Source organism: Chiloscyllium punctatum, chromosome 15 (genome assembly GCF_047496795.1).
Source record: "Chiloscyllium punctatum isolate Juve2018m chromosome 15, sChiPun1.3, whole genome shotgun sequence".
NCBI classification, from domain to species: domain Eukaryota; kingdom Metazoa; phylum Chordata; class Chondrichthyes; order Orectolobiformes; family Hemiscylliidae; genus Chiloscyllium; species Chiloscyllium punctatum.
The window spans coordinates 8,132,026-8,276,204 of record NC_092753.1 but is presented as its reverse complement, the minus strand read 5'-3'; the positions used below and the strand labels follow the sequence as shown (position 1 = coordinate 8,276,204).

General features: G+C 41.6%; 2 protein-coding genes across 3 annotated transcripts in view; one reads left to right on the top strand and one right to left on the bottom strand.

The window, feature by feature from the left end:
- Positions 1 to 43,264: 43,264 nt before the first annotated feature.
- Positions 43,265 to 130,347, bottom strand: LOC140486029 (succinate--CoA ligase [ADP-forming] subunit beta, mitochondrial). 2 transcript variants are annotated; one of them, XM_072584577.1, is made up of 11 exons: positions 130,207 to 130,347; positions 126,973 to 127,156; positions 100,057 to 100,156; positions 95,365 to 95,527; positions 82,675 to 82,803; positions 80,217 to 80,355; positions 77,660 to 77,821; positions 61,044 to 61,186; positions 48,729 to 48,849; positions 44,764 to 44,852; positions 43,265 to 44,257 (listed from the first exon to the last, which is right to left on the bottom strand). In XM_072584577.1, the coding sequence occupies exons 1-11, from the start codon at positions 130,309 to 130,311 to the stop codon at positions 44,183 to 44,185; spliced, it is 1,410 nt and encodes a 469-aa protein (XP_072440678.1). In that variant the 5' UTR covers positions 130,312 to 130,347; the 3' UTR covers positions 43,265 to 44,182. The 2 variants fall into 2 exon arrangements, with proteins under 2 accessions (XP_072440678.1, XP_072440679.1); XM_072584578.1 differs by lacking the exon at positions 130,207 to 130,347 and adding an exon at positions 123,764 to 123,870 and having other exon boundaries at positions 126,973 to 127,123.
- Positions 130,348 to 141,301: 10,954 nt separating this feature from the next.
- nudt15 (nudix (nucleoside diphosphate linked moiety X)-type motif 15) overlaps positions 141,302 to 144,179 on the top strand; it is a 5,306-nt gene continuing 2,428 nt past the window's right edge. Inside the window, exons 1-2 of the mRNA XM_072584576.1 lie at positions 141,302 to 141,509; positions 142,969 to 143,165. Of these exons, the coding sequence (XP_072440677.1) occupies positions 141,352 to 141,509; positions 142,969 to 143,165 (355 nt within the window). The 5' untranslated portion in view covers positions 141,302 to 141,351. The remainder of the gene's footprint in view (positions 141,510 to 142,968; positions 143,166 to 144,179) is intronic.

Sequence of the window (144,179 nt, the reverse complement as noted above, 5' to 3'; positions counted from 1 at the left end):
AGCATAAAACCGGTGCGAGAATCTCTTTCAATATTGGTATGGCTAGCCTGAGCTGTCATTTGGATCCTAGAACCAAATGCAATAGGCTTGGCATAGCCATTCTGTAAGACCTTTCTGATTTGCATCTACTTCCAATGTGGATGGCTTGGAGGGTTCATAACATTGAGGTACGCTCTTGCTGGAATGTGAAGTGTTCTTGAGAGACTGAAAAGTATCCTGGTGATCTTATGGTGCTTTTGCAGACAAGATCTTAAAGTGGAGAGATTTGCTTGTAAAATTCAGAATCTATGGAGACAAACAGTTGAAGGAGCTGAAACTTTATCTGAGTCATTTTTTTGTCTTGCAGTGTAGGTTTCTTCTGTTTGTCTTCTTTTATTTATTCTCTCATGAGAAATGGGCATTGCTGGTGGGCCAGCGATGATTGCCCATCCCCAGTTGGCCTTCAGAAGGAAGCTGCTTTCTTGAACCGCTGCAGTCCATGTACTGGAGTTGCTTTCGATTTGGGTCAATTGTCAGATGTTGGACTGCCATTGCCTTTAAAGTGGCCAACAGCATCAAACCCGTCTGGGTGAAAATTAGTCAGGGTCTCATGAGGCTCAATGTTGTGGCCTAGAATCCTTGATGTAGCAGGTTTTGTTACCTCAAGGATTGCAGCAACCTTGTAGACCTGTGTATGTCGGCAGACCAGCCATGGCAGTGATGGAAAGGCTTTCTGCTATCCTTTCTGAAGAGCCATGTTGACATTTAAAGGGGGTAATGCTGATGGATGCGATCAGATCAGATCCGTCGTACGCGCTACGGTTATTTTGTGTGGACTGCACCACATTGTTCCAGTTTCCTGAGTAAATACTCATGCATGCTAACCAGGCCTGATGTGTTGGGTAGGGAGCTGGAACACGGGGGGGTTCAGGCCCTAACCTTATTAAACTCAATATTGAGTCCGAAGGCTGCAGTGCCCCCAAGGAAAATGAGATATTGTTCTTCCAGCTTACGCTGAACATTGCTAAAGCACTGCAGCAAGCCTGAGGCAGACATGTTCCCTTCTCATGTTGTTGAAGATGCCCTCCAACGCATCTCATCCACATCCCGCACCTCCACCCTCGAAGCCCACCCCTCCAACCGTAACAAGGACAGAAACCCCCTGGTGCTCACCTTCCACCCCACCAACCTTCGCATAAACCGCATCATCCGACATTTCTGTCACCTCCAAACGGACCCCACCACCAGGGATATGTTTCCCTCCCCACCCCTTTCCCCCTTCCACAAAGACCATTCCCTGCGTGACTACCTGGTCAGGTCCACACCCCCCTACGACCCACCCTCCCATTCTGGCACTTTCCCCTGCCACCGCAGGAACTGTAAAACCTGTGTCCACACCTCCTCCCTCACCTCTATCCAAGGCCCTAAAGGAGCCTTCCACATCTATCAAAGTTTTACCTGCACATCCACCAATATCATTTATTGTATCCGTTGCTCCCGATGCGGTCTCCTCTACATTGGGGAGACTGGGCGCCTCCTAGCAGAGCGCTTTAGGGAACATCTCCGGGACACCCGCACCAATCAACCATACCGCCCCGTGGGCCAACATTTCAACTCCCCCTCCCACTCTGCCGAGAACATGGAGGTCCTGGGCCTCCTTCACCGCCGCTCCCTCACCACCAGATGCCTGGAGGAAGAACGCCTCATCTTCCGCCTCGGAATACTTCAACCCCAGGGCATCAATGTGGACTTCACCAGTTTCCTCATTTCCCCTCCCCCCACCTTACCGCAGTTCCAACCTTCCAGCTCAGCACCGTCCTCATGACCTGTCCCACCTGTCCATCACCTTTCCCACCTATCCACTCCACCCTCCTCTCTGACCTATCACCTTCATCCCCACCCCCATTCACCTATTGTACTCTTTGCTACCTTCTGCCCAGCTCCTTCTACTGGCTAACCATGCCCTGTGTGCCATCTCCAGCACAGAACATGAATTTACACCATCCCACTCTCCTGTCAACCTTTCCCTGACCTAATCTGGACCTATTCCCCACCCCCTTTCCTTGCTATAGCCTCCCTGACCCATGCCCAGAACACACTGCATCCAAGCCTTTCCCAGTTAGTGGCCTGATGACCCCCCCCCACTTCCCTCCTCCAGGGCTGATCCTTCTCTGTGGCCCCCGGAATCCTGCCAGAACTTAGGGCAGCACAGTGGCTCAGTGGTTAGCACTGCTGCCTCACAGCGCCAGGGACCTGGGTTCAATTCCCACCTCGGGCAACTGTCTGTGTGGAGTTTACACATTCTCCCCGTGTCTGTGCGGGTTTCCTCCGGGTGCTCCAGTTTCCTCCCACAATCACAAAGCTGTGCAGGTTGCTAAATTATCCATAGTGTTAGGCGAAGGGGTCAATGTAGGGCTGCTCTTTGGAGGGTCGGTGTGGACTTGTTGGGCCGAAGGGCCTGTTTCCACACTGTAAGTAATCTAATCTAACTAATAACTTGCTTCCCACAAGATCTGTTCGGCCTCCCCTCGAACCCAAACCCCACCTCCATTCCTTCGCTACAGGACCTGATCCCACCCTTCCACCTGGGATCTGACCACCCCCTCCCCCCCCCCCCAAGACTCAGTATCGCTCACCCACCCGACCCATCCTAAACACTGCTTCACTTATCTGCCCCATTGCCAATTTGCACCTGGCCCACCTGACCTCCTACCCCATACCCACCTGGCACCCCACTCATTTGACACCCCACTGTCTCGGGTTCTGACCCATTTACACTTCAGAATACAGCAGTTGACTGCGATTGGTTGTGGTAATACTTCACAGGTTTTTAAAGTGATCCAAGTCAAACATTAAACCCAAGGAAGTGACTGTGATTTGGAGGATAGAGTTGATAAAATGTGGCACTGGTATAAGCCCAGCAGGTCAGGCAGCATCCGAGGAGCAGGAGAGTCAATACTTCTCCCCCACTGACACCTCAGTCACCTGCCCTGCCTTATCTCCCAAGAGTAGGTCAAGTTTTGCATCTTCTCTAGTAGGTACATCCACATACTGAATCAAAACATTTTCTTGTACACACAGAACAAATCCCTCTCCATCTAAACCCTTAACACTACTGCAATCCCCAGTCTATGTTTGGGAAGTTAAAATCCCCTATCGTAACCATTCTATTATTCTTACACATAACTGAGATTTCCTGACAAATTTGTTTCTCAATTTCCCACTGACTATTGGGGGGGGGGTGTGTAGTAAAATTCCAACGAAGTGATCATCCCTGTCCTATTTCTCAGTTCCACCCAAATTACTTCCCTGGATGTATTCCCAGGAATATTCTCCCTAAGTACAGCTGTAATGTTATCCCTTATCAAAAGCCCCACTTCCCCATCTCTCTTACCCCCCTTTCTATCCTTCCTGTAGCAGTTGGATCCTGGAACATTAAGAACAAGCCCTGCCCAAAAATTCAACTCTCCTGCTCCTCAGATGCTGTCTGACCTGCTGTGCTTTTCCAGCGCCACACTTTATCAACCCTGACTCCCTACCATCTGCAGTCCTCACTTAGTCCTACATGGAGAATAGAACATACTCAACTTGACCCAGGCTTTTCCAGACAATCTAAGGCCGTGATGAGCTAGCCTCTGTGAGGGCACAGGCAATGAACAAACAAGAGGGCCAGCGATCACACATTCACACCAGCTAACAGGAACGGGTTGAGCTGGGAGGGACAGAGACATGATGTCATCCTCGATGTTCACAGCAGTGCAGGGTGCCAGGGATCCCATCACAGGAGTGTACATGACCCTGAGCACAATCCCCTTTACTGTGGGACTCAGGAGATGCAGGTGTCTAGGCACCATCGCCAACAACACCCACACGGCCCACCTCCCCGTCAGTTCAATTCCACTTTCTTCCAAGACCTGAATGTCAGTGATCGGTGTTGCAATGTGTTCGGGTCAGATGATATGTGGAGCCAGTGGGAGCTGGGTGTGAGGTTGGAAGGTGAGAGAGTGTGAGCTGGAGCACCTGGATGTGTGCTTCCAAGTCCTGAGTGCCCAGGGCTGCTGTTGGGTGACTAATGTGGGAACGACGCATTGAGCAGAGTGACGGATTCATGATGTGAGGGATACGAAATCCTATGAAGATGTATTCTCTGACCTTGACGTTTGAGGCTCTTAAACTTTTAGTGACACTGCTGTACTTCCAGATCCTTAGTTGCTGAATGCCAGAATTCACTTCATCACGGAATCATCAAATACCCACTGTGTGGAAACGGGCCATTCGGCCCAACAGGTCCAGACTCACTTGCATTCTGTGAAGTGCATTCCACCCAGACACATTCCCCCATGCTATCCCCGTAACCCTGCATTTCCCACGGGCTAATCCACCTAGCCGGCACATCCCTGGACACTCTGGCCGGTCTACCTGACCTGCACATCTTTGGGCTGTGGGCTCCCCACAGACTCGGGGGGAACGTGCAAGCTCCACACAGACAGTCGCCCAAGGCTGGAATCGAACCCAGTGGTCTCTGGCACTGTGAGCCAGCTGTGCTAACCACTGAGTCTTACCTGAAGTTCTGCTCCCATTCTCTCTGGAAAGTGTTCCTAGACGGTGTCCTGATCACAAGCAAAAATGTGGCATCCTTCGTCCTGTCTCCCACCATGGCCACACCCTCCAGTATCTCATCAGTGTACCTAGAATCTTGGTGCTCCATTTGTGTAGCACCTACATGCAGCCAGTGCCAGCAGTTGTTACTGTTATTGGGTGAATCGCCAGCCAATCATCTTCTGCCACATAACCTGTTCAGCCTCATTGAGTAGGATCAGGCCCCATGGAAATCTGGGCCTGCATGGCAGCATCACGTACGCTGATTGGTGGAACGATCTCCACATCATGTGAGCAAAGCACGAGATTGGTTCATTCATCTGTCTGATCCCAGACCCTGAAACAACTACCTTACTGAGGCCTACTTGCAGCATGACACTCCCAGCAAGAAAACAGAAACACTTCAGAAATCTCGTCAATAAGTTGGATATCAGTGCCAACACCTGAGAGTTCCTGACTTGTGACCAATCAAAATGGAGGAGGTATTTATTTGGGAAAGCACCGAACACATAGGGAAACGTCATTCAGAAACATGCGGATGTGAAGTAGAGGCACAGATAGATCACACAAACATCAAACAATCCATCAATCAGACCAATCATCAGTACCTACCCCATGTCTGCCACAATTGATGGAATTTTCAGCCATTTCAGAGCCCACAGAACTGGTGTGGAAGCAAGTCATGTTCAATAGGTTGATAGCCAAGTGGTGAATCAGGCAGCAGAACACTTTCAAAGAAATTTTACAAGGGTTTTATTGTAAATCTGTGGTGTAGTTAAGCACAAACATCAGCTTCCACCATTTGCTTCTGGATCTTTCCCTTGTCAAGAAACAGATTTCTCACTGGGGAAGAACCCAGCTCTTTCAAAATAAAATAACCCACCACCATATTATCAAATCACCCAGTATCAAATTGGAAACACTGACAATAACGAAAAATTCCAAAAAGGGGTGAAAACAAGATGGGCGAGAGGATTGGATCTAAATGAAAATAGTATTGGGCAGGGAGATGAAGCGTCCCAGCCTCTACAGCACCCAATTACTTCCAAAAGCTGGAAGGAGACCAGTGGACACTGTGCATTCCCTCTCCAAGGACACCCAGGCACAGGGCTCCACAAAACAACCAAATGAGATGACCTAGGAGCCCGTCAGTCACCTTGACCTATAATTGTACAGGACTGCAACATCCTGACGTATAGGCTAGACCAGGAAAGGACGATAGATTTTCCTCCCGAAAGAACACGAGGGAATCGGTGGGTATTTAAGATCTCATAGCCGAGACTAATGTGACTGATTTCAGGTTTATTAATTGAATTCAAAATTCCACCAGCCTGATGGAAATCTTTGGTTATATCCTACTCAGAGGACTGTGAGGAGATCTAGGCTCCACACCCTAGGAAAGATATATTTGTCTTGGAGGGAGTACAACATAGTTTTACAAGAATGATACCTGGACTTGAGATTATATTATGAGGAGAGATTTCTCTAGAATATAGAAGGTTCAGGGGTGATCTGATCAATAACTTCAGAATGTCAACAGGAAAAGACAATGCAGATAAATTATTTCCACTGGTTGGAAATAGCTCAGGGGCATCTTCTTAGAATTAGAAAGACACCAATCAGGAGAAATGTTAGGGAGCACTTCAACACACATCATAATCATCATGGTTTTGGTGGAAGAAAAGAACTTAACTTTTAAATACAAGGTCCAATTAGTATTGCCTGCAGTCAGACAACTTTGAAGCCATTCTGTTTGATCCTTAAAGGGGTCTGTATCTTTAATATTGACATCATTGATCCTGAGTAACTGCTTAAGGCCAGAAGAGGGTGGTATGTTCTGCTTTTTCAAAAAAACATCTTTTGAAATAACTAATATTCAAATGGAAAATGCCTTCCTTTGCCGGCCAGGGGATGGTCTCTGGCTACCTGTGGGATAAAAGATCAGGTTGTTTACTCTGCTGATCATTTAAGGGTAAGCAATGTGTTGTCACGGTACTTGGTAGTTTCTGACGATGTGAAGCCCAGAGGAGATGTCAAGTGACAAGTTTCGAGTAGTATAGTGTTCGAGAAGCTCCACTCTGTCAAGTTTGATAGATAGCCCCGTATCTGGAGGCCTGTTAGGTTTGCGATGCAATAGTTAAGCAGATGTTTAATTTACTTGTTTGAACCGCGTGTCTCAGTCACTGTGATAAGATGAAAGTCCTTGAGGATTCGAGCAGCAGCATTCTGGATTTCTAAGGCATTGGAAAGAAATTCCAAAATGCTTGCTCACAGAAAACTCACAGCACAGAAGGAGCTGCGACTCAATCCATCAGTGTTGTTGTAAGAAGATTTGAAAGGGTTGATGCTGAGGATTGTATTGAACACTGCTTAATAAGATGCCATGTTGGGCTTGAGCAGAAAAACATTGGATATCAAAGTAGTTAGAAATTACAGCAAGTTCTCCCTCATGGTCTCAGTAGCAATGTCTATCATACCCATATAATTTGTACCTACTTGCTGTCATGCAATAAACTACATCTCGTTTGAGATGTTACAACAAGGTAAGAAGCAACAGATCAGCTCCTCCCTTTTTAAACCTGTCATGGTTAGTTGCAACAAACATTAGAAATGTTTTTAAGTCTACAGCTGCATCACACTTTGATTAGAATGCAGTACTAGGCAAATTGGAAGAGTCGATTACAAAATTGAAAGAAAATAATTCTGCTGTATACTAACCCTGAAAAAGCTAATACAACATTCATCAGACACACACACACACACACAGAGAGAAGTTTGAAATGTTTTTAGAACCATTGAGTGTTAAAGAGTCACAGAGACGTCAGCACAGAAACACACCTTTACGTCCGACTCGTCCACCCTGACCAGACATCCGAAATTAATCTGGTCCCGTTTGCCGTATTTGGCCCATATCCCTCTGAACCCTTCCTATTCATGTACGCATCTGGGTGCCTTTTAAATGTTGCAATTGTACCAGCCTCTACCACTTCCTCTGGCAGCTCATTCCATACACGTACCACCCTCTGTGTGAAAAAGTTGCCCCTTAGATCTCTTTTAAATGTTACTCCTCTTACCTTAAACCTATGCCCTCTAGGTTTGGACTGCCCTACCTTTTAGAAAAAGACTTTGTTTATTTATCCTATCCATGCCCCTCATGATTTTATAAACCTCTATAAGGTCACCCCTCAACCTCCGAAGCTCCAGGGAAAATAACGCCAGCCAATCAGCCTCTCCCTCTAGCTCAAACTCTCCAACCCCAGCAACATCTTTGTGAACCTTTTCTGAACCCCTTCCAGTTAATATCCTTCCTATAACAGGGAGATCAGAATTGAAAATAATATTCCTAAAGTGGCCAAATCAATGTCCTGTACAGCCACAACATGACGATGACTCCGATAAAGTATGATTAGATTACCTACCCTACAGCGTGGAAACAGGTCATTCAGCCCAAGTCCACACCAGCCCTCCGAAGAATAAACCTCCCAGACTCATTCCCCTACATTTATCCCTAACTAATGCACTGAACACGAAGGGCAATTTAGCACAGCCAATTCACTTGACCTTCACATCTTTGGATTGTAGGAGGAAACCAGAGCACCCACACAGACACAGGGAGAATGTACAAACTCCACACAGACAGTCCTCCAAGGCTGGAATTGAACTTGGGTCCCTGGCGCTGTGAGACAACAGTGCTAACCACTGAGCCACGGTGCCACCCCCAACAATAAGTCATCAAGCTGTACAGCACGAAAACAGATCCTTCGGTCCAACCCATCCATGTTGACTGGATATCCTAACCTAATCAAATCCCATTTGCCAGCACTTGGCCCATATCCCTCTAAACCCTTCCTTTCCTTAAACCCATCCAGATGCCTTTTAAATGTTGCCATTGTACTAGCCTCCACCACTTCCTCTGGCAGCTCATTCCATACACGTACTACCTTCTGCGTGAAAATGTTGCCCCTTGGGTCCCTTTTATATCTTTCCCCTCTCACCCTGAACTTACGCCCTCTAGTTCTGGACTTCCCCTCCCCAGTGAAAAGACTGTCTATTTATCCTATCTATGCCCTTCATGATTTTATAAATCTCTATAAGTCACCCCTCAGCCTCCGACACTCCAGGGAAAACACCCCCAGCCTAGTCAACCTCTCCTTATAGCTCCAATCCTCCAACCCTGGCAATATCCTTGTAAATCTTTTCTGAACCACTTCCAAACCTGCAATGCAAGCAAATACATGTTGTTAGGAGAAGTTGCTAATGATTTGTTTTTCAAAAAATACACTATTCATAAAACCTTCAAGTATACACAGAGGTTCTAAATCATCTGAACCCCCTCTTTGCAGAGAAAAAAGCTCAAAAAAGATTGGAATGCTGGCATTTCTCAAAGTCTTCAGTTTGTAGAATACATGCTATTTTCTGCTTAGGAAACTATTCACACTGACATATCAAGAAGGTCTGACAATAAATGGACCCTCATTACACTTTGGCAGAAAGCCCCTAGGTGGCAGTGTTTCCCCAGGTCGACGACAGTAGAGCAGTGCATGTGGTGTATATGGATTTCAGCAACGCATTTGATAGTTTCCCATGGTAGGCTTATTCATAAAGTCAGGAAGTATAGGATACAGGGAAATTTAGCTATCTGGATTCAGAATTGGTTGGCTGACAGAAGGCAGAGAGTGGTTGCAGATGGAAAGTATTCTGCCTGGAGGTCAGTGTTGAGTGGGGTCCCGCAGGGCTCTGTTCTTGGGCTTCTGCTCTTTGTAGGTTTTATAAATGACTTGGATGAGGAGGTTGAGGGGTGGGTTAGTAAATTTGCAGATGACACGAAGGTTGGAGGTGTCGTCGATAGTGTAGAGGGCTACTGCAGACTGCAGCGCGACATAGACAGGATGCAGAGCTGGGCTGAGAAATGGCAGATGGAGTTCAACCTGGATAAATACAAAGTGATGCATTTTGGAAGGTCGAACTCGAATAATGGATATAGGATTAAAGACCAGGATTCTTGGCAGAGTGGAGGAACAGAGGGATCTGGGTGTGCACGTACATAGATCCCTCAAAGTTGCCACCCAAGTGGACAGGGTTGTTAAGAAAGCATATGGTGTTTTGGCTTTCATTAACAGAGGTATCGTGTTTAAGAGCTGTGAGGTTTTGCTACAGCTCTACAAGTCCCTGGTGAGGCCACATTTGGAATATTGTGTCCAGTTCTGGTCCCCCTACTATAGGAAAGATATAGAGGCTTTGGAGAAGGTGCAAAGAAGGTTTACCAGGATGATGCCTGCAGATGGAGCCCAATTTCAATAAATGTGCAAATTGGGTAGCACTTGTATACCCAATGGTAAGGTCCTCAGGAGAGTTGCTGAACGAAGACCTTGGAGCTCAGGCTCATAGTTCCTTGAAAGTGGAGTCACAGGTAGATGTGAGAATGAAGGTGGCGTTTGGTATGCTCGCCTTTCATGGTCAGTGCATTGAATACAGGAATTGGGAGGTCATGCTGCAGCTGCACAGGACACTGGCCAGGCCACCTCCAGAATACTGTGTCCAATTCTGGTCTCCCTGCTACAGGAAGGGTTCAAAAAAGATTTAGAAGGATGCTGCCATGGTTGGAGGGCCCGGGCTACAGCCAGAGGCTGAATATACTGGGGCTATTTTCCCTGGAGCGCTCGAGACCAAGGGGTGGCCCCACTGAAGTCCACAAAATCATGAAGGGCATGGACAGGGTAAACAGACAAAGCCCCCCTCCCCAGGGCAGGGAGAGTCAAAAAGCAGGGGCGTAGGTTCAAGGTAGAGGGAAAGATTTAAAAAGGACCTAAGATGCAACTGTTTCACTCTGGAGGGTGGCGTGTGTATGGAATGAGCTGCCAGAGAAAGTAGTGGAGGCTGGTACAATTACAGCGTTTAAAAGGCATATGGATGGGCACATGAATAGGAAGGGTCTAGTGGGACACAGACCAAATGCTGACAAACAGGACTAGATTGATCTACGATATCTGGTCAGCATGGATAAGTTGGACCAAAGGGTTTGTTTCCATGCTGTATCGCTCTGACTCCAAGACTCTAAAAGATGAATTCTCAGGATCAGGGTGAGAATTGCACCCATGACAGTATGTGTAACTCGAAATGCCAGAGATTTTGTGGGTTTTAGGATGCAAATGTTAGTTGATATGTCAATGCTTGAAGCTATAAAATCAAGCTTCAGTCACGTCTCAGTTAGCTAGACAACCCACATTTTATTGTTGCAACTTAATCAAGTCACTGGGATTTGATCATCCAAGCAGCTCAGCTCAAATCACCAGACCTTTTAGCCCGTAAAATATATTTTAAAACATTACTTGTCAGTCAGTTGGTTGGGAGAGAGACAGGAACATAGAAAAGTCAACAGCTAAGAAACCAGTGCCAGGATAAAAGAGCAGTGACGCGAGTTGCAAATGACAAACCCCTGGACTCGGACAACCTCACAAAAGTGTTTTTAAAAAGTGAGGGTGACAAGGTACAAGATGCACAGATCCAGTATTTTCCACAATTCAATAGACTCCAGAATGAAAAGTAGCAATTTACTTGTGAAGGGAGGCAGCAGAACATGGTCAACTTCAGGCTCATTAGCTTCAAAAGTCAATCAGGGGGAAAATGTTAGAATCAACTGATGTAATCAAAACTGAGCACTTCCTGACTGCATCTTGCCAATGAGAAGTCTTACAGGAGGTTGTGTTGGGACCATTATACTTGATCATTTAGATGAGGGGTCTAAAGGCATGCTAGCTAAATTTGCAGATGACAAAGGGAGGAAAGGAAGTATAAAAGAGAACACAAGGATGACTCAATGCTGTGATCAATAAAGGCAAGCATCAAACACCTTCATCACTATTCTGTCCACCTGCAACTCCTCTTTCAAGGAACAATGAACCTGCACTCGAAGGTCTCTTTGTTAGGCAACATTCCCCAGAACCCTATCAATGTTAATAAATGTGAGGTCATCCATTTTTCTAGGAATAACAATAAAAAGGACTATTATTTGAATGGTAAAAAATTGCAGCATGCTACTGTGCAGATGGACCTGAGGGTCCTTGTGTGTGAATCACAGAGGGTTGGTCTGCAGGTACAGCAAGTAATTAAGAAGGCAAATGGAATTTTGTCCTTCACTGTGAAAGCAAATGAGTTTAAAAGCAAAGAGGTTATGTTGCAGCTGGACAGGGTGCTGGTGGGGCCATACCTGGTGTACTGTGTGCAGTTTTGGTCTCCTTACTTGAGAAAGGATGTACTGGCACTGGAGGGGATGCAGAGGAGGGTCACTGGGTTGACTCTGGAGTTGAGGGGGTTGTCTTATGAGGAGAGACTGAGTAGACTGGGATTATATTCTTTGGAATTTAGAAGAATGAGGGAAGATCTTACAGAAACATATAAAATTGTGAAGGGAAGAGATAAGACAGAAATAGAGAGGATGTTTCCACCAGCAGGTGAAACTAGAACAAGAGGCCATAGCCTCAGGATTAGAGGGAACAGATTTAGGACTGAATTGAGAAGGAACCTCTTCAACCACAGGGTTGTATATCTATGGAATTCCCTGCCCAGTGAAATAGTTGAGGTTTCCTCACTAAATGTTTTTAAAGATAATATTGATGATTCCTTTACTGTTCAAAAAGTTAAGGGATACGGTGAATGGGTGAGTGAGTGGAGCTGAGGCCATGAAAAGGTCAGCCATGATCTTATTGAACGGTGGAGCAGGCTCGAAGGGCCAGACGGCCTACTCCTGCTCCTAGTTCTTATGTTCTTATTAAGTGTATAAATCCCGCCCTCATTTGCCTTACCAAAATGCAACACCTCACATTTATCTAACTTAAACTCCATCTCCATTCCTCAGCCCATCTGTCCATCTGATTAAGGTCCTGTTCTACTCTGAGATAACTTTCTTCGCTGTCCACAACACCACCAATTTTGGTGTCTTCGCGTCATAGAGTCCTAAAGCACAGAGACAGGCCCTTTGGCTCAACTGGTCCATGCTGAGCAAAATGTCCGTCCACACTAACCCCATTTCCCTGCACTTGGCCCATATCCTTCCAACCCTTTCCTATCCATGTATTTGTCCAAATGCCTTTTAAATGTTGTTAGTGTACCTGCCTCAACTTCCACTGGCAGCTCAGTCCATTTGCGTACCACCCTCTGTGTAAAAACGTTGTCCGTCAGGTTTCCTTTTAGTCATTCTTCTCTAACCTTAAACTGATGCCCTCTGGTCCTTGATTCCCCAACTCTGGGGAAAAGAGAGTGCATTCACCCTACCCATACCTCTCATGATCTTATACACTTCGAGACCACCCCCAACCCCCCAGTCCCCTATGCTCTAAAGAAAAAGGTCTTAACTATAACCCAGTCCTGGCAACATTCTTGTAAGTTTCTTCTGCACATTTTCCAATTTAATAACATCTTTCCTGTAGCAAGGTGACCAAAACTGAACCCAATACTCCAAGTGCAGCCCCACCAATGTCCTATACAACTGCAATACAATATTCCAACTTTGCTACTCAGTGCCCTGACTGATGGAGGCCAGTGTGCCAAAAGCCTTCTTCACTGGCCTGTTTACCTGTGACTCTACCTTCTGAGCACCATGCACCTGAACTCCAAGTTCTGTCTCACCACTACACTCCATAAGGTCCTACCATTCACCATGAAACTCCTGCCTTGATTTGACTTTTCAAAATGCAAGACCTCACACTTATCTATATTAAACTCCATTTGCCCTTTTATCGGCCCACTTCCCCAGCCGATCAAGGTCCTGCTGCAATTTCTGATAACCTTCCTCACTCTCCACGATACCGTCTATTTTAGTGTCATCAGCAAACTTACTAATCAGGCCTTGTACATTCTCATCCAAGTCATTGATATAGATAACAAACAGCACCAACCCCTGAGGCACTCCACTAGTCACAGGCCTCCAGTCTGACAAGCATCTTTCCACTATTACCCTCTGCTTCCTACAACCAAGCCAATTGTATATCCAATTGGCCAGCTCTCCTGGGATCCCAGAGCAGCCTACCGTGTGGAACCTTATCAAAGGCCTTACAGCAATCCATGCTGCATACTTACAAACCATTCCTCTTATATTCACATCCAAATCATTTGTATGAATGACAAAAAGCGATCTGAGAAACAACCATCCCCCACTACTCTCTGTCTCCTATCTTCGAGCCAATTTTGTATCCAAATGGCCACCTCTCCCTGGATTTCATGCAATCTAAACTTGCTGACAAGTCTACCATGAGGAACCTTGTCGAAAGCCTTGCTCAAGTCTATTTAAACAACATCCATTGCTCTCTCTCCCTCAATCTTCTTCAGGAAAACTCACCCAAGTTAGTAATCAAGCTTTGGTTAAAACTAAAACCATAGCTATTTAATTCATGTCTTGTGTCCTCGGCAGGAGAAAATTTGGAGAGTGTTTGAGCTCTCAGTGAATGGATATTGCTCCTTTTTGATTTATTGTCGGTACTAGCTTTCAAGATAAAGAAGAAACAGGGAGGGAGAAGATATTTTATTCCTCCTCTCATACTTCCACGTCTTGTGTCACATCATTCAATGCACAGTTCACTCTGTGCAGCTCCAGCCCCAGGTTTCACAGATAATTAATACTGAGAGTCTCCAGATTTACACAAGACACCCTCGATGCCCTTTACGGCTTCCAGAAATGTCAACTGTAGTTCAAGTGATAGCATTCTTGCCTCAGAGATAGAGGGTTGTGGGTTTAAATCCACGCCAGAGACTCAAGTGAGAAATACAAGGCTTCTCGCGTTTTTGTCCAACATCATCGGCAGCACGGTGGCACAGTGGTTAACACTGCTGCCTCACAACGCTAGAGACCCGGGTTCAATTCCTGCCTCAGGCGACTCTCTGTGTGGAGTTTGCACATACTCCCCGTGTCTGCGTGGGTTTCCTCCGGGTGCTCCGGTTTCCTCCCACACTCCAAAGATGTGCAGGTCAGGTGAATTGGCCACGCTAAATTGCCCGTAGTGTTAGGTAAGGGGTAGATGTAGGGGTATGGGTGGGTTGTGCTTCGGCGGGGCGGTCTGGACTTGTTGGGCCGAAGGGCCTGTTTCCACACTGTAAGTAATCTAATCATGTAAAGGCCAGATGGCTTCCTTTGTTCTGACATTTCCTTGTCCACTATATTATGGCACCAGGGATATAAGCAACCATTAATTGGTCAGGAGAACTGATTGAACCCTAACCCACCAACCTAACATAAGGAACAGCTGAAGGATGGGTCAGGACATAGTATAATGAGATATGAATGTGCTAATGATATAAATACCAATCTTTTAATAACAGATTAAGGCGCAGTATGACAGCTGTCCACAGAGAAACATGGAAGGGAGCAGGAGTGAAACACTGTACTAAAGAGCTGTATTCCGTAACATATCTAAGTGTAAATAAAGCAGATTACAGAGCTGAAGAGCACAAGAGAACCTTACTCTGGGAAAGGGGCCTGAGGATGCTCAGACTCAGAATTGTAACACCCTAGTAAATTGGAGCAGGCTCTAAGAAGATGCATAGACTGCGGTTATGCCAGAGGCAAAAATGAGGCCTGCAGATGCTGGAGAATAGAGTTGAGATTGTGGTGCTGGAAAAGCACAGCAGGTCAGGTAGCATCCGAGGAGCAGGAGAATCGACGTTTCAGCCAAAAGCCTCAGGAATGAGGCTTGTGAGCCAAGGGAGTGGAGAGATAAGTTGGAGGGGGTGGGGCTGGGGGGAAGGTAGCTGAGAGTACAATAGGTAATGGTGCTGGGACAGAGAGGAGGGTGGAGTGGATAGGTGGGAAGGAAGATGGACAGGGAGGACAGGTCAAGAGGGCGATGCTGAGGCTGGAAGGTTGGATCTGGGATAAGATGGGGGGGGGGAGGGGGAGTGAGGAAACTGGTGGAATCCACATTGATCCTGTGTGGTTGGAGGGTCCCGAGGCGGAAGATGAGGCAGCCTTCCTCCAGTTGTTGGGTGGTTAGGGACTGGAGATGGAGGACCTGCATGTCCTTGATAGAGTGGGATGGGGGGGGGGGTGGAATTAAAGTGCTGATGTGGCAGAGATGTAAGAGAGAACAGATTTCGTGAAGGGTCAAACAGCCCAGCATATGGTAACCACAGTGTTAAACAGGTAACAACATTCTCCTAAAGCAGGGAAAGATGTCGATTAACTGCCGATGTCATTTTAGGTACATGCCTCCTTTCTGCCTCCAAATACACTGGTGAAGGGGCAGGTGGCAAAACTCTCCCTATGAAGATGAACTGGTGAATTATAAATAGGAACAATAAATGCAGGTTACTATTTTGTAAATGGCCATATATGAATACTTACGGCACAGCAAGAGGCAGCAGCTTTCAGAATTTAAGATTGGTACTGCAGGCAGAAACGTCACTAGGCTAGTAATCCAGAACTGTAGGCTAATGTATTGGGAACCCGAGTTCAAATCCGATTATGTATCTATGATGTGGAGATGCTGGTGTTGGACTGGGGTAGGAAAGTTAAACATCACACAACGCCAGGTTATAGTCCAACTGGTTTATTTGGAAGTACAAGCTCTTGGAGCGCTGCTCCTTCATCAGGTAGCGTGACGTATCTAGTCAATGATGTCCACATCCTTTGAATGATTTTAAAAATACAATGTATCATCATTGAATGTTATAGCAGGTTGGCTTTCAAAGACTTGGCCTTAGCACCTTTAGGATTATATGTTAACTTCTGAAACAGGGTGAGACCTGGAAGCTCCCTCCAAACTAATGCCTGTTTCACTCTCAAAGTCAGCCACCAAGATTGGACATCACTTGTTTCTGAATTTGAATGTGAAAATGAGAAACGGATCTAATATGCTGTTTCAAGCACTAAAGAAAGGAAATGTTATTTTAAATTTAAGAGGAGTATTACAGGTTCTTTAAATTTGATACCGGCAATTGTTATGCATCTAGGAAGGAAGTTGATGGTGGGATCGGGGTATTATTGAACATTGACAAGATGTGTCCATGTTTTGGGATCATTTTCAACTGAAAAAATTGACTTATCCACAATTTAAATTGAATTATTTTGGTCAATGAAAATTCCTCCAAAGTAGTCAATTAACAAACAAAATGTGTTAATAGCTGTGATCAAGTAGGAAAATTGCATTTGTGATTTTTTTTTAAAAACGTTCAGCATTGTATTAGACAGTAATGTTTCTCCAGGGCTCCTGAATAAGGCAGAGAAGTAATAAATGGCAGTTAGAGTAAAGTCAAATTAGGGGAAGTGTTTGAGGATGTAAGATTAAAATTAGAAAATTACATATTCCTTAAGCATATTAGAATCATAGAATCCCAACAATGTGGAAACAGGCCCTTCAGCCTAACCAATCCACACCGACCCTCCGAAGAGTAACCCACCCAGACCCATTCCCCTACATTTACCTCTGACTAATGCACCTAGCCTACACATCCCTGCACTATGGGCAATTTAGCATGGCCACCTCACGTAAACTGCATATCTTTGGATTGTGGGAGGAAACCCACACAGACAATGTGCAAACTGCACACAGACAGTCGCCTAAGGCTGGAATCAAACCCGGGTCCTGGGCACTGTGAGGCAGCAGTGCTAACCACTGAGCCACCGTGCCACCCAAATGGGATCTTTCTGAAAATAATTTTCTTTGATGAACTGGAATGAGACACTTGATGGCAATTCACTAAAAGCTGTCACTAAAAGTTCAAATATATATTCTGGTGAAAGTTAGGAAAGTGAAACTGTGATTACCAAGTTAACTGGATTATCTTGACGTTACTTACACCCTTCCCATTTTTTCTAAACAAAATATTTGATACTCTAGTCTAAGGCATCAGGACCAACCAAGGGGAGATAAGATTTCAGGAGACTCCCTGATCTTTTGGTAGTGTGTGTCAGTATGTATTTTGAAGATTGAGATTCAGACATTTTCCATTACTTGATGATAACATGATATGAAATCTATAATGTCGTTCAGGAGAGTGAGACACCCAGATAAATCTTTAAAGCATTGACACAAATGCTATAGATTAAAACTAGTAAACAATTAAGATAGAGTTGAACACATTGATATCACAGAATCACAGAAGTCTAATGTCACAAGATGCTATTCAGCCCCTGTGCATGTACCAGCTCTTCAAATGAGCATAATTATCTAGTGTCTAGATTAGTGTGGTGCTGGAAAAGCACAGCAGGTCAGACAGCATCCGAGGAGCAGGAAAATCGACGTTTCAGGCAAAAGCCCTTCATCAGGAATAGAGACAGGGTACCTGCAGAGTGGAGAGATAAATGAGAGGGGGGTGGGGGTGGGGAGAAAGTAGCAAAGAGTACAATAGGTGAATGGGGGTGGGGATGGAGGTGATAGGTCAGAGAGGAGGGTGGAGTGGATAGGTGGAAAAGAAGATAGGCAGGTAGACAGGTCATGGGGACAATGCTGAGCTGGAGATTTGGAACTGGGGTGAAGTAGGGGAAGGGGAAATGAGGAAACTGGTGAAGTCCACATTGATGCCCTGGGGTTGAAGTGTTCCGAGGCGGAAGATGAGGCGTTCGTCCTCCAGGTGTCTGGTGGTGAGGGAGCGGCGGTGAAGGAGGCCCAGGACCTCCATGTCCTCAACAGAGTGGGAGGTGGAGTTGAAATGTTGGGCCACTGGGCGGTGTGGTTGATTAGTGTGGGTGTCCCGGAGATGTTCCCTAAAGCGCTCTGCTAGGAGGCGCCCAGTCTCCCCAATGTAGAGGAGACCGCATCGGGAGCAACGGATACAATAAATGATATTAGTGGATGTGCAGGTAAAACTTTGATAGATGTGGAAGGCTCCTTTAGGGCCTTGGATGGAGGCGAGGGGGGAGGTGTGGGCACAGGTTTTGCAATTCCTGAGGTGGCAGGGGAGGGTGCCAGGAAGGGAGGGTGAGTTGTTGGGGGGCGTGGACCTGACCAGGTAGTCACGGAGGGAACAGTTTTTGTGGAAATGGGTGGGGAGGGAAATATATCCCTGGTGGTGGGGACCGTTTGGAGGTGGCGGAAATGTGTTCAGATAGTGCGGTTTATGTGAAGGTTGGTAGGTTGGAGGGGTGGAGTTTGAGGGCGGAGGGGCGGGATGTGGACAAGATGCATTAGAGGGCATCTTTAACCATGTGGGAGGGGAAATTGTGGTCTGTAAAGAAGGAGACCATCTGGTGTACTTAATTACCTCGTGCCAGTCGCTTTCTTTTCCTCCACACACTTGCACATTATTTTTTTCCAATATTGCTCCAATGCTCTCTTGAATGTCTCAATAAAAACCTGCCACGTTCACACTTCCAGGCGGTGCATTCTATACAATAATTATTTGCCAACAGAAAATAAATTCTTCAACCTCTCTCTTTTTTTTTGCAAATCACTATAAATCTGTTGTTCTTGTTCCTTTTACACATGGGAACAGATCCTCCCTATCTACTCTCTCCAGCCCACTCACAATTTTGAAAACCGCTGCCAAATTTCCTTTTAGCTACCTTCTCTTCAAGGAGAACAGACCCAACTTCTTCAACCTATCATCATAATTGCAGTTTCTCATCCCTGGAACCGTTCCCGTAAATCGCTTTTGCATGCTTTCCAATGCTTTCACACTCTTTCTATAATGTAGAGGAGCGAGTGTTGGACTGAAGTGGACAAAGTTAAAAATCACACAATACCAGTTTATAGTCCAACTAGCTTTTGAAGTACTTCAAAAGCTATGCTTCCAAATAAACATATTGGACTATTATCTGATGTTGTGTGATTTTTAACTTTTTCTATAATGTAGCAGCCATATCTGGACATAATATTCCAGCTGAGGTCTAACAATATTCCTGTAAAAGCTCAACATTACAACTCCATGCCCCTATTATTCAATCCCCAAGAACACTGTACGCTTCACCTACTGTCCTCTCCATCTGTCCTGCTTCAATGAACTGTGTACATACACATCCAAGTCACTTTGTTTCTGTACTTCCTTCAAAATTGTACCCCTTATTTTATATTGTCTTTCAATTTTCTTCCGACCGAAATGCATTACCTCATGCTTCTCTGAATTGAAATTCATCTGCCCAGTACACTAACATGTTTTGAGTTCTGCACTATCCTCCTCAGTTACCAAGGCTTGCAAGTTTGAGTCATCTGTAAGCTTTGAAATTGTCTCTTTACACCAAGATCTGGATCATTAATATATATCAGCAAAACAAAGGTTTTGATAATGATCCCTAAGAAACTCCACGACCTCCCTCAAGCCTGAAAGATATTCATTGACCTCCACTCTGTTCCGATGTTGCTATTGACCCTTTTACTCCAGGACTGATAACATTCCTCACAAGTCTGTTGTATGGCACTGTATAAAATACCTTCCCAGAAGTAGATATACACCACATCAACAGCATCACCCTTAATGAGCCTTTCGTTACTTCTTCAAAAAACTCCAGCAAGTCAGTCATAAATAATTTCCCTTTAGGAATCCATGCTGATTCTTCCTAATCAACCCACCTTTTTGTCCATGTGACTACTAACTCTATCTCAATGAATGGTTTCGAGAATAATCCCCCCTCTACCCCCCAACATTGAAACTAAACTGGTTAGAGGAATTAAAATGAACCAGTTATATTCAACTTGTCCTGGGAAGTTGAGGGCTCGAGGAAATTCCACTTAACAAAGAAACAGTCAAAAGATGCATCTGGGTAAAGGGTGAGCTAAGGAAGTGGAGTGTGGGGGATTGGCATCAGTGTATGGTGCTTTGCCTAGGTTGCACCTGATTCCATGAGACTTCTTGGGGTCTGGAGTCAATGTTGAGGACCCTGTCAGTCAACCCTGCAAAGTCCTCCTGACTAACTGAACAGCTGGGAGAGGATATGTTGGTTGATGTTGATGGAGGAATCTAGGCCTTTAGCCTGGACTTGTAGTCAATGACGTGACTCTGGGCACCATCCCACCAACACAGCTATGCGGGCAGCTAATCCTGGCCACTCATGCCAACATTTTCCTTTTGGAAACCCATGGATGACCCTGGTGCATGCAGAAAGGGGAAGGGAAGAAACGTCTGGTGGTGGTATCATAGCTGAGGTGGCAAAAATGGTGGAGTACAATTTGCTCAAAGTGATGGCTGTTGGTATGGAAGATAAAGAGAAAATAAATTTTATTGGAGTTTGAGGAGAGGGATCAGGGATGACAGTACAAATACGGGAAATGAAAAAGCCACCTACCTGCTCCACACTATTTAAGTAAACATTAATGTGTAGCAATATGCACAGCGATTAACAGAGTGATCATTAACTGTTGCCGATGCTCAAAGTTGCTCCTGGGAATAAACATAAGTAGAACATATAAATTGGGTTAATTTGTTTGATGTCTTAAGTGCTTTCTAAGTGGGAATTAATTGGTCTTGTGCTGAATTACCCAGACGTGACTCTAATTGCACACTGTGTTAACTGCACCACACTAAAAGCTTCTATTTAAGGAGCAGAACAGGAGGGGTTTCAGTCATCCACTTGTTACAGATTGGGAGCTGTCTTCCAGAAATAACATTCCAACTGCCAACTCAAGTAACTAAATATAAACATGTACCTGTACAGGTAATAAAGCTGCTGTACTTCGGATATCCTGAGAATGGACTATGTTGTGATCATGTGATTGCCTTGTGAGGTCAGAGTTACAACTAATTGTGCTTTGTTGCAGAGCAACGAGAACTGAATTGGGCAACCACTTCTTCCAAGGCTTTGGATTATTGTATTTAACTAATTAACTTGATTGGTATTCAAATTGCTAATTGCCACTCTACAGGTTTTTTTATACATTTCATTTATTGGAAAGAACAATTTTTCAAAGATGTCACAGGCCAGTTTGTGTTCTGTTTCGGACATTGGGACCAATTCTGGGGAAGATGGGATTTGTCTAAACCGAATGGGTTACACACCAGCTGGATCAGGACCAGAATCCCTGCGGGAGTATTCAGCAGTACTGTGGGGACAGTTTAAACTGGAGTGATAGTGAGACAAGAGTCTGACTGGGGATTAGTGTGGTACTGGAAAAGCACAGCAGGTCAGGCAGCATCTGAGGAGCAGGAAAATCGACGTTTCAGGCAAAAGCCTTTCTGAATGGGGATAGACGAATGAGGGGAACAAAAATGAATTGAAAGACAAGAAGAAAGCAAAGGTGGAAGGCAGACAAAAGGGTATCAGTAAATAGGGCTGAATTACAAAAGGAATGTGTAAAAATGTCAAAATGCAAGTTTAAAGGTACGATATCTGAACACACATAACATTCACGATGAAGTGGATGAATTAACAGCATAAAAAGATGTAAATGGTTATGATATGATTTTTGGTCAACATTAATATGTAGCAATATGATTTGATGGGTGCAAGTTACCTTCCCACCTAGCTTTGAGCCATCAGCAACTTAGTTATCATACACTTGGTCCTTTCAAGTCATAAATAGCTGAGGCCCCAGTGCTGCTTTAGGTGACACTGCACTACTGCTTACCAACTCAAAGACCCATTTATGCCTAATGTATCTTGTTAGCTAACCAAACCATCTCTCCATGCTAATGTGTTACCTCCTGACTAATGCACTGTTACTGCAATACAATCAGCTTTCCCCCCATGGATTCCCAGAACATTCTCATGCAGTCTTAGCTGGCTAACATCCTGACTATAGATACCAGTATTCAATCGATTCCCATTCCCTTTCCTAGGTTAACAGGTGAGATCTATTCTCTATGTGGGAGGTTAGAAATGTAGTTTCTGCAGGTGGAGGGGTGGGGGGGTGGTGGTTGGGGTGTTGCGGGGGTGGGACATTATACAAATGGTCGCGGAATTCTTGTAGCAAGTAGCATACTTAAGGCTAAGACTTTAATGAGTATAGAGGGTCTTTTAAAGAAAATAGATTAGATTAGATTACTTACAGTGTGGAAACAGCCCCTTCGGCCCAACAAGTCCACACCGACCCACCGAAGCGTAACCCACCCATTCCCCTACATCTACCCCTTACCTAACACTACGGGCAATTTAGCACGGCCAATTCACCTGACGTGCACATCTTTGGACTGTGGGAGGAAACCGGAGCACCCAGAGGAAACCCACACAGACACAGGGAGAATGGGCAAACTCCACACAGTCAGTCGCCTGAGGCGGGAATTGAACCCAGGTCTCTGGCGCTGTGAGGCAGCAGTGCTAACCACCGTGCCACTGTGCCGCCCACAAAATAGTTTTAAGCTAGGAAATAACTTTAAAGTGTTGTAGTTGACCACAATAAAGCTTATAGTATGATAAGAGAAACTGGATAAAAGAACAAGCTGTATCAAACAAGGAACAAAGAATGCAGACATACGAGAACAGCAGGATGGCCAGATAAGAAAATAACTAGAAAAAAAAACAAGTGAGGTAATCGGCTTATGATAGGATGGGAAAAGGGAGGTGTGATTCCGTAACTTGTAAATGAATAAGATTGCTTACATGCTCTGTTTTCGTGCGCATTTCTGCTTGATTGCAGAAGTGTCCGTTATTTGCAAGGCTGTAATAAATTGTTCTTGTTTCCAAGGATTTGTCTCAGGCTGATTTATGAGTGAGTTCTGTTTCTCACATCTACAATTAATTTAAGAGCAAAGAAAGAATGGGACTCTATTTCCCGGAACAAACGAGAGGGCTACAAGTTAATTGACCTTTGAGGAAGCTTGCTGAGGTGAGGCAACCGTTAGATCATCAGCCAATGGTGACTATTTCTGACAAATGATGCACATATAGAAATGCTTGCTGAGCACAGCTGTCATTGAGGAAATAGGCCATTTGCACAAGAATTTTCTTTCTTTATCACCATTCTCTTTCATTACAAGAGGAATGCAAAGGTGAAAGAGAAGAATGAATGGGGATTTAGCTCCTTTTCTTTAACTGAGTCTTCCCAATATATTTGCAAACACCCCCCACCCCACCAACCCCCCCCCCCCCCTCTATTGATCTTAAAGACCTAAAAATATGCATTATGTTCTAAAACGTTGCCCAATTGCATTGACCCATTGGAAGATTTAGCATTTGGCAATCATTGAGCAGAAACTTGAGAAAATAACTTCTGATAGTCAACACAACTTTGAGGGCAATCTGCATCTACAGTACCAGTTGTGCCTAAAGTGAAGATTGTACCAGAGATGCTTTGATGAGGAATAAGTAGAAGTGTGCTTCTTCCTATCCATACCATTTTCAGGAGTAAATTCAACTTGTTCATCATTAACAATTAAACTACGTGTTACATTCCCTGCACAATCACAACTGCAGATTAATCAGAACAGCTCCTGTTTCAGCTCTCTTTCTCCAACAGCAAAAATCAAAGCCAGACTGACTTTAAAGGCAAGTCACTAAAATCTGCCAGCAAGGTGGAATAAAATTGAAGGGAAAATGCTGCACCCGGCAGCCAATTGATTATATTCAATGTGCGATCGTTGCTATTAAGGAGCAACGTTTTTTTAGAAAAGATATATCTAAGGACTGAAACATGTTTCCACAGCCAAAAATTATTTTATTTGATTTTAAGATTGCAGAGGAGGCAGGTGAAAGGATTATTTTTGAATGCTTTTGCTAACAAAGAGCTAACCATCACTCTACCTTCTCCACCAACAGCCCATTCTCTCCCCTCTGGACCCATCAACGTCTGGTTTCAAGGTCATGCCTGTTCTCTGCATGTATACACACTGCAGACATTTGCAGATGATGCAATGTTGTACAGGATCTGGAACTGTGTGCATGTGCGTTGCTATGTGAGCACATACGGGTAGTCACCCCAACGTTCAGGTGTCCCCAAAAGCTGCCATTAGTTTATATCGTTGTGGGATTTTAAACTTTATACCCTCCAGTCCAACACTGGCACCTCCAAATCATTGTCTTTTTAAATATATTATACATTCAAGTACTTGAACTCAATGATACAGATTAATGGCTTCCTACTGTCAAGAGCAAGCATAAACTTCGGAGTGTCTGTCAGACTGGCTACTTGGAGTGATAGGCTGTGGTCAAAATGGTTTCCTTAAAGACTTAGAGGCTGAGGGGTCACCTATGGAGGTTTGTAAAATCATGAGGGGCATGGATAGGAAAAATAGACAAGGTCCTTTCCCTGGGTGGTGGTGTGGGGGGGGGGGGGGGGTGGAATAGAGGGCATAGGTTTAAGGTGAGATGGGAAAAATTTAAAAGGGACCAAAGGAGCAACTTTTTCATACAGGGTGGTGCATGTGTGGAATGAGCTGCCAGAGGAAGCGATGAGGGCTGGTACAATTTAACAGGCATCGGAATGGGTATATGAACAGGAAGGGTTCAGAGGGCTGTGGACCAAAATGGACCAGATTAATTTAGGATATCTGGTTAGCATGGACGGGTTGGACCAAAGGGTATCTTTCCATGCTGTACGACTCCATGACAAAAGATAGCAATGGATAGATCCTTGATATTTTCAAGGAAACCTTGCATCTCTAGTTCCTGTAGTACTAGGAGAGTTGCATCCTGTTATATAGTTTGAGAGGCCCTTGCAAAAATAATAAGGGGGAATCACGAGGGTGTAGACCAAGAAATAACTAACCGAAAAGGGAGGTGGTTGACTGGTAGAGACAGATGCATTGACATGACAGTTGCAATTGTCACACACATAGGGAGTCAGTATGAACAAGCTAACCAAATAAGACCCAGTGTTGTGTCAGCAAAAGTAACAAGACTCAGCTATCAAGGGGGGGGTTACACACCAACAACAGACCACAGACAGATGTGGTAAGCCAATTAGATTAGAGCTGCACAGAGCAATACAACTATCAGATATGAAGTAAAAGGGGAAGTACCGAGAGACTCAACTGAACCACATAAATTGTAATGTAACCTCCTGATCGATGTGCCTACATTATGGTCACCTGGCTTGCAAGACCGTATGAATAAAGACTGCTTCAGACTTTGACTCGGACTGACATTATTGAACAGTGAGCTTCGTTTCTCACAACTGGGGGTTCGTATCCTGGATCCTGTCATCACTGGCGGAGTAGGGACCGTCAACGGCTGGGAAGACGCGTCCCGTTCCCTTTTAGAACGGTCCTGTGTTTCTCAACACAGGGTACCCCTCACGGTAGACTGACCAGAATCCTCAGGGAGTCATTCTGAACCAGGAGAGAGTTAAGTGATAATACTTGAACGGTAGGCACAGGGAGACGTTGAGCCAGGCAACTCCGTGCATGGACCAAGGTAAGAAAATTGACTTTTAAGTACTGCCTTGGTGGCTGGGATTGAGTTCTAGTAGTTAATAAGGGGCTAACGAAGGAACTCAATATGGGCTGTGCCGAGGGTAAAGAAAAAGCCTCCGGGGAGAAAGGCAATGGAAATGGAGTTGGGGTCCCTGACAACATCCCTCCAGAAAGTCCTTTGGGCAGGATGTTGTGGAATTGGAAAAATAATACTTGTACAAGGGAAAAAGATAGGAAAAGGATGATTAAATATTGTTGCTTTGTATGGACTAAGGAGTCCATTCTTCGTCCCGCCGTCTTCTGGCCAAAGTACGGGTTGGACGAAGACTGGGTTTGTAAATATTTGAATTTATATGTCAACGGACAACAGTCTTTCAGTCAGGAGGAATCAAATGATGCTTCGTGTGAGAAGGGCTAGTAGCTGAAGGGCTACTGAGGGTACACTTTGTAACTAAATCATGGCCAGACATCCAGAAAAGGATTCAAAAGATAGAGGGGTGGAGCGAGCAGCCTCTAGAGGAGTTGTTGCAGGAAGCTCAGAAAGTGTCTGTGAGATATGATATATGTGTGTGTGAGAGAGAGAGAGAGAGAAAAGAGCTGTACAGCTCATAGAAAGTTTAACCCTTTGTGATTCGGTTTGAATGCACATCTGGATAGTAGTAACAGGATAGGTCAGAGTCAGCATGGATTTATGAAGGGCAAATCATGCTTGACTAATCTTCTGGAATTTTTTGAGGATGTAACTCTGAAGATGGATGAGGGAGATCCAGTAGATGTAGTGTACCTGGACTTTCAGAAAGCTTTTGATTAATTCCCACACAGGAGGCTAGTGAGCAAAATTAGGGCACATGGTATTGGGGACGAAGTACTAGATTGGATTGAAAGTTGGTTGGCTGACAGGAAACAAAGAGTAGTGATAAACGGCTCCATTTCGGAATGGCAGGCCGTGACCCTTGGGATACCGCAGGGATCAGTGCTGGGACCGCAGCTTTTTACAATATATGTTAATGATATAGAAGATGTTATTAGTAATAACATCAGTAAATTTGCTGATGATACTAAGCTGGGTGGCAGGGTGAAATGTGAGGAGGGTGTGAGGAGAAGACAGGGTGACCTGGACAGGTTAGGTGAGTGGTCAGATGCATGGCAGATGCAGTTTAATGTGGATAAATGTATGGTTATCCACTTTGGTGGCAAGAACAGGAAGGCGGATTACTACCTCAATGGTATCAATTTAGGTAAAGGGGCAGTACAAAGAGATCTGGGTGTTCTTGTACACCAGTCAATGAAGGTAAGCATGCAGGTACAGCAGGTAGTGAAGAAGGCTAATAGCATGCTGGCCTTCATAACAAGAGGGATTGAGTATAGAAGCAAAGAGGTTCTTCTGCAGCTGTACAGGGCCCTGGTGAGAACACACCTGGAGTACTTTGTGCAGTTCTAGTCTCCAAGTTTGAGGAAAGACATTCTGGCTATTGAGGGAGTGCAGTGTAGGTTCACGAGGTCAATTCCTGGAATGGTGGGACTACCTTGCGCTGAAAGACTGGAGCGACTGGGCTTGTATACCCTTGAGTTTAGAAGACTGAGAGGGGATCTGATTGAGACATATAAAATTATTAAAGGATTGGACACTCTGGAGGCAGGAAACATGTTTCCGCTGATGGGTGAGTGCTGAACCAGAGAACACAGCTTAAAAATACGGGGTAGACCATTTAGGACAGAGATGAGGAGAATTTCTTCACCCAGAGAGTGGTGGCTGTGTGGAATGCTCTGCCCCAGAGGGCAGTGGAGGCCCAGTCTCTGGATTCATTTAAGAAAGAGTTAGATAGAGCTCTTAAGGATAGTGGAATCAAGGGTTATGGGGATAAGGCAGGAACAGGATACTGATTAAGGATGATCAGCCATGATCATATTGAATGGGGGTGCAGGCTCAAAGGGCAGAATGGCCTACTCCTGAACCTATTGTCTATTGTCTATTGTCACATTTGTTTGTAGGTGATTGAATGTTTGTGTTTTGTTCTCTGGAGCTGGAGATCCAGGACTGTTTTGAATCTGATTTTTATTATGGAAATTTAACATGATTTCTTTGAAGGTTAAGAATTTTGCAGTGATTATTAAATAAAATGTTAACTCCTGTTCTTTTTACAGGTCATGACTGCCTTACTATCAGCTTCTAACTAATCTCCTTCATACTTACATAAAAGCCAACCTTATTCGATTTCAATTCAGCTTAATACAGAGGAAAAAGTGAGGACTGCAGATGCTGGAGATCAGAGCTGAAAAATGTGTTGCTGGAAAAGCGCAGCAGGTCAGGCAGTATCAAAGGGGAACGAGAATCGATGTTTCGGGCATGAGCCCTTCTTCAGGAATGAGGAGGGTGTGCCAAGCAGGCTAAGATAAAAGGTAGGGAGGAGGGACTTGGGGGAGGGGCGTCGGGAATGCGATAGGTGGAAGGAGGTTAAGGTGAGGGTGATAGGCCGGAGAGGGGGTGGGGGCAGAGAGGTCAGGAAGAAGATTGCAGGTCAAGAGGGCGGTGCTAAGTCCGAGGGTTGGACTGCGATAAGGTGGGGGGAGGGGAAATGAGGAAACTGGAGAAATCTGAGTTCATCCCTTGTAGTTGGAGGGTTCCTAGGCGGAAGGTGAGGCGCTCTTCCTCCAGGCGTCGTGTTGCCATGGTCTGGCGATGGAGGAGGCCAAGGACCTGCATCTCCTTGGCGGAGTGGGAGGGGGAGTTAAAGTGTTTCCTCCTTAATACGGAGGAAAACAACATCATAACCTTTTTTTTTTGTGTTTTAGACTCACTTGTTTCCACTTGATTTTAAGATTGATGTGTTTCATTGGTGATTATGATGTGCCAGCCGTAGCTTTATTCAGAAAGTCTCCTCCGTCAATGACAGTTGAAGTTTCAGTTAAAAAAAAATCCGATGGTGACCTTGGATTCGGCCATTTTTCATGCATTAGAAGTTTTTTTTAAACTTGAATAGACAAATCCTTTTAAGACAGCTCCGGTTATTTCACGACCTATAGCATTGTAATTGAGCAATGACTGGTCAGGACTACTTAAGAAAACTAATTTTGGATTTAAGTTAAAGGACTAAAACCAGATAATTACAGTGAATTTCAAAGTTGGGAACTGTATGCATTTTGCATTTTAAGTATTAAATACTGAATAAATGAACTTATAATATATAAATATATTTACAAATAAGATTCCAAAACGTATAGTTAGAAACAGGCTTTAAAGTTAGACAAGCATAAATTGGTTAAATGAGGTTAAAATGAAAATAAAGGCAGGAAAATCAATTACTGAAGGGAAGAGAATGATGCAATGACGCAATAAGAAGCATAAAGCAGAAGAGTACAGTTTTTAAAATGTTTTCGTCACTTGTTGCCTTTCCATCCTGAATTACAGATAATGATTATTTTATTTATATAATATATAAATTAGCCTGAATTAACATTAATTGGCAGGATTCCTTCACACATTCTCAGTGACCTGTCATATTGATTCATAGCTAATGTAAAACATGACAGCGTTAATTCATTGTTGATGGAAAGCTACATTACTGACCAGAGTGTGTGCAGGCAGGGGCAACAACAGCCTTATTGGTCGAGGAGAGTCGGAAACTTACTTTGGGGGGACCCTTACTAGTCAGCACCCCACATCAGGTACGGACCATATTAAATCAGAAAGCAGGATGGTGGCTCAGACTCTAGGATTTTGAAATATGAGGCAATTTTAATAGAGAAGGATGACCTCGTGTTAGTCACAGATAGTTGCTTAAATCCGGCACATTCCTGTGGCGGGGAGAGGGGGAGGCCCCTGGTAATCCAGAACACGACTGCCTTGATATTATTGAATATCAGACAAGAGTGCGGATGGACCTAAGGGACGTTCCGTTGCGTGTGAGAGCTCGGTTCTTTATCCCAGATGATTGAGGGTAAAAGGCACAGTGGATATGCTGTAGGAGATGGGATAGAGGGAAGCGTTATCGAGGCTGAAAGACTGCCTAACGGCTGGTCAGCCCAAACTTGTGGACTCTATGCCCAAGAAAGAGCTCTCAGAGCCTTAGAAGTCAAGGAAGGAACGGTGTACACAGACTCCAAATATGCATTTGGAGTGGTGCACACCTTCGGAAAATTTGGCAAGAAAGAGGACTAATAAATAGACGAGGGAAAGAAGTGGCACATGAGGAATTGATAGAACAAGTACTAGAATCTCTGTTACTCCCGAGGGAAATAGCGATAGTTCATACAAAATGGACACCAAAAGGGGAATGATCCAGAAGTAAGAGGAAATAGACTGGCCGATGAGATAGCTAAAGAAGCGGCCCTGAATCCACAAGGAGTTGCGATATACTCCCTAATACCTGTAATTCTGGATCCTCAGGGTACCCTGTTGTTTACTGCAAAGGAAGAGGAGGAACTAAAAGATTTAGGAGCCGCTAAGACAGTGGTTGGGCGTTGGATGTTACCCGACAGGAGGGCGATGTTGAATAAAATGATGATGCGAGAGATTATGGCTGTCCCACATCAGGGGAGTCACTGGGGGGTGCAAGCAATGTGTGATTTAGTCTTCAGGAAATATGGATGCAAAGGGATGTATACGATAACCAAACAGATATGTGATGGATGTATAACATGCAGGAAGGTAAACAAGAAGGTGCTAAGGAAACAAGTCCCAGGAGGGAGAGAACCTGGGCTAAGACCATTCCAGAGCATCCAGGGAGATTATACTGAATTACCCTGAGTGGAAAGGCTGAGATATATGTTGGTAATAGTTGATCATTTATCTGGATGGGTGGAGGCATATCCTCTGGCCACTGCCACCGCAAGTGGGGTGCCCAAGATAATACTTGAACACATAGTTCCCAGATACGGGATAGTGGAGTGTATAGATTCAAATCAGGGAACTCACTTCAATTCCAAGGTACTCCAGGGAACGATGAAGGGGTTAGGAATCTCCTGGGAGTTCCACACCCCTTGGTACCCACCCTCATCAGGAAGGGTTGAGAGAATGAACCAGACGCTCAAGAGGCAGTTATTTAAATTAATAACAGAAACCAGACTCCCTTGGACTAAGTGTTTACCTATAGCCCTCTTGCAAGTGCGGACGGCCCCAACGAAAGATTTGGGGTTATCCTCAGTGTTGCGTCAGCAAAAGTAACAAGACTCAGCTATCAAGGGGGGGGTGTTGCACACCAACAACAGGCCACAGACAGATGTGGTAAGCCAATTAGATTAGCAGCTGCACAGAGCAATACAACTATCAGATATGAAGTAAAAGGGGAAGTACCGAGAGACTCAACTGAACTGTATAAATTGTAATGTAACCTCCTGATCGATGTGCCTACATTATGGTCAGACTTTGACTCGGACTGACATTATTGAACAGTGAGCTTCGTTTCTCACAATAGCTTGTTTGATTTGAGGTGCTTATCCTTCACTTTCAAGGTTGTCTCTGCCAGGTTGATGACTACCAAGGCATCTTGAGTTAATACTTGGAATTGAATCTGAAAGATTTCATACTCTGTCTGAGAATCCTCAACATTTTCATAATGAGTGCTGCTGTCACCAGGGTTGGTGGTTTGAGCTATGGGGAGAGGCTGAATAAGCTAGGGCTGTTTTCCCTGGAGCGTTGGAGGCTGAGGGGTGACCTTATAGAGGTTTATAAAATCATGAGGGTCATGGATACTGTAAATAGACAAGGTCTTTTCCCCATGGTAGGAGAGTCCAAAACTATAGGGCATGGGTTTAAGGTGAGACAGGTAAGGTTTAAAAGGGACCCAAGGGGCAACGTTTTCATGCAGAGGTTGGTGCATGTATGGAATGAGCTGCCAGAGGGAATGGTGGAGGTGGGTACAATTAACAACATTTTAAAGGCATCTGGATGGGTACATGGAAATGAAGGGCTTAGAGGGAGATGGGCCAAATGCTGGCAAATGGAACTATATTTATTTAGGATATCTGGTCAGCATGGACAAGTTGTCTGTGCTGTGCATCTTTATAACTCCAAGTGTATCAGGGTAACAGAACTGAGTGCAGAATACGATTTTGAGATGGTACACGTTGCTGCTCCTGAGCATTAGTATGGATGTGGTGACAATCAAGCCACCTACTTTGTCCTGGATTGTGTCGAGCTTCGTGAGTGTTGTTGGAGCTGCGCTCATTCAGACAAATGGGGAGTATTCCTTCACACTCCTGACTTGGAGATGACGAACAGGCTTCGGGGATTCAGGAGATGAGTTATCCAGTGCAGGATTCCGAATCTCTGACCTGATCTTGTGGCCGCAATATTTATGACTTGTCACTAAAAGGATATAAATAATATCCTATACATAATTCTCAGTCAAGAATTTGAAGGGAGGAACTGGAAAAAAAATTGCAATTGACTGAGAATGGTACTCAGCTGTTTGAAGAGTTCCTGAAACCTGATGGTTTTCCTCTTATGGTCTTAAAAGAAGTGGCTAGTGAGATAGATCTAATTTTTTTAAATTCTCTAGATTCAGGAAAGGTTCAATTAGATTGGAAAGTAACTAATGTAACTGCTTTAGTTGAAAAGGAAGGAAGACAGAAAGCAGGAACCTATAGTCTAGTCTGCTTATCATCTGCCATAGGGGAAATATTAAAAGCTGTTATTAAAAATGTTACTGCATTGACACTTAGAAAAAGTCTGAGTAATCATGCAATATCAACATGGATATGAGAGAGGGAAATTACTTTGAAATGATTGGTTGAAGATTTTTGAAGAAGCAACATGTGGATAAACGGGAAGGAATGGGTGCACCATTCTGAAATTCTCTAGAAGGCATTTGATAAAGTGCCACATTAAAGGTTATTCTGGAAAATAATAGCTCATGGTGTAGGAGTTAACATATTAAGATGGATAGAACATTAGCTAACAGAAAACTGGAGAACGTGCATAAGTGGATTATGTTTCTGGTTGTGTCACAGGGATTAATCCTGGGCCCTCAGCTCTGTACAATTTATTTCAATTGTTTGGATGAAGTGATCAGAGGTGATTACACTAAGTTAGGTAGAAAAGAAGACACAAGGAGGCTACAACTCAGGTGGGCAAACATCTAGCAAATAGAGTATGGTGTGAGCAAATATGAAACTGTCCATTTCAGCGGGAAGAATGAAAATGAAACATGCTATCTAAATGGTGAGACGTTGTATAGTTCTGAGATGAAGAGGCATCTGGCATTCCAAATGCATAAATAACAAAAGGTTAGTATGCAGGTGCAGCAAGTAATCAAGAAAACTAATAGAATTCTGTTGCTTATTGCAAGAGGAACGCATACAAAATTAATGAGGTTATGATTCAGTTAAGTAAAGCATTGATAAGACCACATCTAGAATTATGCATATTATATTGGCTTCCCTATTTAGTGAAGGATGTAACTGCACTGAAGGCAGTTCAGGGAGACCCTACTGGACTAATACCCGGAGTGGGTGAGACCAGAAGGAAGGATGGACAGGGTAGCTTGTACCCACTAGAGTTTAGAAGATTAAGAGATGACTTGATTGAAACATACATGATCCTGAAGGGACCTAACAGAAGAGATGTGGAAAAGATGTTTCTTCTGATGGGAGAATGTATAATTAGAGGCCACTGTTTAAAAATAAGGAATCGCCCATTTAAAGTAGTAGGAGGAGAAATGATTTTCACTCGGAAGGATCTGGAATGCTCATCCTCAAGAAGCAGTCAAGGCAGATTATTTGCACATATTAAGGTCCTTAATATACAAAGGGGTGAAAAGGTATCAAGGGTGGGCAGGAATGTGCAGTTGAGGTTACAATCAGATCAGTTATAATCTTATTGAATGAGAGAGCAGGTTGGAAGGATGAAGTGACCTACTCCTGCTCCGAGTTTGAGTGTAAGCAATTGGAGAAAATTGCATTGAAGTGACTTGTGGTTGGACTCCATTTTCTCTTCCAAAATACTCACAAGCTAGGACAACAGCACACACTTCTTCTCAAACTGAAAACAGCTTCATTTAGTTTGCAGCAATGCATTGGATACAAGTGCGACTGGTTGCTTTTGCTGCATTAGGCCTGCTCCAACTCTGGTCTTGCTGACATCAAACTTCAATATGATTTCATCATTGACATTATAGAAACTCCATTGACTTGCAGATCAACAACATCAGCTTCCACTCTGGCATCGTTACTGTCTCATGCTGTCTGCACTGATACTCCCCCGGAATTGAGGAAATGCCAGATGGCATATGCAACCATTTGTACCTCCCAAATAGTCCAGAATGTAGTTAGAAGATTGATATTACATCTTGTTTCACTTGCCCAGATTTACCAGCTCAAGTCAGGGCATCCATGAGATGTTAGGAGAAAGTGAGGACTGTAGGTGCTGGAGATCAGAGTTGAGAGTGTGGTGCTGGAAAAGCACAGTAGGTCAGGCAACATCCGAGGAGCAGGAAAATCGACGTTTCGGGCAAAAGCCCTTCATCAGGAATCCGAGGAGCTTATGGCCCAAAACATTGATTCTCCTGCTCCTCGGATGCTGCCTGACCCATGAGGTGTTGTCAACCGCAGCATCTGAATTGTACAAAAATGCAGTCTGAAATCTCATGGCCCAGCATTCCCACATTCGACCATCACTATCAATACTGGCTCAATGAACAGTGCAGGAAGACAAGCCAGTAGCAGCAGCACCAGGCATACCCAGACATGAGGTATCGGTGGGGGGGCAGCACATTAGTGCAAAAGGTAAAGCTGAACCATTCACAAGAATTTTCAGCCACAAGTGTTGAGCAGATGATCCATCTTGACCTCCTCACGAGGTAACCCGCATCACACATGCCAGTCTTCAGCCAATTCAGTATCTTCCAAGTGATACCAAGAAATGGCTGAAGGCACTGGACACTGTGAAGGCCATGGACTCTGACAACATTCTGGCAATTGTACTGAAGACTTGTCTTCCAGACTTGCCACATTTCCAGCCACACTTTGATTCAACTCAAACACTGACAATTACCTGGCAATGTGGCAAGTTGCCCAGGTATGCCCTGTAAACATATCTACATTCAAAGGAGGTAGGCAAAGCAACTAATCACCAACCAACAAAGGTAAAAATCACAATCTGGTGGACACAAGTGTTATTTTTCTCTAATTATTAAAATATGTAAAACAGTGGCAAAAACAACTGATTTACTAGCTTTATAACTGTGATGTTTCTTCCCAAAGTGTGCAATCTGTCATGTTGCACTTATATTTAAGTGATTTGAGAGAAAAGAGAAACAACATTTTACAAACCCATCCAATAACTTTTACATGCTAATGGCTGCCTATCCACAGAGGTGCAAATTCATCCTTTACTCCATTCCTTAAATTTATTCCATTTTGCTAAGCTGCCAATCTTGATCTTTCTAGTCCTCCTTGCTCAGACCCTGGTTGTCAGTAGCTCTATGCTCTAAGAAGATTAAAGGTTTGTCTGTCCTGGACAGTCATAAAAAAATCACAATGAACTAATAGGCCAAAGGCTGATAATCCCCTGGACCTGACTGGTTGCTCCTTTGATTTTAAAATGAGTAGCTTAGAGATTGTGGATGCACTGTGACTAATTTTCTAAGAATCCTTAGATTTGGAAAAAGTCTTCGGGGATTGGAAAACTACCAATGTAACATTTTTATTCAACAAGGGAAGGAGACATAAAAAAGGTGACTATACGCCAGTAAGCTTAACATGTGTCATTGGGAAATGTTAAAGTCTGTTATAAAGGATGCAATAGCAGAGCATTTAGAAACACATGATTAAATCAAGCAGCATCAGCATTGGCTTTGTGAAGGGGAAACATACCTACCAAATTTATTATCATTTTCGATCTGTTTCAAGGGAGAGTTTGCAATCCAGGATTATACGGCTCTAACGGCAACTTGAGGTGCGTAAGAGCAGGGCTGATTACCACTCCATAGAAGGGCCCCAGTTCTTTTTTTGTTGCTTTCCTGGACCCTGGGAGAGTTTTTAAATACTGCAATCATCACCAGCTCCTATTCACCAGCATTTTAACGACTGCATTCCCACCTCCCACCTCAGCCTCTCACAAATCAGTAAACTGCTGCCATGCCGATGATGGGAATCTATAACGAGAATAGAAAATGTTGACACAACTCAGCAGGGTCACTGGGTTCAAACATTAGCCCTGTTTCCCTCTGTACAGATGCTACCAGACCTGCTGAGTTTCTCCAGCACTTTGTTTCTGAACTGCTGCCAGGCGCCTGTTTTGTTTATGAGCTGCATTCAAGTGAGGCCTGAACTTCCTTTGTTACTCATTTTGACACCATACAAGTTAACTCCAATCTCCAACACAGTAAAGTTTCTATCAGGTGTTTCCCTGCTCCAAACACTCTCGGTTCTTCCGAGGATCCAAAAGCAGAGTAGGACAATATTTGTCTTTAGATTCTTGGAACAAGGTTTGCAGATTGAGTAGGCAAGTGATTGAGTTCAAGATTATGACAAGATTTTAGTTTGATTTATTATTGTCACGTACCTAGGTACAGTGAAGAGTTTTGTTTTTTTGTGCAGTACAGACAGATCATGCCATACAAAGTACAAAAAGGTTTGTCAAGTTTGATAGATTATTTGGAAAGCGGAAAGCAGAAATGCCAGAAAGCCTTTTACCACTCATTACCCCCAACCACCAATCAGAGAGCTGACATTCATATAGACCTTCAAGACTCAGAATTGTCTTAATGGCTTCACAGCCAAATAGAACTTTTCCCTTTGATGTTCTGTTTCTTGCAGGAGGATGTGTGTTTTTAACAATAGAAAACATAATTATACAATGGTCTTGAACTGGGCAGAATAAATTTGCTCACATTTACTTCTAATGCTGTTTGTATGTTCATATGCATGTTGTACCATACCCTCGGTGTTTGTTTTGTGTACCCATTTTCATATCGGTATTATCTTACATAAGAATTAAGCTCATTAAAACAGTGTGCCCGATAGCCGTATGTTTTGGAAGATACAGAAAAGAGACAAATGTTGAAGCAAGAGGAAGATTCAGCTGCAAAGAAAAAATGTTGTGTTGTTCTTTGAGAGACGTCATCAAACAAAGAACAGAACAGTATAGAAGCAGGCCCTTTGACCCACCAGGTCTGCTCCAAGACATGATGCCTTTCGGAACTAAAAACCTTTTGCTTCTACACTGTCCATATCCCCCTATTGCCTGCCTATTCATATCAGTCAAGATGACTTTTGCTATCGTGCCTGCCCCCACCATTCCTCTTGGAGTGCATCCAGGCACCAAGCACCCTTTGTAAAAAAAAATCTTGCCTCTCCCATCTCCTTTAAACTTGTCACCCCCATCTTTTACTTTAAACCTATGTCCCGTAGTAATTGACGTTTCTACATGACTATCCTTTGACCATCCTTTCTATCGATGCCTCTCATAATTTTGTAAACTATCAGGTTGCTCCTTCTTTTCTGATATTCAAGTGAAAACAAATCAAGTTTGTCTGATCTCTCCTCATTGCTAGTACCTCCAAACCAGGCAACATCCTGGTAAACCATTTCTGTATCCTCTCCACTTCCTTCTTCTGGTGTGATGACCAGAACTGTATACATTATTTCAAATGTAGTCAAACTAAAATTCTGTACTGCTGCAACATGACTTGCCAATTTTTATATGCTATACCCTGAACAATGAAGACAAGCATGCTATATGTTTTCTTGACCATCTTGTCCACTTGTGTTGCCACTTTGAGGGAACTATGGACCTGTTTGTCTGGATCCCTCTGTATGTTAATGCTACTAAGGGTTCTGCCATTGATTGTATACTTCCCACCTGTATTAGATCTTCCAAAATGCTCGTATTTGTCCATTTCAAACTCTATATCTTACTTCTCTGCTCAAGTCTCCAGCTATTCAATGTCCTGCTGTATCCTCTGGCAATCCTCAATACGTGCAGCCCGCCCAATCGTTGCGTCATTCACAAACTTACTAATCAGGCCACCTCCATTCCCTTCGAAATTCATTATAGATATATCTATCTATTACAAACAACAGAGATCCCAGCATTCATCCCTAAGGAACACCATTAGCCACAGATCTCCAATATGAAAAACACCCTTCTATTGCTACTCTCTATAGCTAAGCCAGTTAGTTCTGTATCCATCATACCAGCTCATTACGGATCCCACGTGACTTCACGTTTTGTTTCAGCTTGCTGTGACAGACTGTATCGTATGTCTTGCTAAAGTCCACATAGACAATACCTACTGCCCTACCCTCTATCATCTTCATCACTTCCTCAAACTCAATCAAGTTTCTCAATCATGACCTTCCCTGCATAAAGCCACATTGCTTATCACTAATAATTCCATATCTGTTCCAAATGTCAGTAAATCCTTTCCCTAAGAATCATCTTCAATAATTTCCCTACCACTGAAGTAAGTTTCACAAGCCTATAATTTCCCAGATTACCCCCGTCGGTCATTTTAAACAAAGGAACAGCGTTGGCTGTTGCCCAGTCCTCTGACACCTCTCCTGTGACTAAAGAGGACACAAAAAATTCATACAACATCCCAGAAATTTCCTTTTCTGCCTCCCTTAGCATTCTGGGATAGATCCCATCAGGTCCTGGGGACTTGCTTTTTAAAAACAACCAATACCACCACTTTTTCATGCTGAATGCCCCAGAATATCAGCATAACCCTCTCAAAACTCACCATCCACCATGTCCTTCTCCTTTGTAAATACTGATGCAAAGTACTCATTAAGAACCTCACTCAATTCCTCTGGTTCCACATACAAGTTCCCGCCTTTTTCATACATGGACTACCCTTTCTCTCGCTACCCATGTGGAAAAAATTGCCTTGGGATTTTCTTTAATCCTGTTTACCAAAGACATTTTATGGCCCCGTTTAGCCTTCCTAATTTTCTTGTTTGAGCTCTTTCCTGCGATCATTGTATCCTTTGAGGGCTGTCTACAGTTTCCTTTTTGTCTAAGCTCTCAATTTCTTGTCAACCAAGGTTCCCAAATCTTACCATCCTTACCCTTCATTTTCACAGGAACATACTAATCCTCAACTCTGACCAATATTGTGATAGTTAGCCTTTCTCTAGTTTAGTACTTCCATCCATGGACTACTCTTATCCTTATCCATAAGTAACTTAAAACTTAGAATTATGGTCGCTGTTTCCAAATGCTCCCCCCATTAAAACTTCAATCAGCAGATTGGGCTCATTCCCCAGTACCAGATCTAGCACGGCCCCTTCCCTCGTTGGCCTATTTACATATTGTTTCAAAAAACCATTCTGGGCAAATCTAACATTCGCCCTCATCCAAACCTCTGGCACTAAGCAAATCCCAGTTAATATTGGGGAAGTTAAAATCACCCACCACAACAACCCTGTTTTTTTTAAACACGTTTCCATAATCTGTCTACATATCTGTTCCTCTATCACAAGATGGCTGCTGGGAGGCCTGTAGTACAATCCCAAAGTGATTCCACCCTTCTTATTTCTGACCTCTACCTTATATGGCCTCACTGAATGAGCCTTCTTTGGTGTCCTCCCTCAGTACAGCTGTAATATTCTCCCTTATCAGTAACACATTCCACTCTATCTCACCTGAAATCCTGGAATGTTGAGCTGCCAGTCTTGTCCCTCTCTCTATAATAGCTACTATATCATAGTCATATGTATTAATCCTCTCATACTCCTCACATTAAAACAAATACACTTCAGACTGCCAGGACCACTGTGCTCAGTGTCCTCCCCTGTCTGTTCTTTCTCTTAGCCTTTCTGGCAGTATTCTAAGACTCTTGCTGGGTCATTTTACTTGCTGACCTACTCCACTGGTTCCTGTCCCCTGCCACACTAATTTAAACTGTTCTCAGAGTAGCACTAGCAAACACCCCTCCCATAATATTAGTGCCCTTCCACTTCACATGAAACCTGTTGTTTTTGTACAGGTCCCACCTGCTCTGGAAGACATCCCACATACCATCCTCCCTCAACAGCTCTTTAGCCACTTATTTAACTGTACTGTTTTCTTATTCCTAGCATGTAGCACTTAAAGTAATCTCAACATTACAACTCTAGATGTCCTGATTTTCAACTTCCTCCTGGAACTCTTTGCAGGACTCGTCTCTGTCTATTTCGCTAGTACCAATACTGGCATTTATCCTCCCCCTTTAGAATATCCTGTGACCACTCAAAGGCATCCTTGAATCTGGCAGGAGAAAGGCAACACACCAACCTGGAGTCCTGCTTGTGGCCACAGAAACACCAATTGTGCTCCTGACTATACAGTCCCCTGTCACTACTGCTCACCGACTGTTCAAGCCTCTCGGTTGTACAGCAGTGACAGTCGTGGTGTCAGTGATCTGGCTACTGTTGCTTTCCACTGAGGCCAAACCACCAATAATATCCAAAACAATGTCCCTATTTGAGGGAAATGGATAAGGGGCCTCCTATGCTGCCTAGCCTTGCTTAATCCTCTTCTTGGTGGTACCTAACTCTTCTGAGTTGCCTTTACTGGTGGAGTGATCAACTTGCTAAAAGTGGTAACTGTGACATTCTTAGCCATATGGATGCTCTATGTTGAGTTCATCCACAGCTCCAGGCATTTCATGTGGCAAATCAGGAGCTGCAGCTGAACATACTTCCTGTATATGTAGTCCTCATGGACACTAGAAGTCCAGGAGCAGTATTCCATGGGGCTGTGTCCTCTTGCCACTGTGAACCTTAGAGTAAATTAACCAGATTTCTCCAGTTTCCTCATTTCCCCCTCCCCCCACCTTGTCTCCGTCAAATTCCTCGAACTCAGCACCGCCTTCCTAACCTGCAATCTTATTCCTGACCTCTCCGGCCCCACCCCCACTCCAGCCTATCACCCTCACCTTGACCTCCTTCCACCTATCGCATTTCCAATGCCCCCTCCCCCAAGTCCCTCCTCCCTACCTTTTATCTTAGCCTGCTGGACACACTTTCCTCATTCCTGAAGAAGGGCTCATGCCCGAAACGTCGATTCTCCTGCTCCTTGGATGCTGCCTGACCTGCTGCACTTTTCCAGCAACACATTTTCAGCTCTGATCTCCAGCATCTGCAGTCCTCACTTTCTCCTAGTAAATTAACCTTATCAACTACAGATAATAATCCATGAACTGATTACTGAACCTAATCCACTAGTCACCAAACTCAGGTCTCTCAATGTGGCTCTCTATTCCTGGCAGACTGCATTACAAAAAGGGAGTATTTTATCTCACTCCAGACAAGACTCACTCAGTCTGCAAACCAAGTTCCTGAGCAGCCAAACCTTTGTCACTTTTTAAAGTTGTGACGTCACCTCCAGAGCTCTGCCTCTAGATTCAGCTCCACATTCATTCCGACTGACCCTGCTCCTCAGGTATTTATACTGCTGTTCACCCAGAGGTTCACTCTCCTTCGTTGTTACTGCTGTTGCTACTCCAATTGACCTTCGTTCCAGGTCCCACTCCTCAGGTATTCACCCTGTTGCTATTCACCCCCAATTTCACTCTCTGCTCTTTTGCTGTTGCTGTCTGTTTAGATTGACTAAGTCAAGTATCAATGGGAACAATGAGAAACAAGACTGAAAGCCACAAAAGAAGTCACATAAGGAGAAAGCAGATCATTTTCCTTTCATTTTTTTGGTACATCATTCTGAAATTTAAAGAATTTGAATCCTTTCTCTCACCTTGAATAAACATGAAAGATCCAACAGCATTGTTTAACAATTTGCATTGGTATGACATGTATAACGTGATAAAATTCCCGAACTAAAATTGCTCTCATACAGTATAACATTTTAGAAATTTTATATTAATCAAAGTTTGAAACTGTCAACAGAAAGATGTATTGAGATGGGAAAGGGCAACGCCATGGAAATATTGAAAGTCAAGGATGCAAGTTTTACATTTGAGGGGTTGGGTGAGTGAGAACAAGTACGAATCATTGGAGAAGGCAGTGATAAATGACCACATCTTGATATAGGATGGGATACACACAGTAGAGCTTCAGATGAAACGTAGGAGGTAGGAATGGTTACAGACACACACACACACGAGGAGTAGGCTACACAAAACTGGTCCTCATTCAATAAAATCTGACTATTCCACATTATCGAACATTGATATTTTTTCATCCCGTGCTCTTCAGAAGATCAATGCAGACTCAATGGGCCAAATAGCCCTCTCTGTACTGTAGGGATTCTATGAACTTTCTCACATCCACCCCGTTAAGACCCCTCAGGATCTTCTGCTCTAATAAAGTCACCTCTTACCCATCTAAGTTTCAGAAAGTATAACTTAGCCCTCAAAAGACAAGCCAGGTGTTACTCTAATAAATCGTCTCTGAACTACTCCGATGTGACATCCTCCCTTAAATGAACAGGCCAATACGATACACAGTACTCCAGAACTAATGCACTGTACAATTGAAGCATAACCTCCATATTTTTGTACTAACTTCTCTCACTGTAAACATTAGCAATTAGCTTTCCTAATAAAATGCTGTACTGACCTAATGTTCACGACTGGATGTGGCAGAATTGCAGGGTTAGATCCATTAGTTGTGAACTTACCCTTATGTAGAATCACAGAACCACTACAGTGTGGAAGCAGGCCATTTGGCCCATCAAATCCATACTGAGCCACTAAAGAGCATCCCACCCAAATCTGCGCCCCTCCCACCCTATAAATGCAACCCTGCATTTCCCATGACTATCGATGGACACTATGGGCAATTTAGCATGGCCAATCCACCTAACTTGCACATCTTTGGTCTGCAGGAGGAAATCAGAGCACCCAGAGGAAACCCATGCAAAGACGAAGAGAATGTGGTCAACACTTGCTGCCGATGCATGTTTTGCTTCATGAAGTAGGACAATCAGTACACCTCAGAACTTTGGATTCACTCACTATTCAGATAATGAGCTTCTTTTTATCCTTCCTTTCAAAGCGGACAATTTCACATTTTCCCACATTATTCTGTTATCATTTCTATATCCCTTGATAGGTTCCTTATGTCCTCTTCAAAGCTTTTCTGCCTGCCTTTGTCTCATCAGGAAAGTTAAAAACTAACCTTCAGTCCTTTCATGCAAATCATTTTATACAATGTATAAAACGTTGAGATACCAGCATTAATCAAGGTGACACACCATATGTTGCTAATTGGAAAAGTGACATGTTTTTGTCTATTCTCTAGTTTCCTGTTAGGCAATCTTCTATCCATACCAATATGTTAGTCTCTATACCATGAGCTTTTATTTTCCACAATAACTCTTCATATGGCACCTTATCAGATGCCTTCTGGAAATGCAAGTACAATCACTGGTTTCCCTTTATCTAGTTTATGCTACTTCCTCAAAGAACTCCAATAAATTGTTTATGTGTGATTTTTTTCTTTCACCACATTAATATACATTAATTTTTTTGTACATTTCCAGTCTGAATAAGTTAGTAATAATGCAAATCAAAAAGTCCACTTTCCAAGCAAGTTCTCACTTGAAGTATACTTTATTACTGACTACAACAAGATTTTCAATATACATATTTAAATGTTTCAACTACAGCCTATGAGGCTTAAACATATTACAGAATCACCTTGCAACATACACAAGGGTAGAATTTAATGTGCGTGTTTCTTTTAATTGAGCTAATTTTTGATTTGTGGTTTACCGTGTCAAATAAAATATAGCAGCAAACACTTCTGAACAAAAACCTTTGTTGTAGAAAGGACTGTGATCCCTTCTATCAATATGATTAACTTATTTATTATTTCACAAGTTTGCATTAATTGCTTTATGGAAATGGAGTGTCTTGGTTATGCTTTTTACGAATTGCTATTGAAACATGTTACAGTGGAGGAATGTGCAAAGGTTAGAGGATTGACCATTCCAATAAAGTAATTAATGAGTTAGCAACTGGTCTGTAAAATGCATTCCCATAAAACATCCAGTGCTTTTCAAATGAAAGCACAGACGTACTTAATGGTGTAACAAACTGAAAAGTACAAAGTTCTTTGTTGAAAGCCAGGTTACAAAAATTATCTGACAAATTGAAATTAATCACTCGTCATACAATATGCTGCAGGATCTACTAACTGAATACATCAGTGCTCAAGAGGATTTGAACAGCCACTCAACATACATTCAAACATTAAATAATTGATAGGTAATAATTTAAAAAAAAGCTGGATTACATCCAAACCCTGCCTTTTCCTCGATATTTGGAGAAGCAACATTTAACAATATATCTATGAACGCCATGCTAACCGGTCAACATTACATTTTGTGCAGTATTGTAACATGAGCAACAGTGTCTCTTCAAAAAAAAAAAGAAAACGGACAAAAAACCATTTTAAGAGTATATCACAACTGTGAATATCCAACAAAATCATTTCTTCAAAGCAGGTCTTAAATCGGCAGCTGGAAATTGACATCCACCTGAGCCTCCTTTGCCAATGACACAATTTCTGAAAGTTTTACAACCTGGAAGCAAATAAAAAAAAAAGAGTATGAGCATCTAATGAGTAAGGCAAAAGCACAGTGGCAAAATTACTTGAATCGAAAGAACAATTCTCACTTGGAAATCGGTGAGAGTTTGCCTCCAGCAGGTAGTTTTACCAGATACAGCAAATGTTTATCTACTATAACAATAAGCTAAACATGTTATTGAAGAATCCAACGCACATTGATTAGAAATATCTATTACTGGCAAGCTTTACATTGCTTAGGTACAGTCGGTTCTGCTATAATGCATGTTTCTTCAATGCGAATTAGGTTTAACATGATTGAAGACTTTACACTGTTATTTGTAGAATGTGAACTTTCATTTCCTGCGTTGGCTCGAAGGTGATTCCAGCCCCATTAGTTTAAATGGCACAGCTACTGCATGATTTTTTTCATTGCACAAGAACGAAACTATCGCCAAAATGGATACATTTCACTAATTTCTGAGTGTGGTATGCAAGCTTTCCAAGCAACCTCTTGCTTACCATTTTCGCAGCTTCATCCAAGTCATCACAACCCAGGATCTTGAGACTACTGGCAGCAATCAGTGCTTTAGCATCATCAACTTTTGAACCTGTGGGTGTAAAACAACAGACACAGAGAATTCAGCAAACTCATCTGAGCTCCCTCCAAGAAAAAAAACAACACATGCAATTATATTATGCTTTTCACTGGCTCCCAAAGTACTTAATAGCCAAAGCATTTTGAGCTATGATCACTGTTGTAATGGAGAGAACACAGCAGCCAATTTGTAAACCGCAAGCTGCTGCTAAGGACCAGATAATCTGATTTTAATTAAGTTTGCTAATGAGTCAATAACAATCAAGGTACCTCATGGAGTTTGTGTGCTCTTTCTTGAAATGCTGCCATGTGATTTTTTTTATATATCCATGGGAAAGCAACCTGGCATTGGTTTGACATTACATGCGAAGCACTCACCGATTAAAGCACCATCCTAAACTTTGTGCTCATGAGCTTCCAAAATGGGACAAAGCCATAGCTTGCTGATACAAGAGGTGACATCTAAAGGCAGTGGCTGCAGTCATAAGTAGGAAGACATTGATCCAGTTATCAGGCAGACCAGCAACGTGGGAAGATCAGGTGATTCAGAGCTCTCGATACTGATCATTGTAATGTATGCTGGAAATGCCCATACATAGACATGAATGGCTTGACTTTCAGATCTGCAAACTTTTTAAAATGGTAGAGATCTGGTCAGGGAAGTCATACCATTCCTGACAGATCCTGTTTTTCTGCAGTAGGGGTAAAGGGTCTAATTCACACAGGAGGGAAAGCGGAACTCAGCAGAACCACTAAGTACTGCGTTAAAACAGACTATATTTTGGATGCAGCATGGGAATAGATGTAAATGCTTTAGAAGGGTGGATAAGATCTGTTTAATTGTCCATGATCTGAGGCTTTTAAAATACCCTAGCTACACCTCAAGTTATAAAAACATCTGGTACACTGCCTTAACTAACATCAAGTGGTGTAGCATCTGGTTGAGCAATTTCAATAGTTACCTGTTGACATTTCCTCATGGGTGTTTTGTAAATTGTTGGCTGACTCATCGGGAGTTTAGTTTGCAATGATACAGCTTTCAATAGATTATAGAGGCCTATTGAAGGATTAGCCATCTTTGATTGGGTTATGTGGGGAACTGCTTGCTTTTCCAAGAAACTAAACACTCCATCATACAGTCATAGAGTCATGCAGCACGGAAAAAGACCCTTCAGTCCAACTCATCCATGCCAAGTTTCCCAAACTAAACGAGTCCCACTTGCTTGCATTTGGCCCATATCCTTTTAAACCTTTCCCATTCATGTACTTGTGCAGACGTCATTTAAGTGTTGTATTTGTACCTGCTGCTATCACATCCTCTGCCAATTCATTCCACATACGAATCAGCCTCTATGGGAAATTAAAAGCTATGAATGGGCTCATATAGGATGTTCTTAAAATCAAGTCTGTGTAGTGCAACCTGTATTAAATAGTTAAAACTTTGTTTTGTTTTATCTCTTCAAAAGCTCTAGGTCTATCATTCATGAAGATTAAGTTAGTTAGCATTGTGGGAGGTGGAAATTAGAAAGTCTGGGGATATTTGGAAGGTATGAATTTACATATGGGCAATATGGGATCATGGGGTGGGGAGGGAGGGGGTGCATAGGCAAATGGCATAATGGTTGCTTTGGGGTATAGGGTCCATGCGGGGATGCACAGAGGCATCCAGAGGTGGTGAGCAATTAGGGCCACTGGAATCATGTGGGGAGGCATAAGCTGAAGAACTGGCCTGGGGCATATAGGAGGTGAGAGCTTGAGGTCTTAAAACTGTACAACATACTTCCAGTAAAATAAAAAATAGCTGCTAGAGATCTAAAAATAAATAACAGTCATATTGGATTCAAAATGTTAACCAGCCGACCTCAACACTGTGTCCCCTGCATGATTGCCAATGTTGTATTTTGGAGTCAAAATACCCAGCTTCATCCCACCTCCCCACAAGGTGGAACAAAGGGGATGGTAATCGAGGCCTTTTTCCAAGACAGATGAGCAATTTGGGAAATTTTCTTGTAAAACCCAGCGCTAAGTAAGAAGTGATTTTTTTGAGAGAGCTATTAGTCAACTAGTTGCTGACTTTGTTGACATGTTGCAACCTCATACATGAAAAACGGAATTGTCATTCGGACATAATGTAGTTGGGCTGCAGTCAAAAACTGCAGCTTAAGATGAGACAGTAAATCTTTTGCAGGAGAAAGTGGGTGAGTTGAGCAAATGTAGCGTTATTAGAAAATGAATTTTTTTGATTTGTGAGGGGAGGAGGAATAAGTTCAAACCTACAGAAGGCAGTAAAACTATCATTTGAGATTATGCAGAAATAACAATAAAACTAATGGGCAAAATTAAAGAATGAATAAAAGGGGGAAAAGCAGTAAACTTCCAAAATTCAAAATTATTGATTGAAAAGGATTCTTGGAAAGCAGAAAATGTCTCACAGAAATTAAAAATATAATACACAAACTCTGTGCTTCTGCTCAGGTGAAATATTTTACGTTCACCTCAGTGTGTTTTTGGAGAAATTAACATAATGACCCAAGACAAAACAGCCTGCTTGACTGACACCCATCAACCACTTTAAATGTTCAATGCCTTCACCACTGGTGCACAGCACTAGGTGCAACACCACGTCTAATTAGATTGTGATTTTTTGATGATATCATTGAAAGAGTTGATGGGCACAATACAGCGGATATGGTTGTGCATGGATTTCCCAAAGATACTTGATAAAGTGCCACATACCAGGCTTTTTAGTCAATTTAAAACCACTGCAATAAAAATGACATTGGCAGCAGAGATATAAAATGGACTGGATACAGGAGAAAAGGGAGTGGTGGTAAACAGGTGGTTCTTGGAGAGGAAAGTGGTACATACAGGTGATCCCCAGTATTAGACCACTGCTTTTCTTAATTGATCTTAAATAACTTGATTTTTATATGCACAATTTCAAAATACGCAAATGACAAAACGTGGGAACCAATTGTGTGGTGACTTCAAAAGGCTGGTGGAAATGATGCAAAATGTGGCAACCTCAGCTTCAGGGTGTGCAGAAGCCAAGTTCAATGGTTTTTAAAAGGGAAAAAAAAATAGGAAAGTGGTAATAGCCAAGTTGCTCTTGCAAAGAAAAGACAAAGACAAGCCAAAGGACTGCACCTGTGATGTGATCATAGAATGTTTCTACCTACAAGATGAATTGCAGCAACTCTCCCAGGCTCCTGCAATAACATCTTTCAAAAAAGCAATGTCTACCACTGTGAAGAGCAAGAGTGGTAGAGGCTATCTTTAAGTCCCCCTCTAAGTCACATACTATTCTGACATGAAACTGAGAATCACCAGCCCTTCTCTGTGAATGAGTCAAAATTCTAAAAATGACCAGCACTGTGGGTGTACCTACAAAGGCTGCAATATAGCTTGCCCCTATTTCCTCAGGAGCAGTTAGTGATGGGTAATAAATGTCATTGATGCTTATGTTGAGAATGAATTTCAAAAGTTTACTTCTTTGAAAAAGCTTTTAGCCATCTGCCATGTTATCTGTGCCTGTCTCATCCAGTAATTTTGCTTTATATTGCTCCAGTGAAGCACTTTGAAATGGATGCTTCATTATCCTATAGGCACTATATAAACACAAATAGTTGCTGTTGATAATAGCACTCCACTAAACAGCAATTACGAACTGCAAAGGAACTACCACCTGCAACATCCAGCAATAATTAAGGCTGAGGGACACAGAGTGGGGAAAAATTATTAAAATTAAACATACTGGGAGTGCATTTACTATATGAACTTCTAATGGTAGTCAGTCATGATGCATCAGTGCAGTGCAGCTCTCCTAGTTAGAGAGAGGTTAAGTGGAAAGCCTTTCCATAGTTCAACTGATGGAAGCCACCATGCTCACCTTGCAATCTCACAACTATTGGAATCTTCAAATCCAAGTTCTCCACAGCCAGAATAATACCTTTAGCAATTACATCACAACGCATGATGCCACCAAATATATTTACTAGAACAGCAAGTACCTAGAAAAAAAAAGGGTCCCTTTTAAAGTAACAATATAACTGTCTTCGGAAAACAGCAAAACACTATTATTCAATCAAAACTACGTTATCATCTACTTTTCTTAGTAAGATCAATTACACAGCATGAATTGGCAACACCTTCCAGCACCAAGGCTTGTCTTCTTGTATATAGCATATTAGAAGTAAGGACACTTACTCTCGAAGAGGGCAAAATCTCTTACTGGGAGCACAAAATTGTACAGCTACCTCTATAAAACAGGTGAAAATAGAAGTGAGGATGATCTGTTTGAGATTATTCAATTCTAATTTACTAAATTTCAAGCTGTAATTGCTGTATTCATCTTGTCCACATTGTGTAAATAAATCATGTCATTTTCTGTGATATTTAAGCTCCGCTGCTTGACCAGAGTGTTTGCAGTATATTTTATTTTAAAGTCAGATTTATAGAATATTCATTGTAGGGACTAATTTTCATTTTAAGTAAGATGAACATAAATAAATACAGAATAGTTTCTATAACGAGCAGGGCAATCCACGATGCCAAATGTAAACCCAGAGCAAAATCAAAAATTTGGCTCATTGTGTTATTGGTTCATGTTTGGCTCATTTGTGCCATTCAAAACAGAACAAAATTTTAATGTTTTGGAGCAAACAGTCAACATTTGCCCTTCACAGCCTAGAACTGAATTTCACAATTTTACACTGAATGCATTACACAGAAATAGCCATCCTGCCCAAATGATCTGTGCATCATGTAGCAGTGTCTCATTCACTTTCATCTAACTGTAATAATTTCTTTCTATTTCCATTGCTCTCAGTGTTTACCTAGCATCCCCCCAAACTCATCTGTGCTACTCATGTCAATGACTCCTTGTGGTAACAAATTTCATACTTTAACCACTCTTTGGATAAGCATGTTTCTCCCAAATTCCTTATTGAATTTGTTACTGACCACCTTTATTTATGGGTCCTAATTTTGCGTGCAAAAAATGGAAACATTATTTCTATGTCCAATCAATCAAATCCCTTCATTATTTTAAAGGTATCCAGCAATCTGTTTGTTTGCAAACACATACTGCTTCAATTTCAAGGAAACATAATTTACATTTTAAACACCGCGAAAGGAAAAAAAAATGTAATATTAATGTTCAAAATGAGGCACAAATCATCAAATCTAACTAATAGTGTGAGAAGACCACCCTGAATGAGTGGTTAAATATTTTCACTAAGTTGGGATCAAAAATATGTCTAACTTGACTCAGTCCATTGAAGTGTAAATGTGTTTTCTCAAAATGTTTATTCCCACAGTACCATTTGTATTAGTATTAAGCACAAAATATTGAGATGTTAGATGTGTTGAACTCTTTAAAAACAGTGCACAAGGGAAACCTGATCATCTCCCTTACTGCTGAGAATTTCCATCTGCTTCAAATATTTGACTATTGAAGCTGCAGAAAAGGTTACAATCAATTAAAGATAGGAAGCTTTTATTGAAACCGCACATAGCAGACTTCACCCAGGGAAAAAAAAGCACAAAACAATAGGAATTATAAATAATGCCTCAAATAGTGAGCATTGTCTGGGGAAAGCCACTAAAAGAACCTATAAAGCTACAAAGATCAGGACTCATTTGTAAATCTGTTAAGAGAATACGAATCATTTAATGAAGTTGCAGGCAGCAGGATTCACACAGTAAAGCAATAAGGAACCAGGACGGGTTTATTAAGGCTGTGATTAGAGGGATTCATCTGGAGAAGCCACAAAATAAAAAGTGAGAATCATCCACTTTACATGCACAGGAATCCATTTTGATTGCAAAAGCACGAGCAAAGCTTCAGTACAGAAGTACACTCTAACAGCATTGATACATGGCAGAATTAACAGCCTTCAAAAAGAAAATAAATAAATATTTGGAAGACATCGCAGCAGAAATAATAATACCAAGAAGATTTAGTTTTAGAAATAGGCCAAATAGAACATAGAATGGAGCATCCTGGAGAAAACAACTCTCAAGATATAGAATTGCTTCCAAATTTTATATTAAGTTAGAATCACAAGTAAAAACAGTTAATTTTGATGAAGCTCTGCAAGCCTTTGCAAAATAATGTAAGAATAAATAAAATTCTTGAAAAAGTAAGATTTAATAGAAGTATTTAGCATCCAGAGTAATCCAAGGTTGATTTCATTTACAATCTCTAAGATTAGTGGAAAAATATATGAGTTTGGAGATTTAAAGTCAGAATTCTTAAAAGATAGAATTGTTACTGGAATTGTTCATGAGATTTGTCAAATTTATTTGTCAAAAGGAGAACTGACTCTACAGAAACCCTTCAGATAGTGAGTGAAGCAGAAAACTGAAAGCAACACAGATTGATCCTAAAAGGTCATCTTCTTGCAGGAGATCAGCAGAATCTATTTAGCTCCTAAAGTACAAAACCACCAAAGACATGCATGAGAAGCCACTTCAGAGATTAGAACAGACAGCAGATAGTCAAAGATGTTGCCAGCATTATGGAAAAAGGAAACCTCACAGCACCAGCAATGGCCACTTATTAAAAAATGCTTTACCTGCAAGAACAGATTTCTTTCTGAAAATGTGGCAAAATATGATAGTCACAGCAGCAAGGTGACAAAAAGCTTTCACAAATACATTATTAATATAGAGCAGTTTACAATAATAGCCAAAAGGTAATCATACAGCGCAGAAGAGATCCTTCAGCCAAACAAGTTTACACCAGTATAACTACTACTAAATATGAGCAAATCCCAATTTCTTGCACTTACCCCATATCCTTGAATGTTATGATATTTGATATTTGAAGTATTCATCCAAACAATTTTTTTTTTAAAAAAAGGTTATAAGGTTTGTAGCCTCCACTATCTTCCCAGGCAGTGCATTCCAGATTCCCACCACCTGCTAAGTGAAAAAGTTGTTTTCCCAAATCTCCTGCCCCCTACCCTAAAATTACGCCTTTCCTAATCGATCCCTCAACCAAGGGGAACAGCTGCTTTCTATTCACCCTGTCCATACCCCTCAATCTGATACACCCCAATCATGTCCACCCTCAGACTCCTCTGCTCTAAAGAAAACAATTCAAACCTATGTAATCTCACCTGATAACTCAATTTCTTCATCACAGGCAACATCCTGGTGAACCTCTTCTGTATGCAGTCTACTCCTATCACATCCTTTCTGTAATGAGGTGACCAGAACTGCAACAATACTCCAATTATGGTCTGACCAACACTCTGTACGTTATCTCCTTGCTCTTATATTTTATGCTACAACTAATGAAAGCAATTGTCCTATTTGCAGCCTTAAGTATTCTCTTCATATGCTCTAATGACTTCAGGGATCTGTGAATAATAATTCTGAGATGCCTCTGTTCCTCCAAGCTATCCAGTGTCCTGTCGTTCATTAAATACTCCCTCATCTTATTTCTTCTTCCAAAGTATATCACCTTGCACTTATCAGAGTTAAATAACATCTGCCAGACCATCGATATCTGGTCTGCCCATCGGACCAAACCATCGATGTCTTCCTGCAACCTACAAGCATCGTCTTCATGATTAACCATTCTATCAATCTTAGAGTCACCTGCAAATTTACTTAACATTCCCGCTACATTTTCATTTATATCGCATATGTATACAAGTAGTAAGGGTTCCACTACTAATCCTCATGGTGCATCACAAGGTATCAGCCTCCAGTTACTAAAACAGCCTTCACCACTACCCTGTGTCCTACTACTCAGCCAATATCTGACCCATCTTGCCAAACTTCCCTAAATTCCATGTGCTTTCACCTTCTCAGTCAGTCTCTCATGTGGGACTTTGTCAAAAGCTTTGCTAAAATCCATAAACTGCATCAACTGAACTGCCCTCATCCACACACCTGATCGCATTTTCAAAAAAATCTAACAAATTTGTTAGGTATGGCCTCCCTCTGATAAAGCCATGCTCACGATCCTTAATTAGCCCATGCCTTTCCAAGTGGATAATAATTCACTGTTTCACAACTTTCTTCAATAGCTGCCCCACCACTAATGACAGACTCAACGGTCTATAATTTCCTATTCATTTCTCTCACCCTTCTTAAAAAGTGAAACCATGTTGGCCATCCTGCAGGCCTCTGGCACTTTCTGTGACCCATGAGGAATTAAAAATTCATGTCAGAGTCCCTGCAATTTCTTGCCTTGCTTCCCACAGCTACCAGAGATTTAATTCATTCAGACCAGGGCATTTGATTTTAAGCCCAAGACAGCATTCAATACCTCCCCATACTGTTCAAATTCCTCAAAGTCCCGCTTCTGAATTCTGTACCTGTGTTCTCCTCTTTCAGAGTGAAGGGGAAAAAGAAGTATTCATTCAACACCCTTCCAATATCCTGCAGCATTACACAATGGTTTTCCCCTTCCTCCTCAATGGGCCCTACTATTTTCTTGATTAACCTCTTCCCTCTAATGCATTTAGAAAATGTCTTTGGATTCTCCCTAATTCTGGTCACAAGTCCTTTTTCATGGTTTTCATATTGTTTCCTTAAGTTCCCTCTTGCGTTTCCTGTACTCCTCCAGGGACACAGTTGAATTGCTCCCTTTGGTCTTGCAAAAAGTCCTAACTTTCCTCTTTATCCAGTCCTGAATTGTCCTAGACATCCAGTATACTCTGAACATATTGGTCCTACATTTCCCTCTAAAAGGTACATGTTGGAGCTGTATTCTCCCAATCTCCTTTCTGAATGTTCCCCATTCCTCCACTGTCATCTTATCCACAAGGAACTGTTCCCACTCTACCATGACCAATTCCTGCTTTATTTCAATAAAATCGTCCTTGCCCGAATCCAATTTTGCAGGCCATCTTTTTCTTTGTCCAGAACAAATTTGAACTGTAATGTGTTGTGGTCCTATTGCCTAAATGTTCTCCCACTGCCAGATCAAACATTTGTCCAGCTTCTATTCCCAGAATCAGATCCAGCACTGTGGCATCCCTTGTTGGTCCTTCTGCATATTGATACAAAAAACTGCCCTGGATACATTTCAAGGAATCCACCCCCTCTAAACCCTTAACCAATATGACAATCCCAATTTATGTTGGGAAAGTTGAAATTCCCTAATACAATTTACTCTTACACCTTTCTGTGAACTGTCTACATATTTTCTCTTCTATTTCCCGCTGACCTTTTGGGAGCCTATAAAGTAGGTGCCCCCTTAACAGTCCTAAGTTTAATCTTAAAGCCTCATTTGAGAACCTTTCCAAGATATCTATCCTTACTGCAGTAATTGATTCCTTCATAACGAGTGCTACACCACCACCCTTTTTACTCTTTGGTCTTGCCTAAAAATTCTGTACCCAAGAATGTTGAATTACCAGTCCAGCTCTTCCCTCAACCACATATCTGTGATGGCAACATTATAATGTGTCAATCCATACCATTAACTCATCTGTTTTACCTATTACACTCCTTGCATTAAAGTAAACACCACCCAGCCTTGCCATAATCTTTTGACACTCAACATAGCTAAACTCACTGTGACTTGCTTGCTTTGCTGTTGCATGATGCATCCCTGTTTCATAGATATGGTGTGTCCCTGTCCCCATCCCCCTGCCAGATTCTGACCTGGATTTCTGACAAGATATTTGGAGTGTGGGCATCTTACTAATTTTAACCTTGATACAGTATTGAATATCATGATATTATCAAAATGTACAGCCTGCGTTTCAAAATGTATGTTTAGGAGTAAAAAAAATGTTACATAAATAGATGTCTACCTTTTAATTCTGCCCATATCTTGCTAATATATTATCAGGACATGGAATGGAAATCAGTTGTTTAATAGATTATTCCATTTATGATTAATTCCTTTTAAAAAGAAAATCTGGTTTGTTTGCCTGATACTACTTTTCCATTTTTGAAAATCCAGTTCCATCTGTTCCCTCAGTCCTATGCACCATACAAATATTGAATTATTGTATTTGATGGCTCAGCAAAGCAGACCTATCCTAGCACATTATTCAAATATATTTAGGACATTGCTTTTTATGTAAAAAAATAAAGAATATAAAGATTCAAACATTTTAATAGAAAATCTGCAGATAATGGAAAGATTAAAGGATTAGAATCAGAGTCAGTGCTACGAAAATGTGCTTCAACTAAAATTTTTGCAATAGATTTAACCTATCTACAATTAACTGATAACCCAGATAAAATAGATTCCTAAAAGCAAAATCCATCAAAAATATCTCAAGATAAACAATAAACACGAAATACTGCATTACAATAGTAGTTAATTGACTTTTCTGTTTTCACTTTTTTGAGGAGGATGTAGAATGATTTCTTTGAAAAAAAAGAGGATAAGGAACTTCAATGAATGAGCATTCACACCGAGAACCTCATGTCCAGTATATGATCAGTAAGCGAAGTGAAATAGTGTCTTACAACGAAACAGCATTACACAGTGATTTTGTTTTAGAGTCTGCTGCTAAGTTAGAGCTATGCTAATACAGCCTGTCTTTTTGCAGGGCACAAAATCCAACAGTAAACACAGTCGAGAAACAGTCAGTTCAATGGCTGTTTGGTGAGGAAAAATTAATGCTAGTCTTCTCTACGTACTTCCAAATGCCTGAAGATCAGCAGGTGCTAAGACTTTTAGGAGAGTTGCAGCTTAAAACAGTCCGGCTGCATTGAATATAATCTACATCTAAAGAAAATACAAGTATATTACATGTGTACCTCAAAATGATACAAGCTAATTTCAGTGTACTTCATGACAAGGTGCTCCTGTTTTGCTTTCCACAAAACATAAGAATTAGGAGCAGGAGGCAGCAATTCAGTCCCTTCAGCCTGCACAGCTATTCAATAAAATCATGTCTGATCTCAGCTCACCTCAACTCCACTTTACTGTCTCGCTCCATAAACCTTAAAATTATTATTGGTTAAAGATCTGTCTATGTCCTCCTTCAATTTACTCAGTTTCCCCACATCAACTCTGGTGTAGTGAAGTTGATAGATTCAGGACCTTTTGAGATTTATAAATCCTCACCTCTGATTTAAATCTGCTATGCCTTATCCTCAAGTTATAACCTTTAAGATTTCCCCTCAAGTAGCTATTCCCAGTCTACTTTGGCCAGATCCTGCCTTATTTTAACAAAGTCTGCCTAACCGCTCAATCCAAAACCCTTTTTGGCAGACCATCATTTTCCTTTTTCATAAAAAACATAAAAAGTATGGTGTTGTGGGCACTATCACTAAAATGCCCTCCCAATGCCACCTCGAACAACCGTCCAGCAAAGCTCCCCAGAATTAGGTTCTTGTAGGTGCATCCACATGTGTTCAATGAGGAACTGCAGCGAGCACAGGTCCAACATGTCCCCTTCAGGGTGAAATAGAGGAGCAACAAGACCAGAGAACGCTAGGTGTCTAGGAACATTCAGAACTGTATAAAAAAGGAAAAGATGTGAGCAAATCAATGGAGGCTATGATGCAGTGGAATGTCCAGGTTTGGGGGGGGTGGAGGGAGGCTACATTGCTTCAGAAAGCAATGAGGAGAGCAAAGAGGGGCATGAAAGAGCACTGGCAGGCAAGATTAGGGATCATTGCAAAATATTCTACACATATATCAAGGAGAAGGAAGTAACCAGAGAAAGAGTCAGGCCCATTAGGACCAACGGGGTAATCTGGGTGTAGAGCCAAGGGACACTGGTAAAGTGTTAAACAAGTATTTGACATCGGTCTTTACTCAGGAGGAGGAGGATTAAGATAGAGGAATCAGGAAGATGGACTGTGAGGTTCTTGAGAAGACTAATATCAAAAAGTGAGGAGGTATTGAGACTTTGGCTTAATTGTGGACAAATCTCCAGGTCCACATCAACTGTAAGCCAGGCTGCTGTGGGGAGCGACAGATGATATCACCAGGGCTCTGATCCATATTTTTAATTCCTCTCTGGCCACAGAAGAGATGGCAGAGGACTGCAGGACAGCTAATGTGGTTCAACCTTTCAAGAAAGATAGCAGGGATAAACCAGACAATTCCAGACAGCGAGTGTCAAATCAGCGCTAGGGAAACTATTGGAGAAAATCCTGAATGAGAGAAGTAATCTCCATTTAGTGAAGCAAGGTTTGATCACAGTTAATCAGCTTGGCTTTGACTGAGGCCATGCCTAACAAATCTGATTGAATTTTTTGAGATGACCACACATGTCAACAAGGTAGTGCAGTTATGGCCATTTATATGGATTTCAGCGAAGCCTCTGACAAGGTCACATATGATAAAATCAGTTGGAATCCAGGATAACCTGGCAAATTGCATCCAAGATTGGTTCAGTGGCTGCAGCCAGAGGGTAGTGGTAAAAGGCAGTTTGCAAGACTGGAGGACAGTGTACAGTATACTGCAGAGATCAGTGCTGGTCCCGTACTGTTTGCGATAAATATAAACAATGTAGTTGAAAAGGTAGGAGAGCATGATAAGTTTGTAGATGATGCAAAGATGGGCTGGGAGGTTGACAGGGAGGAAAAAGATATTAGGCTACAGGAAGCTAGAAACAGTTTGGTCAGATGAAATTTAACCCTGATAAATCGGAGGTGATTCACTTTGGAAGAAGTGACAAGACAAGGGAGAACTCAATCAATGATAAGACACTAAGAAGCTCAGAAGAACAGAGAGTTCTTGGGATACTTGCCCACAAATCCCTGAAAGTGGCAGACAGGTAAGTTGAGTAGTTAAAGCAACGAGTGAGACATTTGCCTTCATCATAGATTATTCAAGCAGGAAGCTTAAATTGCAGACGTACAGAACTTTGATTAAGCCACAGCTGGAGTACTGTATGTAGCCCTGGTCACCACATTAGAGGAAGATGTGTTTGCACTGCAGGTGTTGCAAAGGAGATGCATTAGGATGTTGCCTCAGATAGAGTAGTTTAGCTATAAAGATATGCTGGATAAGCACAGGTTCTTTTCTTTGGAGCAGAGAAGGGAATTGACAGAGATATGTAGGATTATGAGGGGCGTGGACTGGGTGGATAAGAGGTTACCTTTAGTTGAAGGATCAATAACAAAGGGACGCACTTTAAAGTTGGATCGCAGGAGTTTAGGGGGTATTCGAGGATCTTCTTGCACACAAAGGATGGTAGGATCTAGAATGCACTGAAGTGGGGTTATATCTGAAACACTGACGTCTCCACCTCCTGATGCTGCACGGTTTGCTGGGTTCTTCTAGCCTCCTGCTTGTCTATCTTGGATCCCAACATCTGCAGTTATTTTATACCTAAGAGCAGGAAACCTCACAGCCTTTAAAATGTACTTGGATGAGCACTTGAAATATCATAACTATGGGCCAAGTGCTGGAAAGTGGGGCTAGTGTAGATTTCAACTAAATTTTGTAATGTATAATTCCGGTGTCCTGAAGCTTAGAACAAGAAATGATTGCATTCAAGCATAAAAAACATCTTTCAGGGATCAAAAGGGTGGATGTTGGAAGGATATCTGCCTTACTGGGAAACAGGAGACAGTCTCAGTGTAAAGGGTACACCATTTTAAGACTGAAATAAGGAGGAATTTCTTGACTCAGTGGCGAATCTTTGGGATTTTCTGCTCCAGAGGATTGTGGAGACTCAGATGGTGATTATGCTCATCATTGAAATTGATAGATTTCTACATATGAAAACTATTAAGGGATAATGCTGGAAAGTGGTATTGAAGCAGAAAATTAGCCACGATTGCACTGGAATGGCAGAACGGGTTCAATCACCCAAGTAGCCTACGCCTATTCATTACGTTATGATGAAAACGTCTGATCTGAATTTGAGATCCGGGTATAAAATGATCATTGCCGTGGATTGGAAGTCAAAATCACAGATTCTTAGTAAAGGAATATGACATAATGTGGGCAGCCATACCAAAATTTAAAATTTACAAAGAACATTGGGGTTCTATTTTGAAAGGGAACAAAGGGAGATTGAAAAAGGACATGAAATACTTTGGGCCAGAGCCTTTTCTGTACCACATCATCTCTTCAGAGGAGTTTGTGGTATAAACAGGCATGGAGCAGTTTTCTTCAATAACTGCCGGTTAGAGATATAACTGAGAAAATCTGAACATCAAAGCCTAGTGAAGCACTTTTTGAATTGTGGTCACTGCTGCACTATGTAGAAACCCGGCAACTAATTTGGCAAAACAAGATTCCACAAACATCAACAGGATAATTCCTTAAAATAAAACAAAGTACTGTGGATGAGGGAGATCTGAAACAAAAAAAAAGTAATTGCTCAAGAAACTCAGCTGATCTGGCAGTATCTGTGGGAAGGAAGCAAAGTTAACATTTCGGGTCCAGTGAGACTTCATCAGAAGATAATACCCTGTTTTTGATGTTGGTTGAACTTTCACTATTAGTATATGCAAGGCTCAAAAGAGGAAAATTTAGTGTCACTATCCCAAGATATATGGAAAGATAACACCAGAAGTATTCCTTTAGCATGCAGTTAAAGATGGGGAAAAAATTCATCTGGCTTCCATGTATATATTTGTCAGGGTACGTAAATTTTTGCAAAGCAATGCTTTCAGTAACAAAGTAAAAAATCACATAACACCAGATTATAGTCCAACAGGTTTATTTCAAAGTACAAGCTTTCAGAGTGCTGCTCCTTCATCAGGTAGTTAGTAGGGCAGCATCATAGAACACAGAATTTATAGTAAAAGATCAAATTGTCATACAACTGATGCAATGTATTGAACACACCTGTTAAGTCTTCAATTACTCAGAATAGGAATGTAGGTTTTGAGTGATTGCTATGTAAATCCCAGAATTTCTTTCAAGTCATAGCTCAGAGATGACTTAAGGTTTTATTGGTATAAAAAAAACTGAAAAAAAAAAATGAAGGAGCTGTGCTCCAAAAGCTTGTACTTTCGAATAAACCTGTTGGACCCTAACCTGTTATTGTGTGACTTTTAACTTTGCCCACCCCAGTCCAACACCAGCACCGCCACATCATTCAGCAACAACAAATATTGCAGCACTGAGAACAGATGCAACTGTGCTGACCTTGGGGCAAAGAGGCTTTTAAAAAAAATATTTATTGAGGAATTTTACTCTGCATACAATTACACCAATCGCAACAAATGCAGCAAAAAGGAGAGTCTCTGAGGTATAACTACTCCAGTGGTGTTATCACTGGAAGAATCAACCTGACAGGATAGCAGGCAAAATAAAGTCTATTCGATTGATGCATATCCATTTAATCTCTTGTCAGCTACAGCTACTGCATGCTGGATGTCTGACGTTATCTACAAAATCAAACTTGAGTAGCTGCCTAAAATGTGAGGGAATGGGTTACAGACGGTTATGTGAAATCCAACTCAGACAGATTCTGCATTCTTCTTAACACAGATTGAAAACGGAACCTGACACCTTTCTGCTCTCAGGTACTGAATGCTTATTATGTAATGGATAAAACTGATAAGAATGTATTCATCCTCTCACTCATTTTTATACAATCCAGAGAACTGCAACATTGGTGCTCTCTCCTCCTTTCTTTATATATGAGCTGCACTTAACATGCAATTCAATAAAATCTGAAATTTCCAATCAGAAAGATCAGGTTGTATTTAAAACTAATTGCTCAGAGCACACAGCTTTTACTTAATAAAGTTGAAAGCTGAATAGACTTTAAAAATGAACCAATTTATGGTATAAAAAGCACACAAAGTAATCTGGCCTAACACCAACATTTTGACACTGAAGTTGCAGATTTCACAACGTACCCCATAGATGTTCCTGTCTGCTGCACTTAACTTGAACAAACCTGCAACTGGTTATAAAGCAGCTTGACCTTTGTAATATTCCAGATTCCAGCAGGGAGTGGAATAAATGTATAAAATAAGTCTCATGCATCCATAACTACGAGTACTGGCAGTGTAAAGTCACTGAGCAAAGTGCATGAAAAAAAACTTAGATGACTAAAGTTAAAAATCACAGAACACCAGGTTACACACCAACAGGTGTATGTGGAACCACTAGCTTGCGAACCACCTGATGAAGAATCAATGCTTTGAAAGCTTGTGCTTCTTAATAAACCTGTTGGACTATAACCTGGTGTTGTGCGATTTTTAACTTTGTACACCCCAGTCCAACACTGGCCCCTCCAAATCATAGATGACTAAAGGAATGGAAGAGCAATTAAAATCATAATTCAACACCACTCACTTTTTTGTTTGAGGTTATAAGTTTAAAGGCTTCATTTACTTGCTGAGCTGTTGCTCCACCACCTACATCGAGAAAGTTGGCAGGATTTCCTCCATGAAGCTTTATGATATCCATTGTAGCCATAGCTAGCCCTGCACCATTAACTGAAAAATAAAATACTCATTGCTAATATAACTAAGACTTTTAATAAATCAAAAGAAGCTTGTGAAATAGCAAGAAACATGAAATAGATTGTAAAAGCTTCTACAGATTTTTACAAAAAACTTATTCATGAAATGTGGGCTTCACTGGTTGGGTTGGGCCTGCACCTTTTACCCATTCCTTGTTGCTCTTGAGAAGATGGGACTGAACTGCTCTTGAACTGATGTAGCTCCACCCACAATGCTATTACTGAAGGAACAGAGATACATTTCCAAATCAGGATGGTGAATATCTTAGAAGGGAACTTGCAAGTGGTTGTGTTTCCATATTTCTTTCTGCCCTTGGTCCTTCCAGGGGGTAGTGGTTGTGGGTTTGAAAGCTGCTATCTGAGGAGCCTGGTGTTGTTACAATGCAACTTGTATATGGTACATTGCTGCCACCATGTGATTAGAAATGGATAAGAAGTGCTGGCCCAGCCAGAAAAGCCCACATCCAATGAATGAATAAAAAAATTAACGAAGTCAAATATAGGTCTATTATGGGCAGAGACAGGATACTTTATAATAAGAAACAGAAATGGCTGACAAGCTAAATAATTTGTACTGCCTTCACAGGAGGAAAACATAAGAAGCTGCCATGTAATAATTCAGATCAAAAAGGGTCGAGAGTGTGTGTGAAACTGAAAGAAATTAGTGAAAAAAAAAAGACAGGAGAAATTATTGGGACCAAATGATTTTCATACTAGAGCATCGAAAGAGACAGCGGCTGGATTAGTGATTATGTTTCAAAATTTTACTAATTCTGCATCAATGCATTGTTTAAGAATAGAAAAGAAAAAAAGGGGAAAGAACAGACTTGTTAGACTGAAGCTGTTATAAAGGATGTGATTCCAGGATATTTAGAAAGAGTTTTGAGCTAGACAAAGCCACTATGGGTTTATGAAGGGGAAATAATATTGAACAAACCAACAGGAGTTATTTCAATGTTACTGACAGAGTTGTTAAAGCGGGAACTAGTGGACATCATTTATGTGGATTTTTGGTAGGCTTTTGATAAACTCGCATACTGTGGTTAGTGAAAAAGATGGAAGTGCATGGGATTAGTGGTAACATACTAATATGATTTTAAGGTTAGTTCGCAAGGCTAACTCAATGTATGCAATGCAGGTTTGCTAGACAGATTCCTGGGACTGTGGGTCCTACGAGGAGGCTTGGCCTGTATTATCGGGTTTAGAAGAATGAGAGGAGATGTCAAAGTTACAAATAATGTTTAAAGGGTGTTCAAACTAAAATGCAGAAAGGAGCTTTCCCCTGGTTTAAACCAGGGTGCACAGTTTCAGGAAAAAGACAAACATTGCAGGTAGATAGGATAGCGAAGGTGGCATTTGGTATACTTTCCTTTATTGGTCAGAGTATTGAGTACAGAAGTTGGGAGGTCATGTTGTGGCTGTACAGGACATTGGTTAGGCCACTGTTGCAATATTGCGTGCAATTCTGGTCTCCTTCCTATCGGAAAGATGTTGTGAAACTTGAAAGGGTTCAGAAAAGATTTACAAGGATGTTGCTAGGGTTGGAGGGTTTGAGCTATATGGAGAGGCTGAACAGGCTGGGTCTGTTCTCCCTGGAGCGTCAGAGGCTGACAGGTGACCTTATAAAGGTTTACAAAATTATGAGGGGTATGGATAGGATAAATAGACAAAGTCTTTTCCCTGGGGTTGGAGAGACCAGAACTAGAGGTTTAGGGTGAGGGGGGAAAGATATAAGAGAGACTTAAGGGGCAACTTTTTCACACAGAGGGTGGTATGTGTATGGAATGAGTTGCTAGAGGATGTGATGGAGGCTGGTACAATCACAACATTTAAGATACATTTGAATGGGTATATGAACAAGAAGGGTTTGGAGGGATATGGGCCAGGTGCTGGCAGGTGGGACGAGATTGGGTTGGGATATCTGGTCGGTATGAACAGGTTGAACTGAAGGGTCTGTTTCCATGCTGTACATCTCTATGACTGAGATGAGGTGGAACTACTTCACTCACAATTTCATACCTCAGAAGGCTGTGGAAGCTCAGTCATTAAGTAAGTTCAAAATAGAAATCTAAAGATTTCTAGTTACTTAAGACATCAAGAGATGTGTGGATAACGCCGAAATAGAGGTTGATCTATGATCTAGAGTTATGGGTTAGGCTCTCAAAGAGTTTGATGGTCTACTCCAGCTCTTATAGCTTCTAGGTGGTACTAATGTTCAGCAGTTAGGTTATTTTTTAACTGTTTTTTAATTTTCCATCAGGAATACAATAAATCCTGCAGTACTTAATAGCTATCTGGAAGATTGGTATGTGCTGCTTCAGAAAAGAGCACAGAAACTGGAGTGTGAACTCTTTCTGGATTTAATTTTATTGATGTTTTATTTGCCATCAAGATTTCCCCAAAAGTATGATGTTACATCATTGTACGCAGTTCCAATATGTCATAACTAGTATCAGGTCTAGTCTGAATGCACAACTAGGTAAGAATCCTGATTGGGCAATTAAACTGGTGTTTCTTTCCTGGAAGCAAAATCAACTTTGAGAACCTGGCCCAATATATTGGAATGAAATTAACACTTCAATTAACTTAAATTCCAGAAGCATGTTGCTAAAATAGCTAAGACAAACTTCAAGATCACTTAACCTGCAGTAACATCCTGATCAACAAAAATATTGTTGAAAGTCTGACCTTTAGTCTGCTTTTAGTCTTATATTCTGTCAGGGGGCACCTTTTCTGTGTGTATCTATCTGTTTGAAAGGCTATTTGCCCCTTGATTTCCAGCTATTCAACTATTTTGGTTTGGCACAGTTACCAACTTATCTGCAGATTTGTTTGTAACCATAAACTTTACAATTGTAAGGGTTTTCACTTCTCGTGATATTCCCAATCCATGCCACAGTCCTTTGTTCTCAACTACAACTTCTACTCATACTCCTACTTCATTCTGGACGATCGCAAATAGATCTGCCCTGCTCTGACCAGAATTCCATTTGCAAGTTTGCAATCTTTTCCCAGGGCTTTGTTTGCTTCCAAGCCCACTTTCAGAATTCATAATGCATTTTCTGGCCTTCCATATCTTTTCACATCCCTCATTTTGCCAATCTATGGATCTTTCCTCATATTCGTCATGTTGCACACTTAGCTCATACTTGTGTTTCCCTGCTCTCCTAATAATAATGCATTCCCTTATTTATTGGTTAGCACATACATTATTTTTAGTTGTTGATCTCTGGCAAAAAACTTTGTCCTGAATTTCTGTATCATCTTATCCATTCAGTCAGCCTGTCACCTGCCATAATCTGATCCTTATTATTGTCCAACATATGCATGTGGTGCCAGTCATTCTTTACATCTATCCACAGACTTTCCATAGGGTTAAAGTGATAATTTGCTGTTAGTGGTGCATTCAAAAGACATTGGAAAAGCACAGGTCAGGCAGCATCCAAGGAGCAGGAGAATCGACGGTTCGGGCAAAAACCCAGTCAGGAATGAGACTGGTGGCTCAGCGGTTAACACTGGTGCCTCAAAGTGCCAGGGGTCTGGGTTCGAAACCAGCGTCAGGTGACTGTGTGTAGTTTGCACATTCTCCCAATGTCCGCAAAAAACAGCCTCATTCTCGATGAAGGACTTTTGCCCGAAACGTCTAATCTCCTGCACCACGAATGCTGCCTGACCTCTGTGCTTTTCCAACACCAAACTCTCGACTTTGATCTCCAGCATCTGCAGTCATCACTTTCTCTATTCAAAAAGCATCTTCAACCTGCATGAACAGGGCAAGCAAATCTCTATCTTCTTAACCAGGTTGATGATTTATTAAATGAAGCAAATAGACAATAGATGCAGGAGTAGGCCATTCTGCCCTTCGAGCCTGCACCGCCATTCAATATGATCATGGCTGATCATTCCTAATCAGTATCCTGTTCCAGCCTTATCTCCATAACCCTTGACTCCACTATCTTTAAGAGCTCTATCCAATTCTTTCTTAAATGAATCCAGAGACTGGGCCTCCACTGCCCTCTGGGGCAGAGCATTCCACACAGCCACCACTCTCTGGGTGAAGTAGTTTCTCCTCATCTCTGTCCTAAATGGTCTACCCCGTATTTTTAAGTTGTGTCCTCTGGTTCGGCACTCCCCCATCAGCGGAAATATGTACCCTCCTGCCAGAGTGTCCAGTCCTTTCATAATCCTATACGTTTCAATCAGATCCCCTCTCAGTCTTCTAAACTCAAGGGTATACAAGCCCAGTCGCTTCAGTCTTTCCGTGTAAGGCAATCCTGCCATTCCAGGAATTGACCTCGTGAACCTACGCTGCACTCCCTCAATAGCCAGAATGTCTTTCCTCAAATTTGGAGACCAGAACTGTACACAGTACTCCAGGTGTGGTCTCACCAGGGCCCTGTACAGCTGCAGAAGCACCTCTTTGCTTCTATACTCAATCCCTCTTGTTATGAAGGCCAGCATGCTATTAGCCTTCTTCACGACCTGCTGTACCTGCATGCTTGCCTTCATTGACTGGTGGACAAGAACACCCAGATCTCTCTGAACAGCCCCTTTACCTAATTTGATACCATTGAGGTAGTAATCTGCCTTCCTGTTCTTGCCACTAAAGTGGATAACCAGACATTTATCCACATTAAACTGCATCTGCCATGCATCTGCCCACTCACCTAACTTGTCCAGGTCACCCTGTAATCTCCTAACATCCTCATCACATTTCACCCTACCACCTAGCTGTGTGTCATCAGCAAATTTGCTAATGTTATTGCTGATACCATCTTCTATATCATTTACATATATTGTAAAATATATAGTCTGAACCATGAAATGTAAGGTGGAAAGAGAACACCATATCAATTCAGGTGTAGAAGTGAAATAGATACATATAGAGAATCAGGAGTAGGTCATTCAGCCCTTTGAGCCTGCTCTGCTATTCAATACAATCAAGGCTGATCATCCAACTCAGCACATGTTCCTGCCTTCTCCCCATATCCATTGATTCCTTTAGCTTTAAGAAACATATCTATCCCAATCTTGAAAATATTAAATGTTTTAGTCTCAACCATTTCTTGTGGCATGGAATTCCACAGGCTCACCAGTCTCTGGGTGAAGAAATTGCTCATCTCAGTCCTAGATAGCTTTTCTCCTTAGACTATGGCCCCTGGCTGTGGACTCCCCAGTCATTAAAAGTATTTATGAGATCCCGCCTCTTTCTTCTAAGAAAGTGAATTTAGTCCTAGCTGATTCAGTCCTGCATCCCAGTAATTAGTCTGGTAAACATCCTATGCACTCCCTCAATAGCCATTAAACCCTTTCTCGGACCAGGAGACCAAAACTACACAGAATACTTCATATGTGATCTCACCAAGACCTTGTACAGCTGCAGCAAGACATCCCTCCTCCTTTACTCAAATCCTCTTACTATGAAGGCCAACATACCATGTATCTACTTCAGCAGCTGCTGCACCTGCACGCTTACTTTCTGTGACTGGTTTACAAGGACACCAAGGTCTCGTTGCACCTCCCATTTCCAAACTATCACCATTCAGATAATAATCTTCCAGCTTGATGTTGCTACCAAAGTGAATAACCTCACACATTCATTTTATACCGCACTTGCCATGTATTTGCTCACTTACTTACCTTGTTGAAATCACCCTGAAGCTTCTGTCATTCTCCTCGCAGTATACCCTTCCATCCACTTTAGTCTCATCTGCAAACCTGGACATTTGATACAGCTTCTTCATCCAAATCAATAATATGCATTGTGAAAGCTCAAGTCCAAGCACTGATTGATCACTTTGGTACCTCACCAGTCACTGGCTGCCCCTTGGAAAAACATACATTTATTCCTCTTCATTTCCTGGCTGCCAACCAGTTCTCAATCCATTTCAGGACTTTCAATCACATACACTTTAATTTTGCACATCAATCTCTTGTGGGATCTTATCCAAAGCCCACTGAAAATGCAAGTAAACAACTACCGGCTCCCCCTTACTACTCTTCTAATTACATCCTCAGTACTTGAGGGGGTCAATGTAAAACCCCTACTGTTCTACCCCTTATTGTTTCTAAGCTCAACCCATACAGATTGTACTGCACCAGAGCTGATAACTTTCCTATTTTTTAAAATCAGCAGTGCTACTCCATCTCCTTTTCCTTTTTGTCTAAGCTTTCTAAAAACTGAAAACCTGAGATATTCAACTTCATCCCTAGTCACCCTCAGTTACATCTCTGTAATCCCCACCATATCTAACTTATCTAGATCTAATTACATGATTAATACATTTAAGTTTTGCAAATACTCCACATATGAAAATCCATATTGTGATAATGCTACTCCTTTAATAAGGCTAGGTTGTCCTTGGGAGTTTTTTCTCCCCCAAGAGGGGTCATAAATGCAGAGGTTCCGGGGTGTCTGGTTTCAATGGATTTTAGGGCCATTTGATTATTGATAATGCCACTGGCAAGAGGCTTTCAAGTTAAAAAAAAACACTTGCACAATGAAAGGGGAGCGGCCAGTTCTCCCAGCTCAGCTGGTCTCTCATTTGTTTTGGGTTTTGAGCAGTCTAGCTGTTCAGAGCTGCTGGTCAGTTATTAGCAGGAAATTCAAAAGAAACAGCAACATGGAAAAAAGGTGTTCTATGCTGAATCCCTCTGACATCTCTCCTGTAAGACCCGTGTTTGATTTTCCCTTCTTTGCCAAGGGGTGTTTCTGGGGATGGTTGCACGAGTTTGGAACAGCATTATTAAGTTAGGATAATCTGTTGGGTTTTCAGATAGGTTAAGTTATTTTATATTTGGTTCTCTTTTGTTTGTATTTCATTCAGTGAGCTTGCAAATGAATTCTGTTTTGTTTAAAGCCAAAGGGCTTTGACCAGCTGCATCACTCCTGGAATATCCATATTACACTTGCTCAAAACAACAAGGAGAGTGTGTGTCTGGGCTACCTTCTTGAAAACATTTTGAGGGGGCTTGGTCCGTAACAGGTTGGGGGTTTGTCCAGCATCTGTTCCATAGTTCCGATTTGAGAGGAGAGTTGCTGGACTCTAAGGCAGTGAGTAACAGGTGTTTGTGTCTTCTGTTCTGGGTGTTGATTTTGGTTGTTGAATGGTGCTTGTCATAGCAATGTCGATTTCAGTCACTAAGAGTCTACTGGGGATGGAAGAAGTGACCTTGGGGGTTTTACAAAAGGTGATTAAGGCTAAGCTGCTGGAATTAGCAGAGAAGCTGGCGTTGCAGCTGCCTCCTTCCGTGAGGAAAGGAGGATAATTACAGCAATAGCTCGGAATTTACATTTGCTGGAAACACCATCAGAATCTTTAGACTGGCTAAAATAAAATTGAAAATGAAGCAGCTTAAGTTAGGGGCAAAAGAAATGAAACTATTTGAATTACGATTAAGAGCAGAGGAAAGAGAAAAAGAATGAATCGCTTTAGCAGAACAAAAAGAAAAAGAAAAAGAAAAAGAGAAGAGAGAGAAAAGGAAGAAAGAAAGAAAGAGAGGAAGTTTGAATTTAATAAGTTGCAACATTACTTCAGGAAGTGAATTTTTGAGAACTCATGTCGAAGAGCAGAGTGTTAAAACGGCAAGATTAGTAGCTGAAATGGCTAATGATTATGAGTTGGTGCGTAAATCAAAGTTTGGCTTCCAACATCAGTTTCAATCAGAGGGATAGAAATCGTTTGGGGGGGGGGGGGGGGGGGGGGTGGCAAGAAATCCTCACATGGAAAGGGAAAGGTAGATCTCGGTGAAGAATCAAAGGATAACTTACCACAGAGTTTAAAAAACCCTTGAAGGGGAAAGCGAAGTTAAACAGCTCTGGTGTGCTCACTGCAATAAAGTACGCCACATGAAATCACAGAATAGGTGGGTTAGGGAAAGCACTGGAAGTCAGGTGTCAGAAAACAGGATAAGCCAGTGAACTGGCTTCACAAACTTCACAACAGAATTATTCAAGGAAGTTATGGACAGCTGAGGAATAAAACAATTTTAATCTACTGCATACCATCCAGTGTCACAGGGAGAACTAGAAAGGTGGCATCAGACATTAAAGACCATGTTATAGTTAAAACTATCCAGGTGATTGGGATAAGGGAATTCTGTTTGTACTTTTTGCCATTAGAGATGCACCAAATTAATCCACCAAATTCAGTCCCATTTGAATTAGGTTTTGGGCATGATGTCAGAGGACTGCTAAAACTGATTAAGGAAAATTGTTAAGTCAGGATTCAGAGTCCAAAGTTTTGGATTGTGTGCCGATTTTAGGGTATGATTAAATAGAACGGGGGGAAATTGGCTAGACAGCATTTAAAAATACCATAGCATACAGTGAAACGAGAAGCAGACAAGAAATTAAAAACTCACAATTTGCTATCAGAAATTAAGCGTTACTTCCAGTGATAGGTGAATCTTTAAAAGCAAGGGTTAGAGATCGAGCGAGGTGAACTATTTGATAAGGACTCCAGACAGAAAGAAATATGTGTCATGCGAATATGCTCAGAAGGTATTTTGATAGGTAAGGAAAGCAATAGGAGACTGTGTTACTGGTTACAACATAGAGTGAAGAACCAAGCTCAATGGATTCTGAATTGGACATTCCTCAAATTAAATTGGACAATGAGGAAGTTGTCAAAAATTGGGATAAATTATTGAGTTACCTTCCAGAGAAAAAAAATCAAAATTACATGGAAGAATTATTACTATCGCTTGGGGAAGAAAATGTGTAAATAAGCTGGGAAGTACCAACCTAATTATGCATGATGTAGATATCGGTTCCAATTAAGCAACATCCTTACAGGCATAACCCTCTAAAGTTGGCACAGATTCAAAAGGAAATTGAACACATGCTCCAAGATGACATAATTGAAGTGAGTTACAGTGATCAGAGCTCACCCATAGTAATGGTGCCAAAACCAGATGGTACCCAACGGTTATGTGCAGACTATCGCAAAGACTGATGCATATCAGATTCTGCATTTGGAAGACTGTTCTGAAAAGATGGGACAAGCAACTTATATTTCTAAGTTGGACTTGCTCAAAAGGATACTGGCAGGTACCTTTGTCCGAAAGAGCAAAGACAATTTCGGATTTTGTAATGCTGAATGGACTGTATCTGTTTAAAGTCATGCCATTTGGTATCAGAAATGCACCAGCCACATTTCAGAGACTAACCAGTTAGGTAATTTCTTGATTACCAAATCAAATTGTATCTATATATAAATAAATACATGACTTGGTGATAATTGTTCAATCTACTTCAGGAAGCAGGCTTGGTGAAAAGTCTGGCTAAAAAAGTGAATTTGCCAAAGCCCAAGTCATCATCCTGGGCCATGGTACTGGACATGGACAAACGGCCCCATGGGATGCAAAAACAAAAAAGGTAATTGGGGCGTTTCCCATATCCCTGATGAAAAGTGCAGTACTACTGTTCCTGGGATTGAGCGGATTTTATCAGAAATTCGTACCAAATTTTAGCAGTGTGGCTGCTCCACTCACTGAATTACTAAAGAAAGGCCATGGAGAGTGGACCGTCAGAAGCCATTTGACAGCCTGAAACTTGTTAACCACTGCCCCAGTATTTGCCACACCTAATTATGCAAAGCCATTCAATACAGTTATCAATGCGAGCGATTTGGGTGTTGGTGCTGTGCTTTTACAGGAAGATGTCGAGCAGATGGAAAGACTTCAGTTTTTTTTCTCCAGGAAATTGAACATTCATCAGCAAAAGTATTCAACAGTTGAGAATGAGACTTTGAGTTTGAAATGTTGTTAACATCAACACCAATGTTTATGTTACCAGTAATGTATCTCTGAGACAATCATATACACTGATCATAACCCATTGTGGAGGAATTCCAGACTGTTTAGATGAAGCTTGTTGTTACAGCCATTCAATTTAAAAATTGTGCATGTGGCAGGATGAGAAAACATGATTGCTGATGCATTATCGAGACTTGGATGAGAAACGAAGGCGTTCAATGGCTGAGTAAAATACACTGTAATTGACTATAAACATGCACTCTAAAGTCTATGTAATGTATCTGGGTATGGTAATGTACTAACAACTTAAGATTGTTAGGTGTTAAAATGAAGCCATCTTTGGATATTGATGGTTCATTACTTTTAAGTGGGAGGTACGATGATGCTGCTCCTTTAACGAGGTTAGATTGTCCTTGGGATTTTTCAGAGGAGTCGTAAATGCAGAGGTTCCACGGTGTCAGGTTTGAATGGGTTTTAGGTCCAATTTGATTAGAGCTACCAGATACTGCCTCAAGAAAAAGGCTTTCAAATTTAAAAAAAAACACACTCGTTCCGTGAGGTCTCTGGTCTGGTTGGATTTGGTTTGGTTTGGTTTTGAGCAGTCTGGCTGTTCAGAGCTGCTGGTCAGTTGTTGCTGTTTCTTTTGGATTCCCAGCTAACATGGAAGGTGTTCCATGCTGAATCCCTCTGACATCTCTCTCTCTCTCTAAGTCCCTGTGTTTGATTTTACCATTTTTTGCCAAGGGGTGTTTATGGGGATTGTTGCAGGAATTTGGGACAGCATCATTAAATTGGGATAATCTGTTGGGTTTTTGGATAGATCAAGTTATTCTGTATTCGGTTCTCTTGTTTGTTTCTCATTCGGTAATCTTGCAAATAAATTTTGTTTTGTTTAAAGACGGGGGGTTCTGACCAGCTGCATCACTTCTAGAATATCCATATTACACTTGCTCAAAACAACTAGAAAAGTTAGGGTCTGAGCTACCTTCGTGAAAATGTTTTGAGCAGGTCTGGCCTAGTCCATAACAATTGCCTTAAGGCTTGCCTTTTCAGCATCCTGAGAACATAGAATAATACAGCGCAGATCAGGCTCTTCAGCCCTCAATGTTGCACCAACCTGTGAACTAATCTAAGCCCAATCACCCCAATGTCATCCATAGGACTATTTAAATGCCCCTAATGTGGCTGAGTTAACTGCATTGACAGGCAGGGCATTCCATGCCCTTACCATTCTCTAAGTAAAGAACCTGCCTCTGACACCTGTTTTGAAATCTATCACCCCTCAATTTGCAGCTGTTCCCCCTCATACAAGCCAACATCAACATACTTGGAAAAAGACTCTCACTGTCCATCCTATCTCATCTTGTATGTCTCTATTAAATTCCCTCTTAGCCTTCTTCTCTCCAATGAGAACAGACCCAAATCCCTCCAGACCAGACAACATCCTGGTAAATTTCCTCTGCACCTTTTTCCAATGTTTCCACATCCTTCCTGTAATGGGGTGACCAGAACTGTACACAATATTCCAAGTGAGGTCGCACTAGCATTTTGTATAGTCACAGGGTGACATTACGGCTCCAGAATTCAATCCCTCTACCTATAAAACCTAACATACTATGTGTCTTCTTAATAGCACGATCAACTTGGGTGGCAACTTTCAGGGATCTATGTATATGGACACCAAAATCCCTCTGCATGTCAACACTAAGAATCTTTCCATTGGCCCAAATTCTGCCTGATATTCTTCCCAAAGTGAATCATCTCACATTTATCTGCACTGAACTCCATTTGCCATCTCTCAGCCCAATTCTGCAGTTTATCCAAGTCCCCCTGCAACATTTTTCCACACTGTCCACCACTCCACTGACTTTAGTGTCATCTGCAAACTTACTAATCCATCTACCTCTGCCTGCATCCAAGTTATTTATAAAAATGACAAACAGCAGTGGTCCCTAAACAGATCCTGTGGCACAGCACTCGAAAGCAGACTCCAGGCTGAATATTTTCCATCAACCACCATTTGCTGTCTTCTTACAGAAAGCCAGTTTCTAAGCCAAACTGTTAAATCACTGCTAAGTTTTCTCAGAAAGCATTCCATGTGGAACCTTATCAAAGGCTATACTGAAGTCCATGTACACCACGTCAACTGCCCTACCCTCATCTACATGCTTGGTCACCTTCTCAAAAACGCAAATGAGGTGGGAGAGACACAACCTGCCCTTGACAAAAGCATGTTGACTATCTCCAATCAAATTGTTGCTTACTAGATTATCATAAATCCTATCTCTTATAATCCTCTCCAAGTCTTTTCCTACAACAGACATAAGGCTGACTGGTCTATAATTACCTCTATTGCCCTCCTTGAATAGGGCACAACATTTGCAATCCTTCAGTACTAAACCTGTAGACAATGATGATTCAAAGATCAAGGCCAAAGGCTCTGCCATCTCCTCTCTAGCTTCCCAAAGAATCCTCAGATAAATCCCATCTGGCCCAGGGGACTTATCTACTTTCACACCTTCTAGAATTGGTAACACCGCCTCCTTACTAACCTAAATCCTTTCTAGTCTAATAGCCTGTATCTCAGTCTCCTCCTCTACAATAGTCTCCTCTTGCTGAGTGAGAGCAGATGAGAAATATTTGTTTAGCACCTTTCCACAGGGTCCCATTTCTGTCTTTGGCCATATTCCTACTTTAGTCATCCTTTTATTCCTCACATACCTATAGAAAGCTTTAGGGTTCTCCTTTATTCTATATGCTAAACACTGCTCATGTCCCTTCCTTGCTCTTGTTAACTCTCTTTAAATGCTTCCTAGCTCATCAGTAACTCTCCATCGCCTCATCTGAACCACCTCGTCTCAAGGTCACATAAGCCTTGCTCTTCCGCTTAACAAAAGATACAATTTTTCTTTATTAAACAACAGTTCCCTTACCTTATCGCTTCCTCCCTGCCTGACAGAGACATACCTATCAAGGACATGCAATATCTGTTCCTTAAACCAGCTCCACATTTCGATTGTCCCCATCTCCTGCATTTTGCTATCCCTTTCTATACCTAAAAGTATGCCTAATTGCATTACAATTGCACTTCCTCCATCTATAACTCTTGCCCTGTAGCATGTACCTATCCCTTTCCATCGCTAAACTAAATTATGGTCACTCTCCAAAGTGCTCACCTACCACTAAGCCAAATACCTGGCCTGGTTCATTACCAAGTACTAGATCCAGTGTGGTTCCCCTCGTCAGCACTGTGTCAGGAAACCCTCTTGCATACACTGGACAAGAACTGATCCATCTGACGTACTAGAGTTATAGTATTTATAGTCAATGTTGAGGAAGTTAAAGACTCCATAATGACCACCCTGTTCCTTTCACTCCTACCCAGAATTGTTTTGCCAATCCTCTCTTCCACATCCCTGGAATTTTGCAGAGGCCTATAAAAAACACCCAGCAGTGTGACCTCTCCTCTCTAAGCTCAGCAGATGAATCCTCGTCAAAAGTTCTTTCAGTCACCCTTATACTGTCCTTGACTAACAAAGCCACACCTCCCTCTCTTTTACCAGCCTCCCTGATCTGAAAGATCTAAACACTGGAACCGGCAACATCCATTTCTGACCCTGCTCTATCCATGTCTCTGAAATGGCCACAACATTGAAGTCCCAAGTACCTATCCACGCTGCAAGCTAATCTACCTTATTCTGGATACTCCTGGCATTGAAGTACATGGACTTCAAACCGGCTTGTTGTCTGCCAGCACACTTCTGTGACTGTGAAATTCTGTCCATGTCCTCCCTACTCACATCCTCCTGTGCAGTGGAATTATACCACAGGTTCCCATCCTCCTGTACAGTGGAATTATACCACAGGTTCCCATCCCCCTGCTGAGCTAGTTTAAACCCACCCAAATAGCACCAGCATATTTCCCACCCAGGATATTAGTACCCCTCCGGTTCAAGTGAAGACCGTCCTGTTTGTAGCGGTCCCACCTTCCCCAGAATGAGCCCCAATTATCCAAATACCTGAAACCCTCCCTCCTGCACCATCCCTGCAGCCACATGTTTAGCTAATCTCTCCCCCTGTTCTTCACCTCACTATCATGTGTTGAAAAATGTGGTGCTGGAAAAACACAGCAGGCCAGGCAGCATCTGAGCAGGAGAATCGACGTTTCGGGCATAAGCCCTTCTTTCCAGCACATTTTTCAACTCTCGTCTACAGCATCTGCAGTCCTCACTTTCTCCTCGCTATCATGTGGCAAGGGTAACAAACCAGAGATAACAACTCTTTTGTTCTAGCTCTCAGCTTCCACCCTAGCTCCCTGAAATCTTGCCTTACATCCCGATCCCTCTTTCTACCTACGTGGACCATGACTTGGGGCTGGTCACCCTCTCCCTTCAGGACCCCAAAAACACAATCCGAGACATCATAGACCCTGGCACCTGGGAGGCAACACATCAACTGATGAGTATCTTTCATTCCAACAAACCTTCTACCTGACCCTCTAATTATTGAGTCCCCCAATGACTAACACTCTCCTCCTTTCCCCCCTTTCCGTCTGTGCAACAGGGACAGACTCTGTGCCAGAGACCTGCACCCCAATGCATGCCCCTGGTAAATCAACCCTTCCCCGCCCCCCCCCTCCCCAACTGTATCCAAAGCTATATACTTGTTTTTCGACCACAGGGGATCCCTGCACTGACTGTTTTCACCCCTTCTAACAGTTACCCAGCTTTCTTCGTGCCTTGGAGTAACTCCTTCCCTGTATCTCTTAACTATCACAGACTCTGCCTCCCAAATGATCGGAAGTTCATCTGGTCTTGGAGGAGCAGGAATTGGGAGCACTTCCTGCAGATGTACTTGGATGGGACACCAATGGCATCCCTCACCTCAAACATCATGCAGGATAAACATTCCTCTCCCTACACTGCCATCCCGCTTATCAGAAAGTAAACAAAAGAGAAGCTTACCTGATGTGTCCCTGGTGTTTACGTTAGAGGAGATGGATGGGTGGGAGGCCCTACAAGGGTAGGGTCTCAGGTTTAGAAAACACTCACTTATATAGCTGAGGGGGAATAAAAAAAGTCCTTCCTTTCTCAGAAACTTCTGCTGTCCGATGTCGGATGTAAAGATTTAAATTAGTGTCTCATCTTTCCCGGCAGGCGACTGGTCCAACCGCCCACTCTTCCTGCTGCTGAAAACAGAAATGGAGGGCTCCAATGTTCAAGGTAGGGTTTTAAAGATTTAAATTAGGTGACTCAACTTTCCCAGCAGACCCCTGGTTCAAGCTCCCCTCTTCCTGCTCCCATGTACTGTGGGCCTGCTCAATTTTGGCCCTTGAATTTCCTGCCTATCTTTTTCATTTCGCCATCACGTCTTTTGCTTTCTTCCTTATTCCCCTCAAATCTGTCTCCCTTTGCAAGTTCCATCCCCCTGCCATCTTAGTTTAAACCCCCTGACCACAGTCACAGATACATCCCCAGATTCTGGTGTCACCTCCCCCATAACCAGTCCAGCTACCCCAGTAATCTGAAACCGTCACTCTTGCACCATTTCTCCAACCATGTGTTCATCTGATATATCCTGCTTATTCTACACTGACTACCACATGGCACTTATATGTTCCTTTGTTTCTGACTGCAGGGGACCTATATTCATCGTTACTGATCTTTTTCCTTTTCCATACCTAGAAACTTTTACTATCATTTTGTAGGATTCCTGCAAGCTTACTCTGGTACTCTACTTTCCTCCTCTTAATCAGTTTTTGTCTGCTTTTGTTGGAGTTTAATACTGCTTCCAAACCTCAGGTTTAAGCCGATTTGTTTGCTTCTTCCTTTTTAATAATTTAATACTTTCCCTAACTTCTCTTATTAACCACATTTCCCATTTTATTTTTTGTGCAAGAGTGGGATTAATAACTTCCACAGTTCATCCAAGTGCTCTCTAATCCATTTTTATCATTACCTATCTATGTCATTCAGTTAAGGGATTAGGAGGGAAAGAGTGATTGGACTAAAGACTACAAAAAATGGAACAAAGATCACAAACTGAAATCTAAAGATTTAACTTTCAGCTAAACAGAGGTGATTTCAAAATAACTAACACTTATCAATGTTACTAAAAGTATGTTTTAACTGGCACTGCAAAGCCCTAACATTTTTGCGGCTAATTTGATTCACAGGTACAACACAATTACAGGTACAGCACACCATTTAATGCTTTTGAATGGCACTAAGCCATGATGACAATACTATTTTTGTGAAATTAATGGACAGTACTGTATCTTGGACAGCAACTTCCAGCTGTAACTGCACAAGTCTGCTTAATTTGTGCTTTAATTACATCGTCTGGGCTATTAAATCAACTCCTCTTTTCATCAGGGGGAAACTGATTTATCAATCAGTGGTAGTTCTCTCCTTTCTCTCAAAGTCCTTCACCAACAGCAGCCGTTAACAAAAATTATAATGCACAATTTGAGACTGCATTTATTTGGATTTAGTTAAATACTGATCAGGTACATACCATGAGATTGCTGAAGGATACTTATCATTTGCATGCACAAACAAGGTGAATTAAAAACTTAAACATAAAATGCGTACAATAATAAAATAGATTCTAAAACATCATTTGGAGAGAACAGTTTTCCTTTGATCCTATTAACTGACCAGGGATATATTCAAGCCTCATCTCTTACCTAAACAGCCAATGTTTCCATCCAATCCAATATAATTGAGATCAAAATCAGCTGCTTGCTTGTCTTGTTCATCCTCTTGACTCCAGTCCTGCTGGGCAAAAATATCCTTCTGTCGATAGGCGGCATTAGAATCAAAGTTGATCTTTGCATCCATGCACAACACTGCAAACAAAAGAAAACGGTGTCTAAAAATGCATTATTAATAGATAAGTAATTTTAATAAATGGTTGTCAACAGTTAATAATTGCTTGCATTGTAGAGTTGTCAACTGCAAAGTGATAACCAATTAGTCAGGCCAACCCATAAAAATTTATGGAGGTCCAATGACGCAAAAGCATCATGGGAGCAGCATTAGCTCTCATGCAGAGGAAAGCAGTAGGAAAACACTACCATCATTTTACTGTCAAGTTAAAGGGACAATTATGTGTTGAGTGGACTTGTGGTCATTACCAGTGCTCATTAGCATCCAATAATATTTTCCTCAATATTATTTGAACTGTACTAAGTAGAAACAGTGGGTGCAACCAGGATACTTGGCCTTTTTAACTTTTAAAAAAAGGGACATTTGGAAACACGCATGCTGTATTGTAGGATAAGGAGGCGTTTGAAAAAATGCATTTAAATCAACTTGTTTTTCTAAAACAAATCAATATCACAAAAAAAAGTATACTGCAAAAATAACAAAGGTTACATATGGTGTTGTGAATATTTTGCTATAAATGTGTCCACACCTAATGAATATTAAAGATATGAATCATTAATTGTAATTTACCATCAAAGTTAAACTGTAGAGACAGATTCAAGTTACAGGAGATGGTTTCCCAATCTACCAAGAGACATCTCTGACAGCTTCTTTAATCGATGATCATGTTAAATGTACAGAAATGATTGATACAAAGACTTTATTGAATTTGGTTGTAAAGGCATTGGTTCTTGGCTCATGATATCACTTTGCTGGAGGCTAACATGTTTTCTGCTCTTCCATTCTAAATGGATGAAGTTACTGACTGTGTGCAATGCAAATGCAGAACTAACCAGAGTAACTGTCCATCTATTTACATGTTTAGAAAACCTCAGCACACTAACTCCTAAAATATCTGTTCTTTTAAGTCACTGAAAGTCCAGTCAATATGACATTGGTCCAGTTTTTCCTCCAAATTTGCACTATTATGTCGTGAGAACAGTTTCACTATGGAAAATTTCCATAAAACGAAGTTTCTTAAGCCATGCCGTAACTTTTCCAGATTTTCACAGTGCTCCACTATTTCTTTCACAGAATCATTGGAGAAAAATTCAGAAATAATCAGTTTAAGGGACCAGTTTAAAGTTCCACCACAGAACACACTAGATGGTCTCCTTCTTTAGAGACCGCAATTTCCCTTCCCACATGGTTAAAGATGCCCTCCAGCACATCTCGTCCACATCTCGCACCTCCACCCTCAGACCCCACCCCTCCAACTGTAACAAGGACAGAATGCCCCTGGTGCTCACATTCCACCCTACCAACCCTCACATAAACCAAATCATGCGCCAACATTTCCGCCACCTCCAAACAGACCCCACCATCAGGGATATATTTCCCTCCCCACCCCTTCTTCCCCCCCCCCCCCTTCCGCTAAGACCATTCCCTCCGTGACTACCCGGTCAGGTCCATGCCCCCCTACAACCCACCCTCCCATCCTCCCATCCTGGCACCTTGCCCTGCTACCGCAGGAATTCCAAAACCTGCACCCACACCTCCTCCCTCATCTCTATCCAAGGCCCTAAAGGAGCCTTCCACATCCAAAGTTTTACCCGCACATCCACCAATGTCATTTATTGTATCCATTGCTCCCGATGCGGTCTCCTCTACATTGGGGAGACTGGGCGCCGCCTCGCAGAGTGCTTTAGGAAATATCTCTGGGACACCCGCACCAATCAACCACACCGCCCTGTGGCCCAACATTTCAACTTCCCCCTCCCACTCTGCTGAGGACATGGAGGTCCTAGGCCTCCTTCACCACTGCTCCCTTACCACCAGACGCCTGGAGAAATAACGCCTCATCTTCCGCCTCGGAACACTTCAACCCTAGAGCATCAATGTGGACTTCACCAGTTTCCTCATTTCCCCTTCCCCCACCTCACCCCAGTTCCAAACTTCCAGCTCAGCACTGTCCCCATGACTTGTCCTACCTGCCTATCTCCTTTTCCACCTACTCACTCTGCCCTCTCCCCCCCCCCGACCTATCACCTTCATCCCCTCCCCCGCTCACCTAATTGTACTCAATGCTACTTTCTCCCCACCCCCACCCTCCACTCACTTATCTCTCCACCCTTCAGGCGCTCTGCCTGTATTCCTGAAGGGCTTTTGCCCGAAACGTCGATTTTGCTGCTCCTTGGATGCTGCCTGAACTGCTGTGCTCTTGCAGCACCACTAATCCAGAATCTGGGTTCCAGCATCTGCAGTCATTGTTTTTAACCTAGCTTAAAAGGACCAACCAAGCCTTCTTGGCATAAACATCCTATTAGTAAATATTATCAAGCAAATTTGAAATAGAAGTAAGCATTTGTACATTACCGATCCCAGCGGCATCTTCCACCATAGGATTTATCTCAAGCATACTGGCATCATATTTGATAAACAGCTCATACAATTTGATCATATTCTCTGCTGCATCTTCCATCACATTATTTGGAAACCCCATTTTCTGTGCAAGCTGGAAAAATGATGTTCACAGTGAAACTAACATTGAAATAATAAATATTTTAAAACAGTTTTTGCCAAAAGATGGAACAGCTATCATCTAGGTCTGTATAGTTTTTTTTTTAAATTTTAAAATGACTCAAATTCGAGGGCAGAAAGCTCAAAGTTCTAAAGTAACAATACATTGTTATAAAATATCCTGTGCTTTTTCAGTACTTTCTGAAAAGGGTTCTTGTGGTGCAGTTGTATAATGAACTTCTGGGCCATTTGGCCCAGGTTCAAATCCCACCTGCTCCAGAGGTGGAAACTAACACCCCTGAACAGACTGAACAGTAACTAACTGAATAGTCCTAAATTGTTTGTTGAATTGCTTCGGAGATAAGACTTCCCTCTGAACCAGAAAGTCACGTGCTCAAATTTCATATGAGATTTTGTCACATAACTAATTTAGCGCAGTCCTGTGAGATGGCATCTTTCCATGAAGTTAAAACAAAAGTCTTATCCATCCTCTCAGATAGATTAATGCTGTGAATATTTTTACATCTAAGAATAGCAGGAATGTTCTCTTGGTATTGTGATGAGCATTTATTCCTTGATCATTAGATGAAGAAAATGATTATCTGGTCTTTTAGTGTCATTCATGGGACCTTGCCCTGCACAAAACCACCAGCAGGGTTTACAAAATTACAACACGGACTATGCTACAAAACTTATTTCACTGACTGCGAAGCACTTTAGAATGTCTAGGGCTATGGAAGGAGCTATTAGAAATCCAAGGGCTTTTCTTGGAATATAATCAACATTGAGATGACATTGTACCCAAGAGCTATAAAGGATTATCCTTGCATCGGTTCTTGCAATTTCTGCACACGCGAGATTTCCTTCCCCTCAGCAATTGAGTATTGCACGTCATAGAAGATGTAAAGATCTCAAAGGGTATGGAGAAGTGGCCAAAAGACAATTTTCAAAATGGAGTTGTTTTGGTAAAAGCTGGTTAGTTAATAATGAGGGGACATACCGTATATAATCTACAAATAGTCTATCTCATGTAGAAGTCAAACCCTTATTTTTGGTCAAATAACCTGGAGTTTTCCAAGCATCTTGTATAAAAGTCGACGCTAGCTCTTCACAGATAACAAATCAACATTTAATGAGTCAGTGTGCCAGCCGTCAAATCCTGCTCCAGCTTTCCAGTCTTCCAGTCTGCTGGCTATTGTGCTCCGTCCAGGTTTTCAGAATTATTATAATGCTTTCTTTTCTTTCTTTGTTGAGAGATCAGTTGGCCGCCTGCTAATGGCACAGTGTGAATTTTGATGGGCATGAAGCTTAGCCCCTCAAAAATAGCATCCATGTAATAGTTGACCCCATAAATCTAGTCTTAAAAGGTTGTCAAAAAAATTTGACTATTACTCGAGTATACACGGTACATTTAGAATTACGGATAAAAAAAAAATCACCCCGCCATGTGAAACAGGGCAGCATGTTTCTTTGCTCCAATACAATACCATCAATGTCAAGTTCTTCATTAATTTGGTGGTGCAATTTGATGCAAACATGAATAATTTCACAGGATCATAAAAAAAGCACCCTATCCATTCCCCACTCTCTCTTCCTCTGCATTCCCACCAGTGGAGGGCTGTAATGTTCTGCAGCCCTGCCAACAAAATATAAACTCAGATTATTTTCAGTTTGTTAGGTTTCTTAGTTAATTACCTTCTAGGGTCCTTATCCGTAGAGGAGAATATCCAAATTCTGGAATGTTCTACCTTGTAAGCTGTAAAGGAGTTAGGTGCCTATTACAAAGGCAGATTACTGACAAATCAAATTCAGGAGAGAGAGATCTAATGGCAAGCAAATTGAAATTGGGTAGGGAGCTGTTGGCAGCTCAGCAGTATCCAAGATACTGTTGGAGCTGCGTTACCAACTCTGGTTGAGAGTGTGTTCCTGGAGATTTAGTAGCAACATTAGACCATTAACACTGGGCTATCTAATTTTTATAAATCTAATTTAGATCATTATAATACTGACAACATTTCAAAAACATTTGATTATATTAATCCAAAATTGCACCTCGAAACCACAAACATTTGCAAATTGGAAACAGTGACTGGCCTTCAAAGCACCTAGCCCATTTACACCATAAAACTTCAAAGTAACAGGTAACAGTGGCAGGAGAAGCTGCTTGCACCTATCTCAACATAGACAGTTTGAAATTCCCAATGAAACGTCTTTCTTTGGAGAGATCACTGTATAATGAAATGTGTTGTAATCTAATTAATGGTCCCAAAATTCAAATAAATTCAGTTTTAGATTTGGAAGCTCAGTGTAATACCTTGACAGCTTGCTCTTTTTTGATGCCTTCCATTATATCAATGGGTTCCTTAACAATTGCTTCAGGGTTTTCAGCTGCTACATCCTCAATATTAACTCCGCCCTCTGAACTGCCTATTAATACTGGCCCCTAAAAGAGAAAAAAAAAGTTGACATAAGATATTCTCAACACTAAGTGAAAACAACTGCACAAACTAACAATCACTTCAGAAGTGATTTCGAAAACAGAAGTACATTTGGACTAGACACAAAGCAGCACTCAAAATACATCACTGCATGACCCCAAAGTCAAACAAAAAAATAAAGAACTGCAGATGTTGAAAATATGAAACAAAAACAAATAGCTGGAGACACTCAGGTTTAGCAGCATTTGCTGAGAGAAAGCAGAGTAAACCTTCAGAATTTAATTCTGAAGGGTCAATGAATCCGTAATGTTGACTCTACTTTCTCTCCATAGATGCTGCCAATTGTGTCGGGTTTCCCCAAAGTCAAAGAATTGGGCAATCAACTGCTGGTCAAAATCGATTTATTCACTCCCTTTTTGCGGCATTCAAGAGAAGATCAGGACACGGGCAGCAGCGAAGACCCACATTTATTGCCCACTTCCAGTTGCTCTAATGATCAGTTGTCTTGATCCACTGCAGTTCGTGTGGTTATTGTCTGATTACCAAAAAACAGGTAACTATAGGCCAGTTAGCCAAATGTGTGTTACTGGAAATATGTTGGAGTATATTATGAAAGATGTAATAGCAGAGTACTTGGAAATACAGAAGTGATCAAGTACACTCAGCATGGCTTCATGAAGGAGAAATTATGCCTAACAAATTTACTAGAATTCTTTAAGGAAAAAACAAGCAGGATAGAAAAAGAGGAAGAAGTGAATGTAATAGATTTGGATATTCAGAAGGTATTTGATAAGGTACCACCCATTAGTCTACTTAATAAGATAAGAATCCATGGCATTGTAGTAGTATATTAGCATGGAGAGGGGATTGGCTAACTAATTAAAGATAGAAAGTTGGAAATAAGAGGGACATTTTCAGAATGGCAATCTAACTCATGCTGTACTTCAGGGATCAACACGGAGGTCAAAAGTTATTTACAATATATGTTAATGATTAGGATGAGGAAACTGAATGTATTATAGTCAGCTTTGTGAATGACAAAAAACAAAAGGTGGGAAGCAGAGCAGTGAGGACTAGAGTCTCCAAAGGGATATAGACCAGACAAGCAAGTGGGCAAAAACTTGGCAGATGGAATGTAACAAAATGAATTTGAATTTAATTTATTGTCACATGTACCAAGGCCCAGTGAAAAGCTTTGTCTTGCGAGAAATACAGACAGATTGCACAGTTAAGTAGCATAGATAAGAAAATAATAATTAGGTAAACAGCAGTAAAAACAAAAATACAAGTGAATACTAAGAGTTTGCGAGTCCATTCAGTATTCTAACAACAGTAAGGTAGAAACTGTTTTGAAGCCTGCTGGTGTGTGTTCAGGCCTCTGTACCTTCTCCCCATAGGTAGAAAAGCATTACCAGGGTGGGATGGATCTTTGAGAATGTTAGCGGCCTTTCCTTGACAGCGGGCCCGGTAGATGGATTCTATAGATTCTAAATGCAATGTGACAAAATGCAAACTTCTGCACTTTGGCAGGAAGAATGCAGGAGATTAATAGTATTTAAATGGAAAAAAAAGATTTCAGAAAGTTACTGAACAGAAGGATTTAAAAATCCTCCACCATGAATCAAAAAGAGCTAGCATGCAAGTTCAGTGGGTAATAAGAAAGGCAAATAGAATGTCAGTCTTTATTTCAGAAGGGACTGGAATATAAAAGTAGAGATATTGCTAAAACTGTACAAGACACTAGTCAAACAGGAAAGATATACTGACATGTGAAGCAGTCTAGAGGAGATTCACTACACTGATTCCAGATATGGAGGGACTGTCTTATGAGGAGGGGTTAAGTAGATTGGGTCTGTACTCATTGGAATAGAGAAGGATGAAGAGTGACATTATTGAAACATACAAGATTATCTGGGGTCTTGACAGGGTAGAAGCACAAAGGCTATTTCCTCTTGTTGAACATTCTCTGACCAGAGGGGATAATTTCAGAGTAAAGGGTCACAAATTTAAAATAGCGACGAGGAGGAATTTCTTCCCTCAGTGAAACTGTAAAACCCTTTACCACAGGACGATAGAGCTGGGGCAAGGCTGAGATAGATAGATTTTTAATCAGTAAGGGAATCAAGGGGTATAGGGAAAAGGCAGAAAAGTGGAGTTGAGAATTATCAGATCAGCCATGATCTCACTGAATGGCAGAGTGCACACAATGGGCTAAATGGCCTCCTTCTGCTCCTATGTTGGAAGGTATTTCCTTCTCTATAGGATATTTGTGAATCTGTTAGGTTTATAGCCACAATCCATTAATTTCTTGATTAATTTTACTGCCACAAGCATTTTAATTTCTCGATTTCAAAAAGAAAACGGAATTTGAATTCTTAAACTGCAGTGACAAGATTTCAAATCATCTTTTAGATAAAAGTACCATAAGAATACAGCAGTACACTATGGATTAGTTCTGTTCCATACAAGATTATCCAGATTCATGTATAATTAGTGGTTGTTTTAGTGGAAAAATTGCGACAATAATGGATTATGTGGATTATTCAAATGGAATGCATAATAATACTTCGGTTTCAGATGTACCTTGTGCTATTTGTACACACAAAAGAATGTATAAAAGTCAGTGGAGAGTAATTAGCCAGCCATTTTGTTGAAAATACTTCTTTCACAGCCCATGACTTTTTAAAAACAGGGGGTGCCAGCAAGAATACCCTATAAATTAATAGTCTCAACCAAAATTACTCAGAGCGAATTGTCACTGCCAAGGAAGCTGATTATTTTTAAATATTCCTTCCTTCTTTCGTTCCTGCTTCAGAATTCAACCAATCTGTGTTTTTGCTTCTCTTTAACACTGAGTTTGCCTCGTCTAATTTTCAGTTCTGGTTTTGCTGTTTGACTCACGATGCTATGTTGTTTGCCACGTGCACTCTTCGTTCCCAGTCGTCCAGTAGTAGCTTGCATTTTCATCAGTTTGCAAAAAAGTGAAAAAACCCAATGTGTAATGGCAAGTCTAACATCAAGTCACAGTCATGGAGCCAATTAGTCCATGCCGAACACAATCCCAAACTAAACTAGTCCCGTCTGCCTGCTCCTGGCCCATATCTCTCCAAAATTTTCTTATTCATGTACTTATCTAAATGTCTTTTAAATGTTATAACTGTGACTGCATCTACCATGTCCTCGGGAAGTTCATTCCACGTGCAAATCAGCCTGTGTAAAAAATTTGCCCCTCGTGATTTTTAAAAAAAATCTCTCTCCACTTAAAAATATGCCCCCTAGTTTGGAGCAACTGGCAGATCCTGTTGGATGACCTGCTCCAGCAAATTATGGTCCAATGACTGCACAAAGTATTGTCACAACTCAATTCAAGAGTGTACAATCAAAATAGATCAAGATCCAAATTTGTTTTCACAAACACTTAATTAACTTTAAGTTTCTTCTTTTCATTAAAGATGACAATGGGTAGGACTGCTGATGGCTCAAACTAAATGTTTCTTCTTAAGCTAAACCATAAAAACAGCAAGTGTCGGCAATATGAATTAAATTTATTCAGGGTCTCTTGACTATTTAAAAAAAAGAGAAATCAGAAATTAGTGAAAAAAACTCAGCAGCATCTGTGGAGAAAGCAGAGTTAATGTTTCAGGTCCAGTGATCTTTCTTCAGAACTGATGGCAGTTAGAAAAAGATTGCTATGTGTGCTAGAGAAGAGCTGAGGGAGGAAGGAAAGACTAAATGATAGGTGCAGATATATGAGGGAACCAAGGTCTAGTGAGCAAGCAGGAATAAAGTAAATCAGTATTAGTAAGAAAATGGTATTGGGAAAATTAATGGATTTAAAGACTGAAAAGTCATAAGGCCTGATAATCTAATCAGCAAAGTAGATTTGGATGAGAGCATAAGAGGTACAGTTAGTAAGTTTGCAGATGACACCAAAATTGGAGGTGTTGCAGACAGTGAAGAGGGTTACCTCAGATTACAACGAGATGGGCCTATGGGCTGAGAAATGGCAGATGGAGTTTAATTCAGATAAATGCAAGGTGCTGCATTTTGGGAAAGCAAATCTTAGCAGGACTTATACATTTAATGGTCAGGTCCTGGGGAGTGTTGCTGAACAAAGACCTTGGAGTACAGGTTCATAGCTCGTTGAAAGTGGAGTCACAGGTAGATAGGATAGTGAAGGCAGCGTTTGGTATGCTTTCCTTTATTGGTCAGGGTATTAAGTACAGAAGTTGGAAGGTCATGTTGTGGCTGTACAGGACATTGGTTAGGCCACTGTTGGAATATTGCGTGCAATTCTGGTCTCCTTCCTATCAGAAAGATATTGTGAAACTTGAAAGGGCTCAGAAAAGATTTACAAGGATGTTGCCAGGGTTGGGGGATTTGAGCTATAGAGAGATGCAGTACAGGTTGGGGCTGTTTTCCCTGGAGCGGAGGCTTATAGATGTTTACAAAAGTTTGAGGGGCATAGATAGGATAAATAGACAAAGTCTTTTCCCTGGGGTTGGGGAGTCCAGAACTAGAGGGCATAGGTTTAGGGTGAGAGAGGGGAAAGATATAAAAGAGACCTAGGCGCAACATTTTCATGCAGAGGGTGATGCGTGTATGGAATGAGCTGCCAGAGGAAGTGGTGGACACTGGTACAATTGCAACATTTAAAAGGCATCTGGATGGGTATATGAATAGGAAGGGTTTGGAAGGATATGGGCTGGGTGCTGGCAGGTGGGACTAGATTGGGTTGGGGTATCTGGTCAGCATGGACGGGTTGGACCGAAGAGACTGTTTCCATGCTGTACATCTCTATGACTCTAAATATTAAAGGAAGTGGACCTGGAAATATTGGATCCATTGGTGGTCACCTTCCAAACTCTTAAATATCTCTTGAACAGTTCCTACAGATTAGAGGTAGCAAATGTAAAGTAGCATTTAAAAAAGGGAATAAATAACACCAGCTACCTAACATCAGTATTGGGGAACATTTTAGAGTCTAATGTAAAAGTCGTGATAACAGAACATTTAGAAACTAACACGGGTTTATGAAAGGTAAACTATGCTTAAGAAATCCACTGGAGATATTTTGAGGATATAACCAGTAGGAGAGATAAGGGAGAACCAATAGACATGGTGTATTTGGATTTTCAGAAACTTTTTGATTAAGTTTTTCATCAGAGATTGGTGAGCAAACTTAAAGCCCAACAGAGAGGGGGACATATTGGCATAAATCAAAGCTAGGATGCGTATTATTTAAATTGTGGCATATCAGAAAATGTGGATGTACAAAGCGATGTGGGTGCGCTTATACACCAGTCAATGAAAATAGACAGCAAATGCAACAAGCAACTAGGAAGGAAAAATGGCTTGCTGGCCTTCATTGCAAGAAAATTCGAGTACATGCAAAGATATCTTGCTTCAATTGTAGAGAGACTTGGTGGGATTGCACCTGGAGCATTGTGTACAGTTTTGTCATGAGGGAGTTTGATAAAGATTCAACAGACTGATTCCTGAGATTGTCTCATGAAGAGAAATTAAGGAAGCTGGGTAATCATTATTGAGTTTCGAAGAATGAGAGCCAAATCTCACTAAAATACTAAAACTTCTTACAGGGATGGACAAGGAGAAGCAGAAAGAATGGTGGTATGGGTGGTGGGTGAGGGGTAGGGGTGTCTGGAACCAAAGGACAGAACCTCAAAATCAGAGGTAAACCTATTAATACTGAAGTGAGGAGAACCTTCTTCACTTAGACAGTGGATGATCTTTGAATTCTCAGAACTGTAGCAGCTCAGTTATAGAATGTATTTTTAGATTAGATTAGATTACATTACAGTGTGGAAACAGGCCCTACGGCCCAACAAGTCCACACCGACCCGCTGAAGCGCAACCCACCCATACCCCTATACCTAACACTGCGGGCAGTTTAGCATGGCCAATTCACCTGACCTGCACATCTTTGGACTGTGGGAGGAAACCGGAGCACCCGGAGGAAACCCACGCAGACACGGGGAGAACGTGCAAACTCCACACAGTCAGTCACCTGAGGCGGGAATTGAACTCGGGTCTCTGGCGCTGTGAGGCAACAGTGCTAACCACATGTGCCACCGTGCCACCCACAGATTGAGAGACTTCCAATAATAAAGACATTAAGGGATACACATATAGTGCCAGAAACTGATGTTGGGATAGAAAATCAACCATGATCTAAATGAATGGGACAGCGGATGTTAGGGGCTTAAAGGCCTACTTCTGTTTCTATTTCCTATGTCCTAATGTTCTTTCAAGGTTCTCCCTGTCCACCCACCTTAACTTGAGCACTATTCATTCTTACAAGGAACAGAGTGGAAAATAGCATGTCAACTAGAGGAACATGGTAAACATCAAATTAACTAGAACTAAGTTATCCTAAAATCTGGTGTGCAAACTGCAATTTTTGTCAGGAAAAATTCTGTCAGGCAACCGAATTCTAATCACTTGAGATTGTTTGCATTTGCCTCATCAGGACCAGAAAACAAGTCACTACTCTCTGAACAAAGAGCTTCAAATAGCATTACCCTGGAGTTAAGATGTTAGCCCTAGAGCAATCTTAATTTTAATCATCTTTCCCCCTTTTCAGTGGACTCTTTTTATGACTGCTGTATTCAAGAGTTAAATTGCTTGTAATGTCACAGGACGATGCATGGAAGAAGACTGCTTCACAGTTCCAAGTACCAATTGTACACTTCACGGTTAAAGTACTGTGCTGCTATCTAGTGGTAAATGATGGGAAAACTTCCACCAACTCGAACTTTATTTTGGTCTCCCAGTGTCAATGCCATTTTTGAGTGATAATTGGCAAAATGCGATCCAGTGGCACTGTTGGCTCAAGAGCAAGTCAATGGCAGGGCATTCTACAGAAAGTAACCCAACCTATGACTTCCCATCATCTATAAAGTACCAGTCAATGCTCTCCACTTGACTGAAGGGGTGCAGGTCCAACAATCAAAAGCTTAGCATCATCCAGAAAAACAGCTCACTTGTTTCACCTCCCAACTACCACTTGAAATATTCAATCTCTCTATCACTAGTGCACTTTGTCTGCAATGTGTAACATTCATAAGTTGTAACCTGCTGAGGTTTCTTCAATAGCTTTGTTCAAAACTACAACCTCTTTAGCCTGCAAGAATCAAGATATAAGGTGCCCGAGAATACCACAATCTACTGGTTCCCTTCAGGTTGCACACTATCCTATTTTGGAAATATATTATGGCTTGATCATAGTTGCAGATTCAAAATCTTGGAATTCCACACCTAACAGCACTGTGGGTGTACCCATGATGTAAAGACTGCAAAAGTTCAATAAGTCAACTATCAAGAAGTTCAAGTGGTCATTAATGGTTCATAATTCATTTTATGAAAACTCCATTGTTTGCCTTATCTTCTATTCACAAAGTCAAATCATAAACTAACACAACAAAATGGCTGCAAGTTAAATTGAAAAGCCATTTTGTCGTTAATAAAAACCTACATATATATTTGTTGCTTCTGACAACAGCCAGGATTCAAATTTTGAATCCTCACTTGTTAAGTTTACCTGACCAATCTCTTTCAACGTGAGTTATGCCCTGTAAATTATTTTCTTCTGGCCCCCATCTCATTACTTTACCCCAATGATCACAGCTTGAACTCCATATTGGAAAACAGTCAGTTCAAATCCCAGTTCAGGAATTTGAACACATCAGCTAGGCTAGTACTTCAATGTTGCATTCTTAGTAGTGTTGAATCTCAGCTGCAACATTAAACGAAGGCTCCCATTCAGCTTACCATAAAAGATCCTTTAGCATTAATTGAATAAGAGAACAGAAATTCAGATCTTGTCATGAAAACTGCTAGAATGAGATTAACTGGTGGTTTGCGTTGACTGTTTGCAGGAACAGGCTGTGGCCTGTGTCTACATGACAACAATGACTGCACTTCAAAAAGATGATCACTTACTATAACATCCTTTCGAACAGCATGGTGGCTCAGTGGTTAGCATTGCTGCCTCACAGCACCAGGGTTCCAGGTTCGATTCCAGCCTTGGGCGACTGTCTGTGTGGAGGTTGCACATTCTCCATGTCTGCCCGGGGTTTCCTCCCACAATCCAAAGATGTGCAGGTCAGGTGAATTGGCCATGCTCAATTGCCCATAGTGTTAGATGCATTAGTCAGAGGGGAATGGGTCTGAGCGGGTTACTCTTCAGAGGGTCTGTGTGGACTAGTTGGCCAAAGGGCCTGTTTCACACTGTAGGGAATCTAATCCTCAGAACATGAACAGCATATAAATGGAAATTATTTTCCGACCTATGCTCCAATTTGAACCCTGTTCCCCACCTCACTACTCTGATCTCCCAAACCAAATTCCCTTCACTCTGCAGTCCAAACCTCAAATTATCCACAAGAAATGTCATACTAATTGTAATGGCATTCTTTGAACTCTGGACAAAAAGTAAAATCTTTGCATTACAGAAAGCTTCAGTAATAACAGCAGAATGATATTTAAAATCCAATTTAATGCGTCCAATGCTGGGGTCTACTGCAACCAACCTTTTAGAAAAGGACAAGTGGAACATAATAATCAAAGAGACTGAGCAGGAAATGCAGTCACAAGCTTGTATGATGCCAATATGAACAGGGTCTTCTAATCACACTTATTGCGGACTCGAACCCTAGCACACAAGGAATTGATCCCTTGCCAGTTCCTTATTTCATGTTATTTAAATTTTAAACAGTGAAATCAAATACATAAACTGATATATATAATAACATGGTTACAGAAGCAACTGGATCAAATACATAATTCCCCAACAAAATAAAATAATCCAGCTCAGAGACTTTAGAACCACTGAACATTTGGCCCATTATGTTTGTGCTAGCACAAACTTAAATTCTAACATTACCCATTTCTTTGACTTTTCATATGCTCTTCACTCTCACAGACTGTTACAATCCCCTGCTAAAAAATGTTGTCTCTGACTCATCAGGCACTTGGTCATTAGACACTTGTCATACCAATAAACTGAAAACTTCCTACAAGTTTTCCCCTTCATTATTTTAGTGAGAAATTAATGTCTATGTCCTCACTTACCCGAAATGATTATAGCAATTCAAAATCTGCCATTAAAATCTTAATTTTGAAAACCGTTACGACAACAGATAAAACTTTTGATTGAATGACAGGAACCCAATTTTCCAATCTTGATTCATAGCACATGAATTTTCCTAAATAGAACGTAGAACATAGAAAAATACAGCGCAGTACAGGGCCTTCAGCCCTCGATGTTGCGCCGACTGAAGCCTACCTAACCTACACTAGCCCAATAACCTCCATATGCTTGTCCAACGTCCGCTTAAATGACCATAAAGAGGGAGAGTCCACTACTGCTACTGGCAGGGCATTCCATGAACTCACAACCCGCTGAGTAAAGAATCTACCCCTAACATCAGTCCTATACCTACCACCCCTTAATTTAAAGCGGTGTCCCCTAGTAACAGTTGACTCCATACGCGGAAAAAGGTTCTCACTGTCAACCCTATCTAAACCCCTAATCATCTTGTACACCTCTATCAAATCTCCCCTAAACCTTCTTTTCTCCAATGAAAACAGCCCCAAGTGCCTCAGCCTTTCCTCATACGATCTTCCTACCATGCCAGGCAACATCCTGGTAAACCTCCTCTGCACTCGTTCCAATGCCTCCACATCCTTCCTATAGTATGGCGACCAAAACTGCACACAATACTCCAGATGAGGCCGCACAAGAGTCTTATACAACTGCAACATGACCTCAGGACTCCGGAACTCAATTCCTCTACCAATAAAGCCCAGTACACCATAGGCCTTCTTCACAGCACTATTTACCTGGGTGGCAACTTTCAAAGATCTGTGTACATGGACACCAAGATCCCTCTGCTCATCCACACTACCAAGTAGTCTACCATTAGCCCAGTAATCCATCTTCTTGTTACTCCTACCAAAGTGAATGACTTCACACTTAGCTACATTGAACTCCATTTGCCACCTTACTGCCCAGCTCTGCAACTTATCTATATCGCGCTGTAACCTGCCACATCCTTCTTCGCTGTCCACAACTCCATCGACTTTTGTGTCATCCGCAAACTTGCTCACCCAACCTTCAAGCCCCTCCTCCAGGTCATTTATAAAAATGACAAACAGTAATGGTCCCAAAACAGATCCTTGTGGAACACCGCTAGTAAAAATGCGCTCCAAGATGAACCTATACCATCAACTACTACCCTCTGTCTCCTTCCAGCCAGCCAATTCCTAATCCAAACCTCTAATGCACCCTCAATGCCATACCTCCGTAGTTTTTGCATTAGCCTGTCATGGGGTACCTTATCGAACGCCTTGCTAAAATCCATATACACCACATCTACTGCTTTACCCTCGTCCACTTCCTTGGTCACCTTCTCAAAGAACTCAATAAGGTTTGTGAGGCATGACCTGCCCATCACAAAACCATGCTGACTATCCTTGATCACATTATTCCTATCCAGATGTTCATAAATCCTATCCCTTACAATTCTCTCTAAGACTTTGCCCACAACACAAGTGAGACTCACTGGCCTATAGTTACTTGGGCTATCCCTGCTCCCCTTCTTGAACAAGGGGACCACATTCGCTATCCTCCAGTCTTCTGGCACTATTCCCGAAGACAATGACGACCTAAAAATCAAGGCCAATGGCTTCGCTATCTCCTCCCTAGCTTCCCAGAGGATCCTAGGATAAATGCCATCAGGCCCAGGGGACTTATCTATTTTCATCCTTTCCAGTATTCCCCAGACCTCTTCCCTACGTACCTCAAGGCCATCCATTCTAATCACTTGTGACTCAATATTCACATCAGCAACAGTGTCCTGTTCCTGAGTGAATACTGACGAAAAGTATTGATTTAGTGTCTCACCAATCTCCTCTGCCTCCACACACAACTTCCCATTACTATCCTTGACTGGACCGATACCTACCCTAGTCATCCTTTTATTCCTGACATACCTATAGAAAGCCTTTGGGTTTTCCCTAATCCTACCAACTAAGGACTTTTCATGTCCCCTTCTCGCTGCTCTTAGCTCTCTCTTTAGATCCTTCCTGGCTACCTTATAACTCTCAATATCATGATGATGGATTAGAACCCTCATGTACCATGGACATCGAGAATAAAAATGAGCAAAAAACACATTTTGGAGTTAAGTCTGCTCTAGCAAAAAAAAGATTGCAGATGCAAATTCAATTGATGTCTGACAAAGTCCTGACTGCAATCCATGCAATGTCACGCCTGCAGAGTATCAAGGAAACTTCAAACGAATAGAAAAAGTAACAGGCAGAGATAACTGTGGGGGCTGCTGCTGCCTTCAGCAGCAATCACCTTTTGAAGATTATCAAAATGTTATCCTTCCAGGAATATGTAAGATAAAAGGAGTTAAAAACCAACTGCAGCGCTAGTCTGTCCAAGTAAGTGGCATGGCATCTTAGAGCGTGGACTAGTATGTTGGAAGTGTCATAACCCGGAGGATAACCATTTAAACACAAAACAAGTAAAACAAGAGAAAAAAAAATGCTCTTTCTCAAGCAGCCACTGCTAAAAGCAATCAAGGGGGTTTCAACCAACTTAAAAAGCCAAGAATTTCAAAATTGACTATTCAACAACCATCAGCAGTACCAGTCACACCCACCGCAATAGCCAGAATGTCAAACTATCTACTTTTCATGAATAATTCAGAGACTGATTAGTGTTCTTTTATAACTTTTAAACTTTTATCTTTCCAGATCCAGCCCTTATTTCTAAGTTGTATGAGTCTTGCTTTACTATTTCTTCCTGTGTTCAGTAATTAATAAATACTAAATTAAACATGGTACATACATTCTAAATAAGGGTTTACAAAAAAAATACCCATTTAATAACATCTTGGCCCACACCCAATCTGTACACCTAGTAAAATAGGGATTCAATTTGACTCAAGTGTATGATTTGAAGGATGGAGACTTTACCTAGAAAGTATCATTATTCTTCTTCAATCCAAATGTCAAAGTGGTATAGACTTAAGAGACTGCTAATGTATAACACCCGGACTTTTCCTTCCTCTTTGCACTGCTCCTTAAAATCTTCACCTTTCACTAAATTTTAAGCGACATGCTTATAATAGCTCCTTATAAAGTTCAGTCAATTCTAATGACACTCCTTTGAAACACCTTAAATCACATTACTATGGCAAAAGTGCTAAATAAATACAAGGTGTTGCCATTCCTATTGTTTGAGGATATAGATATAATTAAGACTACCAATAAGGGTCACATGGACATTTTAAAAAAAATATTGCATTGCATAAATTTTAGGTAATCTATGCTAATACATTTCAATGATGAACAAAATGCACAAGACTTTAAACTTAACTTTTTCTACCAAGATACTTATTTTAGGGACTCTTCATGACAGTTTAAGGATGTAACAAGAATGAGTTTTTTTTGTTTGACCAACAGTACGCAAAAATGAACTACCCACCCAGGAAAACAAATTTTTCACATCGATCTTGTCTTTTTAAACTCACCTGAAATGTTCTTTCCAGTGTTATTGCAAAGTAATATTCTCTTCTGGGGTACCTTCGCTCACAAATGAACACTTGGTTGCATATCCTTCCTTTCTCACCTGTCTGTTTAGTAAATAATTTCTTTCCAATCATTCTTGAAGAAACATCCCGGGCTTCCTCTGGACTGCAAATCAAATAAGTTGTTAACCAATGAACTTTTTATTTCAAATCTTGCAGAAATATTTCACAAAATGAAACTGAAACCATGAATGGAGGTATCAGACCTACTCAGTATGAGACTGAAACCATTAGAAGCTAATTTTTAAAGATACAGAACATAAAGCCACGATTTTCTTTTCTCCTTATGTACCTGAAACTGAGGTTTGATATTTACATGAAGGCAAAGAGCAGAACTTGGAATCTCAGGTGGCCTGACAAATGTAATGGTAGCCCCTTTCTAGTGATTTTAACCAGGTAAACCTTATTGACTGTGAGGTCTTGATTGGGGCTGTTAACCTGGGCCAATCAGGGAGCCCTGGCTGACATATAAACAAAAGGGAGGTAAAAACAATGACAGCAGGTGCTGGAAACCAGATTCTGGATTAGAGTAGTGCTGGAAAAGCACAACAGTTCAGGCAGCATCCGAGGAGCAGGAAGCTCCTCTGATGCTGCCTGAACTGTTGTGCTTTTCCAGCACCACTCTAATCCAGAATATAAACAGAGGATTCAGAGAGTCTCCTTACTTCAGGGCCTGACTTCAAGCTAGCTGGTTACTGCCACTGTACTGTGCATGTGTAAATAAAGGGTAACTTGGTGACAGGATACTCACCTTTATGCAGTTATTTCATTCCTCCTTATCATTTTCTTATTCTGCTTCCTATTTGGCATTCAACTATTTGGTTTACATGATTGATTCCGGAGATTAAGCTTAACTTAAGGTTGGGGCTAGTCATTAAAAGTATAGAAGAATGAGAGATGACTTTATTTAAACACAATTTCCTGAGAGGATTTAGAGTGAATAATGAGAGAATGTTTTCCCTTGTAAGGAAGCCTAGAACTTAGGAACACAGTTTAAAAATCAAACATTTCTCAATTAAGACTGCAATGAGGGGAATATTTTTTCGCTTAGAGGGCTGTTAGTTTGTAGAATTATCTTCCTTTGAAAGCAATGGAGTTTGAGTTATTCAATATATTCAAAGCTGACTTAGATTTTTGATTGAGAAAGGAGTCAATAGTTAGGTGGGGGGTGGAAGAAAACGTGTGCTCAATCAGATCATCCATCTACCTGGTTCTTCTCTTTCCACTGTTTGGGTCTTCCTCAAAAAAACTAATAATTTAATGAGGCATGATTTCCCCTTCATGACGCCAAGGCTTTATTAGATTATAATTTTCCAAATGTACTATTACTTCCTCAATAGTATGGCAGCAAACTGAAAATAGGTGGTGGCGATGGAGATTTTATGATTCCTTTCTAGCCCAATTGTTGGAAATTGGGGTTCCTTTCAAATCTCTGCTCACTCAGCATTCCATTTTTGCTATTTCCCATGTATCATGAAACCTCATTTAACTGTGTCACATTAGAAACTAGTCTTACGCAAGTATTAAAAAAATCATCCAGTGCTATCATCCATGAGTAGCTATCCATGGCCACTGCCCAGTAGGATTTAGACAATTGATTGACTCAAAATTCTTGCCCTAGAAATAAGATATTGCAATAAATGCTCAGGGGCAGACATAAAGGTCCTCTAAGAGCGGTTTCCTCAGCTGGGAGATGAACAAGCAGAAAAGATCCCTAACACCGTGGCTAGAGAGCAAGATGCTGCCCCCACAACCTTAATGAAACTAATACATCCATGTCAACAGTCTGTTTGTCCTCTATCTCCAATTGTTAGGGTTGTATACTTCTTTATCTAATTAACTCATGTATCATATTTAAACTGCTGCATCTTAACAACATCAATAAACTATCAGAAAATTGCTACAAACCGCCAACTATCTATATTTGATAATTGTGATCATGAACCCCTAAAATCAACACCATATGCAAGATGTCCAATATTCATAGCAGTGTGGTTGACTCTTAATCAAACTCTGGACAATTAGGGATGAGCAATAAATGCTGAACTAGCCAGCAATGCCCACATCCCACGAATTAATTTGAAAAACATGGGAGAAAACGTTGCTGGGAAACAAAATGGAGCAGATACGAGAAGCCAGCAAGAGAAAACATTTGGAAAGTAATAATCACAGTAAGGTTTAAGATGACTGCACAATTTATATCCCTCTCGAAGAGGAATGTTATATAGTGGATAAACAGTATATAAACAGCAATGATGAGGGAATGAGGATAGAGTTAAAAAGTTAAACCAGAGAAAGGTATTGACAGAGGTTGAACAACAATCATTAATATTTAAAGCAGTGATTGAAGAAAATTCAGACAAACATATTCCAGTAGAGTAGAAAAACGGATTGACAAGAATTACACCATGGATAAGTAAAATAAATAAAATTGAAAGTAGACTTCATAGTGACATATAATGTTTAGACTGAATACGATTAAGATATTTAAATATTTTGAGGGAGCAGGCATGTGGAGGAGTAAGAGATAATTAGTACTGGAGCCTCACATAAATTCCATTGGCTTGGTTGGACGGCATTTTATTAACTGTAGATTCTACACATTCCATCTAACCAGGAAAAACAACTCTTTAAATATGCAGACTTAAAAAGCATATGGTCCGATAATCTGACTCAGCCTCTGACTTCTTATGGAGTATCTTGCCATTATAATCAGCGTGACATTTCTTGTGGGTAGTTTGAGGTTTGGACTGCAGAGAGAAGGGAATTTGGTTTGGGAGATCAGAGTAGTGAGGTGAGGAACAGAGTGCAAACTGGAGCATATGTCAGAAAATAATTTCCATCTATATGCAGTTCATGCTCTGATGATGTCCGAAAGGATATTATAGTAAGTGATTATCTTTTGAATTGTAGTCATTGTTGTCATGTTGACACAGGCTACAGCCCGTTTCCACGAACGGTTAACAATGGAGTTTGACCACTTAATCTATTTCTAGCAGTCTTAATGACAGGATCTGAATTTCTGTACTCTTATTCAATTATTCACCCTTCTTCACTCCACTTTGTTATGCCTCAAATCAATTAGTCAATAAGTTCTGGAAATATTTTCCTAAATTCCCTTGCACCTCATTTGGCAAAATTATTTAGTTTGTGTTTTAGATAATTCCTTTTCATTCTTTTATACCTTGCCTTAGGAAGCACTTCCAAACAATTCATGCATTAGTGATTGAATATAAATAAAAGTTGTTCGAACTTGAACTGACAAAGTAAATGTAATTCATTAATATATGTGTTTTTAGAAAGCTTTCACATTTGTGATCAACAAGGTAGTTAGCACTCTCAGAATAAGTGTTGCAACTGGATTAAAAAGCTGGAGTAAAGAGGAATGAATCAAGGTACTTCACATTGTAGAAGGCAGTCAGTATCTGAAGGGATTAGCTGAAATCACAAGATTTGTTCTGCTGATCAAGATATAAAGGATTATTCCTGGGGGAAGCTAACCAATGGGTCTTAACCCATCTGTTTCTGGTACTGTCCTTGTTATCAGTATGGTGAGAGAATATGTTACTAACTGTAAATTGAACTTATTCTTAAGTTGAGCCTGATGTCTCAAGACCATAGAACAATCATAAGAAATAGGAACAAGAGTGGGCCACCCAGCTTCTTGAGCCTTCTCCACCATTCAATAGGATCATGGCAGATCTGACACTCCTCACATCCATATTCCTGCCCTTTACCCATAATCCATGATTCCCATACAAGAGACAACCATGTACCTTAGAAGTAATGTAACTAGCTATTATGTAATAAACTTATTTACCATTTCCCCCCACACCCATAGTCTGGTTTAATACAAGCAATTGGAATTACCGACTGCAAATCTACTCAAAATGGTGAAAGCAGTGAGAACTTTGCTTATCAAAAGACTTCAATAATCAATCTATGAATGGTCATTTTAACTTATAGCAATGGTGAACCAAGATATTATAAGGTCTGTAATTACACAGATAGCATCAATGTAAAAGGCAAGTTTATGAATTAACAATGCAATCAAAGGATGCATATCTCAGTCAGGAGTGATAGAACTATGTATTCAATATGTCTGCACATAAAATAGTTAGTATAGCAGCAAGGAAATCAATCACATTGGGGCAAGTTATCTGATCAAGAAGCAAATTATAATTAAATTTATGAAGCTATCAGCATAGTGCTTAATTTCAATAAAAAAGACAAATAAAGTGCTAAAACTTTAGTATTGTTTGAGTCACACTAATAGCATCAGACTTTATTTAAAATTATACAATTATAAGTGTAATTATTATAACTTTATAGGAATGTCTGGATAGATCATCAGCTGCACACAGATTTTGAAATAAACTGCTTTGAGGATTATGCATTGGTTACACAATAGCCTCTCAATTGGTATATTCCAGCTGCACTGGGTCACTCCTGATTTCACAGAAATCAAAATTCTTTAAATGGGCTTGGACATGCCTTCATTGTTTTCAATCAAATATATTTTGTACAATCATTCCTCCAGTGTTCATAGCAGGAAGAAACACATTATTTTATAAGTATCCAAATCTTGTGTGTTTCAGTGAGGGATTAAAAAATGGTTTATCTTATAATACTTACGAATAAACAATTCTGACTCCTCCTTTCAGTCCATTTTCAAATATCCCTTTTCCTCTGCCACCAGCCAACACTTGCGCTTTTACAACAAGGTCCTTTGAACCTGTAGTGCAGAACAAACATTATAGTGTGCAGACCTCCAGCAGTTTGCCAGCATTTATCAACTACTTGCATGTTCAACAGAGAGTGCTAACACACATCAAAATATACAACGATCATTCATCAAGAGTGGGTAAAAAGCTTGCCTGATCTTTTCTAACAGTTTTAAAACAAAATAGAGACAGAGTTATACTATTTCAGGACGACATGGACACAAATGCACAACATTAGCTAAGTGAAACAAGCAGTCATTACAGTCTATGAACAGCACCAACCTGGAGTTCCAGAGATATCAGGTAGTCTAATGCCTCTTCTTGAAAAACTGCAAAACCCAAGCACTAATCCAACATCACCTCACAAACCACAACTTCTTTATAATGCATGATTTTAATCCTGATAAGGATTCTGTCCACAAAGAAAGTGTGGACAGAATCCTTAAATGTAGTTATAACCAGGTGAGGATGGGTCACACCAAATCCCCTTATCTTTTAAAACCTCTTGGTTAGTTGCAAGAAATCATTTTTCTGTTCTTTTTAAAAGCACATAGTTCAATTAAACTAATCGAACTGGATCAAAAAAGGAAAGACAGCCAATTGCAAGGTTGAGTAAAAAGGAAGTGGAGTTTTATTACCAAAGAAAAAACAACAAGAGGGACACACAAATACAGGTATTGAACTTACAAAAAAAAGGAAGAGTTGAAGAGGTGTACTTGATACATACAGGAAAGTAAAGTCGATTGCAATTTTGCTTAAAAACAGGACACAGACGATATGCTGCAGCTGTGCATTTTTTGTTAATTAACAGCATTAAGGCTCTTAAGTTAGTTTTCATCCATAATCTCACTGAATTAAAGAACTGGCTGGCAGGACGCAATTACCTCCCCCGTTCCTTTTTCTATAATTTAACAATTTGTGTCTTCAAAGCGGCTATGATTCAGATAAAAAAGTAAAGACATTTCCATGACAAAGAATGGAAGAGCACCCAAACTCAGTCTCCCTGGATGACCTTATGGCACAGGAGCAGGTGTAGGCCTTCAGTCCATTGAGTCTGCTCCACCATTCAATGAGATCATGGCTGATGTGCTAATGCTTAACTGCACTTTGCTGCCTATTCCCCATAACCTTTGATTCCCTTACTCATTAAAAATCTACCTCCGCCATGAAGATGCTTAACAACCCAGCTTCTTCAGCACCTGCATTAAAGACTTCCACAGATTCTAAATGACAGTATAAATGAGAGAGAAAACAAAGGCTTATAGCAATTGCAAGGTTAACACTGAACCAACTGAACATAGGAAGTACAGAGGAGAACTTAAAAACTGTAATTAGAATGACAAAGAAAAAGAGTATATGTCGAGATTAGTAGCTTCAGGAAATGAAGCTTTTAATAAGCACATTAACAGTAAAACAGTAGTCAAAGAGCGGAACTGTTATAGACATAAAAATCTGCTTGTACAGGTTCAGGACAATGCACAAATACTAAGTGAGTACTTTGTATCCATCACTAGAGAGGAGGGTGCTGCTAACATAACAGTAAAGGAGGAGGTCATAGCTAACTTGGCTAATATATAAAATAGTAAAAGGATCCTTAAAGCTGAAAAATTAGCCAATGCATCCTAAGACAGCGAGGGAAACAACAGCAGAACCTCAAGCCACAATTCATAAATGTTATGACCTGTTCAAAAATTTAAAGGGTTAATCAGATGAAGGTACTTCCCTCGTGCTGTCACATGGGATCTTCCAACATTTTGGCCCAGCAATGAAGGCAGGCAACATTTTTGCAAGTTGAACTGGTGCATCTTCCCAGAGGGAAAATTATAGGTGATGCTGCTTCCGTGCTGCTACATTTTTCTAGGTGGTAGAATCACAGGTTTAGGAGACATTGTTGAAGAAGCTTTGGTGAGTAGTTGAAATACATCTTGGAAATTGCAGAGTCATTGATGGGAGCGAATGTATAAGGGAGTGCCAATCCTAGAAGTTGTCAGTACATATCCCTTAATACATTTACTGAATGAAAATTGATCTGTTTCAGATTTAAAATTATCAGCATACATTGCCATTTGGGGAAGGAAGTTCCAAACATTCACCACCGTTCGTGTCTGTAAGTATTTCCTAACATTTCTCCTGAATAGTTGGGTCCAAATCCTCAGATTGCTCCCTTGTTCCAGGATCCCTAACCAGTGGAAATAATTATCTTTATCTACCTCGTCTTTTCCTGTTAATATCTTGAAGACTTCAATCAGATCACCCTAATCAGATCACTTCTAAGTTGTAGAGAAAACAGGCCTAATTTGTATAATCTCTCCTCATAACATAACTTCTGAAGTTCAGGTATCATTCTTGAAAAGCTACACTGTACTCCCTCCAAAGCCAATCTCTCTTTCCTAAGGTATGGTCCCTAGATCTGCTCACAATACTCCAAGTGGTATCTAACTGGGGTTTTGTATAACCGCAGCATAACATCTGCATCCTCATACTCTAGTTGTCTTGATATAAAGGTCAGCATTCCATTCGCTTTCTTGATTATTTCCTGCACCTATTGGTGATGTTTAAATATCCAGAAGGATTACGCTTGGTGGCTTGTGGAGAGAATATTGACACTTTCAGATATAACCATCCTCCACTCATTTGTTCCCTGTACAGTTGCTGAGTATCTCAGGTCTATTAGTTAGCATCATGGAGATGTACAGCACAGAAACAGACCCTTCAGCTCAACTTGTCCATGCCGACCAGATATTCTATCCTAATCTAGTCCTATTTGCCACCACTTAACCCATATCCCTCTAAACCCTTCCTATTCAGATGCCTTTCAAATGTTGTAATTGTACCAGCCTCCACCATTTCCTCTCGCAGCTCATTCTATATATGAACCATCTTCTGCATGAAAAGTTGCAACTTATGTCCCTTTTAAATCTTTCCCCTCTCACCCTAAAACTATGCCCTCTAGTTCTGGACTCCCCCATCCCAGGGAAAAGATCTTGTCTATGTATCCTATCCATGCCCCTCATGATTCTATAAAGCCATCCCTCAACCTCCCAAGCCCCAACCTATTCAGCCTCTCCTTAGATCTCAAACCCTCCACCTCTGCTGCTTACTAGTCTCTCAGTGTTGAAAGATCACTGACTAGCTGCCTGCTGTGCTGTCTGGTAAAGCTGATTTTCCAAATGAATGCAAAACTCCTAATATTGAAGATGCAATTCATAGAAGCACATTAATTCTTACACTATAAAAGTTCAATTCAATTGCGCATTCTAAAAGCAAAAGACATTGTTAGAAAAATACAATTTGGTGTCAACAGCATCTTTGCTATGCCAAAACACATCAATACGTACAACATTTCAGAACCTTTATGCACTATAGATATATGTCATAAACTTCAGAATACTCTTTAAATTTGTGGCTGGATTTTAAAAAAAAACAAATCACTTCAGTCTTTAAATACATCTACCAAATGTGTCTGTGATCTCTTGTATTTGAAAGAGGCAAGCCCAATTTCAAACCTTGCTATTTTTATTTCTTAATAACAGCAAAGTAGAATTTGTATTACATTATTTTTAAGTTGAAACATTCTTCCTTTAATTTGAACTCCAAAACCAGTGCTATGTGATCTTACTAGCTTTTTGCATAAATTTGCCATTATCCACAGCGAAGAAAAACCTTTTATCGATTGCTGATCTTAATATTTTGTTAACTCAAAGTCCCAAATCAACTATATCAACCCACTTCCCCATCCTGAAGGCTCCTTGATCCTAACACCCAAGCACCTTCCCATCTCAGTCTCCAACTTGGAACCTCCTCCTTACCTCTCCTGCCCAACACTGCCCCACACCTCCGCTTCCCCTCTTGTGGCCTCCTCCTTCATCGATTCCACCTTTGCAGCCTCATCCTTGTTCACTCATTATCGCTCCCCCACATCCCTTCATACATCATTCTCCTGCCTCCCACTCCCTCTCTCATAACTTCCAAAACATTTCCGTGATATCTCAACTTCAGCATTGACTTATCCAACTCCACAGTTCCTCCAATCACAGGCTGTTTCTCTCCTACATGTGCTGCTGATATGTCGTTTAGTACCTTGCAACTTTTCTGAATGTTTCCCCATGTGAATGAATTTTCTCCAGAGTTTTGGGGACTTTTGCTGACTTGTTCTTTAAAAACATGAGCACCAAGTGTTCAAATCCAAAAATCTGATTAGTGAAGTAATCATATCTACTTAGAATTGCAGAATACAAGCATACACCTCCTAACCCAACAAATTTAGATTTGTGTCTATTTATAGGGGCTCAAGTAAATTTCATAGATAACGCTGTGACAGCACGAGGGAAGTACCTTCATCTGATTATGATTACCAGGTTCCCAATCTTCTTAAATTGAATGCAACATCAATAATACACAATTCAAAGTTTGGGAGAAGATTTGTAGCTCGGGTGCTCATTGTTGTGGTTCTATTCGCCGAGCTGGAAATTTGTCTTGCAAACGTTTCGTCCCCTGGCTAGGTGACATCCTCAGTGCTTGGGAGCCTCCTGTGAAGCGCTTCTGTGCTGTTTCCTCCGGCATTTATAGTGGCCTGTCTCTGCCGCTTCCGGTTGTCAGTTCCAGCTGTCCGCTGTAGTGGCCGGTATATTGGGTCCAGGTCGATGTGTTTGTTGATAGTGGCCGGTATATTGGGTCCAGGTCGATGTGTTTGTTGATAGAACCCAATATACCGGCCACTACAGCGGACAGTTGGAACTGACAACCGGAAGCGGCAGAGACAGGCCACTATAAATGCCGGAGGAAACAGCACAGAAGCGCTTCACAGGAGGCTCCCAAGCACTGAGGATGTCACCTAGCCAGGGGATGAAATGTTTGCAAGACAAATTCCCAGCTCGGCGAACAGAACCACAACGATAATACAAGTTGTATTACATGCCCCCCTCCTATCGGAAGGATGTTGTGAAACTTGAAAGGGTTCATAAAAGATTTACAAGGATGTTGCCAGGGTTCGAGTATTCGAGCTATAGGGAGAGGTTGAATAGGCTAGGGCTGTTTTCCCTGGAGCATCGGTGACTGAGGGGTGACCTTATAGAGGTTTATAAAATCATGAGGGGCATGGATAGGATAAATAGACAAGGTCTTTTCCCTGGGGTGGGAGAGTCCAGAGCTGGACGGCATAAGTTTAGGTTGAGAAGAGCAAGAACAGTCTGTGAACTGACATCAACATAACTGGTCTGTCTCTTCTTTAAGTAGGAGACCATCTTCATAATTCAAATTAACCAGAGTGACAGTAACACATTCATTAAGATCACAGATTTAAAGTTATTCCAGTTCTACTCTGTTCAATTGAATTTTCTACATTTTAAAGCCCCACAAAGCTGACTACATTTCCTAACTTCTGCAGTACAGTCACAAAAGGAAATATCAACATGTATCATGAAGGTGCCTGAAAGCTTTTGTTTAGAATACCAATAAAATATCAGCTTTAGTTGAATACATCCCATTTTCAGCAAAATAGATGTCATTGAAAAATACCACACCCAAAAGCATCATTCAGGCCACAGGTACAGTTCTCATTCTGCATCTGTTCTATGTTTGCAGCAAATATATTTCTGAAGCCAGCACATGTGTCACCTTGCAGAAAGGCAGCTCGTTGCAAGAAAAATATTCTCATGAATATTTGGCTAAAACAGTTATTAAGATTACTTTCTCAGCTCTGGGAGAGTGCAGTATAAATTCTAAATCACCCAATCCCTTTTAAACCCCTAACAACTAGCTTCGCCTTGTCCATAACTCACATCAAAAGGACTCTCCCAAGCAAATCCATCCATGTGACAAAGCTAGCTGCTGCTCATCTGGCACCTCAAACTTCAAACCATATAACCATCTAAACCTCTTTTTGTGTTTCCTCTCAACTTCAACTTTATCAGTAGCACCAGATTTTCACAATCATGAAGACATCTGCTCTTAGTTCCATTCAGTGTCAAAAGGGATGTTAGGTTGAGCTCAAAAGAATAATGCGCTGATGTGATGGTCAAGGGATAGCTACACTGTCTTAGAAAATTAAAATCTTTCAGCTGACCCTATGATCAAGAAACTCTATAGCATTATACGGAAGCCTTGCCTTATGAAAGCAAACTCTAAGAGTATAGAAATTAATAAAGCAGGCAGGAAGAGTATTTGATGAGTTGATCTTCTTCAATAAAATTGGGAATCCTTGGTTTAGGATATCAGTTAAAAGTTCAAAGCACATACTGCTAAGACACGGACTTCAATTTTTTCACTCATTGACTGTTAAGTGACATATTATCATTAAGTCAATTAAAAGTCACAGTACATTTCATTAACGGTGGGCAGCACAGTGGCTAAGTGGTTAGCACTGCTGCATCACAGTGCCAGGCACTGGGGCTCGATTCCAGCCTCGGGAGACTTGTCTGTGTGGAGTTTGCATGTTCTCCCCATGTCTAAGGGTTCCCTCTGGGTGCTCCAGTTTCCTCCTACAGTTCAGATGTACAGGTCAGGTGAATTGGTCATGCTGAACTGCCCACATGGTTAGGTGCATTAGTCAGAGGGAAATCGATTTGGGTGGGTTACTCTTCAGAGGGTCAGTGTGGACTTGCTGGGCCGAAGGACCCGTTTCCACACTGTAGGAAATCTAATCTAATCATACAATTGCATCCTTTCTTATTTTAAATTTTACTACTTTTATTTTCCAAACATGGTGCTTTCTTTAGTATCCTTGTTTGCAATCCTGATAACCTTAATCGTTATGTTCAAAGTGCTGGTAAATAACTGGCAATTGGAAAGTTGTCATTAGACTGGCACTGTTTTTAGATGATATGCTGTTTTGTGAGTCACTCAAAATATTTCTAACTAAGTTTCTCCCAGAAAGCACTGAGCCATTCAATCAAATACAAGGGCCCTGAGAGTTTCAATAAGTATATATTTTGTTGGCATTTCTACTTGATTGAAGAATACTTATTAATTTCCTTTGGTTCAGTCCATCTTCAAAGGATTCTGAATGCATGTTACCGTCTAATGTCTATGATTAGTGCTTCTAGTCCATTTTTACATGGTGGCAGCAGCAGCATATTACAGTTTATTAAAATTCTTCTAATTTGGGGGATGATTACAGAGTATATAATTCCTCAAAGTCTGCTCCATAACATGGACACTATTTTCTCACTGCTTAATGAATAAATCTGTCCATTGATCATAGTCCAAGCCAAAGCTGAAGGGAGTCTTTATTTCAACATTTTTTGAACAGGGATTCAGACGATGACAACTGTTGGGTGCCCTATTTACCCAGATTCTGGTCCAAAGATCAGCTTATGAGAACAGCTGTTAAAATGGTGAGATAAAAGGAGTTCTATTAAAAGCAAACTAAGTTACATGATGATGAAAAGGTCATTAGTTTGAAAATGTAACTGTTTTACTTAAAACAGTGAGGTTCCTCGGCCTGCTTAGAATTTATACCATATTCTGATTTTATTTCAGATTTCCAGCATCCAGTCTTTTTTGTTTAAAACTGATTGCTTTGGTCACACTAAATTCTCACATTTAAAGTTTAGAATTCTAAGTATGTCTTAAACGATATGCCAAACCTTATGTTCTCGCCACATTAGTGGGTCTTTCCTTTTCTAGGTAGCTCAACAATGGTCTTGAATCAAATGCACTCAACAATGAAAGGCACGCAGCTGGAAAATTTTTATACAATTTAAAAGGATTGATTCAGGATCTAGTATATTTCTAACATTTGCTTTCATAACTTTGGAAATTATTTCAGCAGGAGAAAGTGAGGACTGCAGATGCTGGAGATCAGAGTCAAGTGCGTGTTGCTGGGAAAGTACAGCAGATCAGACAGCATCAGAGGTGCAGGAGAAACAACATTTTGCGCATATGCCCTTCATTAGAAATATTTCAGTAGCTTACTAAAAATAGTTATTTACATTAAACAATTCTAGAAATAAGGAAAAACCCTGTACTTGTAAATAATGACAAGGCAGCCCTGAAAGTAAACTTTACTCCTTTTAAATTTGCTGGTAATGACAATCTATCTGAAAGTGTGATGGAACACAATCAATAGTACTGTATATACTCAATTATTCGTCAAATGCTTTGGACTGTTTAAGGTTAAATTTATGCAGTCGGCTAATACATGGATACTACTTTTGAGTGGCTGAAATTCATGCCTGTCAAAATTCATACTGTATCATTAGCAGAAACGAAACTGATCTCTAAATGAATAAAGAAAAAAATGAATTACAGCAATTCTGAAGACAATGAGTGGAGCAGAGCGGACCGGAGTGGAGCAGGATGACCGGCAGACTGGAAAGCCAGAACTGAGCACAACGACCGACACACTGACTCATAAAAGGTTGATCAGTTACCTGTGAAGAACTAGGATTGACTTTTACATGAGATATGGGAAATTCCAGATTTGTTTGGCCAAAATAGGCGGTCGATTTTTACATGAGATCGACTACTACTCATAATAAACGGTAACTTTTAAAGGGGATTGTATACGTCAAAACGTAAGTAAACAGCTGGACTATAGGGGGGAGGACTGCAACTAATCAGATAGTTCTTTCAATGAACTGGCAAAGGCATTATGGACCAATCGCTTCCCTCTGTGCTATATGACTATGATATTGATATATTTTCCCCAACATTTTTGGTGAATTTTCTTTTCCCCAACACTTTTCAAAGTGTATAAAATTCCATGGCAGTTTCATATTGGCCATTATTGAAAATTCAGTACAGTACATGTTCTTTCCAAACAATCATTCACAGGATCCACCAGCTTCTTTACTTGCAGAACGTTGAAGACCTTACATACAGATTAGTGCTTATGGTTACAATGCATTTTAAAACATAAGAAACAGGCTTGTGGTTACAACACATTTTAAGAACATAAGTAATAGGAGCAGAAGTAGAATGTTCAGCACGTAGATTCCACTCTGCTAATCAATTACATCATGGTTGATTTTTGACTTTAACACAATTTTCCTACACAATCTCCATCATCTTGTTTTTAGTTTAATCGATCTCAGTACTGAATGCACTAAACAATGGAGCCTCAACTGCCCTATAGAGAGGTGGATTCCAAAGACATCACCCTCATTTCTGCTGAAAATTATCTGTCTCTTATTCTGAAACTGTTTCTAGATACTGCAGGGAGAGGAAGTAATCATTCCATACATGTTGTTCCTGTAGGAATTTTGTATGTTTGAATGTTCTAAAATACCTCCAGGATGGACAGATGTTGCAGCATGAGCCTGATTAGGGCATTCCACTACAATGTGGCCAGACCCATTCTTTGCAACATCAGGGCTGATAGATCCTCAACACGTGATGACACTTGATGATCACACACAGAGGATCTACGCTCAGGTTGCTGGAGTCACACACAGAAGGTGGTCATCAGGACTGAGTATGTGTCCTCACATTACTTAGAAATCTGTACATCATGTCCCTGCAGACAGAGTCCATTTGTAATCTCCAAATGGTCAGAATTGCACAGCATGGAAACAGACTCTTCTATCCAACTTGTCCATACCAACTAGATATCCTAATTAAATCCATTCCTATTTGCCAGCATTTGGCCCATATCCTTCTAACCCCTTCCTATTCATATACCTATCCAGATGTCATTTAAAATGTTGTAGTTGAACCAGCTTCTATCACTTCCTCTAACAGCTCATTTCATACACCCACTACCCTCTGTGTGAAAGTTACTTCTTAGATCCCTTTTAAATCTTTCCCCTCTCACCTTAAAACCTATGCCCTCTAGTTTTGGACTCACCCACTCTGGGGAAAATACCTTGTCTATGTAGACTACCCATGCTCCTTAATTTTGCATGATGTCTGTAAGACCACCCCTCAGCCTCCTATACCCCAGCCTATTCAGCCTCTCCATATGGCTCAAACCTTCCAACCCCAGCAACATCCTTGTAAATCTTTTCTGCATCTTTTCAAGTTTAACAACATCTTTCCTATAACTGGGAGACCAGAATTGATGCAGTATTCCAAAAGCAGAAAAAGACTCCAGAGATCTCCATAGTGCAATAAATTAGGTATAGGTCACATGTAATCTATTTACAACACTAGAGCACCGTGTACATGACGACCAGGATATGACCTGCAAAGGAGAGAGAGAGTCCTGATGAAGGGCTTTTGCCCGAAACGTCGATTTCGCTGCTCGTTGGATGCTGCCTGAACTGCTGTGCTCTTCCAGCACCACTAATCCAGTAAAAGGAGAGAGTGTGTCATTCCCACATATCAGATTCTTGTTTTACCAGGGCTACAATGCTACTTCCAGGTTTTGATAAACACACGTTGGCAAGTGTTACAGTTCACATTCCCATGATCTTGCACTGCTTACCTAACTCTTTCAAATTCCGATGTGATAGAGACTGGAGATTTGTACACTGCTCTGAACAAAATGTACAACCATTGAGATGTCTTTTCCAAAACAAAAATCAAAATGAAATCAATCACAGAGTACTGAAGACATAAGGGTACTTACCTATATATTAAAACATTAGTCCATTCAGTAAACTTAATGTAGTAAATAAAATGAGCAATTATATAAATTACAAAGTTAAAGATCGATTGATGCAAATATAAAATAATGGTTTTGGGTTTAGTCACATACAACTTGAGGGAACTTGACAAAATTACTAAACTGCATTTAGGCTTGAACACCTCAACTGATTCATGGAAACTGAGACGGATGAAAATTTTGTAAATGAGATTGAAACTTCTGACAAGCTAAGAAAGAAACCTATTCAAGAAATTCAGTTGATTTTATCCTTAATGAATGTTAAACTTTCTCAGGTAAGTGACATCAGTAATAGGGCAAAACCTTATCTGGATCACTGTTGATTTACAGCACAATCAGCAGTACTTAGAGAGGATATTCTTGAGGCATCGTCCAATGGGGCTGTATGGGTAGAATAGAGAAAAAAAAAGGGGCTGATCACTTAGATGGGATTATAGTATAGGTTGCATAATAGTCAGCAGGAAATTGAGAAAAAAAACAATAAATTCTCTGTATCTGCGAAATCACAAATACCAAATTCGCCTATCCGAGCCAAAAAATCTACAACAAAAATCAGTATCCGCAGACAAACATCGCACGTTTGACAAAGATCGCATATTTGACAGTACAGGAGTACAAAGAGGTGGGCCGAGAAACGGCAGATGGAATTTAATTCATGTTGCATTTAGATAAGCCAAACAACAGCAGGGCTTACACAGTTAATGGTAATGTCCCACTGAACAGAGACCTAGGAGTGCAAGTACATAGTTCCTTGAAGGTGGCATCACAGGTAGACAGGATGAAGGAAATGGCTTTTGGCACCCTTGCTTTCATTGGTCAGAGCATGAAGTACTGAAACTGGGACGTCATGTTATGGCTCGACAAGAGAGTGGTAAGGCCACAATTGGAGTACTGCATACAATTCTGGCAGCCCTGCTCTAGGAACGACATTATTAAACTGGAAAGGGTACAAAAAAAAAATTTACAAAGTATGTTAGTTACGGAGACTGGAAGGTTCGATTTATAAAGAGAGGCTGATTAGGCTGCACTTTTTTTCCCCCTTGAGCATAGAAAGCAGAGTGATGACGTTATAGAAGTTTATAATATCATGAGGGGCATAGATAAGGTGAATAGCCAAGGTCTTTTCTTCACGGTAGGGGAATCCAAAACTACACAGAGGGTGGCGCATGTATGGAACAAGTTGCCAGAGCAAGTGGTAGAGGCTGGTACAATTACAATATTAAAAAGACATTTGGACAGGTACAAAGGTTTAGAGAGATATGGGTCAAATGCAGGCAAATGGGATTAGCTCAGTTTAGGAAACCTGGCCGGTACACACGAGTTAGGCTGAAGAGCCTGTTTCCATACTGGGGGAGTCTAAGTCTACATCCAATGAGCGATATAATCCATTTTTTCTCAATTTATTGAGCTACCTGAACTATTTCAACAGTAATGCATCATATGACTTGAGCTTATACAAGAATTTCAATGCAAGTATTCAAAAGTGCTTCATGATATGTAAGGCTTCAAAAAAAAAAGGTTCAGTGTGAATTGAAGTCAATCAAAGCTTTAGGACTTTCCAAGGTGCCTTACAGCCAGTGACATAAATTTAAATACACTACTGAAATGCAGGTAATCCATTCAAAATAGTGTCATGGATTTTTTCTTCAAGAGCATCCACCTGAAAAAGGCAAAAAAAAAAACGAAAAAAGGAAGAATTTGCATTTTAAAGATTCTTGGATAAGCAGTTTTGTTTTCTTACCAATAAAAATAGTATTCCATAAATAATTTTGATAACAGTTGGCATTAGTCACACACCTACCAAACATTTTAATCACAATAAAAAGAGCAAAGCAGTGTTTAGCAGAACCTAAACTAAAATCAATACCTTGTAACTCAGAGGATTTGTTGTCTGCATCATGATTTTGAACAAATGCTGACTGGATTCCTACCTTATGTTAAACAAGAAAAGCAGCAGGAAAAAAATGTAAAGTCATACAGGTGAACGGAAAATGAAACATAACTTGGAGTCTATAGTAGGTAATGCAATATTTCAGCCAAAGTAAAAGGATTATCCTCTCACCCTATATCCCCATTTACAAACATCACTGAAAATAACTAAGTCAGTTCATGCATTTCAATAGTAGGGGAATTATCCCTCTGTGCTCAATTACTTGTCCCTTAACCAACATAAATGGAGAGGAAAGTGATGCTATCTAGAACAGGAGTTTGAACTAGAATTTCTGCATTTCTTAAAATAACTCAGCCAGTAAACATGGGCTGATGGTGTATAGTAAACACAAAAGACAACCTTCACATTCAAAACAACAACCTTCACCTCAAGGTAATCTTTAAGGGCATTAACATAGCTCTAGCATACAAGACAAATTCCCCCTGTTGGACTCAATGTTGGGTGACTGAATAAGACAGGATTTTCTTTTCAAGAAAGCATCAACTTTCAATACTTGAAACATTCATCAATCCAAGGCATATGCATTCAAATCTCAGCTGTTCATAATATTGAAAGACTGGAAGACAGTAAAGAGAAACAGGCAATTATGGATTTGCAAGCCTACCTCATTTAATGAAAATAACCATCATGCTCATCACATTGTTAGAAAGCTTTTCATGCTCTCAGGGCATCCAAAAAGGTTTTACATCTCAATAGGTTTTATTGAAGTATAGTCACTTCTTTCATACAAAGCAGTTTGTACATACCAAAATAATATAATATAATATATTCACATAATATATTTTTATTGACATTGGTTGAGAGTTATATTGATCAGGACAATGGGAAGAATTCCCTTAGTGGTCTTCAAAATAGTGCAATACGGTATTTCCTTGTATACCTGAGGAAGGAGGTCTGCTTTCAAATCTCATCCAACAAACAGTTCTCCCAACAATGCAGCATGACCTTCAAACTAACCCTCCACCAAAACGACACTCTTCCACATCTCTTCCCCACTCTCCCTGCCCTCCACCCCCCACCCAAACTGACTCCCAAGTTGAGCCAGAGGAAAAATTGCTATCAGCAATGGTGGCAGTAGTGCAGTAAATATAAATGAAAGGAATAAAAGAAAAAAGAAAAAGCGCTATGATCCAAGCTGAGGTTACAACCAGACTAGTCAAATTCCTGGCTGAAATAATACCCGATCAAATTGTGCTTTTTCTAAAATTTAACCTGATGGCCTTTCACTGAAACATAGCATGCAATGCGACTGTTTTGTTTTTCTTATAATAAATGATAAAATAGAACAAGCCAAGTTATTTGATTAGAATGGTATTAAACTGAATAATATCTATTTTCAACACCATTACTTTACAAAGTAAGTTTCTATTACATCTACAGGTTTAACTTAAAAAAAGTTAAGTGTCAGCCTTGAGATAATTCAACCAAGTTTAAACTTTCTTAGCTTCAAGTAACCTCTTCAGAGTTCAAAGCGATGTTCCCTTGAGGCTACATGTGCACGCAGCCACTCCAACATTTTGCTCACAGTGACCAGCATGCTGACACTGATTGCAGCACTCAGTTCTGGTTCTGGAAGTCTATGTAGAAGTTTAAAAACATTACAGGAATGACTGCTTCTAAACAAAACAAACAAACACTTTGTCTGGAATTTTCAAAACATTTACACTATTTCCTAACTGTTGTGAATTAACTGCTTCCTCCAGGAGAAACAGTTCTTATATCTGACCTGTCAGGTCTCCTGTGAACTGAGACTCAAAGCTTTAAATTCTATGAGTTTTCCAAATTAGAAACAAAACAATTATTAATCATTCTAAACAAAAGGCAAACCAATGCTTTGCTCTTTTTTTTTTAAAATCATAAAACTCTCACATACAAGCAAACTTCAACTTTTCACTTCAGAAGTGCCCACAGCCAGCTGTTCTGATATACACCAGTTTAAAATGAAGGCTACAGAAAAACCGGGTTTTAATTATTAAACCGTGCCTCATGCACATATCTAACCCCAAATCACTCTAGGTCAAGGTCCACATTATAGTATACATGATATTATACACGTAAAGCACAGACATACACTTCGCTACTTTTGTGCTGTTTCATATAGGTGCACATTGGTGGGGTGACATCCGTGGCACTGTGGACGGATGTACTCCTCTTCATTGATTAGCTCATCGTCGTGGGGGATGGATGGATGGACGGATGGATGGAAAATCAGCTATGGATAGTGGCATCCAGCATCTGCCAACCATCATGGCACCTCCCTGATCCACTTGTAGAACACTCAAGTGGTGTAGATGTGCATAGCAGCAACTAGCATTGAAAAAGCTGCTTCTCTTTACACACATTGACAGGGAGCTAGCTCACAGAATGGACCAGGCTGCATCTCAAGGCTGCTTCTTTGCCGTATTAAAGCTCACTCATTTTGCACCTGCTTGCCTACTTGCACCATCCATGCTTTGCCTTACCTTGGCATGTCTATTAGCGCATTAGTGCTTCAGCCTAAGCCAAAGGATTTCATCTCAGCTTTGCATGCGCCAGCTTGACTTAAGCATGTTTTTTTTAGTGCACTCACACAGAAAGGCTGCTTGCCAAGCTTGAAATGATTTTATTAGGTGGCGGGAGTGAATATTGCCATCTTCGTGTTTTGTACAGCACAGTGTAACACATCTACCATGTGTCAGCAAACATACTGCACATTCATTCCACAAAATGAACGTGGCAGAAACAGGTACGCATTAGCCCTCAGTCAAGAAAGCAGTCACTATCTGGGGTGCCAGTACCGTCAGTTATGGGCAACACCCACATTCACTCTATTGGTTCTGTTGCAGCCAGTCACCCATTTGCGACACTCAAGATCCATGGATCTGTCCCAGGGCAATTTGGACAACGTTCTGTGGTCTGTCTGTACAGCTGTCAGGAAAATTGCATATCATTAGTCAGGGCATTGGGTCATCCTTGGGCTTATCATCAGAGTCGGTTGTAGTTCAGCGTTGAATACATTGCTAGAAGTCAATCCAACGACATCTCTGAAGGGATGGGGTTTGATTTGTGTCTACAATTGACTAATGGTAGAAGGGGTGGGGAATCAAAGTTGGTGGGAGGGTAAAGCAGTGCCATTTATAGTTGCATGGGATAAGGGCGGTGATGGGGATATCTCAAGTTGAATGGGGGGGGGGGGTGGGGGAGGGTGGGATTTGGAACAGCTTTGGAGGGCAAGGAAGGCTATGGAAGGGGTGGGGGTAGGGTATGAACTGTGACCACCACAATGGCCTCCTTAGGTGGGCATCAGCAAGACATTATACTGGAGCCCAGGGAGCAGGCAGGACAGTTTAATATTAAGTTCAAGGTGGTGGGTCGTCACATTGGGGAATGTGTTAAATGGGTTGAATGGTATTGCGAGGTAGAGGACATGAAAATCCTGAGAATGTACTTAGTGAGCAGGCAGGGTCTGGTGCTGACAGTGTCCAGCGCAATTGATGTTGCCAATCCTCACTTTCCTTTCTCTCGAGGTGAAGTGCTACTAGTAAATGACTGAAGCAGCACCTAGAGTGGGCAGAAGAAGTGTCAGTTTGATGGTCAACACCGCACGATATGGATTGGCTGGACGTCACAACATTGTAATTACCAAAACATGAAATTGCCATTTGCAACATGCAGCTAGATTAGATTTGCAGTCATTGCATCACCTATATGCATTCAGTTAGAGGGTGCCTCAGGGTCAGATGCACATTGGAGGCAATTAGTTATGTGCCATTGGTGCTTACACATCGAATCTGGACATATCAATAATATTGAAGTTGTCAGCAATGTCATTATAAAAGCTAGTGCTGGCTGAAGGCAAACCGCTATTAGTGCAACCTCCAATAGTCCTGTGCAAGCCATACAAATCCGAGTCATCTTCTGTCTCATAAGCATCACAGTAACATGTGCTGAATTAAATTTCAGAGTCAGTGATTGACGTGGATGTAGATTGGAAGGATGGATATTACAGTGCAGGCAACCAATTTTTGATGGCATGTGGTGGTCATTCAGCCAGCACAATACCTTTAGCAGGTCATTGACAATATTCCTCAAATCCTCTCTCAATCTCCTGCCCCTCACTTTAAAATTACATGCCCTTGTTATTGACACTTCAACTGAGGGGAACAGTTGCAGTAATCAATGGGGACAGGGACTTAAGGGTTGCTTAGATGAAATGTAGTGAGGGAAGTAATGTCTGTGGCCTGGTGGTTACACAGCAACTAAGGTGTGTTATGAACTAGGTCAGGCCACTCGAAACATTCTTAAGCGAGCAGCCCAGACCAGACCATAACTTTGCAATTTGTTTCAGTAAATGTACAGTGAAAATTACCCAGAGTAAGTTAGCGAGGTTGACTACCAGATTTTAAATCAGACAAAAAATTTATTTAAGAAATTACACAATGAATCACAAAGAACCCAGTCTATCCAAACTAGACTTAATTATGCTGTTCCGAATATACGCAGCAGTCCCATTAAGCAACTTCCCTTAAAACACAGTAAAGGAAAAATGGAACAGATGCTGACAGATTGATGTTAAAAGGGGGAGGGGGGGGGGGGGGGTTTGGGAGGAGGTGGGGAGGCAGTTTCCACACAGCTTACTGTTGAACTCCCAACTAGTTCTGGACTGAACTGCCCAGCTAGAGAGCTGACCACTCCTCTTCTATTATACACGTCACTTCTAAAACATGACCACTTTGGCCTAAAATCTCATCTGCTTACATATAAACAAAAGGCCTCAAAATCCTTTTCATCTTTATATCAAACTAGTCTAATCAGAGGTTGGCCCATTTATGACCCCTCTGAAAAACATCAAGTACACAGTATTCAAAGTTTGGGAGAAGATTTGTAGTTCGGGTGCTCGTTGTTGTGGTTCTGTTCGCTGAGCTGGGAATTTGTCTTGCAAACGTTTCGTCCCCTGGCTAGGTGACATCCTCAGTGCTTGGGAGCCTCCTGTGAAGTGCTTCTGTGCTGTTTCCTCCGGCATTTATAATGGCCTGTCTCTGCCGCTTCCGGTTGTCAATTCCAGCTGTCCGCTGTAGTGGCCGGTATATTGAGTCCAGGTCGATGTGCTTATTGATTGAATCTGTGGATGAGTGCCATGCCTCTAGGAATTCCCTGGCTGTTCTGTTTGGCTTGCCCTATAATGGTAGCGTTGTCCCAGTCGAATTCATGTTGCTTGTCATCTGTGTGTGTGGCTACTAAGGATAGCTGGTCGTGTCGTTTCGTGGCTAGTTGGTGTTCGTGTATACGGACCGTTAACTGTCTTCCTGTTTGTCCGATGTAGTGTTTTGTGCAGTCCTTGCATGGGATTTTGTACACATTAGTTTTGCTCATGTTGGGTATCGGGTCCTTCGTTCTGGTGAGTTGTCTGAGCATGGCTGTTGGTATCCTTGAGAAAAGGAACAGCTTTTAGAAAAAAGGAACCAGCTTTGTGACAGATGAGAGAATCGGGTTGTACGTATGAGCAAATGTCAGCCATGTTGCCCATTTGCCATGAGCATTATGGCTTCATGATTGTTGCGCCGTGACATTACAAGTGTGGGGCAATGCAAGCTTGCTAACCCTTGGCCAGATGCATAGCAGCCTATCAAAGCTGCCACAGGGTTATGGTCTTTGTTGTGAGAAGGGAATGTGGCAAAAAAGGGCAGAAAGTGGACATGAGAGATAATACAGAGGCAGGGCAGGGCAAGAGTCAGAGATGTACAGCACGGAAACAGACCCTTCGGTCCAACTCATCCATACTGACCAGATATCCCAACCCAATCTCGTCCCACCTGCCAGCACCAGACTCATATCCATCCAAACCCTTCCTATTCATTTACACATCCAGATGCCTTTTAAATGTTGCAATTGTAGCAGCCTCCAACACTTCCTCTGGCAGCTCATTCCATACACGTATCACCTTCTGCATGAAAAAGTTGCCCCTTAGGTCTCTTTTATATCTTTCCTCCCTCACCCTAAATCTATGCCCTCTAATTCTGGACTCCCCTACCCCAGGGAAGAAACCTTGACCTATTTATCCTATCCATGCCCCTCATGATTTTATAAATCTCTATAAGGTCACCCCTCAGCCTCTGACACACCAGGGAAAACAGCCCCAGCCTATTCAATCTCTCCCCATAGTTCAAATCCTCCAACCCTGGCAACATCCATCTAAATATCTTGAAACAGCAACTGCTTCTCAACTGGAGAGAGAATGGAAGCAGCATCCAGTACTGCTGTGCTGAACCAGGCTACTGATAACTAACAATATTGTAAAAGAGAAATAGAAGAGCCTCCACTCATTGCAGAATCTATTGCCCTCTTGTTGGAAGTTAGTGACATCATGGTAATATCACTGGATTACAAATCTCAGGCTAAATGTTGTTATGAAGCCTTGGGTTCGAAATTCCACCATGGCAGATGGTGAAATTTAATAAAATTCAATAAAAAGTTAGTATATAGTGGTGACCATACCCTGGTCAATTCTTATAAAAACTCATTTGGTTCACTAATGTCCTTTGGGGAAGGAAATCTACTATCCTTACCTGGTCTGGGCCAAACATGGTTCCACATCCACAGCATCTGGGAATCAGCAATAAATGCTGACTGGCCATCAAAGCCCACATCCCATGAACAAAAGAAAAGTCTATCTATGAAGGCAATTTCTAATTATGCGACTACAGAATTCAATGCAGCTGCTGAATCCATGTTCAAGTTTTCACCAATTTCACTTAAACAGAATGTTCAAGCAAGTCTACATCAATTCTTGAGACTAACTTAATCTTCATCTTTATACATAGCTATAAGGATAAAAATGTATGTATTTTAGCTAATAAATTTGTCATTTTTAAACTTATGCCGTTTTCAGAAATAATTATGAAATAAACTCATTTTCAATCTTGTTTAAAGCAAGACTGTTCTACTTGTTAAATTGAAACATTCAATTAAAACAAGGCTACAAGTTGAGACAACTCCTTCAGACAGGCCTGGTGTGCAGCCATGACACCTTCAAAAGTCTCTTCTGATTTGTTCTGCCAAATGTGCTAGCGCCTTAACAGGTCACGTCTGCATGAGTCATACAACATGCAAACAGTTACCAGTCAGTCAAACCTGTCCATGGCACCCATGTTCCCAAATGAAACAAGACCCACCTGCCTGCATTTAGTCCATATCCTTCCAATCCTATCCATGTACTTATCCAAATATCTTTTAAATGTTGTAACTACCTGCATCCACCACTACACTTGGACTTCAGTCTGCACCAGTTACTCTATGTAAAAAAGTTGCCGCTCGTGTCCTTTTAAAAATTTTCTCCTCTCACTTTAGAAAGAGTTTTGAAATCTAGGTAAAAGGCCCTTGTGATTCATCTTATCTATACTCATTACGATTTTATAAACCTCTAAGGCTGCCCCTCAACTTCCTACGCTCCAGTAAAAGAAGTCCCAGCCGATCCAGCCTATGTTTTTTATAATTCAAGTCCTCCAATTCCAGCAACGTCCCAGTAAATCTTTCCTGAACACTCTCCAATTTAATAATATCCTTCCTAAAGCAGGGTGACAAGAACTGCACAGAGTCCTCCAGAAGAGGCCTTGCCTTCATCCTGTACAATCTCAACTTTACTTCCCAACTGCTCCTCCTCAAAGATCTGAGCAAAGACGACAATTGTGCTAAACATCTTCTTAACCACCATGTCTGTCTGTGATGCAAAGTTCAAAGAATTATGTACCTAAAACCTCTAGGTATCTCTTTTCTACAACATTATTAACTGTATGATTAACTATATAAATCCTGCCCTTGTCTGTTTCACCAAAATGCAATAGCTCGTATTTACCCAAATTAAACTCCATCTGCAACTCCTCAGCCTATTGACCCAACCTGATCATTATTTATCTCTTTGTAACCTTAAGAGGAAAACGTTTGCTATGAAACAAATGACTAATGAGCATCAAAATCTCTATCAGGCCAAAATGTACCAGGGTCAGAATCTACTGAAAATCCATCCATTATCATCATCCAGAGGAGAATTAACATGCATCCTTAAATTGAACATTCGATTTAGGGTTTCATATCTGTTTCAAATCAAACTTTTCACCTGACATCTGTCAAACTTTTAAAAACCCAGAAGACTCTAACCATTGAACATCTGAAGAACATAATATAACCTTCCAAAATGTCAACAACAATGGACCAATCTACCTACACCTCATTATACCTGGGAAATAAAGCAATAATTTCAGCCAACTACTTTCTCTGACCTGACAGGCTAGTAATCAAATTGAAAATATAGCCACACAATTCCATGTGGAATGAAGCCTTCTCTGAATCAACTGAACAAGCTGTTCTCCCAAACACTTACAGACACTTAGAAGCGAGCAAACAGTAAACCCAGTGAGTAAGCTCATTTGGTACAGTCTTATAAATAAAGGCACCATAGATCCAGAAGAACACAGGGATGCTTTCTCATTAGAGTGGTGGTGCCTCATGACGAGAGGAAGGCTTAGATAGAAATCTCCATGGTAACTTCAGCTGGTGTGGGAATTGAACCAGACATTCAACCAATTGAGCTGGCAACTCTCACAGTGAGTTAGGCTCAAATCATTGGAATTAACTACCCATATGCCCATTAGAGACTGAACAAGCTATAGCAAATCATACCTCATGTCACTGCATTGCAAACGAAGAACAAATGAAATTTTAAGTAGTAACTACTTAAACTAACCCAGAAAGCCACATATGAAAGGCAGGCCAGGAGAGAAATAACCCTGCATCCACAAGTAAGACTTATTTGAAGAATAAATTTCCCCAACTGAACTTCTTGTGAGTTGTTCATAATTTCTAATCAAAAGAAATACCCAAATGTGGCCTCCCAAAATGCCAAAATTTAAGCTATATTGCCACATTGAATAATTCTCATGGTATAATTACGATTTAATCTAAGTATGTAAGGTTGATCTCTGAAAACAAATCAAATAAAACTCCAGATTAGAGTCTTGTGGGCCAATAGTAATGCCCCTACCTCTGGGCTAGAAGGTAAATGGGCAAGTCCCACCTCAGGACATGACGGCCATAGAATTGCATTATATAATAAAAAAAAATGATTGACAAAACTCCAGGAAGTTAAAATTTTGCACGAGAAATATTTGTATGGTCTATTACACTTGATCCCCTGCCAAGCCATGCATTAACATCAAGAAAAGAGTAGTTAGAAGCAGCAAGTATCTCACTTATGATTCCAAGCAACTGATTATGACCACTAGTGTGCACACTCCAGGTTCTTGACTAAACAGTCATGTATGACTAAATGCGGGGCCATAGAATCAGCTGACATGGACGAAGGGGTGACACCCCATCAAGTTCAAGACGACTGGGAACACAGCGCGCTAATGATCGTAACTAGTACGTAGGACAATGGCAACAACATACCAGCAAGATGTGTGACAGACGCAGTACTGTCATATGTTTAGTAACACAGGTGGTGAGAAGTCACCTGTGAAGAGTCTGAGATTTCATAGTATAAGCTTCATAGTTAGTCATGACATACAGGACAGCAGATCTCCTAATTTGAGTAGCTATAGCAGGACAGAAGTTATAAATTGAATCTGATATACAGTTCCTCTAGGCTGCACAGCGGTTCCATGCCAATTGGCATGTGAACACATTGACTTTCAGTTGCAGAGGTCACGACCTCACACAGACCTCTGAGATCCATGCACCAAAAAGAATATTTGAGGGAGCACTGCTTGTGCATCTTGATGTGCGATCAAAACAAAAGTTTGCCACAAAATTGAGAATTACTGCCCATAGAGTCCCGCTAAAACCCCTTCTTGTCACTTTAAGTCAACTTTTATTTTAAAAATTCACAAAAATTATAAAATTTCAACTTCATAATAAGCCTAGCACATTCAAAAGTGTACAAAAATAACTTCATAGTAGCAGAAGTCTGTTGGAAATAACACAGGTCAGTTGGATTTGTAAAACACAGCATATTTCACAGCCTGAGGGCATTGCAAATCACAGAGTCATAGAGATGTACAGCACGGAATCAGACCCTTTGGTCCAACCTGTCCATGCCGGCCAGATATCCCAACCCAATCTAGTCCCACCTGCCAGCACCCAGCTTATATCCCTCCAAACCCTTCCTATTCATATACCCATCCAAATGCCTCTTAAATGTTGCAATCATACTAACCTCCACCACTTCCTCTGGCAGCTCATTCAATAAACGTATCACCCTCTGCGTGAAATGATTGCCCCTTAGGTCTCTTTTATATCTTTCCCCTCTCACCCTTAACCTATGCCCTCTACTTCTGGACTCTCTTTCCTTGCCTTTCCAAATACACAGGACTCCCTCCAACAACTTGTCCACCACAGACATCAGGCTCACTGGTCTATAGTTCCCTGGCTTGTCCTTACCATCTTTCTTAAATAGTGTCACCAAGTTAGCCAACCTCCAGTCTTCTGGCACCTCACTTGTGACTATCGATGTTACAAATATCTCAGCAAGGGGACCTTTCAATCACTTCCCTCGTTTCCCACAGAGTTCTAGGGTACACCTGATCAGGTCTTGGGGATTTATCCATTGTTATGTGTTTCAGGACATCCAGCACTTCCTCCTCTGTAATATAGACATTTTTCAAGATGTCACCATCTATTTCCCAACATTCTATATCTTCCATATCCTTTTCCAGAGTAAATACTAATGCAAAATACTCATTTAGTATCTTTCCCATCTCCTGCGGCTCCACACAAAGACCGTCTTGCTGATCTTTGAGGGACCCTATTCTCTCCCTAGTTACCCTTTTGTCCTTAATGTATTTGTAAAAACCCCAAGGATTCTCCTTACCTCTATTTGCCAAAGCTATGTCATGGCCCCTTTTTGCCCTCCTGATTTCCCTCTTAAGTATATCCCTACTGCCTTTATACTCTTCTCAGGATTCACTCGATCTATCCTGTCTATACCTGACATATGCTTCCTTCTTTTTCTTAACTAAACCCTCAAATTTATTTCGTCATCCAGCATTCCCTATACCTACCAGCCTTTCCTTTCACAAACAACTGAAGTGGAGTCACTTGCAATGGAAGGAAACAAGGGAGCAAGATCCCTCAAGTGACATCACTGACCAAATAAATGATATTTCTCTTGGTGTTCGTTGATCGAGAAATGTTGCCTTGACACCTGCAAGACTTCCCTGCTCTTCAAGTAGTAGCACGAGATCTTGTACATCCTCCTGAGGAAGCAGACAGGGCTTCAGTTTAACATCTCATTTGAAAGATAGCACCTATTCAGTACTGCATACTTCTTAGCTAAGATTATGTTTGCCAGTCTCAGCAATGGATGCCACAATCTTCTGACTCAACAAAAAATTGCTATCATTAAGCCAAGCTTTTGTCTGTCAGGTGTCAGCCAAGCTCTAACTTTTTAAGATGCTTACCCTTCACTGAAATAAAATCAAACAAGTTAGACAGTGCACAATATCACTGGGACAGTTGTTAACATACAAAGTGCATATTAATCTAAAAACTATATTTTAATCACACTTTCTGCTCAATGCCCGTAATATCAACAGCAAAGAAAATGCAAGATCATTCACACCAACTGCATGATTTTACTATCACAGCTGCAACAGTACAACAGGCAAATTGTACACAAGTTCAAAATAATAAAGACTAGAATTTATCCTTTATTAAAATTAGTGATTTATTCTACATGTCAAAAACATACCAAACACATGCTGTGGAGTAGAAAGCTGATCTATTTTACCTAAAATCTAATAAAGCAGATCAGAGTTTTCATCCATATCATAACTTCTCACATCTTCAAAAAAAAATGCCAAAGCACTCTTAATCAATGGATTACACTTGAAATGTTACACATCTAATTTTAGCCCAGCAGGCTTCCACAAACAGCAAATATAAAATGCGGTGGCAAGATATTAGAAAAGGGCAGAATACTGGCTTGATCATCAAGTTAAGAATTTCACCTTTTTGTGGAGAACATCCATTTCCTCTGGTTTGGGAGTCATTGATAATGTATAAAAAAGGGTTAGCAGAAAACTATGTTGTATATTGATGAAAAGAGAAACGTTCACCAAAACTTTTCTTCTTCCATTCATCAGGACAAACTTTGGAAGCTAAATTTCTAATTATCACAGGAATTTATAGAACAGGAGAAAACAGTGCTGAGAAAAAAAAAGTGGGAACTATAGACTCTCCAAGCTACTCCACAGTTCAAAAAGCAGTGCGAGATTTAAAAATATGCTTTTTATTTGCATAGAACAAATCCCTGCATATGAAAGTATATTGTTCCTATGGAAAAAAGTGAACTATGTTACAAGCTTAATTGATTGATATTAAATTGATCATTAGCGCAGCTATTAGGCCACTCAAATTCACAGACTATGTCGTTTAATTGCATTGTTTTGGACTGATGTCAGCATCCTATTTTTGGAAATTGCTGTTCAAGTGACCAGTATGTAGTAAAAGCATGAAATGGTTTACTTAATCTGAGATACTTGACCTTTCCAGGATATTAAAGTATACAGAGTACTTCTTGGATCCAAAGGCCTTTGGCACATTTGCTTGGCAAAGTAGGGTACTAGCTATTTATTCACCTCAGTAAGCTTGGCACAGAAATACAGCACATTAAAGTAATCTTGCAGAATACTATCTATGTGATCTTCTCCACATCAGGGAAATGAAGCGCAGATTTGGTGACCAATTCCTGGAAAACTTATGCTTCAATTGCTTGCCATGTTTTCACACTACCTTGTTTTCTGGCCAAAATCTCTGTCTCAGGCTGGCTGCAGTGCTCCAGCAAAACTCAGCGCAAGCTTGAAGACCAACATCTCATTTTCCACTTGGGAAACCTGCAGCCTTCGGGACTTAATATTGATTCAATAATTTTAGGATGTATGCACCCTTCCCCTTGCTTTCCTCCATCGCCACAGACCAGGCCTGGTCTACCACACAAACACATTGTCAGCCACAAATAGTCCCCATTAGCAGCTATTCATGCCCCAAGACTGGTTAGGCCTCTGATGGAATATTGCGTGCAATTCTGGTCTCCTTTCTATCAGAAAGATGTTGTGAAACTTGAAAGGGTTCAGAAAAGATTTACAAGGATGTTGCCAGGGTTGGAGGATTTGAGGAATAGGGAGAGGCTGAACAGGCTGGGGCTGAGGGGTGACCTTATAGAGGTTTACAAAATCATGAGGGGCATGGATAGGATAAATAGACAAGGTCCTTTCCCCGGGCTCGAGGAATCCAGGACTAGAGGGCATAGGTTTAGGGTGAGAGGGAAAGATATAAAAAGAGACCTAACGGGCAACTTTTTCACGCAGAGGGTTGTATGTGTAGTGGAATGAACTGCCAGAGGATGTGGTGGAGGCTGGTACAATTGCAACATTTAAAAGGCATCTGGATGGGTATATGAATAGGAAGGGGTTGGAGGGATATGGGCCAGATGCTGGCAGGTGGGGCTAGATTGGGTTGGGATATCTGATCGCCATGGACGGTTGGACCGAATAATCTGTTTCCATGCTGTACATCTCTATGACTCTAACCACTCTTTTGTCCGTTTAATTGTTTCTCACTCTCTTTGGGCTCTATCTTCATCTATTGTTAACTCTCTCCTCTTCCCCTCACTCCATCTTCTGTTTAAGAAAATGTTTTTTTCCAAGCTACCATCAGTTCTTAAGGGTCACTGAGCCCAAAATGTTAACTTTGATTTCTCTCTACAGGTGCTGCCAGACCTGCTGAGATTTTACAACAATCTGTTTTTGTTTCAGATTTCCAGCATCTGCAGTTTTTCATTTTTTTTGTCTGTTAATAACATTGTTTGTCTTTCACTCTAGTTTAAAGGAACTTGATGTAATCCGGAACTTACCATATAAAGAAACTTGTGAAAGAGATATTCCTTATCAAAAGAAAATTGCAAGATCTACAAAGGTCAGGCAGTATCTTTACAGATAATGGGCATGCCAATATTTTTGGCATTTAGATTTCACCAAAACTGATAACTAAAGGTTAAGAAAGCATCATAGGAAGATTGGGAACAAAGATAAGCTGTGATTAAGGTATTAGTCTTCTTCTCTTACTTCTCTATCTTCTCAAACTGAAATGCTTATTTATCATTAAATTTCAGTTAGTTACTGATAGCTCACCCCAAAACACAAACTACAGTCCTGTCAAGATAATTCATTTTCCCTCACAATATTGACCTTACAGCTGTTGTCAGACTTCATTCACATTTGAGGTAAACAGGAATCTAAAATTCTCATTGTTTTAATTCACAAGCAATAAAAACAATTTCAATTTAATTGCCATCATACCAATTGCTTTGGCAGCAGAATATGCTTCATCTGGTGTAGAAACAGCTTTTCCATTGGGTACAGAGATGCCAGCATCCTTTAGCAATCCAATACTTATGTACTCATGCAAGGAAAGGTTTCTCTGCTGTCGCTGAATGTTTTGCATACCATGGACTGAAAGTAAGCCAGAAGACATGCCAAACACCTGAAGAATTTAAAAACAAACAATCATAACTTGCATTAAATTTTAAAAATGCAAATTCAAGATAAATTATTGGGAGATGGTGTCGTAGCGGGTGGAACTAATAATCTAAAAGCCCAGGCTAATGCTCTGGGGGGACAGGTTGAAGTCACTCTACGATAGCCCATGGAATTTACAATTCAGTCAATAATTGTGAAATATAAAAATAGTCTCAATAATGCCCATTAGAATTACTGAATGCTCTGGAAACCTAGCTGATTCACAAAAAGAAAGTTCTTTAGGAAAGGGAAAATGCCAGAGACCCACAGCAATGTGCTTAATCCTTAACTGCCTGCTGAAATCATCTAGCAAGCCATTCAAATCAAAGGGAATTATACAGATGGACAGATGGGCAACAAATGCTGGCCTTACTTGCAGCTCCCACACCTCATAAAAGAATAAAAGACAGCATTATATTAATAATTGGATCAATGTTTCATTAAATGAGGACAGCCTAAAGCCCAAAGGACTTTGAAGGTCATTGCAGCAGTCTAACCTAACTACTACTTGCACTAAGAAGAAATTTAACAACTCATCTGTTGTTCTTTCAAGACAAAGCATTTGCAAGAAGAACTGCCTCCATTATGTGCCATGTTATTCAGAGTTTAAAAAAAAAGAAAGAGAGAACCTCATCAGGTACTAGCATTAACTAGCTGATGGACTTCCAATACCACTTTTCACAAGGCTGCAGTGGACTCAACATTAATAACCTAGGGAAACGTTGACCATCTATTACTTTCAACTACTCTGGCTATATCCTTTTGATGTGCAAATAAATCCTAATCCTGGATGGCACTGGAATTATACAAGCAAATACTAGACAGCAAAAATAAATCTCTAATTTCATCTTTGTAACAATAAAAATATAAAATATTCAATCTTGAAGTCAAAACTTTGGAATATATGGTGTAGTCATTTTTCCTGTTAAGTTAAATCACAAATTAATATATTACATGCACACCTTTTGAGGAATAGCAATTCAAAGTTTTGAATTTAGAACTGATTTTTTTTTAAATGCTAGGAAAACTCAGGTCTGGTAGCACCTGTGAAGAGTCAAACAGCTTTCACTCAGTGATGATGTTTTGCCAAAATGTGAGTTCAGATGATTGGGGACCACCCTGAAATTTTTCTTTAAACTTTACTCTGGTCATAATTGTGAAATCCAAAGTCATATTATTCCATTTAAACTGAAAACAACTTCAGAAGTCCAGGTGTATGCAGAACAATGCAGAAATTCACAATTTGCTATGTGAATACTTCAGTTTGATTAGTTGCTTACCTGCCTGCTAACATCACCATTGCACATAAAGTCAACCCTATGACTTGGCACAAGATTTAAAGTGCCATGATAAAACTACCAAGCCCATCACACAGATCTTTCTCAGTTTCTTTCTTAGACTTCAGCAGCCTTCATTTGTGCTGAATGCACAATCTAGGTTGCGCACTCCATTTTTGTCCAGAGATGCTGCCAGACTAAGCAGTTCCACTATTTTTGGATTTCATATTTCTAATATTTACAATATTTTGCTCTGATATCTGGAAAATATATTCAAACTCTTCCAGGCCTAAGTTTCTCCAGCAATTTGTTTTTGCTTTAGATCTTCAGCACCCAAATTCTTTGTTTTGCCTTACTTAAAATATCCATTTGGCCCACCCAGTTTGTAACAGTGTTCATGCTCCACTCCTATCTTTTCTCATCGAAATCTACATTGTAATCCTCTACTGGGGCAGCACAGTGGCTCAGCAGTTAGCACTCACCCAGGTTAGAGTCCTGCATCAGGCGACTGTCTGTGTGGAGTTTGCACATTCTCCCAGTATCTGCATGGGTTTCCTCCCACCATCCAAAGATGTGCAGGTTAAGTGAATTGGCCATGCTAAATTGCCCAAAGTGTTCTGGGATGTGTAGGTTAGGTGCATTAGTCAGGGGTAAGTGTGGGATAATGGGGTAGGGGAATGGGTCTGGGTGGGTTGCTCTTCAGAGGCTGGGTGTGGACTTGTTGGGATTCTATTCTATTCTCTCCTCTTCATGTTTGTTTGACTTTCCCTGCAATCATTTGTGCTACTCATTTCAATAATTCTATATAGTTGTGACTGCCACATTGTCACCATTCCACATGAGGTAGTGTTTTATAAATTCATGATAGGATTTCTTAGTGACTATTACATTGCAGGCTTCTAGTTATTCATCTCCACAAGAGAAAACATTTCTCACATATTCATTCATATCAAAATTTTGATAGAGACTTGAATAGGGAAGTAGTTTAGGAAAGGAATTCAAAATCTTCAGGCCTACACAACCGAAGGAATGATCAGTAATGGTGCAGCAAAGCAATTGAGGAGATAGGGGATGCAGAAGAGAGGAGTTCAAAAGAACAATTCTCAAGAGTTGTACACTGGATAAGATTATAGAAAGGCCATTGAGAGATTTTCATCACAAAGCTGAAATGATTAAGCTAGTGGTGAAACAAAAGCCAATTCACATCAGCAAACAGTTATAATTGATCAACAAAGGAGTGAGAGTTCAGATACCAGAATTTGCCTAAATTCAAGCTCAGAGGGTGGAAGCTAAGAGTTGGCATATCAGAATAGTCATTTGGGTAAACAACGGGACTTTGAAATCGTAAATAAATGTCATTGCCACTTTGCTTAAACCCACTTGCCAAATTTATTTGCAGCAGACGACTTAAGCAATCACACCCTGGCTGAGAGACATTGACTGTAGTTTCACAAACAGCTCTGGGAAGTCTGCGAGCACCGCAAAGCTTCTAAGCATGCGAACCTGAACTTGAGCACCAGCTGAGCTGGGTAGCAATGCCAGCGGGAACACGGGATGGACAAGGTCATTCACAGAAACCCCCGAGGGTGACGGTGACCCTTGGGGCGGGGTCAGCGCTGTCACGTGCACCCTCTTCAGAACGATCGACCCCTCCCGCTCCGGGCCGGACAGCTGGCAAACTCCCACAGATCATCACCTCCTTCCCTTTAATCCAACACTTTCACTTCCCGTGACTCACCATGTCCCCTCCACAGGGATGACAGACACGGACACCGCGGCGGAGGCGGCCGCAGCAACAGCAGCCTCGCCGAGCCGCAAACACGAAGCATCCCACCGCCGCCATGGTCGGCTCTGTCTCCAACGTCGGGAATGCGCAGGCGTGGGACCAATAGGGCCTGGGGCCCCAAATCAACCAATCAGAATCCGCGGCCGAGGCAAGGCGAGGGATTCAATGACAATGACAGCTCGGCCTGGTCCCAGTCTGGGATGGCTCTGATGTTGGTGACCTGAAATAAAGGCTGAAAATGCTGGAAGTCATCGATAGGCCTGGCAAATAGAGAGAGAGGTTTAGACATTTCAGAAATAGGATGTCTCAGTATCCAGATTTTCTCCAGATTTGTAGTTCTTGTTGTTTGGCATATTTAATTAACTTTGTTCTAGGCTGTTGACTCCCCAGAGGCCAGTATCCCATCATTAAGTCACCTTTTACTTTACAGGTGGAGAGTCCTTGTCACTGATCCAACTTCCTCAGAGTCAACTCCAAGAGTGTCAGGATGTCTAACACTCCTGTATTTGATTTGAAGATGCCAGTGTTGGACTGGGATATACAAAAGCACTAGCTTCCAAATAAACCTGTTGGACTATAACCTGGTGTTGTGTGATTTTTAACTTTGTACTCCTGTATATATTCTGTCAGCCAGAGATCCCTGATTGGATCAGATAAATATTCCAAATCAGTGAATTCATATTCTACGACATTCACCTGGCTGACGTTGTTACAGTTACTACAACCCTCCCTGCCTGACTCTGAGGACATAGGCTGTTTTATTTTGTAGCTTTTCCTGCAATGTTTTAGCACCAGAGCAGGTTGCCCCACCTCTGCCTCTGATGCGGGTTGCACGTAACACACAGTAGCTCGCCTCTTGCATCCAGAGCATCTCGGAAGAAATTAAATTTTCCTCTTCAGGCAGTCAAGGAGCTGGCCACATTTTGCTCCTGTGCAGTTTGTGATTTTGCAGCTTTTATATAGTTCACATGCTTGTTCAGGACCATTCCACTTCACCAACTTTATTCATCACCAGACCTAACCTCAAATTCACCATGCCTATTGCCCATGCCGGGCCATTCCCATGTTTCCTAAACCAAACTGCTCACTGAAGTAATCTGTCTGTCTTGCTTAATGGAACCTTGTATCTGACATTGACATTTCTGATGCCATTTCACCCTCCCTCCAGGTCCAGGAAGCTCATACTTAACCTGGTCAGAGCCTTCTCCTCATTAGCAACTCTGCTGGAGCTATCTGCAATTGCATGACGGTGGTCCTCCAATCAAATAGGAACTGGGACAGTTTGGTTTCTAGTGAAGTTGTAAGGTGTTTCTTTAAGCCTGCCTTCAAAGTTTGGACTGCTGTTTCTGCCAGAACATTGAATGATGGATGGTATGGAGCTGTCGTTATATGATGAATACCATTCGACTTTAGGGAATACTCAAATTCCCTGCTGTTAATTGATGGCATGTTATCTGTGACCAACACTTCCAGTAGTCCATGTATTGCAAAACATTCACAGAGTATTTCTGTTTTTGCCCCCATGTTTGAATGAACTTTGTGCATGTCCAACCATTAAGACTGAGCATCCATAATGATTAAGAACTTTGAACCTAAGAAATGATCTGCATAGTTGACATGTAACTGAGTCCAGGGTTTACCCAGCTATTCCCATGCCTGTAGTGGAACTGTTGGCAGTAACTTTTGTCCTTTTTGGAACTCTAGGCACTGCCTAATCAAAGTGGCTTTGTCAGCATCCAATTCTAGTAACCAGACATGACTTCTCACTAACATCATCATTTTGGAAACCCCTGGATGATCTTGGTGGAGGTTCAGCCAGTATCTGTTGACGACCTTTGCTCAGAACAGTCACTCTTGCTCTTCATAATAATATCCCGTCCTCTACTGTGATCTGGTCTCTCTGGGTCCAAAATAATTTCAATTCTGGTTGTGACAATTCATTGGTTCCCCATCACCACCAACTGTTTCAGTTTTGCCAGGACCATATCTTTTTGTATCCAAAGTCTAATATTGTCAGCTGTGACTGGAAGTGTGTCCAGAAAATTTAAAACCATTACAAACTTTTCCAATGGCAGAACCACCAGTGTTTATATGCCAGTAGGAGGTGGCCGAAAGTGTCCGCATTTGTCACTTGGCCTTCTAGATGGTGTTCCAACTTTCAGTATTAGAGCCCACCGCTGAATTTGGCCTGAAGCTATGGGCAGCACAGCCTTGTCTTCTTTATGATTTGGAGATGCTGGTGTTGGACTGGGATGTACATAGTTAAAAATCACTCAACACCAGGTTATAGTCCAACAGGTTTAATTGGAAACACACCAGCTTTCAGAGCGACGCTCCTTCATCAGGTGGTAGTGGAGGGCTCAATCCTAATGCACAGAATTTATAGCAAAAGTTTACAGTGTGATGTAACTGAAATTATATATAGAAAAATTGATTGTCTGTTAAGCCTTTCATCTGTTAGAATACAGTGATAGTTTCACTTCTTTCACCTTTTTTTTTAAAAAGTTGCATTCTTGGGTTAGCTGTTAACAATGGTGATAGCTAGAAAATATGTTGAAGGTGTTGGCCCCCTGTGTTCCCTGTCTATGCTATGATGTTTAGATTGATTCTAATCTAAAAAGTGCAATAATGGAGTTTTACATAAATTCATGCAGTTTTTGAGCTCAGAGTTCTACATGAATGCATGCAGTTTTTGAGCAAAGTACAATGTAACCCTGCAAGTACAAATTCGCCCCACAAAATATATGTGTGCATGTGGGTCTTTGTGTGTGTGTGTGTCTGGGTTGGGAGTTGTGAGTGTGAGAAAGTGTGTGTGTGTGTGTGTGTGTAGTGAGTGCAGAGTGTCTTAAGTCTGTGAGGGGGTGCATGTGTGAGTGTGGGAGTGTGTGTGTATATCTGTGTACGCGTCTGTGTGTATGTGTGTAGAGGAGTGCCTGTGTGTGTGTAGGAGGAGTATCTGTGCATGTCTATAGTGCAATGGCAGTCACCTATAATGTCACATGAACCCAAAGTCCCAGTTAAGGCCCTCCCTATGGGTACCGAACTTAGCTATCAGCCTCTGCTCGGCCACTTTTCTCTGCTGCCTGTCCCGAAGTCCACCTTGGAGGATGGTCACCTGAAGCTCTGAGGCTGAATGTCCTGGACCACTGAAGTGTTCCCTAACTGGGAGGGAACCCTCCTGTCTGTTGATTGTTGTGTGGTGCCCATTTATCTGTTGTCGTAGCCTTTGCCCGGAGGCAAAACCGAGCAAAGGCTACGACAACGGATGTATGGGCACCGCAAAGTGAAAAGTGGCTGAGCAGAAGCTGATAGCTAAGTTCGGTACCCATAGGGAGGGCCTCAACCGGGACCTTGGGTTCACGTCACATTACAAGTGACCACCATTGCACTATACACACACACAGACACATATTTTGTGGGGCGAACTTTTACTTTCAGGGTTACATTGTACTTTGCACAAAAACTGCATGCATTCATGTAGAACTCGGAGCTCAAAAACTGCATGAATTTATGTAAAACTCCATTATCGCACTTTTTAGATTAGAATCAATCTAAACATCATGGCATAGACAGAGAACACAGGGGGCCAACACCTTCAACATATTTTCTAGCTATCACCATTGTTAACAGCTAACCCGAGAATGCAACCTTTTAAAAAAAGGGTGAAAGAGGTGAAACTATCACTGTATTCTAACAGATGAAAGGCTTAATAGAAAATCAATTTTTCAATGTATAATTTCAGTTACATCGCACTGTAAATTTTTGCTATAAATTCTGTGCGTCAGGATTGAGCCCTCCACTACCACCTGATGAAGGAGCGTCGCTCCGAAAGCTAGTGTGCTTCCAATTAAACCTGTTGGACTATAACCTGGTGTTGTGTCATTTTTAACTTATGTCTACCTAAGGAAGACATAGCAGGCATTTGTGTTCTGTTATTATTACAAAAGATATTGGTGGAACTTCCTGATTGCAATTTTGACTGACAAACCTTCTTTCTCTATCTCGCCGTATTTATGATCTATTTTAACCTAAGTCTTGGATGCATAGACTATTGCTCTTTCCTCTCCCCATTGAGCCACCTATGAGTTAATGCTTTCCCAATGCCCTATGGGAGGCATTGCATGTCAATACCTGATCTTGCTTTGGATCACAGTGTGCCAACACCCCAGAGGAAGATAGCTGTTTCTTCACTTCCCTAAACGTTATGGCTTGGCTCAGGAACCATTTCCAAAGCTGACCCTTTAAGAGTTGATGCACAGGTGCCAGGATGGAAGCCAGGTTATCTATGAACTTTCCATAACAGTTCACTAACCCAAGGAAAGTCCTCAGCTCCACTACTGACGTGAATAGTGGGGCATTTTGATCACCCTCACTTTATCTGCTAACGAGTGTAACCCAATCTTGTCGACTCTGTAGCCCAAGTAGGTCACTTGGAGTGCCTGGAACACACATCTTTCCCTTTCAAGGCATACACTCGCCTGGGAGAAATATCTAAGGGCTATGTCCAAGTTCTCTAAGTGCTCCTTATTGGTCTTCCCTGTGATTAGCACAGCACGTAGGTAAATGTTCTCCATCATCCACTGAAAAATTGCACAGGCTGAAGATATCCCAAATGACAGCCTCATGTATTGGTACAAAACCTTATGGGTATTTATTACAACATACTTCTGGGAATCCTCATCTAACCACAATTGCAAGTATGCATGGCTCATGTCCAACTTTGTGAAGAGCCTCCCTGCGAGGTTTATGTATAAATCCTCTAAGCAAGGGATCCAGCTGTGGGAAGTGTTTGTTTAAAATCCCCACAAAGGCGATTTCACAATCAACGCAAGTAGTGCTGACCATTCTGCAAACTGGACTGATTTGATGATTCCTTCACTTTCCAGCCTTCTGATTTCTGCCTCTATTTTTGTGAGTAAGGCAAATGGCACTGGGTGGGTCTTGCAGAATTGTGAAATGGCTTCCTGGTCAACATGCAAAGTGGCCTTGGCTCTTTTGATAGTCCCTCGAACAGCCTGAAAATCCTCTGGGTATTTAGTTACTCAGGCAGCCATTTTCTATTCGAAAAATGATGAGCAAATCTAGGTAAATCTTACTCAGCCAATTTTGCCCGATTGTAGTAAAAGGCTCAGGCCCAGGCTCAATCAGTGGTAACTGAACCATCTGTTTCTCATAAGAGACAGGAACCAAAGTTGTACGCTGAATCCGTGAGGGATCCTTGTTATAGCTTCTCATTCTAGCCAAGGTCTTGTGCAAATTTACGGGTTGGAATCCAAATCAAATTTTGTTAAAGACTTGTTCTGCGATCGCTGAAATAGCTGTATCAGTATGAACCTCCATCAAGGCAAAACGACCATTTAACCAGACATTTATTTTGTTTGCTTCTGACTATCCAGGATGTGCACTCTCCTGGATACTGGCCTATGTGTTCTCTTACTCAATTTAGGTCATAAGACACAGGAGCAGAAATTAGGCCATTCAGCCAATTGGGTCTGCTCTGCCACTCAATCAAGGCTGATAAGTTTCTCAATTCCATTCTCCCGCTTTCTCCCCATAACCCTTTATCCCCTTAATACTCAAGAATCTAACTCTCTCATTCTTAAATATACTCAATGACCTGGCCTCCACAGCCTCCTGTGGTAATGAATTCCATAAATTCACCACTCTGGCTGAAGAAGTTTCTCTTTATCTCCATTCTAAAAGGTCTTCCCTTGATCCTCAGGCTATGCCCTCAGGTCCTAGTCTCTCTTACCAATGGAAACAACTTCCCAACGTCTACTCTGTCCAAGTCATTCAGTATTCTATATGTTTCAATTAGATCACTCCTCATCCTTCTAAAACCATTGAGTATAAACCTAGAGTTCTAAAACGTTCCTCATAAGTAAAACTTTGCATTCCTGGGACCATTTTCACGAATCTCCTCTGAACATTCCCCAGGGCCAGGGCATCCTTCCTGGGATATTCGGCCCAAAACTGCGCTCAATACCCCAAATGTGGTCTGACCAGAGCTTTATAGAACCTCAGAAGTAAAGCCCTGCATTTACATTCAAGTCCTCTCAAAACAAATGCCATTATTGCCTTCCTAACTATCGACTCAACTTGCAGGTTTACCTTGAGAGAATCTTGGACTAGAACACCCAAATGTCTTTGTACTTCAGACTTCTGAATTTCCTCCCCATTCAGAACATAGTCTATGACTTTATTCTTACTACCAAAGCGCATGATCTCACATTTTCCCATGTAGTACTTCATTTGTCACTTCTTTGCCCACTCTCTTAACCTGTCCAAATTCTTCTGCAGTCTCCCCACCTCCTCAGTGCTGTCCCTCTACCTATCTTTGTATCATCTGCAAACATAACTGGAATGCCCTCAGTTCCTTCATCTAGATCGTTAATGTATAAAGTGAAAAGTTACGGTCCCAACACTGAGCATTGCAGAACACCATAGTCACCAGCTACTATCCTGAGAAAGACCCTTTTATCCACACTGTCTGCTTTCTGCCAGACAGCCAAGCTTCTATCTATGCTAACACCTAGCCTCTGACACCATGGGCCGTTATCTAACTCAGTAGCCTCCTGTGTGGCACCTTGTCAAAGGCCTTCTTGAATTCCAGGTAGATAACATCTGTTGGCTCTCCTTGGTCTAACCTGCTCCTTACTTCCTCAAAGTCAACATGGAATTCTTTGCTGTCTCAGATCCACATACCGGCAGCAACTATAATGGCTTGCCAACCTGGGTCCTGACAAGATTTTAACTGTTTGGCTGAGGCTTGACTTTGTTTTAGGGTTTTGCTGGGTACTGAACTAAAGTCCTTCTATTCAGGATATGTCCTGAATGAGGCTATGCAATTACCTTCACTGAAGTGGTGTTCCCCAATTTCAGGCAGTCTGTCAAGGGTGTCCACTTCCATCGGAATATCCTGCAACTTACATGCTCCTTTTGCCACATTTTCCAATGATAATTTGTAGTTGTAGTCCCTGTTTGAAGTACTGTTGGACTTCAGCTAGTAGGTGATTTTGCATGGTTGCATCATTAATCCCACATATCAAACAAACAGTCTCTCAGCATACCATTAAAGGTTAAACCAAAGTCATATGTTTCTGTCAGTCATCATAACCTAGTCAAAAATCCCAATACGGATTTCCCCTGGTTCTTGAATTTCCATGTAAAACCAAAAGCATCACAGAATTAGAGGAGGCTCGAGGTTGTAATATTCCTTAACTAAATCAATCAACACTTGAAAGGTTTTGGAATCTGATGCCTCAGAAAGTTAGGCTTGAATTAGCCAAAAGAGCTGTGGGTCTGTAAGCTCTCAGGAGAATTACTCATTGCTTTTCCTCTGCCCCAGTGTCATTAGCTTAAAAAAAAACACATTTTTTCCACATACTGGGCTGAGTCTTTGATGGCAGGAAGAAACGATTCAAGCTTCCCAAATAATGACATGATGCCAGACATGCAGAAGCAGGCCAGTTGGATAGAAGTGGAGGTTTCTGGTCACTGTAGGGGCCTGTTGCAGGCCAGATCATGATCGAGTTTTGACAATTTCCCACTGGGGAAGTGACCAGTTTTCTGAAGAGAGTGAATTCAAGTGGTGCTCCCTCCTGGGAGTCTTCTGAACCCGGCCAGTCTCCCAGATTTGGTTGGGCAAAGGTTCTGTTCTCCCATTGAAGGGCATGATGTAGGCAGGGCTGTGACCCTGTCAGAATGATAACCCACCTGGGGAAGTGGACTATTTTCATGGGGGGGAAAGTGAGGACTGCAGATGCTGGAGATCAGAGCTGAAAATGTGTCCTTGGAAAAGCGCAGCAGGTCAGGCAGCACCCAACGAGCAGGAGAATCAACGTTTCGGGCATGAGCCCTTCTTCAGGAATGAGGAAAGCATGTCCAGCAGGCTAAGATAAAAGGTAGGGAGGAGGGACTTGGGGGAGGGGCGTTGGAAATGCGATAGGTGGAAGGACGTCAAGGTGAGGGTGATAGGCTGGAGTGGGGGTGGGGGCGGAGAGGTCAGGAAGAAGATTGCAGGTTAGGAAGGCGGTGCTGAGTTCAAAGGATTTGACTGAGACAAGGTGGGGGGAGGGGAAATGAGGAAACTGGAGAAATCCGAGTTCATCCCTTGTGATTGGAGGGTTCCTAGGCGGAAGATGAGGCGCTCTTCCTCCAACCGTCGTGTTGCTATGGTCTGGCAATGGAGGAGTCCAAGGACCTGCATGTCCTTGGTGGAGTGGGAGGGGGAGTTGAAGTGTTGAGCCACGGGGTGGTTGGGTTGGTTGGTCCAGGTGTCCCAGAGGTGTTCTCTGAAATGTTCCACAAGTAGGCAGCCTGTCTCCCCAATATAGAGGAGACCACATCAGGTGCAGCGGATGCAGTAAATGATGTGTGTGGAGGTGCAGATGAATTTGTGGCGGATATGGAAGGATCCCTTGGGGCCTTGGAGGGAAGTAAGGGGGGAGGTGTGGGCGCAAGTTTTGCATTTCTTGTGGTTGCAGCGGAAGGTGCCGGGAGTGGAGGTTGGGTTGGTGGAGGGTGTGGACCTGATGAGGGAGTCACGGAGGGAGTGGTCTTTTCGGGACGCTGATAGGGGAGGGGAGGGAAATATATCTCTGGTGGTGGGGTCCGTTTGGAGGTGGCGGAAATGATGACGGATGATACGATTTATATGGAGGTTGGTGGGGTGGTAGGTGAGGACCAGTGGGGTTCTGTCCTGGTGGTGATTGGAGGGGCGAGGCTCAATACCGTACAACCCAGATGGCCTCCTTCTTCAAAGACCGCAATTTCCCCCCCAGACGTGATCGACGATGCCCTCCGCCGCATCTCCTCCACTTCCCGCTCCTCTGCCCTTGAGCCCCGCCCCTCCAATCGCCACCAGGACAGAACCCCACTGGTCCTCACCTACCACCCCACAAACCTCCATATAAATCGTATCATCCGTCGTCATTTCCGCCACCTCCAAACGGACCCCACCACCAGGGATATATTTCCCTCCCCTCCCCTATCAGCGTTCCGAAAAGACCACTCCCTCCGTGACTCCCTCGTCAGGTCCACACCCCCCACCAACCCAACCTCCACTCCCGGCACCTTCCCCTGCAACCACAAGAAATGCAAAACTTGCGCCCACACCTCCCCCCTTACTTCTCTCCAAGGCCCCAAGGGATCCTTCCATATCCGCCACAAATTCACCTGCACCTTGTAAAATATATGACTTACATAAAACAAACTGAAGGCTAGCTGCGACTGGGAAACTCTGCAGCAGTCAAAAGCCTGTGAAGACGCTGTTGAAAACACGCAGGAGGTAGTCACGTGACATTCCGTGTCGCGCTCAGAAGAATGCGAGGCGGTCACGTGACTTTCAGTTTCGCGCTCGGAAGAATGCGAGGCGGTCACGTGACGTTCCGTTCCGCGCCCGGAAGAGTGCGGGGCGGCCACGTGACGTTCCGTTTCGCGCCCAGGAAGGGTGCGGGGCGGTCACGTGACGTGCCGTTTCGCGCCCAGGAAGTGGGCCAAGGAGGTCACGTGATGATCCGTTTCGCGGGCAAAAGAAGCTCACGTGGGGTCGGACATCCGGGAATGCGAGGAGGCGGGGAATGGAGTCAGATCAACAGCCAATGAGAAGATAATTCTACCTCAGTGTGTGTATGACGTTTTTTATGGTATAAAAGACTGGGGCAGGGACAAAACGAGGTCTTACTTTTTGAACTGCCACACGTGGTAGTTGGTCAGGGAAAAAAGGGTTAGACCCAGAGCTCTGCTTGCTTTGTCCACTTACTGTTTAAAATAAATCAAGAGTGTGAGACTGAATATCTTCTCCTAGTGCTTCATTTAAAAGAACACGCAGGACGAGGCTCACACATAGAAGAAAGTAAATTGGTAGATTGAGCCAAGTCCTACAACCTCCACACACATCACTTGCTGCATCCTCTGCACCCGCTGTGGCCTCCTCTATATTGGGGAGACACGCCACCTACTTGTGGGACGTTTCAGAGAACACCTCTGGGACACCCGGACCAACCAACCCAACCACCCCGTGGCTCAACACTTCAACTCCCCCTCCCACTCCATCAAGGACATGCAGGTCCTTGGACTCCTCCATCGCCAGACCATAGCAACACGACGGTTGGAGGAAGAGCGCCTCATCTTCCGCCTAGGAACCCTCCAATCACAAGGGATGGACTCGGATTTCTCCAGTTTCCTCATTTCCCCTCCCTCCACCTTGTCTCAGTCAAATCCCTCGAACTCAGCACCGCGTTCCTAACCTGCAATCTTCTTCCTGACCTCTCCGCCCCACCCCCACTCCGGCCTATCACCCTCACCTTGACCTCCTTCCACCTATCGCATTTCCAACGCCCCTCCCCAAAGTCCCTCCTCCCTACCTTTTATCTTAGCCTGCTGGACACACTTTTTCCTCATTCCTGAAGAAGGGCTCATGCCCGAAACGTCGATTCTCCTGCTCCTTGGATGCTGCTTGACCTGCCGCGCTTTTCCAGCAACACATTTTCAGCTATTTTCAGATGGGAATGAGCCCAGGCTGTGCTTCCTCCTGGGAGACTTCCAAGCCTGCAAGTGAATTTTCCTCAGAGCTTAGTGTCTTCCCTTATCGCCACTGAAATAACTGCAGAGTATCCCATCACCAAGTCACCCTTCATTAACACATGCAGAGTCAGTAACACTGATCCAGTTCCCTCAGAGCCAGCTACCAGAGTGACCAGAACCTCTGGTACTCCCTTTTGTATCTACCAGCCAGGGCACCCTGATTGGGAACTGGTATTCGGAGTCCACCTGGTTGATCTAGTTACAACCACTATGATGACTAGCAGACACAATGAAAATTATAAATATACAGTTTTGTAAAGCACAACAAACGTATTCTATATTTTATTAGATCATGGGTTGCATTCAACACCAAAAGGAAGTGATGTTGAGTTCGACAAGGCTGGGGGATCAGTGATTGGTGTGAGTGGCTAGGAGTGGGCTAGTTGGGCCGAACGGTCGATTCTCACGCGCGACCCCGCGTCTCGCGCATTTCCAGCCACCGCGCATGCGCACGCCGCACGAGCCCACCCCCGCAGCGGCAAGTTGTTCCAACGGTCGTCGCTGAGCGGGATGGCCAGCTCCGCGTGTCCTCCGGTCCGCCGACCGGCAGTTGGAGTGGGGGTTGTGGTGACCTACCGCGAGCGGCCGGGCTGTGTCCTGCTCGGGAAAAGGAAAGGCTCAGTCGGAGCAGGTACTTACCAGCTGCCCGGGGGCCACCTGGAGTTCGGGTACAAGTCTCCTCCGATTAATGCTTGATCACTTTTGTAACCAGAGCGCGATGGGCTGGGGGGGGGGGGTGCACCGTTTTTTATTTTCTTGTCGGTGTCGTAATTGGGTTTCCTTTTCAGAAATGATGTATTCTGACTTAAGGTGTATCCAAAGCGCGGCGTCTACTCGTCGTTGGAATCGGTTATTGAAACTCTGTGATGATTGGTCTCAACCGTTTGCTAATCTTCCCTCGCAGCAATCACATGTCAGGAAGATGGTGTCCACTTGACCATCCCTGTGTCCACTTGACCGTCCCTGTGTCCACTTGACCGTCCCTGTGTCCATTTGACCATCCCTGTGTCCATTTGACCATCCCTGTGTCCACTTGACCGTCCCTGTGTCCACTTGACCGTCCCTGTGTCCATTTGACCGTCCCTGTGTCCATTTGACCGTCCCTGTGTCCATTTGACCGTCCTTGTGTCCATTTGACCGTCCTTGTGTCCACTTGACCGTCCTTGTGTCCACTTGACCATCCCTGTGTCCACTTGACCATCCCTGAGCACCCCGAACGTGCCCCCCCCCCCCCCCATCTGGAATGGTCTTGAGTGTTGCCAACCTTGTAATCCCCCCCTCCTTTTGCTCTGTCCTCTACAACTACAGCTACTGCATCCTATTTCTGGAGATGATAGATGCAAAGTGTTCATTTCGTGCCGCAAGAGATCTCGTTCTCGGCCTACCCTTCCTTTTTAATCATCCTTTTTTGCTATTTATATTTGGGGTTACAGAATTGAGGGAGTTTGCACAGTCTGTGTATACTATTGTAGTGCATCGTAATGATTTAACCATTCGCACTTTTTTATTTAGCAATGAATAATTAAGAATGGGGAGGCAAGGAGGATAGAATTCATTGCCTAATTATGGCACTGTATATTCGGCAGTCAGCTCAAGAATATTATGAAGTGATCTCAGTATGTTTCCTAGTAGTAGAATACCAATTGAAGAATGTCATTGATGCAAATAAACTTAAGGGTTGGGGAAGCTCCATGCTTCCGAAGAAGACCAATTTGGGATTTGAGCTATTAACTGTTTCTCTCTTCACAAATGTTAACAATGGACTTCTGCAACACTTCGTTTTCATTTCAAATCTCCACTGTATTTTGCTTTTATTATCGATACAAATATTGGAACACCAACATGCTATATCTTTCAGTTTAATTTTTCTTGACTGACAGGGGCAGGAGGGGAAACGAGTGCAGTTTACAGTGCAGTTTGACCAAAAGAAAGTTAATGTGCATGGAAACAGTGGGCTGATTGGCCTCCATCTGTGCTGCAAATTTTTCAACGTAAATGAAAATGTGAAATTATTCCTGGGACCTCTTTGTTCATATCATGCAAGAACTTATTTCTTAAACAGTATTTGTAAGTTTGGAAAGTTTGAGAACTTGTATCAACATGACTTATTTTTAAACTTTTTAATAGAGAAAGCTGGGAAGATTGTGCTAAACGGGAAGTTCTGGAAGAGACAGGGCTTCACATGAAGAATATGTGCTTTGCTGCAGTTGTCAATGGTATCAAATTAGAAGAAAATTATCACTACGTCACAATTTTCATGCAAGGAGAAGTCAATACAGATTATGATTCAGAGCCAAAGAACCTAGAACCTCAGAAAAATGAAGGTAAATTTGTAATATTAAGTTTTGAGTTTTTATAAGTAACTAAAGCAAGATTGTAAATCCAATCACAGCCTTGGACCATCTTAACTGCTCTCATTATTATTTCTTTCATTTTAAAAAAAGAGAATACGACCTGCTTTATAATGAAATCATTCTCTGTTGTGAGACACTGCCAAAGAATAATGATATGCTGTATTAACTTCTGACTTCAAGATAAAAGTAATTCTCCAGAACACATCTTTACAGCAATTCTAGCCTCAGTATTAATTTTAAAGTTACTTATAACATTAGAGTGAGTCGCTGACATATTTCTACAGCATGTCATAACTCAGAACAAGCAGAAAACTTTGCTGGAGTATTTTCTCCCATTGCATTAATCGTTCTGTGCAGTAATGCTTTATTTGTAAACTCGCCAAAGGAAGCAGTTTAAATTAAACTCTGAAAATATTTTAATGTGTAGTAAACACTTCTGTACTGATATAAAGATATATTTATGTTGATTCTTCCCACACTGATTTGCACATGAATCTGTCTGGAACTTTGAGTTGAGTTGAATGCTTCATTTTTTAAAAAGAAATTCCTCATGGGACATGGGCAACACTGACTGGGCCACTATTTATTGCTCATCCCTATTTGCCCTTCAGAAGATGGTGGTGAACTGCCTTCTTGAAACGGTGCTGTCATGTGCTTTTAGGTAATTCAGAACTTTGACCCAGCAACAGTAAAGGAATGGCAGTATATTTGTAAGTCAGGATTATGAATGGTTTGAAGGGGAACTTGCAAGGGGTGGTGTTCCCATGTATCTCCTGCCCTTGATCTTCTAGATGGAAGTGGTCATGGGTTTGGAAGATGCTGTGTAAGGATCTTCGGTGAATTTCTGCAGTGCATCTTGTAGATGGTACACGCTGCTCTACTGAGTGCGTTGGTTATGGAGGGAGTGGATGCTTATGGAGGTGAAGCCAGTGAAGCAGTTTGCTTTATTCTGGATGGTGCTGAGCTCTTTGAGTGTTGTTGGAC

Bases quoted from the DNA above. Each gene is read 5' to 3' on its own strand.
- LOC140486029 (XM_072584577.1), bottom strand. From the start codon at position 130,311: ATGGCGGCGGTGGGATGCTTCGTGTTTGCGGCTCGGCGAGGCTGCTGT. The intron at 127,157-130,206 runs GTGAGTCACGGG...TAAATTCTTCAG, and splicing joins ATCCCTGTGGAGGGGACATG to GTGTTTGGCATGTCTTCTGG. The intron at 48,850-61,043 runs GTGAGTGGTGTT...TTTTTTTTCTAG, and splicing joins TTATAACCTCAAACAAAAAA to GTACTTGCTGTTCTAGTAAA.